Raw genomic sequence first — 129,122 nt, 5'->3', positions numbered from 1 at the left:
AGATATGCTGAGCTGCCTTTACCGTAGCTCTCTAGGAGGAAGAGGGAAGACCAGCATGGAGCTCTGCTGGAAGCCTTGGCTCATAGGAAGTCTTAGTAATTTCCTTTACCTTGGCTCAACTCCCCCGGTGATGCTCCCTGATATCTCACTATGACTCGTGAGGATAAAAGAGTTGTCCATCCTTTCAGCACCTAACCCAGAAGGGTTTCGGGTTCTCCTTCTCCATCTTTCTCTGGATGCTGTTGTTGCCTGTGTCACAGAGAAAAAAGGGCAGTATCCACTGGAGGGAGTAACCCAAAGAGGAAAACAATCTAATTGGAGCACAAGTGCTGGCCCTGACAGTGATCCTGTACTACCTCCGCCAGGGTCCAGCAGCAGAAGCGCCCTTCTCCAGCAGTGGCTGGTAATTAGCCTCTGCAAATGAACTGGAAGAGGAGTTTCTCCTCCATTGAATATTTCTGTCAGTTGATGTTGCACAGGAAGCTATTCCATGCCCTTGCCTTCTTTTCCCTTCCTCAGGAGAGAGAGTATGGGCATGAGTATGATCCCTGAATGCTGAGCACCAATGCCTATCCCACATTCACCTTCAGGGTATGTATGTTATATGATAACAGAGACAGATCAATAAGCAGCTACAGTGTGCACTGTGCTTGCATTTGTTGTTGGGATGATGGTACTGGGCAAAATATGGTACCTCCACCCCAGCATCCCACAGGATCTTGGCTTCTACCTCTATCATGCAGCAGCCTGAGGCTTCTCTTTCTCTACTGCATTTCAGGCAGAGTGTCCAGGGAGTTGCTGGTGCCTGGACAGCAGCTAGATTTCTGCCCTTCCAACCTTCTCACCATCTTTCTTTGTCTTTCCTTTCCACATGTTTCATTCAGTGCTGTTAGCTTTCCAGCACAAAGTGTTAACTAGAATTTCACTTAAGTGGTCACTCAAAAGCTTGCACCCACCATTGTCTGGCTTGTGGGGAAAGGAGTGGATAGACTAGAATGAGACGCTTATGCTTGGGGTCTGTTGTAGTTAGAAATCTATTCAGCCCTTCCCAGGGAAGTAAAGGGAAGGGGAATCTGGGAATCTTGGTGAATTCTTCGGTGAAGCAAAATTCAAGATCTTTGCTTTCTACAGTCTACGAGTAAGTCAAAGGCATGCAGGAGTCAAAGTGGGAGAAATGCATCGCTGCTACCTGCAATGTAAGCTTTCACTGGATTATGGAATTGCTGGATTTCTTCCAGAAGGGATTCTCAGACTGGCATCCCTGAGCTAACTTTAGAACACTGTATTGGATAAAATGTCACATCATCCTCTTCAGTTCCCCTCTGCTGTCCTCAGGCTGATCTGGTCAGACTTGAGCACAGTATAGATATTTTAAGTTAACTGTGTGTGCTTTTCAAATATAGCTTAGTTGAATTGACTGGGAATTTGTGGGAAGTATTCTACATCTATAAAATGTTTTTAAGGCAGCATCTTAGTCATTCTTGGGCTGAGTGTGTTACTTCTGTACAGAAAAAAATAAGCCATTTTGGTGCCAAAAAGCAGTCAGCTGAACATTGAGACTACTCAGGGGGATTTCTTTGCCTTGTGAATTCTTTCCCTCACTGGCACCGAGGTGCTGCGAGGCTGCCAGCTTGATAGTTGCCACTGTTGTGCTCTGACAGATCACATTAGTAGTGGCTGTTCTCCCTTTTTTAGTGCAGGCTGCATTCTGCAAGGTTCTGACCTTCTTTGGGTGGAGAATATGGTACCATTTTATTTATACTGCAGGTGGCTTCCATGGTCAGTAGAGTTACAGCTCCTGTGTTTGCCATGCCACTGCTTCAGTGCTTTCTCCAGGAATTGAGGGGAGGTGGTGGTGCTCAACTCCAGTTTGTTGGGAGGCATAGCTTGGCGTTTTTTCCATATTGTAGCCTCACCTGGTTGAAGATGTTTTCAGTCCTCTAGCTATGGGCCAGCTCTGACAATGACATCTCCCTCAGGAATCTTCTCCCTTCTGCTCTTGAACTGGCCTTTTTTTATTCTGAGGATCAAGTAGCTGACCACTGAATGGACTTGTACTGGTAAGAGCTCCTAAATGCTTCTCATTTCATTGCAGCCAGCACCCAACACTTCCCAGCAGCTGTGAAGATGCCAAGGACTTCCTTCTTAACACAAGTGCAGTCAGAACTGGGGTGGGTACTCTTAGTCAACTAAACCCATTCCTTCTGTTTGCACAGGCCCCTAGACTGCCCCCATGTTCCTGAGTTCCACCACAATATTTCTAAACTTATCTCTTGCTTTACACCCTTTCTCAGTACAGTCACTTTTAATGCTGCCCTTAGTGCTGGCAATGGGGATGTGCTTTGGTCAGCTATACTGTATGTTACTTCTGACAGAGGCTCATTACTTTCCTTTTATACTCCTTATTTATTGCCACTTAATAGAGACTCTTCTGTAGAAATCCTTAGGATCCTGATACCATCTTAGACAGGTTTCCATGTTTCCTGAAGCTGCTTTGAGGTGCAGGGGACCTGGCTTCAGCCTGCACCTGCAGGCCATGTTGCATGTTTATAGAAACCAGGAGCTGTGGATGATACAGGTCAAATCCCATTTCCCTCTGGTGATTTCTGGCAGAGTACAGCCAAAATTTGGAAGCCTGTGGTTGTAGTAGCTGATTTTGTAAATAGTTTGTATAATAAATAAAATATTTTAAAAATGCTGCCTTCTCAGCTCAGCATTCTTTTCGGGCTTTACAGAGGGAATCAAACTGGTGCTGTCTGTGGGTAAAGGACTTCTCCAGGTCTTCAGATATCTTACAGAAGTCTGGTGCAGGGGGGAGGGTATGGTTCTCCACCTGCAGCCTTTACAGGATGACTGACTGAAGCCAGGACCTATGAGCTTTTGGGAAGAGGCAGCACTCTGGGCTAGGGCTTGCACACTGCTGCAAGACCTCACTGCAGGTAGGCTAGAAAATGCTGAGAAGCAGCCAGTAATGCTAGAAAGAATTTTAAGGACTCTTTAATATAAATTAATAATTTAAATCACTTTTCTGTCTCACTGTGTGTTCCCTGACTCTTTGAACTTCAGATCCTTGTAGAGCTTGTGCTTCACAGTTCTGTCAAGATTAGGTGAAGCCAGAAGAGGGAGCTTTTAAGTCCTTTACACCTTAAGGATTAATATCATAACTTTAAAACTTCAGATGATTTTGCAAGATGATTCTGTGTCTATTTACAGGCAGAAATGCTAAATGATGAAACACTGTTTGCTGGGCTGTACAGGATTTAGTGTGTCCTCAGCAGAGCATTGGCTGGCTGTGTGTGTTCCACCACATAATTAGGTGGATGTTCTCATGTGTAAAACCAGCATCTAGTGGTGATTCTGGTTTTCAGGCCATAAGCACTGGCTAAAGAAAAGAGTGAGTGGTGCATGCAATTCTTAGGGATTGCCTCTAACACTGTGTTGGGTCATGGTATTACTTAAAAGCTCCTGTGGCAACGGAATTGTCTTATGCTGGACTCGGATGAGGAGCATCTGGACTCAGATGAGTCATAAAGCAGTGGTGACATTACAAATACAGAAACTGAAGTTCCAGTGTCCCCTGAAAATTGCAGAGGTTGTGAGTCTAGAGCTGCTGGAGTTGCGACCAGGGTACTAAAAGGTGGGTGACTTTGCCAGCAAACCTGGCATGAAGAAAATGAAACACAGCAAGCCATGTGGGCAAGCCTTTACATGCCATGTCCAATATAATTCATAAGAAGGGGGCCAAGTTGAGCCTGGAGTTTTCAGAAACTATCTGTTTGGGTGTGAAGGCGAGAGTTCAGCATGCTGGATTACTTTAGCATGAAGTAAGTTCTAAAGTTTCAGCCTCTCTTTACAGGCAGGATGCATGATATCATCTGGCTGCTCACATTGTCCATCCTGATCTCCAGTTTCTTGTGATTTCGTGGAGTGGTGACAGTGCCCTGTTGCTGACTCCACAGCCTCCATTTATCCTGGCATTTGGCATGGAGTTGGGGCTCTGAGAGAAATCATACCCATGCACTTCATACTGGAATCCTGCATGCCCCAGCTTGTATATTCAGCAATACCAAAGAGTTGATATCTTTGGGTTCTTGATTCTGTACACGGCCACTTGACCTGAGGGGTATCATGATGTCCTGCTTGGGAAAATGGATTTTTGTGCATTTAATTCCTATACTCAACTTGCTTTACCTAGAGAGAATGAATTTCTTCAGATGCCTAAATGAGAAAATGGGGAAATTATGCTTGATTTGGATACGATCTTATTTTCATAGTGTTATGACTGAGTTGGTCAGTTGAACCAAGCTGTAATTCCTGGTTCCCACAGTGAATTACTACATTTTGTATGGTTTGGGCTGTTCTGCTACCATCTTGTGTCTGGCTGACCTGGCACATGAGCACAGAAAGAGTTTGAATGTGTGTTTACAGGACCTCTAAAAGGGAAATACTTCGGGGAAACAGCTAAGCCGACCAGAATCTCAGCCTGTCGGCATCAGCTGTACAATGCAGAATCTAAGATGTAGAATCTTCCTCTTAAACTCTTTGGTTTTTTTCATTGAATGCGTGAGAGATGCTAATCTCTGCTTTCCAGAGCATGAAACTTGATTGTAGGAGAGGAGGTGTTACTGCATGAATGTGTTCATTTTTAGACATAGTTTGCTGTAACTTCTTTGCAGTAAAACAAAACAGCTGTAGCTGAAGTTCACCCAAAATTCCTGATGAGTCGTTTCCAGCTACCCTTCTGCAGGAATGGCATGCTACAAAGTGTGTTGAGGCATGGGCAGTTGCACACTGGGTTGGAAATGGGGAGTGAGGCTGAGAGCCAAGCCTCTCCACCTTCGTATAAAGCTGCAATACATACAAAGGAAGTGGAGCTTTTGCAATGTATGAGGGATGGAGAAACTGGAGTCAGCCTAAGATTGCTCCAGTTTTCTCTGAGGCACATGAAGACCAGAGTGAGTTTAGGTGGTTTTGGGGGGAGTGACTCTGCATGGCCAAAACCAAATTCTTCTCACCCTCTTGAGGCAATTCTCTGCTAAGCTGTGAGTATGCTGGCCCATACCCACCCCTTATTTTAGACATTTGTGCTAACATAATACTGAAGGCCTGTAAACCCATGCAATTTTCTGAGTAAGTTTAGAAATCTCATCTCTTAGCAGAAGGAACAGCTGTTTAGGGCTTTTTTGTGCTCCAGTAGCTGAAGTGTGAGGTTGCCTTGAGATAAGATAGTGCTGCTTTTATAGCAGTGGGTGAAGAAATGCAAGGATATAAAATTCCCTGCAGTCCTCTTGGAAGATGATGAAAGTAGCTGTGGGGATTTCAGGTTTGTCTGAAGAAGTGGCTTGCTGAATACAAGCTAGCTCAGATTTGCAGAGGTCTTTAGTGCTGGTGTGGAACAGGCTGAGACCACCACATAAGGAAAATTGGCATCCTCTTCTTGTCTGTGACTAGAGCAGTCAGCAAGGGTATTCAGCCTTCTCTCTCCTAGGCTCTTTTATATTGGGAACAACATGCAATACACTAGTAGCAATTGTCTACATTGTTGAAACTAAAAATCATGTGCCAAAAATGTTGCCTTGATATCTTCTAGTAAGGCATTGAATGGTTGCCTTTGTGCTCATGCATTGAGAGCATCTCACTGACTGCTGTCTTCTGTGCTGACCAGTGCTGTCTTATTTCCTTCTGCTCACTTGTTTCCTATCCATCTTCTGTTCTTTCTCTCCATCTTATTCCCCATCCTAAAGAGCCTATGGACTCTGCGTCCAGATGTCGCATAGCTCCGTGCACAATGGGGCCCTGTTTCAAGATGAGAGCTCCTAGTGCAACACAGTATTGCTATTAAAAACCGAGGGCTTAGTTACAGATAGTCCTAGGGCTGTCAGGATGGACGGACTGGGCAGCTACTGGCTGTCCTTGTAATTAATCTTTTCGGGTTGTGAAGGCTTCCATGACATGCTCCCTGGAGCCCAGGTGTGTCCCGCTCCCTGACTCAGCTCCGTGCTCTGCAGTCTTGCTGCCCGGCAGCTTTGCCAGCCGAGTAATGCAGCCCCGGCCCCAGGATGCTCGGGTGCCTCCCCCGGTGCAGGGACGGTGGCCATGGGCAGCCCTGCAGTGCCATCACACCCTGACTGCGGCTGGTTGGCCACAAGAGGGGGACCGGTAGCTCCTTTTAAGAGTGGCCATCTTCAGCTCTCTCGAAACCGTCCGGTTTGACTTACAGTTGTTTGGGTTTTTTGTGGTTTTATGATTGTTGGTTTTTTTTTTTTTTTTTTGCTCAGCAGACCTCTTAATCTAGCAAACAAGTTGGCTGGTAGAGTCACTTGCTGTGCTTCTAATCCCCAAACTGGAATGGATGAGAAGTGAGCACCTAGAAAACATCTGCTGGTTCTGCACAAGTCCCTGTTGCACCAGTCCCCTTGCCCTTTTGTTTTCCAACAGGCGATACATTTAAAATGCATGAAAGGAAGTTGGATTTACATGTGTATGATTAACCTGCAGCATTCTCTCAGGAGATTCAGCACAAATAGCTTAGTAAGAATAATGTTCTTAATATGAACAAACAACAGCAGTAACACTAACCAGATTACATGTGCTCCCTCAGGCTTTGAGACACAGGTTAGTCAGTCATCAGTATGTGAGGAGAGAGGGAGTTTTAATGTGTGGCCCAAGAAAATAGAATTGAGCTGGTGCACAGAAAGAGCTGATATTCTCTTTTTAGGACTCATTATAGCATAATGGACTTTTTTTATTAACTGCAGGCACCACTAGCTTTTCCAAAGAACCTGGGAGAGTGGAAGCTGATGTGAGTTTGGATGAATTACAGTAAGTGACTGGAACAGTGCAGCAGCTCCAGGGACAGGAGGGGAAAAGGACGCTGTTACTGTAACCCTCTGGGGGGCAACTGCCCTGAAGTGGCCCCTGCACAGGCCAGTGCCTTCCTTGAATACTCTTTGCATCAAGTTGTTTTTGAGTAGAGGTGGCTTGGCCAGCTAACCTTACACTTTGCAGTTAGTGGTGTCAGTAGCCTGTTGGCAGTGCCTTTGGAAAGTGCTCTAAGAATGTCTTTCTAGGAGTTGGCTCTGCTGTGCCTCACCCCCTCTGGTTCTTCCTCCTGAGTAGGGCTGAGCTTCATTTCAAGTTTGAAGTTGCAGAGTGTCAGAGGAGCGGTGCAACAAATACATTAGTGAGGTGTAATGCACTTGGTGCTGTGGAGCTAATTCAGGCCTGAAGCTCTGACCTTGACAGGGCTGCTCCCCAGCAGTGTGAGGAGCAGAGGGAAAGGCACCAGCACTTAACAACAGCAGAGGGTTGGAAGGTGGTAAAGAGTAATGGGACTGATGATGTTAGATTCAAGAGGCATCATTAGATTCTAGTGCAGAAATGCACCTGGGACAGAAGGTACCTGGACCTTTTGACTGCATTTCTCAGCATGATCCCTGATCCTTAAGTGCTCAGTTTAATGCTGGAGGTCTAGGATTGCATGAACTGGTAGCCCATGGAGATGGGGAGAAGAACAGAGTTTGATGTGAGGTTGTGGTGTTGAAGTTTATAAGAGACTGAAGGAAACACATCACTTCTCATGCCTTTGTCTTGTTGAATAAGGTCAAAGTGACAGCCAGCAGGGATTGAAAGGCAAAAAGCACGTGGCTAATCAAAACTGTCTGCTCCACATATGGACTGAGGAAAGCATGAACTTTCCTGCCTATCCTCCTAAGGGCAGATAAAAGAGTATGACATGCATGTGGATAATGAAAGCATCCATGGCTAAATAAGATTTAAAGCAAATAAACGTTCCTGCTTCAGGGCCAAAGCCTGTCTCTGACAGACAGAAGTTAGAAAGGAGGTTTTTTCCTACTTTTCTCGAAGCTGTCCACTGTCCTGTGGAGGAATGTTTGGTAGCTGGTGGCCCTAGGCAGGAAGAAGAAGGTAGAACCTGCTTTAATCCTGTCATAGATACTGTGCTAATTAGGCTTGAGCCAATTTAATACACGAGTAAGAAACAGGCCTATCCTTCACAAAACTAGGGGTTAATGTCTTTCCAGAAAACCTCCTCCCATTTAGGGGAGGGCCACCCTCAGCATCCTGCTGTGGCTTTAAGAGTGACTACATGGAGAATGGGCTCTTCCTCCTGCCCTGTGTTCCCAGTGGATGCATCAATGTAAAGCTCCACCAAATATGGTGAGAAGCCTTTGACATGTTTCCAGAGTGTCTAGGAGTCTGCTGTTAGTCAAATTTCAGTATTGTTGTTCTGTTGGCTAGATAGTTAATTTCCTTTTCACTCTCTGAATTGCTGTATGGGTGTGGGGTGATAGCCTGGAGGAGAACTGTGTTGTGGCGCTGCATCAGGAGCTCCACACCTGTGCTCTTACATGTCCCTGAGCTAGCAGACTCATGGCAGGAAGTGTGCACTGCTTTGTGAGGCCAACACCTGCCCCATGCCCTTCTTGAACTGTGAAGCCTGCTTGTAGATAAAAGAGTACCTTTTGTCCTCTGTGGTCTCAGCCTAGCACAGGTTTAAGGAGAAGGAGAGTTGTCTCCTGAAGCTCATCCTTGCTGACCCCCATGGAGAGGTGGATGCAGCTGTAGTTTCTTCTCTGCCTCCTCACCTTCATGCCTCTCCCCGCATCTCATCCTCTGCCTTGTTCTCTTCCACTATTGCTCCTTCCACTCTGCCAATATGGCAGTGGAGAAGATGAAGTATCCTGATGAACTCCAGCTTGGCCTTCTCCCTTCTGTTCAAGGAGAGCATCCTCCCCAGTTTTCTCTGGCTGACTTTTGCCTTTCTAATCAGTCATGGTAATCTACCCTGGCACTGTTTGGCAGGGTCTGTACCTTGGCATCATGAGCAGCCAGGGTCAGCTGTCAGCCTCTGAGCCATGAGTCTAATGCAACAGAACAAATGTAGGTATTTTTTCCAAGTTTTTCCTGGGCAGCAGGATTAAAGTCTCTGTTCTCAGCTGGGGTTCCCGGTGTAGTCACTTCCCTCTGTTACACAACACCCTATTAAGAAGAACAGCACAAACATGTTCATTGGGATCCCTTCCCCCAACACTACAAGGCCAAGGAAGAGAGGTGAGGGAGGTTTCCAAAGGCTGAAGAGCTGTGTGTTTGGTCCAGGAGCCCTGGGATAATCCTGCCCAGCTACCCCCTTGTGAAAGGGCCCTGTCTCTCTCGGCCATTCTCCATCCTTGTGGTGCCAGGGGTAAGAGGAAGTACAGAGGGTGATGGTAGTGAAAGAGCAGAGGGGTCATGTTGTTCTTGCATGCATCTGGCAGTATGCAAATTTGAGTGAGTGCCAATGCAGGGAGAAACTATTGTGGCAGCAGCATCCCTGCCAGGCCTGGTGTCTGTGCCATCCCACTGAACTGGAGGCTTCTGAGTGTGCGTGTGTGTATGAGCAAGCAAACAACAGTGTGTGATGAGAAACTTCAAGGGGTTTCTTGGTGCTAGCAAGGGAGAAGGGGTAAGGTGTGGTCCATGGTCTAGACTTGCTTGAATTCAAAGATGTCATGTCCTGAGAAGATCCGTGTCTTCTGATTGCAAAAGTACTGAGAGAGCTTGCTGGAAATGGAAGCAGTGTGCTCTCCATAGATGATCCTGAAGTGGTTGGCCACAGAGAGGGACTGCAGGCACCCTTGGTGAACAGGAGAGGGCTTCCCCAGCAGACCAAAGGGAGCAGTCAAGTCCATGTGAGCACACGAAGATCTGCTGCCTGTGTGCACCAATTACTTGCTTTAGTGACAAAAGACCATAAATGAACAAGAGAGTTAATTAGGTCTGCAGCAGGCCAGGTCTGGAAGCCTGCAGAGCTGAGAAATTTGGAAAGGGTTCAAAGGCGCAGGGGGAGGAGAAGGCCCTGGAGCTCTGGGTAGCAAAAGTTCTGCTGGTTTTTCCCCTCAGAGAGCACCAAGAAAAAACATCTCTGACTTGCAGGATGGTCCCCAGGAGGGGGAGAGACCAGCTCCTGGCAGCATCTGTTTGTTCAGGCCTCCAATGAAGGACTTAAACAGCTTGTTAATTCACTGCTTCGTACAGCTGCAGACCCTTTGTCATTGCAAGCAAGCCTCCAGGGCAGTGTGTGCAGTTGTGAGCGAGCTCCTTCACCGTGGTACTCTGTGCACTGGATGGTCCAGTGAGCTGACAGCAGGACTGGGGGGCATACTGCAGCTGTCTGGCCGATGTCTAGTAAAATGCTTACAGCAGGTCCTTTCCATCTGCTTTGGCCCAAGAGTGACCCTTGCAAATCTCTTCTCCCTTGCTGTCGCCTCAGCAGATGGTGGGAAGGCAGATGGAAAGAGAGGTCTTTGAAGCTTTAGCAATAGAAAAGTCTGACCTTGTGATACCTCTCACGCCATCACCCACAGGTGCTGGGTTCTTACAATGCCACCTTAACCCCCTGAGCCATGGTCTCTGTCCCTTCTCCCACCCCCTTGGAGCACCTCCTGCTCCCTTCTCTGGACCTCAGTGGAGGCTCTGGATGGCATCCAGTTGGAAGAAAGCCTGCCCTAGCTGTGCAAGCAGAGTGGGAAGGGACAGCCATGTTATGAGGGAAGCTCACAGCATGACAAGAGCTGAGGAACACTAGTGCTCTACCTGATGTCTTCTTGGGGTCTCGGGGTCTGTGATTTGGGGCTGAGGGTGTTCAGCTGTAGTGAATCACCGCAAGCCACTTTGAGCAGCTGCTCTCAAGTACCCCTTGTACCCTGGATGCACAAAGTCTGCTTTGGGAGGGGGACAAGGGTCCTTTCCCTATCTGCAACTGTGAGGACTGCAGGAGTTCAAGGAAGTGGAATGGCACACTTGGCCCGTGGGAACACTGGATGAAGTTCCAGCTCAGCAAGGGTGTTGGGGACAGATGAGTCGTGTATTGCCTGCCAGACTGCACCAGCTGCTCTGGACTCAGGACTCAAACCCCAGCTTGGTCCCCTTTACAGACTTTTCCTTCACCTCATTTGTTAGTGGCTTCAAATGCAAATTCAGTGGCCGGTGTGTGGAGGCTTGGTTAGTTTTGCAGGGCTTCTGTCCAGCTGCCTTCATTCAATCTGCCTGCATGGTGGGCCTGGCTGGATGTGAGCAGTGTAAAGGTCTTGGAGGCAATGTGTGGGGCATCCAGGTTATAGTGCTGTCACCTTCCTCTCTGTGTGATGGCAGTGGTTGGCTTGGATAGAGGACAGGCCCTTCCTGTAACACAAGCGATGTTGATGCATCCAAGTACAACACAGAAGTGGAAGGTTTGCTCTGCAGAGGCTGTTCACCCCACCTCACATTAGTACAACACAGACAACTCATGAGAGATGACCCTTCCTCCTGCAAAATAGCTTGTGCAGACAATGTGGACAAGAAGCAAGAAACAGACTGAAAAGAAATAGCAGGATAGGGGAGAAAAGCTTGGAAAGGTTGCCAGGCCTGTAAATGCAAAGATGTCCAGGGGCCATGTAGAGGGGCTCCACTGTAGTGTTTGGTACCATGCCCAGCCTGAAGCTCTAGCACCATTTAGTAGGCTGGACCAGCCTTGGCCTCAGTCTTGTTTGGCTGGATGAAGCAGTTGTCATCATGTCCCAAGTACAGTATCATCATCACTTTTTAATTCCTCCAATGAGGTGTTGCAAACAGATATACATGTGTTGTAGCTGTACTTTGGAATTAGGCTTGTCTCTGGGGGCAGGCAGTGATAAGTGTTAAGAGCTGTTTGGTTCCCAAACTCTTATGTTTCTGAACTGGTTTCTAATAAGAGCAGAAGTCACAAAGCTGGGAAAGAGGCTGTGTTCTCCACCAGAAACATCCTGATGGTCTGGGAAGGGTTCCTAAGCTGGTGATGCCCTCCCAGCAGATGGGGTTAATAACCAGGCTAAGGTCATTGGTAGTGTTACTTGACAACTGCTAATTGGGTTTTCCCTTGTTCAGTGCCTGCCCCTGGTATTTCCTTGGCAGCTGCAGGGGCAGATCTGGTCTGTGAACATGCATCCTCTGTGGGAAGAGGCTGCTCTGATAAATGACCATCGATGAATAAGAGGAGAAAGCTGGCAGAGCTTTAACTCTGCAAATGCAGAGGTTCAGCCTGGTTCAGATCTGCTGGCAGGCAGGGAAGGGTCCTTGGCCAGCCAGGGTGTTAACAAGCCAGAGGTGAGCTTGGGTGAATAGGACATCAGGACGTGTTGCATAAGCCAGACTTAAAGTGCCAGAGAAAGCCTCCAGGGAGATTAAGTGTCTTAAGTGTCTCAGATAATGAGAACCAGAAAACACCAGGAGGTAAAATGGCACAGACCTGTGAAAACAGGTGTGTGGGCCTGGGATCCTCATGGATCTGTGCTGACTGCAAGGGCTGGTAGGAAGGTTGGCCATGAGGTAGTCTGTGTTTATGGAGGGGCTGGAGAGTTAATCCTCCTAAATCTCAGAGGCAATCAACTCTGAAAAAAGAAAGTCTTCCTCCCATGTGATGTCCTCTGCTCCCCACCTATGCTTCTTCGTTGTCTTGAAGAGAAAGCAAAAAACTGGGGAAACAGCAAGGGCTGGATCTGCTATCACTGTGGTCAGGTCAGGTAGAATGAGGCTCCAGGCTTAGCCTCTTGATCAAGGTCCTGTAACTTGGGAATTGAGGGAGCCCCTTGGGACTGGAGCCAGGAGTGCAGCTAAAAGCAAGAGCACATCCACCTCCTCTGATGGTGACCAAACCCATTACAGCAAAGCTGGTGGATGGCCACCTGTGTCAGAGGTCAGAAAAGAGTTAACAATGCTGGAGCAAGGGAGGCTGTGGAGCCTCCATCCTCAGAGGGGTTCAGAAACTCAATCGACTGTGACTCCAGCATCCTGGCCTGAGCAGGGGACTGGGCCCTTCTCCAGAGGTCACATCCCACCTCAACCAGTCTGTGAGTGTGTGAGAGAGCGCCAAGGGATGATCTCCACTGCCAGGACAACCTGCTCGCCTGGCTATGGCGAGCTTCATAGCTGGCTGAGCAAGGACAGTAGGAGCTGTTTTCTCCTCACCTCCACTATGAAACCAGAGTGATGGGGTCCTTCACCACTCTCTTGCCTATGCCAGTCCTTGCAGGGCTGTGGCTGAGACCAGCAGGGCAGGAGCACTCCAGGGCACAGCAGAGCACTTTTGGAAGCCATCTGAGCTGGGCCCCACAGTGGTAAAACTGACTTGGTTCTACAGGTCCCAATGGGAGGCAGGGCTGTGAAGCAGTTGGAAGTTAGGCACCACCAGCCACCTGGCTGTCTTTGGTGTTAGGCCTGAACTGGTGAGGGCGAGGGCAGGGTTATTTCACAAAATAGTGATGAAGTAAGTATCCGGTGGGGTGTTTTTTTCCTAGCTGCCTCCTTGCTGGTGCCTTGAAGGCTTATGTAAAGAACAGATGTTTGCATTTTTACCTGTGCCTCAGGTGCGTGCCTTCCTCTCCCCACAAAGGCTGTGTTCCCAGGCTTGAGAGAAACTCTGTGCTGGCTGGGAGATCTCAGGCTGGATTAATGGCAAAGGCAAATCCTCAGCTTTGGGAAGAGCACACTTGACCTTTGCCTCTACAGAGTTATGTTCTCCCTTGAGAGGAAGTGTTGGCTCAGCTGCTAAACAAAGCACTGGCTGTCATGAGCAGGACCTGCCTGCCTCGGGGAGAGAGGGCCTGGGGTGGGGGTCAGATTTATAGTCCAGGGAGGAGGAAGAGACAACACACCCATTGACCTGTAAACTTAGAGGTGACCAGCTCAATTTACTGAGAAATGCAAAGCTATGCTGCCTCCTCTCTCAGTAAAAATACACCATCTGGAATGGTCTGGGCACATGGGCCCACAGGCACATGCAGAAGCAAAAGGGAATTTTGTTTGGCAAGATCCAAATGATATTTTGAATCACCTTCCCTTATTTTCCAACCTGTTCTTCTCTGTTATGTCTTGCAGTGCCTCTTAACCTGAATTCCTTCTAGCAATTTTGTAGGTTCTCAAGTCTCATGGAGGAAGTATCCAGTAGTAGAACTGGGCCCTAGCATGGACTTCAGACAATGTGCTCCCTGGTAGGAGCAGCTAAACACAGTGGTTCTCCCTGAAAAGTGACCTGTGTACAGCTCTCACATTAATTCAGGAGTTTTCCCCTGCCCTTTGTTCTATGAACTGTGGCTCACTTTAGCCCACTCTACCAGAGGGCATAACAAGGTATATGGGCAAACACAGAGTGGGCCTGTGGGATGGTCTCTTTTCCACTTTTTCCCCAGTATTATGTATTTAAAACAAATAAAGACAAAGAAATTGGCTGAGTGCAAAGTACCATAGAAATGTATGTCTTCATCACTACAGGTACGCTGTTTGAAAGTTTGGGGTTACCCCCGACCTTCACACCTTTATCTCTCCACCAAATCCTCTTAAATTTGGAACCACTTTGAATTAGTGACTCTAAAGAGGCAGTTCAATATTTACTTAAGAGCATGTGAGTTTGGGAGGGAAGGTATTCACTGGGGTGTAGCTGATGAAAGAATCCATGTTTGCCCCGGTCTCCAAATGGTTCAATGTCTTCAACAGTGCTCAGCCACTATGTTAGCAGAGCGGTTTGTCTTTCAGGGGTGATGAGAGCAAAGTATGGTAGTCAGTACTGCAGGGCAGGAATGTGGCCTTCATCTGCTAGTGGACTGTCAAAAAGGAAGGAGATGAGAAGATTGTTAATCAGCTGCTGATTAACTTTGGCCCAGACCATCTGAAGGTCTTGTGAGAAACAACAACCACATTACTAAAGCTCTCCTGTGTGCTGGGGATAGAGCAACCTCCTGCCTATCAGCTTTACAGGTTGTGTCTGTCTCTTGCCTCTGCCAATACCCAAAGTATTGGCTGTGTTTCTGTTGGTGTGGGATGACTGGAAAGAGACCAAAATTTGTAGAGTATGTTACTGAGCACTTATGTGGGAGGTCTGTTGTTAGCACTGGTGTGAGTGCTGCTCATCTGAGAAACAAACACCATGAGAGGAGCTGTGCATGTGAAACAACTCAGAGCACTGGGCCACATTCCTCCTTGAGATCTGCTTGGTGCTGACAAACCCATTAGTGGCAGCTTGGTGTTGCTGCTGATCAGGACTTTGCTGAGAGCAAAAGCCCTGGAGTCTGTTGGCAGCTGAGCTTTGCACAGGACCAAGATCCAACATGATGGAGTCAGTTACCCCCTCCCAATTAATATGATGCAGATTAACAATTTTCTGAGCACGTGAATTTTCTGGGAGATATTTGGCTGAAGTCTAGGCTTTGTGTAGATGCGTCAGTGGGTTCTGGGGTGGGAAGGGCACTGGATTTCACTTGCCTGTTTCCTTTCTAGAGCCTTGCTGACGCAGCTTCCTGGACCACTAGTGTCGGGAAGGGGCAGTTCAGTTTCTAGGGGAAGGTGGGAGGGAGGAGAGGCTCAGCCCAACCGGCATGGGGCATGAGAAGGGCACCAAACCATCCTTGTAGCCCAGCTGCTTCCTTCACTAAAGCAACCAGACAGAGTTTCTGCCATACTCAGACTGTTTGGAAACATGTTGATAAGCTTCCAAACGTCTATTTTACAATCCAGATGTGCTAGTCTTGGCTGTAAACCCTCATCTGAAGAACAGGTGTGCTATAATGTTTCTAGCAGTGGCTCTAAAGCCAGCTGGAGGCTTGAACTGAGCAGGGGCCAAAGGGCTGATGCCATATAGGATATGGATACTAGGGCAGGGACAGGTGAGGCAGAGAGCTGTAGGTCAGCTGTAGTTCACATCAACTCAGAGTCAGACTGTGAGGGAAGAAAGGCACAAGCTAGAATATTCCTCAGCCCCCAGGCTCTGCTTAGCAGCACTAGAGCTGTCACAGAAAAGGCTGCCCTGCTGGTATGGGTAACACAGATACATCCCTGGGATGCATTGGCTTTGGATGGATCTGTCTCTGTGAGGAGGCACAGGGCTAGAGCTGGCCACCAGCCTCTGTGGTTTCTCTTGACATCCCCAGGAGCTCTGTGGTCTGGGAGGAGCTGCAGGTCAGAGCCCCTCCCTGCTGGTATTGCCATAGGAACTGAAATAAGTGGAGCAGCTGCTTCCTTGGGCCAAACTTAACATGCACTTTGGTCCTGAAAAGCAGGTGTTCCTTCTGGGCTGGAAAAGGTGTCTTGCTGGGCCTGAATCTGGTTTCTGAAACTGTGCTGGGGAGAAGCACAGTCCCAGAGGAAGGACTGGTGGCACAGTGGGCAACCAAAGAAGGGCCTCTGGTGTGGGAAGGACAGCCAGCCCTCAGTGGGCAAGCTGACAGGAAGCTTGTGGATGATGGGGGTGAGGCAAGGCACAAAGTGCTGATACCACACCACCTCAGTTACACGTAGTTAACTCAGACATGAGGTCCATGCTGATAGCCTATTGCTCTATTCCCCAGACCCTCAAACGTGCTATCAGATAGGATTTTAGCTCCTCTGTTACCTCTCGGTGAACCTGCTGAAGGAGCAGCTGCCTTTGCTGAAAGTGGGCAACCAGGGCGGGGTCACTCAGGCCAGGGGCAATATGGGTCCCATCTCCTTGTGGAACAAGAAACCAAAGTGGCATTGAGACAGATCCCCAGAGACAGACAGCACTTTTCCCACCACCTGGCGTGGTCCTGGCCATGCTCTGTGCCCAGCCAGGTGCATTCAGCATCTCCATGTCCCTTACAGTGGGTATAAGGCTAGCTAGCGCTGTTGCTTCATTTTCACCTGCTCCCAGATTGCACTCCTGGCTGGGCAAGAACTTTCCTGCTCTGTAGCCCTGTCTGACTTCCTCCTGGTCCTCTGCAGCAGGAGCTGCCCATAGACCAGCCCAACTTGCACGGCCCCAAAGCAGTTAGTTCTGACCTGATGCTGCTGATTCAGGGATGTTCCCCAGAAATATCAGGAGCTCCCCACCTCCTTCAGTCCTGCCACCCACCAGGAGCTTCCCTTGGCTCAGGGATGCACAGGGCCTGGCTCTGGGAGGAATGAGAGGGTCTCCCCCAAGTCGATGGTGCCAGCTGCCTTCTTCGGCTGCCACCTCTGCTGTCAGGGCTTGCCAGCCTTGAGAGAAGGCAGGTGGCCACCTGTGCTTTTGGCACTGCTTTGTGCTTGAGCTGTGCAAGTCTTCCTTGCCTGCTCAGATGGGCTGAAATAGGGAAAGGTGAGAGGGTGAGAAGGCAGAGGCATAGCCTAAAAATGCATGCCAGAACTGAGCACAGAGGTTATCATCATCATCAGAGAACATTGTCCCTACTTTTGTCTTTAGATCCAAACTCCTCTGGGAGAGGTAGGAGAATCATGAATGCCATATCTTTAATCATGTTGTGGACTTCTATGCCTGGCATGGCCCCTGCCTGGGTGGGACCTGATGTGGTGTGGCAAGAAAGAGGGCCTTGCTCATCTTCTCTGCAGCTGACCAGTGTTTATTTCCTTCTTAGACTCTCATTCATCATTATTGTTATTTCCTGTAAGAGTGTGGGTCCTTTCTTAAGGCTGTGTGCCACACCTAAATGTAGTCACCACCTGACAGTAGTCAGCATGGCAACTAGCGAGGGAGACTTGTGGAGCTGTGATGTCACCAGAGAGCTGGATTCCCAGCCTATGAAGTCATAGCTGGGAAATTGGGTACTCAGCCTAATCCAAATAATTACCCAATGGGACTGTAAAGTGTCAGTGCACTACTCTGTTGCATAATGACTAACTATTTAAGTTCTAACACAAGCCACCTCATTATTGCTACTTTTTTCAGTTCCCTAAGATTCACTTATTAATAAGCTATTAAACATCCCCTTGAAATCATTGCATTGTAATGACCTGAGATCACTGCTCACACAGTGATTGCAGTGCCCAAACTGGTAGGAAAGCACCTAAATTCTGCCCACAATCTCAGGATGGCAGAGTAATCAAACTAATATGCAGATATAACATCACCCCCACCAATCATTCTTATTTCAGAATCTACCATCATCAGTTTTACTCTGTTATACAAAGCTGATGGGCTGAAGAACTTAAAGTCCAAGTTCCCCATGCCCTAGGCATCCACGATGAGGTTCTTAAGGAAGGAATAGCAACCTGAAGGAAACGAATCATTGGTTTTTAGGAAGATTGCTTTGGAATCAGAAGTAGGAATGAAACTACTTTAATTGCAAACACTCTGTAGAATTTAGTTTGATTCCGGTTTGTTTTTTTCTGATCTCTTTGTTGTTAAGAAGTTCAGTATGGGAGGAATTTCTCAGGAAGAGCTTCTTCAACATAGTCTGGGCATTGCCTGGCTTCTTCTGTCCTCGCTGTTGCATCAACTGGTTTGTGTCTCTTGTATTTTCTACAGGTTGTGGTTTCCTTCAGAAGTGCTGCCTCTGAAGTTGTATCAGACATTAGGAAGGGAGACTTTTCACTTAGGAGAGCACCTCAGCCTCCCTGCATACCTTCAAGCTGCAGTTCCTGCTTCCCTGTTCCCTTCCAGTCTGTGACACACCGATGTTCAATAGCTGCCACAGGAATAGCCTCCTGGCATTGAGACAGACCCCAGTGAAAAGAGGAAGAGAAGGTTATGGAAATTCACACTACCAGGATCCTTTCCACTGCTTTCAGCAGTGCCCTGACCTCCCTCTTCTTGGGTCACAACCCATAAAAATGGCAAGATGTTCTGCTTCCTTCTTCCTATTCCCTTTCCCTCTTTAGTGAGGACAGTCAACAAATGAGTGGAGCAGCTGAAGTCCCCCATCTGGCTGATGTCCTGAGCAAGCTTGTTCCACAGGGAACATGTGATGGAATGGAATTCCTGGTCAGGGCAGCCTCTGTGCTCCTAGGGCATGATCAGGCTTTCCTAATTTTTAGGCCCTGTTCACTGCCATGTGCACTTCCAGCCACAAGTATTGAAGAAGCAGAGAGGCCAGATCAGCTTCTTGAGAAGAGGGAAGATTGCAGTCAGATCATTTCAAACAAGACTTCATTAATTATAAACGGACAGACTCCCTTGAGCTGCTGTAGATCTGCATGAATCACATTCTAACTGAGTGTTCTTTTTTTTTCCCCCTGAGGAGTTGGCAAACAGGCTCTAAATAGTGTGATGGATAAATAAGGAACCAGCTGTGCTCTGCAGCCAGCCCAACCAGGGCCTTTCTACAGCAATGTCCTCTCTGCCTCACTCTGCACTCCCATCCCTTTGGTTCTGCCATCTGATCCTGCTCTCCAGGTTTCTTTTTCATAGTGGCATCTCTTTGTCTTCTCTTGTAACCTTTCTCTGCATGTGGTCTCAGCCCTTGGTAATGCATGGACATATGCTTAGACAACAGCATGACCAAGAAATCCATTTGTAGGACACCCAGTTGCCTGGTCTGTGCCTCCATCTCAGAGATTGCCCTGGTTAAATTAAAGTAGAAGGAACAATAAAACCAGCACACCTTGGCTTTCGGCTAGGAACTGGACAATTTCTCTTCTGTTTTCTGACAACAAACCACTGCTTACACAGCTCTTAGCTGCCTGCTGGTGGCCTCCTCCCAGGGAGAAGCCAAGATGTCCTCAAGAGTGTCCCCATGCACCAAGAGTGTGTAGAGGTGACTGAAGGGCCAGGCTGTGTGTCTGGCTGTAGTGGCTTGTCTGTTGGGTGAGAATGCCTACTTCCCTGGGTGCCATAAATATGAATGTGCTGAGCTGTGTGTATGTCAAGGCAAAGGCAATGGGTGAGAATGCCGTCCATGAAGGATTTGCTGGCTGTGTTTGCAAGTTCAGAAGCTGCTTTTCCTGCCCCTCTGATGCCCATGGTTACAGAGATCCTCTCCAGAGATCTCTCTGTACTTGAAATTGTTTCTCTATCCAGCTCTCCACAGCTGCCATGTTCTCCCTCCTAGTGTGAGATGGCTCTTTTCTGAGAAGCTGCGAGTTGTACCTCTACAAGGCTGGCTCCACACCACAATTTGTAAGCCAGTGAGGCTGGCCAACCTTCCCGTGCCCTTGAGCCCTGAGCAAGGGGAGCACTTTTTCCTCCTCTGCGGGAGCTGCAGGCAGCTTCTGAATCCATGGAATGTGTCCCATCTGCAGTGTGTTACGGGTATGCTCTCAGCAGAGGAAGAAGCACATGTGGGTTGTGAGCCCTTCTGAAGAGGAAGAAAAGAGGCTAATTAATCGATGGGATACAGTGCCAGGAGCCACATGTGGGGGCCAACTGGCCCTGGAAGCATGGCTCCCAGGTGTTACCGCTCCAAGGGAATTGTGCAGAGCTGGTGTGGGCCCATTACCCCAGTGGGTGTGGTAATGAAGGTGTGAGGGGGCCTAGCACAGAGGGACCCCCATCAGCACAGTCTTGAAGAGTCCCTTCTCCCTATCCTTTGAGAGGGCTCAAGATGAGGTGACTTATGCTTGTCCCTCCAGGTCACAGCCTGCTTTGACCCCTCTGCCTCTGGCCCTGTGGCTTTGGTCCTCATCTGCCCAAGCACCCCACTCTCTCTGCCACAGACAGGGCAGGTGAGAAGTGCCATCAATGCAGGCCACACTTGCTCCTCTTCTCTGCAGGGTCTGATGAGCCCCGTGCTTTCTGAACTGGCTGCCAGGTCTGCCTCATTCAGGTCAGTGTCCTGGCCCTAGAAAGTGTGAACTCATAGAGGTGCTGCAACTTTCTGCCCTCGGACTCTCCTCTGGCACCATTTCTGTTGTCTAGAAGGTAATATGGTAAATTAAGGGAAGTGAAGGCAGCAAAAACCACTTTGAGTTGCCTGCCTGAAGGTCATGTCTCCAGAGGAGCTCTGTGTTTCCTGCTGCTGGCAGCTGAGCTGTCAAACCCTGCTTGCTGGCTTATTGTCCCATCCTTATTCTGCTGCTGCTGATTTCTCTTCCTGAGTGTGGGCTTAACCTCAGAAGCAAGCAGTCCAACCATCCACACTCTGCTTGTGTGAGTTCCTGAGCAATGAGGTATTTCATGTTTGACTGCTGAGCCCCCACTGTGCCGCATGCTGAAGCCCAACCTGCACTAGGACTCTCCACACTCCTGTCCTTCCCCTTTTTCAATGGCATTGTTTTTGGGAATGGCCAAATATGAGCCATGGAGCACCTGCACATAAACTCTGTGCCCTCAGCTCCTTGTGCCAGACAACCCTCAGGTGCAGGGAATGGGGGCCACGCCCTCAGCTGGCCCCTGTTCTGCTGCAGCACTTCTGTGAGATCAAATGGCATCAGCACATCTCTGAAAAAGCTAAGGAGTGTTTGCATGTGTGAGGCTGCAAGGAGCTCAGTGTCCAGCTCCAGGGGGTTACTGTAAACACAGAGCTAAGCAGATTTGAGAAGGTATGCCAACTCCCTGAGCCAGGCTCCACCACAGCTAGGGGTTGCTGCAAGAGGTGCCAGGGGGCCTTTCATGGCTCTATTGTACATCTCATTGCTCATTTCTCATCCCCATTAGGGAGGCACAAGCTCCTGCAGTCCCAGTACTGGTGGTGCCCCAAGTGCAGGCTCCTATAAACATGTCCTGTGGAGATGCTGAAGTAATTTTCTTCTCTGGGGTGATCCAGCACCTCTGGGAAGGAGGAATCCACTTCTGCCCCCTGTTCTGGGGTTTCCTGCTCTGGCTTTGTGCACTATCCTGGCTCTTGGCTGCTTTGTTTATGACTTTGTTTACAGCATTGATAATTTTCTCGTGTCAGGTTTAGGCACAAGCATTCTTTCCACTGCTGCATAAGAAAGTAATTAGGTGAGGATGGAAAGGACATTCTTCTTCCTCAGAACAAAGAAACAAGCCACGGCTGTTACTGAGCATTGCTTATGGCATCCATGGCCATGCAGACGCCTGCCCAAGTGTCTGTCTCTGCCTTGATAGGACAAAAAAGCAAGGTGATTGCATTCCAGGAAGTGCCAAAGTACCCTCTGGTATTTCTGCTGCCCTGTGAGCCAGCTGCCAGCACCGAGGTAAAGCCCGAACCCACTTTGCCCATCATTCTGGTCACACTCGGTCACCTGTGAAGTTACCTCCCATCTCCCTCACTTGCCATCCCCAGTCAGAAGGGATGTGCTGAGGTCCTGCTCCACTCCAGACCTAGCATGATTTCAGGGGGATTAATTCCCTGTGCATTTGCTCATTTCCCAGCTGCTCTGTATGCTGGAGGGTAGGCAGCAGTGCTCCCATCCCAAGAAGTGGGTGGCTGTGGTTTAAGAGCACCCAAAAGTTGAGGGGCAATGAGAAGAAGGGAGATGGAGCCACTGGTGTCAGATAGGAGAGGCTTTAGGAGCACAGCTGCTGGAGCATAGAAGTGGGGGAGCTGGACAGACCCCTTTGCCACAAAGCTGTTGGAAAGCAGACAGGACCAGAGAAGGCAGCACCTGTAGTAGGAGAGGCTGAAGGGAGAGGAGCATCAGTGACATGTAACAGGCTGGGGGAGCAGTGGACCCAGAAGAGGAGCCAGCAGTCCTCTGTTGCTGTCACCCCACACATCAAAAGGGACAAAAGAAATCAGATAAAATTGTGGACTGATATGACAGTTTGCCTTTTATGGCTGAAGGGCTCCCTACTCTGTGAGCTGCTGGAAGATACAAAGGTGCACCCAAAGGATCACTCTGTGGACACGCAGTGTTCCTTGTCCTCTCCTGCAGACATCCAGCTTCTGCACTCGGAGTCACCACAGGACTCACTGCAGAGACAGAATCCAAGGAGCATCTCTTTCCTGTGAGCATTTGTGGTGCTCTAATCTGTCTCTTTGCATGTAGAGATGCAGCAAGAGGCCTTTAGTCACCCACTAAGATAACAAATGCTTCCATGGGTTGGAATGAGCCCACCTCAAAGGAGAGTGTCTTCACCCCAGTGGAAGGATTTGATCCTTGCCCAAGATGGCCAAGAGCAGCAGAGATCTGTAGAGATGTGGCAGAACACAAGGTCAAGCTGATATGTGTGGCTGAAAGGGGATTTGTGCCCCTGTTCTCCCTCCTCCTACTCTCGGTCCTTCTCAGGGCATATAAAGCAAAGCAAACATTTTAAGTCTTCCCTTGACCTCTTGGTACTCAGGCAGAGGGAGATGGGGGGAAGGATGGACATCTACTCTAAGCTCCTGGAATATGTTTCCTGAAAGATCTCTCAGGGTGAAGGATATGGAGCTTACAGGTGGGTCCTTTTCTAGCCCGAACTTATGCAAGGAAGATTATAAAGGCCTGGATGGGGTTGAGAGGATCTAAGAGCTCTGGAGCCAGTGTGGGATAGCCAACAAGGCTCTTCCCATTGCCGTGCCTTTCTCCTGGTAGATGTGATCCAGAGCAGCGAGCGGGCTAGCGGCGCTGATGCAGCTCCACAAGTCCCCAGATGCTGAGGGGCAGTGGTGTATTTTTCTGGAATCCGTGTCTTCTGCTCCGTGCTCCCAAAGCCGGGGTCGCTCCACCTTTCCTGAGCGTTCCAGGCTGCGGCGGGGCCCGGCGGCTCGCTGCGGGCCGGGCGGCGGGGCGGGCTGCGGGGGCTGCATGCCGGCTGCCGGGCCGGCGGCGGCCGGGTCTCCCTGGCCAGGCAGGGGTTAAGGCTTCTCTGTTGTAGTTTGTTTCCCTTTGCCAAAGTGGGTGTTGCTGGAATGTCTCCTCTCCTAAGAAGGGGGGGCAGAGCCGTGTCCTCTGGAGAGGGGGGATGTCAGCATCAAAAAGACACAAAGGGGGAGGTTTCCAAAAATAAAACCCTCCATCCCCTCCAGGCGCTGCCAGTGCCAGAGGCAGGCGCGAAGGTACTTGGAGCTGCCTGCGGAGCGCGGGATCTCGCTGGCAGCCCGGAGAGCGGGGCCGGGCGCCCTTCTCCTTTTCGTCCTCCTGCGGGGGCCGCCCGGGAGCCCTCTCCCCTGCCTCAGCACTGCTCTCTGCGCCCCCGTCCCCGGTGGGCGGCAGGTCCCGTCGGAGTCCCGGAACGGGATGGGGCGGTGAGCGGGGGGCGGAGAGCCGGCGGTCCCCGCTGCCCTGGGGGATGCCAGCCGGGCGCTGAGCGCTCCGCACCGCCCGTCTCCCCTCGCCACCGGCTGACACCATGCGGGGCGCTGCCGCCAGCCTCCTCCCGCTCACCTTCGCCTTCCTCCTGGGCTTCGCCCGCTGTCGGCCGGACTCAGCGCCTAGGCTGGAGCCGGGGGCCGGGGGAGCGGCGCGGCTACGGAGCAGGGGAGCTGCCCTGGGGGCGGTGGGCACGGCGAACGGCCTGTCCGCAGCGTCCCGGTCCCCTCCACCGTCACGGCCCCTCCCCGCAGCCCTCCACGTGGATCGCGGCTCCGCGGCCGCCGCGGGGAGCCCGAGCGGTGCCGACGGCCGGAGGCAGCGTCAGGACCGCGGGCTGCCCACGGCCCGGGGTCAAGCGGGCGATGCAGGGCTCGGTGCCGGCGCGGGACAGAGGAGCAGGCAGGACTCCCCCCGCCAGCGGCAGGGCAGCGGGCTGAAAGCGCGAGTCGTGCCCCGGGCGAAGGAACCAAGCGGCAGAGGGAGGATGGCGGGGTAAGTGCTGCGGTGAGGGACGGGGGAATCCTGCCGGGGCTGCGTAGCGTGAGCCCCGGTGGTCCCGGAGCTTGGGAGCCCCGGAGGGAGGGTCAGGGTCCCATCCCGAGCCCCGCGTTGCGTCCCCTTTTCCATCCCACCGGGGCTGCCACGTCCCTCGCGGGATGGCGGGGCAGTGCTCCGCCGTGACCGGGTCCGGAGCGGCGTGGGAACCCGCTCGGTACTCGCTGCCGTGCGGCGCGTCTGTCCCGCACTCGCGGCCGCGCCGCTCCCGGCCACTCGTGGGTGCGTGTGTGTCGTGTGCACGCAGGCGTGGCGCGCACCCTGGGTGCGCCTGGGCTGCCAGTGGTGGGGTGTGTGGTTCAGGAGTGCTCGCATGTAGAGCCCTTCTGGCAGATCGGGGCCCCGGCTGGCAGACAGCTGCGCGGCAGCGGGCAGGGTCCCAGCTGCCCTCTGGAGCTGGCCGTCCTGGGGGGCATGCAGAGTGGGGGACCCCGAGGGGGATGTAGTATGATTTAGGTGGTGGAGAAGCTGGAGGGGCTTGCTTGGCTCTGAGGGACGGAGTCTGTCTGCTGCCGCTCTTGCTGCAGGTACCTGGCCTCTTGGCTCCTTCCTCCCAGAATGGGCCCCTTGTAAGCACTCCACGCCGCAGCTTCCCATGGCTTGAGTTGGCTCAGCCGAAGGAGGCTTCCTATGACTTGCCTGGCAGGGCTTCTTCCAGCTCCAGTCTCTGGCTACAGCCCTGTGGAGGTGGAGGGGATATCGTATGGCGAGGCCAGCTGCTCGCTTGTGAGAGGAGTCTGCGAGCGGGACGTCTGGCGCAGGGCTGAGACACTCTTCAGCCCAGGGCCCCTTCCTCTGCAGTTTCCTCGCTGCTCCCCCGTGGCTGATGCCCTTCGAGATTAGCTCCTTTGCCACCTGGGCAGGGCTACCAAAACCATCGCTCAGGATTTTGACGAACCCATGTGGCACTGTGTGTGTCCGCTCTCATGGGAGCCTTGCAAGGGGGATTATTTGGGGCAGGCTCTGGGTTTACAGCCCTCTGACATGAGCAGAAATGTCTTCTGCTAACATCTGGTGCAGAGCTTCACCAGAAAACAAAAGGTCTGTCTCTCTCACATGCACATCTCCTTGCAAAGTTTTAAGACAAAAATATTTTCTGTGCCGCTCTGTGTACTTTCCTTCAACAGATCCACAGAAGCACCAAGTTCGCTCTGCTTCCATTATGTTTGATACACAAAGTATCACTAACAGCTAGGCATACAGGTTCTGGGCTTACCCAGCTCATTGGTTTGGCTTGTCAGCTACCCAGAGAGGAAGTCTCGAGAAGATCCAGTCCTGCTCAGTCAGATTTGGACTTTTTTGGGCTCAGAAAGATTTTACTCTTTCTGCAGTTGGAATGCTGTCAGTGTTGCTTTGGGATCATGTAGCAGTTTGGTTGAATTTGAGTCATCTGATACGTAGCATGTTTGTTTTCAGATTGCAGCTGCCTCTGGTGACAACAGCTGGCCTGTGCTGCTGTCAGGAGTATGTGGGCTGCCCCAAGGTTCACACTGTGTTCAGAAGAGTGCTGAACCTTTTTGCAAGTAGCTCTCATCCCTTAATCCAGGGTGTAAACAGGGATGGTTGGTCCAGCACTTGCACACAGTTTGCCTGTTGTCATTTATATCTGAGAGTGCCATTGTCTCCAAGCTTAAAGGAAGGAAGAGCTGTGTCCTAGTGCTGTGTTTCTCACGCCGGCTCTGCCGCACTCTCTGCCTCTGCTCTGCACTGGAAGATCAAAGCTGGGGATACAAAACTTTCTTCAATCTCCAAGAACTTCAGTTCTGAAAAGTGCCTGTGATGGTTTTCTGTCTGTTCTGGAGCCCAAAGCGTCACTTTTGAAGCTTCTCTATAATCTACTGTCTTCGGAGCTTAAGAGGAAGCCTAGCTGAAATAATAGTCCATGAGTACCCACATGGTGTTGCTCCTCATGGAAAGCTATCTACTGTTGCCTGCAGTTATTCTGTGAGACTCTGTCCTTCCACCTCATCCATCTTCTTACGCCCCTTGCTGCACCACACACATTTTCATCCAGGAAACTCAGGGCCCCTAAAAAACTTCAGTTTATGATGTTTCATTTTTTTGCCAGGTGGGGTCTTTTCTGTTCTGCTATTTACACTGAACTCTTGCTAGGCTCTGATATGACAACCTTCATTTTCCCTTACTCAGGTAACTTTGCTGGCGCACTAAACCCCAGTACTATTTATTTATGTAATTATTTTGGCTAAAAATCTCAGTTTGTTGCCTTTCCAGATTCCCCAGTTGGAGCTCTCTGCTGGTACCTTCAGGGGCCTTGCAGAGTTCTGTGGTAGAAAAAAAACCATTTATTGGCACTCTATGTTTTTCAATATAATTATTTTCTCACACTGATATGATAGCTGCATACCCAAGATTGAATTTCTTTCCTGGGGACTCTTTGGATATGTCTGTCATCCTGCTCATGTCTGACCTTTTTGCAGGTGTGACTTGCACAAGCAATTTCATGAATGCATCCAACTTCAAGACTTGCAAGAGCTGGGTTTTAGTATTTTCCCCACAAGCGTATTTATATTTAAGCATTTTCCCACACCTCACTTACTGTGACGTGACTTTTGATATCCCAGCAAACATCACAGAAAATTACTGACTTCTGACACTGAGTGAAGAAAACAATCCAGCCCTGAAAACATCACTGTTCTGCTCTTCTCAGCTTAACATCCCTGTTTCTCCAGCTCCCCTGACTAGAAGAATTTTCCTCTTGAGTGTTGTCGGGTAGGGTAGCTCTGACACATGCCAACGAGTGTACTTTTGTGCTGGATGCATCACTAATTTGGGCTGGCCAGTCCTGCTGGGAGGACACTGTGGACATCTCCCTCTACATCTGTGTCCCTTGGGATGTGTCCCCACCTTGTTCTCTGCCCTGCAGCTGGGAGGGTGGGTCACGGTGATAAGGAAGGTGGGTAATGGGAGAGTAATCAGGGGAAGCCTCTATTTCTGGTACCTGCCTGGACAGTTTCAAGGGGCATATAAAGCTTCCCAGGTAGCAGGCAGAGAGTGCCACATTCATTCTTTCTCCCTCCCTTTTTTTTTTGGGGGGGGGGGGGGGCATTCTACACCCCAGTTCACATTTAATTGCTGTCGTAGACACTATCTGTAACTGTATAATCCTGTTTTACCCAGGCTTTGTGGCATACAAGTTCTTGCCGCAATGTGTTTGTAGGATTGCTTAGGAGTGGAGGCAGTTAATGCTGATGTGGACTTGGCAGAAGGTTTTCAGTGACTCATCGATGCCAACAGCATTTTGCTAATGTTCTTCACTGGGTCTGACTGCAAATATTTCATATGCATTTGGATGAAGTTCACTTCCCTGCAGTAGAAAGGCAGACCTGATGATCTAATGGTCCCTTTGGTCTCCTGTGAGGATGCTGTACATGGTCTGAATGGAGTCGGCATATCTGGCAGCACAGAGTTCTGTGTAAAGCTGAGAGATGATGCATAGATTGCTATTAAAATAAGTGGTGAAGAAAACGGTTCCACTGAATGCTTCAGAAACAGTATGTGATCATTGCTATAGAAGCCATGATCTTACTACTGTTTTCTTGTTTTCCTTCCCCTCGGTGCCTGTTATAGTTGCTTGGTTCTTGTTTAAGATAATACTGCAAGATCTTGCAGGCTGTTCTCATACCTCTGCACAGCCTGACTCCAATCCTGATGGTGGCCTCTGGCTGCAGCAGCCAAGGAGGGGATGAAGGAGCGGCTTGCAGCAGCCCCTTCACACAAGTCAGAGGTTGTGCCAGTGCATCCAGTCAGGGCTATGAATGGTTCTTCTGGGTGCAGGGATGCTTCATGGCACTGGCTTCAGCTCTGTGGGGAGTCTCAAGGAGCTGTCTATCCCAGAAAAGGAGCAGACCAGTGAATAGTGCCTGGGAGCTCCTGTACACCAAGCTCAACATGCCAGGGATTATACCTGGGTATAGATGATGCATGCCAGCCACAGAATGAAGAAAAAGCTTGGTTTGCAGTTGCTCTTTGGAGACCTCAGGGTGTACCTGGAGACAGAGGTTGAGATGTGGATACCGTGTCCCAATCTGCATTTTCCCATTTTCCTGCTGAGCTATGCCTTAGGGTTTTCTCTGGCACTGTGGCTATTTAGCTGTCTGAGCTATTCAATGCCCTTTCTCTTAAAAGGGGGAACTGGCTACTGGAAATGGTCTCTGTCTGCTTTGGCCTGAACTGAGCTGGGGACTATTTTGGAAGGTGCTAAGTGGCCCATGAGCCCTGTAGCAGCACAGTGTTACAAGCAATTAAGTCTCAGTACCTCTGAATGTTCTCAGCAATGTTTCATTTCACAGGATATGTGCTAGGTGACCTGACCCTTAGGAAATACATTAATTAACCTCTTCCACTGGTAAGGAGACAGAGATAGGAAACACTGATTGTTTGCTGAAGGCTTGTTTTGGCATCGGTGCTAGGGGTGGGATTAGGGCATCCCATAGAACATGACCTAATATGAGGTTCAGCTTGCAAGACCCATGTGAGGACATGTCTTCCTTTCTGCTTTGACTGTTGAGTTTCTTTCCAGCTGGGAGAGCTGCTGATCCACATGGCTGTTCATCCTCTGGCCCCTCTGCAGCCCAAGCTGCCCTGGATGAGGGTACGAGTCATGCTCCCATTTCCTTGCTGCTGTTCTTCCTGTTCCAAGGAGTGGGTAAGCAGGAGAAAACCTGGATGCTAAGCTCAGGCAGCTACTGAATGCTTCAAAGTTATGATCATGGCTCTGGCTTACCTCATTGTTGGGTCTGCCAGGGGCTTGGAGTACCACGTCACCCAGCAGGTCCTCTTGCCGGGCAGTTGGAAGTCCTTGTTCCTGTGCAATAAGGGGTGATCAGAGGCTGCTCATTGTCTGTAGGAGCTGCTCACAACCCTGTTGTGGTGACACCGTACCTGGGGGGACTCTGCCACCTGTTTGCACTCCAGAAGCAGCACTGGAAGGAGTGGCCCAGGGCTGGACATGCCCTACAGGGGGCTCATGCTTGAGCCACATCTTTGCCTAAAGCGTTTGTAGTGTCATGTGTAGCAGGATAAATGGATGTGGAGACCACCACTCTCTCTCAAGCATCATCCCAGAGTGTTGTAAACTCCTTAAACTTCATGGGATCCTTCTGAATTCTTTGCAAGGCAGTACAAACCACACGGCATTCAAACCAGGCAAATGACAACAAAATACTTTAAGTAGAACCAGACGTGCTCAGGAATGGGTTCTATGCAGCAAAGCTCCTATAGCTATTGCAGCTATGATACTCTTGCTTACCTGTGCCTCATGCTCTATGAGATCTTGCCCATTTGGCTTTCATCAGGAAATCATGGTTCCTCTCCACCCTCCAGCACTACCTACACGTTGCTCCTTCCAACTGCTCATTTCCAGTCTTGGAGGTCCTCCCTGCCTCCAACTCTTCCCATTCTCTCATCCAGGACCTTATGGTAAGAAGGAACATTCCCATCCAGGTACTCCTTCTGTCCCTGCCTCTGGGGCACCCCTGCCAGGTCACTCCCCTCTACACATGCTGGGCTATTCTCCCTCCAGGAGCATTGCCCTGGTTGGTGCTGGCATCAACACTAACCCCTTCACCTGGGGCTGGCAACTCATGTCTGGGTTTGGCAGTGACATAGAGTGGCTCTATTAATGAGACATCTGTGCTGAGCCCAACAGGATTTTCATGACTTCAGGAGTGGTCTTGTCTGCTCAGGCTTGGGCCCCTATTTTAGCCTCATGTCTTTCTTCCTGTGACCTCTGGTTTCGTGTTGGCATTGAAAGCAACTAGCAACAAACTCCCTCCAGCATGCCTGTGAGAGATGTAGATAAAATTTAAACTTTAATCCCATAAAGAACTAATAGTATGATTCAAGGTCAAAACAGCTTCTCTGGAGAAGGTAGCTATTTTGCCTACAAAAACCATGATTTTCTGGATAAGTTGAGGTGAGAAAGGGCAAGGGCTTTTCTCACTGAGCAGACTGAATATGACTTATGAGATGTGTTTCACCTGTGCCAAAGGAGGAATGGGATCTGTCACAGTCTAAGCAAAGATGCTTATGTTGCTGCTTGGAGTAGGGTCCCTCTCTGGACCTTAATTACCCAAAGACCTGCTCCAGCTTAATGGTTTTCTCTTTTTACTGATCAGGACCCCTTAAGAATGTTTAAGGCCTTGTAAGCTCTTATGCAGTAAATAAAGGAAAGGGCTTTTTCATTGGATGTTTTCTGAGGATGTTTTAAGGAAGAGACTCATACATCTCTTTAGGTTGACTGACAAAATGCTGGAAATTGGTGCTCTTGCCCAGCCAGAGCAGATATGAGTAAGTGCTAGAATTATTTTGGCTTATTCTGCTTGCAGGAACTTAGACCAAGGGAATTTAAGTGCTTTTTCTCTATAAAAATGTGCCCAGATTAATAAAACATTGTTCCTGAAGGACTACGTAACACTTTTAAATGATGTGGCTTCTCAGACCACTTCCCTTTCCCAGAGGGAGCAATTGTACCTCTACAGGTACAAATGTACCTCTTCATTTGTGAACACCAGAACAATCCTTAGCATACCTGCCACCCACTATCCTTGGCTCTCCTAAAACGTGGGCCCCACAGTTTGAGCCTTGGCACTTCTGGAGTTTCATCTCATGCCATGTGGATGCAGAAGTCAGGAGGATGCCAGTTTAGAGCAGGATCTTCCTCTGACCCTGCTGTGTTCATGTTAAAGTCAACCCAGAAGACAAATGTGCATGTTTCTGTGGTTCCTGTAAATTCTGTCAGCAGCTCTGACTGCCTTGTCCAGCATTAGAAATAAACCATATTCCCCACTTCATTTCCAGAGGATTTCCAGAGCTTTCAGGCTATTTCTAACTTTCTGTCTTTTGACAACTGTTCTTTCTCATTTACCTAGACATGCAAAAGTTACCTATTTCTAAAACCTTTTCTCCATGATGAGTAATACTCTTGGAGAGCATGCTGGAACTTGTTATTCTTTCTCACTACAGACACTTAAATATGATGTGACCAGAGGAAGCAGCATTAGCTGCCTGCTTGGGCATTGCAGAGCACCTCTTAGAGGCCCAGCACTGTCTATGATAGCTGTATGTTGATAGGCATCCCTAACTGAAAACACTTAAGAAAGGAGAGGTGGGGAGGATGTAATTTATATAAGGGCAGTCAAAAAGTAACTGCAGCTAAATCTTGGATTCAACACTCACAGAAGTGATTTCAGCATCTTGGAATTAGTGTGGTCTGTGCTTATCAGGTAGACACAAATTTCATAGCACCAGAGAGTCCTCAGCCTCCTGGGTCACTGCACTAGAGATGGATCACAAATGCAGGACTGGGGTGCTTACAAAGGGAGAGCAAGCTGGGGAGCATCCCAGAGTGCAGCTTCTGACGTGCCCTCCCTCCCAGGGCAGGGCAGCAGCAGTTAGGTGGAGAATGAAGTGTTGTCTTCAGCTAAAGCAGCTCAGGACATTTGCAGAGGCAAGATACTATGACCAAAGTTGAAATCAGGCCCAACTTAAACTCCAGTACCATGAAGAACCATGAGATCTTTAATGATCTTTGGCTGCTGGCCTCTAATTGCTCTCAGGAGGAAAATGGTTCCTCTGAGTTCTGTGCCAGGAATCCAGCATAATGCCAGTTCAAAAGGGAGCTCCTCTCTCAGGGATCGCTCACACTGCAGCATTACAATCCTTGGGGGTTTCTTTTCCAAGCACTTAAACAACTCAGCCCTTGTCCCATTGGTTTTGATCTCAGCTGCTGGTCCATCTGGGAGGAAATATCAGATGCTGCAGGAAATAATTTTGTGGGTGACTCAGAGGTGATGGCTGCAGCAAGACCTCAGCTTCCCCCTCTCCTAACCACACTGCTTTGTCTCTCTGCTTAGGCCAAATGTCTGTGGCAGACAGTGTTGCCCAGGATGGACCACAGCTCCAGGCACAAACCGCTGCATCAAACGTGAGTATGACACTCTCAGCCAGTGTGAGTCTCAGGATGCATCCCTAAAAAGTGCTTGAAGACTGCTGTGACCCCACACACTTCCCATGCACTGTGGAAGAGCAGGAGATAAATCATGGGGTCTGTGGAGGCAGTGCCACAGCCTTGCTGTGGGACTGCCAGGCTATAGGTCAGCTCTTCCTGTCTGCCAGCAAAGTCTGAGTACACAGAGTAATTATGGTTTTACTTCATTATTATTATTAGTGTCCATCCATGGCAGGATCTTGTTGGGGCAGGGCATTGCGGTGGCATATTTATGTGTGAGTTTTGAGCCTTGGGCTCTCACTTGTCCAGCATGGAGCAAAGACAGGCCTGTGAAAGCCCCAGCAGTTGGGAACTGACAGACTGGGGCTGTGCTCATGTGGGTGAACACTGCTGATGCTGAGCAGGGAATCAGGGCAGGGCTGCAAATTATCTGAGTGCTATTAAGGAAAGCAATTCTTGGATTTGGCACAAGGGCTGGGCTGGGTGGGTCTGGAGCGTGGGGTGCCTAAAATGGCAGCGAGGTGCAAGGTGCTCCTGCAGTGCAAAACTGCCTGGCCAGGACCCTCCTGCCTACCCACAGAGGAAGTATTAAGTGTTTTGCTCATCCAGGCAGCCCTGGTGCAGCCCTGTGGGCTCCCTGACACAGCACTGGCAGAGAAGATATTTGGGTAGGCACCAGTGCGAAGCGCACCAGAGACAAGTGAGCTGTCATCTGCATCCTCAATAGCTCTGCAGCCACAGATCAGCCCCTGCTGTGATCCCTGTCCCTGAAAACAGGGCTGCAGCACACAGCTCATCTGTGGGACGTGCCCAGGGACTGCTGGCCCCCTGCACCTGCTTGGGCCCAGGGAGGTGCCTGTGGTGCTCGGTCAGCTGGGAGGGCAGGGAGCACAGGCAGAATTGGTGAGAGCATCTGCCTTTACTTGAGTGCAGCAGCTGCCCAGATGTTGAGCAGGGAAGGAGGCTCGGTGTTGTTTGCTGGGATCTCACGGCGCTTTGGCCGTGCTGGGGTAATTGCATTAGCAATCGCTGTTTGGGAACAGGGGGCCAAGGGCTGACTCACCTCCCTTCTCCCTCTCCCCCATGACGGCAGAAGCCAAACGGTAGAGAGCGTGCTGTGCTGCCAGACAGTGTCTGTAAACACAGCGCGGGGCCAGCCATGGCAGCATCTTTCTCTCATTAGGGATTTTGGTAGGAGCAGTAGATCTGGGCTTGCAGCCATGCAGGCTGCCTAGTGATTGCTCAGGTGCTGAGCCCTTGTTCCCAAGGATTCATTAAAAGGACAGTGTCAACATGATCAGGCCTGACAGTGTCTCCCTGACCGGGGATGGTAAAGCTCAGGCAGGACTTCGGTGGAGATTGTGATGTGTAAACATAATTTAATTCCCAGCTACCTCCCTCCCTGGGCTTTTCTGCTGGAGTTTAAACTGCTGGAGACATTCAGCTGTTTTTAAGGCTGCCAAGGCAAGCTGGACAGCCCATCCCCGTTACATTTCTGCACTGTAATGCTGTTTAATGTCTGTTCCCATGGTCTTTGATATGTGGCATGTCAAGGAAGTTAGTGGGGTAGAAATGCAGCCAGAGAGAACCTCTTAAGAGTGATGAAACATGGAATAATTGGCATTCAGGTGTTGGACAGATCCTTGGTTTTCAAGGATTTGAGCCTGGGTGCAGGAGAGAGGATAGGTCAAATTGTTGCCGTAATCTACGTCCTCTCACCTACCAAGGGTGGTGGTTTCTTCCTTCACCCATACTTTTTTAGGCATTCTTTTTTATTCTTTCAACATCCCTGCATATGACTTAACTCCAGCCTTAGGGAAGTGTCTCTCCGTATGTTTCAGATTTGAGGACCAAAGTTGCAGTGAGGACTTGTGGAATTTTCAGACAGTCTGTGATTGAGAAGATAAAAAGAGAAATATCTTTCCCTGGAGCAACAACATCTCCTGGGAAAGTGGAAATGAGCTAAGGAGATTTAGGAGGAAGACCTTGCCTATTTGCAGAGGCCTTGATTTCTACCCAAACAGTGCTGGGTCATCACCCTGAGCTGCATACAGGAGCTGTATGTGGTGAGGCTCCAGAGGTCTTCTTGCAGAAGGGGCCCATAGGGATAGTGAGCTGCATCTGAATGGAGGCCTGAAGGATTCAGCCTCCTGCCTGTTTAACTTTATGTTCTCAGTTTAGTGGAGAAGAAACTTGAACACGAGCTGGCCAGAAGCCCCCTTGCATTAGGGGCTGCAGTGTACACTTGTCAGTAATTTAGATGCTGCCTATTAGCTCATAAATGCTCAGCCTCTCCATGTTAGTTTATCAACCTCCACTTTCGTCAGCATTATTCATGGTGGTTCTTTGCTGTTTCCAGAGACAGTACCCTGGGCTGGGCTGGGAATGCAGCATGAGCTTTTTTCCTGACATATTTTAAAGTTTAAAAGAAACATTTTTAATCAGTGTGTCAGGAAGGACTAAATAAACGAATGCACTTTCCAATCTTACACAGATGGTCTTGCAGTTAAGATGGTTAATAAAGGTGCAGGGATTCCAGGCTGAGTCTCTGGCTCTGCTGTGGCCTCACAGCGTGACTTCAGACAGTCCCATTAGCATCCCTAGGGCTTTTCCACATCTGCAAAATGACATTGACATGCCTCTTCTTTTGTCTTTCTTCTGAACAGTGGCTATAGGGTTTTTTGAACCCTGGCTGTTCTTCACGGAAGTTCTGTTCTCTGTCTGTTATTCCTGCATTGCTGTTGATCTACCTCCCTGTCATCCTGCACAGATCTCATTTGTGTTAAATTGTCCACCCCTTCTGGCACACTCCCACAGTCAGAGGTATAAGTTAGAACTGAGTTTACATACATAACTTTTCCATGAGAAAGTGGACTAAATAACCCCAGTGCATCTAAATAACCCCTTCAGCATCTTCTCAGTTTTCCTCTGGAGGCCCTAGCTGATAAACAGGTTCCCCTGCATTTTAAATGGAACTGCACAGGAGCTGCTTAAAGTGAAGATCTACATCACTCTCCTAGATGAATAGCATGACCAGAGCTTCAGGGACTCAGTAATTGAATGTCACCTTGCATGTCATTGTTCAACCCTGGGCCAGGTGTGCCTGCAAAACAATGCAAGGCTGAACTTGGTGGCATTCCCCTCTGAAGGGCCTGACTGGTTGGTCAGAGGCATGCCACAGTCATCCCTGCTGTGTGACCTTGCTGGGAGGACTTACCTCATGCACTGAAGACTAGACTTGGTCTGTGAGGGCACTGCTATATGTTCTTGAACAAACTAGGTTTTCTATTAGTGACATTTCAGCAGTGCTCCAAGTCTTATTCTTTTATTAAGAGTTTTGAGATGACTATTTTTATTTCCCCTAGTCCCTAGCTCCTGGAACAGGTGATTACATGAGACTCCAGTGAGAAGAAATGACTTAACCGAAACTGTTTATAGTACCCCAAGATGGGGAGCAACACCTCAAAGTAACCCCTGAGGTCAGAAAACAGAAAGCAAAGAGAAAGATTTCATATATATATATATATATGTATTTTAACCATCTTGTTTCTTCAGCCAATGCTATGATTTGGGGGACCTGAATAGTGATTTCACACACTTGTCACTGGAAGTGCTGCCACTAACTGATCTGCTCTCCTTATATTGCATAGCTGAACTGAGTGAAAAACAGCAAATTTTAAAGCTCTTTCAAGTTCTTCTCGATTCTGTAAAGGCAACTAGGAAGGGGATTAATCCTAGAGTTAACCTGTTTCAGCTAGGGCAGCTCCCCATTCATCCTGCTTGAAGAGACCAGAAGACTAATCCCATTCCCTTCTTCCTCTTCTCTATGTAAACTGCCTTAGGGGCTTTTTAGAGTGCCTGGTCACTTATCACCACTTTCCTGCTGAAGGGTACAGTCTAAGGTGACTCTGCTGGTGAGAGAGGTTGTGAGAACTGCTGTGGTTCCAGGTCCCAGCATCGTGGCTCTGCAGTATTTCAGCATGTGAAGTGGTTGTTTTCAATGGCAGGCTTCCTGGGCTGGTGGCCTTTGTTAAAACAGGCATTTATTGGGAGATAACAGTAGGGACTGGCAGCCTATTTAAATCACAGCTGAGTTTTGTATTATAAATTACATCAACTTCTGGAGTGCCAGACTTCCCAGAGACGCTTAATTCCTGCCTGACTAGGACCTTGTCCCTGTTCCAGAGACTGCAGTGTTGGCTGATTTATTTTACTGGGAGATTTCATCAAAACCTCTGGCTTTAACCTATACAGCCCTACGTGACTTGGGGTCTCCTTTTCCTTGAGATCTCCTTGTTTTCATGAGTGTTAACATGGTAATAAATGTCATATGAAACATTCCAGTGAGCATATCCCTGATCTAGTTAGGAAAAGCTGATGGCAGGCTAGTTTTGGGATGAGGGAAGGGTTGTAGGGGCTATACTGCTGTGAAAGGAATTCAAGTGTCTGCATAAGGACTTCTCTCACTTGATGACAGCAGGATGATGTACGGAGGGCACACGAGGAAAGCTGTCTGTGTTTGTTGTCCAGGAGCAGCGTTTCTCGCAGGCATGCTTCTGTCTCACAGGAGTGGAGAGCACAGCCAGAAAGGGAGAGACATGCTCATGAAAGCCCTAGAGTTGTGTGTAAGGTGGTGAGACGCCCCTGCAGCTTCCGTGGGGCTGTCCTAGGACAAGAGATTTCAGCAGAAGCAGTGGTTTCATGGGTTGAAATCCATTCACAGGGTTTCCATGTGGCTGGAGGTTAATGTCTACCTTGTGTTGTCCAACAAGCTTTCATTACCCTTTGACCAGCTGGCACCTTCTTTCTTTGAAGGACAACACTGTTGTTTTCCAGTTTCAATTACTCTTGCTCAGAACAATGAGCCTGGTCCTACTGGAGCAATCTGTGGATTCCTGGCTGCCACTGCCTGGGTTATAAACCCAATTTGGCATCTGTTGACTTGGGAAGTGTTAGGGTCCTGTGTATAATTAATAGCACTTTCCTCCTGGGGTGCAAACTGAAGCTGATGTGCTGTAATTAGGAACACACACAGGCTCAGAGGTTGATTTAGGCATAAGGTTATTGAACTGTAAGTCCCCGTAGCAGTGGAGGAATTTGAGCACAGTGACTCCAAAATCAGCTGCGAAAGGAAAGCTGGAAAGCACTGAAGAGGGCAGGCCAGGGGCACTGTGAAAATCAGACCTCAAAACAGACTAAAGGTAACATGCAATCTCTGGCTTTGCAAATTAGGACTTATTCCTGTCCAGAGAACTCTGGGCAATGCTGGAAGCCATGTGTTCTCTGCAGGCCATGCTGCTCATTTCTGAACTTTCTGAAACGAGTATTGTTGGAGAAAAGCTTTGCAGAGACCAGTGCAGAGAATAGAGGTGACCTTGTGTTAGGGGCCCACAGCAGTTATAACACCAAGATTGTGAAGGTCACCTGCCTGCAGAGATGAGATGGAACTGTCCCAGCTGTGCTGCCCCAGCTGGGTGTCACCACCATGGGGCTAAAGTCCTGTGTGCACTGACTGCCTTTCTGTGTCTCCTCAGCTGTCTGCGACCCGCCGTGCCAGAACAAGGGCTCCTGCAGCCGCCCCCAGGTCTGTACCTGTCGCTCAGGCTTCCAGGGCTTCCGGTGTGAAGAAGTCGTTCCTGAGCAGGAATACCACCCGCCTGGCGCTGCTGCTGCCTTCCAGCCCCCCACAAGCTCCCTCCGGAGGAGGACCAGCACAGTAGGGCGGGATGCCTCCCCGCAAGGAGCTCAGGCACCCATCCCACGGCACGTCCCAGCTGTGTAAGTCAAACCTGCTTCCTGCCAGGATGCTCTGCCAATCCCTCAGGCACCTAACACCTTCATCAGCTGGGCCACGGTGTTTGCTTCATGGACCAGGCAACGTGGCTCCTGACCAAAACTCTGCCATAGGGTGTGGTAGCTGACATAAAGGGGGTCAGGTCCTGCTGTCCCTCCAAGGAACTCAGTTTGTTTCCAGCACTTTGTCACGGTCCCCTAGCACTCACAGGAACGGGGCAGGCTAATGATGATCTCATGAGGAAGAAGAACTGTGAAGGTCACCAGTTTGTCCTTGTCCTGTTGGTGAATAGTCTTCATGGTAGCAGCAGGGTGGACAGAGGAGTGGTGGGTAAATCTCTTTCCCAAGAGGATAATTTTAGGGCAATATAACCAGGTAATACCCACGGAAGAGTACATACACACATCTGAGGTGTGCTTGTAAGTGCTGGTATTAGCAAAGCAGTGACACTCAGAGATGTCTCCTGGCAGACTCTGGCAATTATTGAGCCATTTGTTCTATATTTATGAGTAATTTGTGAGTAATTTATGAGTAATGCTGTGGTTTAGGTAATTTTGGTGCCCGGGTGGATGCCTGCATATTGAATACAGATGCAAAGGTGGAGTTGTTGGAGGTCCATGCAGGAGGGTCTCTGAGGAGTGTGTTAAGCTCAGGATAACAACTGTGGCACCATCTGGTCTTTTGGGTGAGGAAGAACTTAGTGCTGCAGTGCACCTGCCTTAGATCAATGCTGAGATGCTCGTGTACCTGAGCTACCACTCCTTCACAAAACTTCATGTTTTGTAAAGTCCTGCTGGAGCTGAAGTTGTCTTTGCTCAATGAGGCAGTAACGATTGGGGAGGCTTATTTATTATTTCTCTAATAATCACTGCTACTGTGTCAGCAGCTTTGTGGGGATGGAGCACTGAGAGTAGTGCCTGCTCCTGTACAACAACCCACATTTTGTTTGGTTTTTTTAGAGCATCTCCACTTTTCTGTAAGAGTCCATGAACATGGGAGCAAAGTGTAAGACTGCATCACCACAAAAGGTCCCTGTGTTTTTTGGAGCTGTTCACTCAATTGCTGGGCCAGAAAGATTGGTTTTGTTGGTAGCCACCAAAGCAGAGAATTTTCTCATGGCTTCCAACAGGAGCCCCTCAGTCACAGTCAGGAAGATATTACAGCAAATTACAGGTGCTCAACCAGGAGGTAACTTCAGTTTCTCTTTCTCTGAGCTTTTGGCTTTCTCTGTCAATATTACTTGGAGCTACCCGAGAAGAGGGCAATTTGGCCTTTGTTATTTTATTTTCCTGCAGATTGTTCCCAATGTGCCCATTACTCCTATAGTAGCTACTGCCTTTCTGTCCCTTTTGAAGCAGAGGCAATGCATGGGCTGGAGACAATTCCAGACTCTTGGCTGTCAAGTTTTGGAGAAGCTCAAATGACTGGCAAAGATTTTACTGGCATCAGGTAGTTCACTAAAGCTGACATATCTTGGAGCCCAAATGGAAGACTATCTGATAGAAACCAAATTCAGGAAAGGCAGAGGTGATGCTGGCAGGGAGAGGTGGCCAAGCCTCTGTCATTGCTGCTCTAAGAGAGGCTTGCTGCCCAAATGAGCATTCAGCCCTCTCACATGTCTGTAATCCTGGGCATTGCTGACGAGTTTCCCTGCAGTGATGACCTCCTCCTACCCCTCGGTGCTAGCACTCTGTGTGGAGGGACTGGAGGGGAGGGAGAGCAGTGTCCTTGGAGATACAGCACCTGTTGAAGGCTTTCCCAGTAAGGAACATGACCTCAGACTCCACACAGAGGACAGAGGGCTGTGCAAGCACTGGCAGAGCATTCTTATCCAGTCAGTCAGACATAGCATCTAGTGATCACTGAACTGGGATTGCTGAATGCCCAGCTGCCTGACGTACCTTAAATCCTCTGGCACTATCCCAAGGAAATAGGAATCCATTAAGGACTATGCTGTGCTGTTCCTCCTTCCCTCCCCATGAAGACCATAGGATGTCATCTTTATCCCATGCTTCAGCAAGAGAATTTGGCTAGCATCCTTTGCAATGGCCATAGGTAGGACACTGGGACACATCCATCATTGACTGCCTTCTGGGGATGTCCTGAAGGATTCACTGAGGCTGTTGTGTGTCTCTTCTAGAGGGAGTTGTCACCACCTCTCTGGGTGCTATGCTGCCTAGGCAATGTTTAACAGCCCTGCTTTGCAGGCAGGTGGAGGGCTGCCTGCATGCTGGCACTGGTCTGCATCAAAATGCCTCTCTTCAGCCTCTGGTGTCTTTCTGTACAATTCAATCACTTGGGTTTTTTCTGTGGTCTGTGGAACTTATAACATGGTGTTGCATGACTTATAACATGGTGTGGCAAGTCTTGTTGCTGTTGGAAGAGTTGTTTCCCAAATGTTTTTGAGTGTCCCTTTCAGCATGCCAACTTCTGGGCTAGCTGCAGAGCCTGTAAGAGTGAGCATCTGCAGCCAAAAGCATGATCTTGGCTATGCCCTCCCATTGCTTCACTTGTTGGTCCCCATCTGGTCTGTGGGTGAGCTGGCTCAGTTCAGTAAACCAGCAAAAAAACAAACACAGCAAAATCAAGGATAATTTTCTGCCACTTCAGTGGGCTAAATTGGCTTATTGGAAGATCATGAGACCAGAAGAACTGGACAGAACTGCAAGTCTAGCAGCGAAGGGGAGGAAAGGAGGGGACTCCCCTTTTCGTGGTGGGGAAGCCACTTCTTAGGTTCATTATTTGTCTCATGAAACCACACTCTTAGACTTGTCTGAACTTGCAGTGACAACATCATCTCTTTCCACTGAAGTACTTTCTGTGCTTTTGCATGAAACTTTCTTCATACAGTTGGGCTGTAGCAGCAAAAGCAAGAAGTTTCTCTTAAAAAAGATAGGTAGAGCTTGCTCATATTAGCAAGTATGAGGATGGGTTCTTAGGCACTGCAAACTCGGAGGTGCATTCACTGGAGTTCAGTTCACTGTCACGTATGAGAGGAACATTTTGGCTTGTCAGGTCCATGGTCTGCTCCGGGATGAGGATGATGGTGGACACTGACATTTTCCAGTCAGTTTGCCATGATTTCACAAGAGTTGGCTTACTTGTCTGATTTGTCAATAAGGAAGAGGTAGAAGAAGCTCTTGAATGGTTCAGTGGATGGAGGACACTGGTGATTCTAGGTCAGTGGTTATGAGAAGACTCTGAGTTCCAGGACGAACACCCAGTCCTCACCCTCCTTGTACATTTGCATTGCTAACAAGCAGGTGTTGCATGAGAGTGGGAGCTTATAGACATCTAAGCCTTGTCTTGCTGTGCCAAGACAGGAAATCAATCTTCACATGAGTGAATTTGCATTCTCCTTTTGTTAATTTGCATCTGTATTGGCTTTATTTGTGTTTGTTTGTACAAAGCTAACAAACAGAAGCTCTGAAGCCATGCGCTAGACCAGTACTATATTAGATTCCCTATAAACATGCAACAAAGCCCATGAATCCTCCAGAGAGACCTGGTCTCCAAGAAGAGATTGGGTTCCTTTTGTTTTCAATGTGTTCTGAAGTGAGTCCTCAGAGAGAGTTAAGAGAGCAACCAGCTGAATTAGTTAGGAGCTGCCTGGACTGAAATATTCCCCACTTCCCTGAGTGATGGGACTGCTTTTATCCTCATCTAGTTGGACTTGCTGCTTATCATGGCACTGCACCTTCACTGTGGGGAGTAATCTGGTCTGGAGGTAAGAAATCTTTGGGAGTCTGTAGGAGCCCATAAAGTGCTGGTGAAGAGCACGACCAGACAGCTGCCTGTTTTCATAGTTCTGCTTCTGGTATGTATGAGCTTCTGGTTCTGCTTCAGGCCCTCCAAAGCTCTGGAAGGACAAGTAGCCTTCTGTGGCTTCCCTTCCAGGAGAGCCCAGGAAACACAAGTGGGACAACAGGAGATGTTACTGTGAGTCCTCTACTCTCAGGGTACCTTCTCATCCTTGGTGAGAAGTGGCAGCTCCTCGAGCAACAGGGCTGTACCAGTCACATGCAACTGGTTGTAGTACTGGTAGATGTATTCAGTCTTACTTGAGCTCAGCTGCTGCCCAGGGAAGGACTAGACTAGGAGAAGGGCAGCTCTGTGTCTGCTTTGCTGACACCAGAGCTGGTGGTGCTCAAATTGTCATCCCTGGTAATACAGGCTAAGCAATGAGTGCCGCTTCCCAAGTCCCTTCAGCAGTCTGTGGCTCAGTGGAGATTTGGAGTCAGATGGAGAGCCTGAGGGAGCCTGTGGAGGCTTGTTAGCTGCTGCAGAAGCTGAGAGGCCCCCGTTCTGTGCTGGTTGGAACAGCAAGTGCTCTGGAGAGCAAAATCCTGGGGGTGTTAGAGGCCCTCCAGGTGCGGACTAGCTGCAAATCCTCCCTCTTCTTGATCTCAGCCTGAATTTCTGCCTGGAGAAGCAAAGCTCTGATGGATGATTGTGCGGGTGGAGTTGCACCTCAGCCCAGAAGTCGAGCTAAATGGAAACAGCTTTGTTTTCCTAAGGCTGGAGTATCAGCAGAATTCATGTTTATTTAGCAGGGAGTGGAAAGAGTTTGTTCCCTTGCCCCTTACCCTCAGGATGGCTGACCAGATGCTTTTGACTCTGGGCAGTGTGTGTGGAGGATCCTGTTGCTGCCACGTGAGAAGGTCCCTTCTGCCAGGAGTGTTGTGCATAAATCTGTAGCCAGCATCTGTGCAAGGGAGCTGTGCTGCCTGGATGGAATGTATGTGCTGGATGATGGCTGCTTGCAAAGCAAGGCATCCTTCCTCTGGGATGAGAAGCAGAGGTGCCTGGGACCTGCAAAGCATTTCCCCAGTAATGCAGGCAAGGGAAAGGGACATAGCTGTGGTGTAAGGTGCTGAGACACTGTGCAGACAGCTTAATGCAGCTAAGCTCTTGAGGGCAGGGAGCTTCCTCTGAGAGGGTTCTGTTTAGGCAAGGCAGTTGCTGGGAGTTGCCTGCTGTTTTCAGGATGGAAAAGGAAGAGGGTTGAGTTGCAACATGCCTGGCCACTGATTTCTGATCTCAGACTCTCCTCTGCAGCACCCTGGAGGAGACATCTCCTCCCTTCCTGATGAGAGGCAGAGCTATAAGCAGCCCTTGAGGAGCTGTGGCAAGCGCTCCTGGCCTGGGAGCACTGGGAACCTCATGCCAGCAGGCAGGCTCTGCCAAAATCTCTGTTCTGTCTCCTGGAAGCAAAGGATTAGAACAGCAGGGAGCAAGCAGTCAGGAGGATCTTGGGTGTGGGGCAGAGGTTGTTGAATGGAGAAAGTGTATTTCCCCCATCTGAAAATTGTTCTGTTTCATTTGAAAATCCTGTTCTGGTGGTAGTCAAATGTCAAGCATGATCCTTTGCAAAGGGGAGTGGAACCCATGGGTGAATACAAAGCTGTCTGCCCTGGGGTGGCCACTTAAAACATGACATTGAGAATGGTGGCTTGGCAAAATCAGCTTGATGAGCTTGTTGTCATTGAGGACTAGCAGATAGAACAGAAAGTTCACTGCAAGGTCACTTGCTTTTTAAAGATGCTGCTCCAAACAGAGGCAGATTTGTCTTAATTGTTAAAGCAGGATCTGGAGCCTCCTGTCTTGCCAGCTTTGAACTTTCCGCATTTATGAGTAAAAGGGGAACTTGCTTACTGCCTTACTTGGGTCGCTGACGAGTGTTCAGGACTGTTTTTCCACCATATGTCGACTACTAAGAGAAGGTCTATACTAGCTACATTCTTATTGAATACATCTTCTGCTATTCTGCTCACTTATGACTGTCACTCAGTCCACATTTATGAGAGTTTATTAATATCCAAATATCAGAAAATAAAAGCCAGCTCTTGATGAGAAGCATGCCCCTGTGTAAGTGCATTCCTGTGGCATGGGCTGTGGCAGCTTTCCCACTTCATTTGGTATGGGACCAGCCCAGGAGATCCATAGTGCATGATGTTGAATTCCCAGGGTAAAACACTGGTGCCAGCCTTGTGCCACTACATTGTCTTTATGCTTGTTACTTGAATGGTGTATTTTCTCAGTGTAGATAAGCCCTAACTGCAGCTTTCTAAGGTGCTTCCCTTTGGCAATATGGTTTTTAAAAGGTGGCCAAACATTTACGTTCCTTGATCCAAAGCCAACTTTGAGTAGATATCTGAGACATTGTTAAAAAATTGGAACTAAAAAGCCAGTGCCACTCTGGGTGAGAATATGTGAAAAGGAAAATATGTCACTCAGGACAATGAGATCTCCATAAACTCCAGATCTCGGCCCCTTTCCTGCTTTGACATAGTCAAAAGTCCTTGGCAAGCTGGATGAGAAGCCTAAAGGAAAAACTTGAGCTACTCAAGAGGAGTGTAAATGCCATTTTTCTTATATTAAAATACTCCTATTTTAAAATTACATTATATACCTTCACTAGTCTGGCACCAGATTCAGTTGCTTTATTTTCTAGTGTTTTAAAACTGTCAGCACCACTCTGGTTTACATGTTTTATGTATTTACTTTCTAGGGGGTTGCATACCCTTCAGAACAGCAGGAGAATAACTGGCTTTCAGTCTCCTTTTTTAAACTCTAAATATGGTCTTTACATTAGACCTTTTTTTTCTGCACCTCCTTGGGAGCCATTCCTATAGCTTAATGCAGTCTTTCGGCCGTTCAAATGCACTTTTCCTTCGAACTGAAAGAAGAGTGCTGCTACTGTCAGATTAATCTGAGACTATGCAAGAGAGCAGGGTGCAGGGCAAATACATTGTACATGTGGTAGGTAAGGTAATACAGAAAATCCAGTTTATGGCCTATTTTATATACTATACATTTATCATTTGGGACATTTATGACAATACAATTTATATAGCAGTTCTATAAAAAAGAAAGTTGTTAGAAGAGCACTAAGGCCACATGATCAAATACTGGGGAGAGTGAATTAGGATTGTCATCTATCTTGCTTTCAGCTCCCTTGTGCCTGTGGATTACTGCAGTTTCTCATACCTGACTGTGTGTTGCCTTTTTTGGTTTAAACTGGTACTTCAGTAAAATCAAAGCTGTTCTCTTCAGTTGTTAATGTTTCCCATAAATCACCAGTGCTAGCAGGAAACAAGGGATTAATTGAAGTTGATTTGATACAAAAAGTGGTTGAAATGAAGATCTAACTAAAAGTCTCTATATAAAATCTACTTGTTCTCTTTTCCATTCTTCAGAAGCATGCTGAGAAATGCTGCTCTGAGTGCTTGGTCCTTGTCGGGATTGGTACCTTGCTCTCCACACCACCTTTTTTTTTTTTTTTTTCACCTGAGTGAAGGCTTTCATTTAGGCAGAAACTAAACGTCTAGGCAGGAATTAAGAAGACGTTCAGACTGGAAAAATCTTATCTGTTACTGCTGAAGGAAAAATATCCTCTATAGGAGGAAGAAATCTGGAAGGAGAGGCTAAGATTTTTCAGGGTAGAAGTGAACAGCAAATTAGTCAACAGAGGGTAATGCACGTGTTGCATACCAAGGACTGACAGTGCTTAAGACTTTGGAGGCAAAATACCCAAATCAGATGAGTATTTTTTCCTGTACACCCGGGGCTCCTGCTCTGAGTCAAAGTATTCTTTATTGCCAGAAAAGATCTTGACAAATTGGAAAGAATTCTGAGGGAGTGAGGGAGGGAGGGAACTGAGGGGAATGGCTAACAGACCCACATCTGCAAAAGTGAGCCAAATGTTGGCCTTTTAGGATGAGGAACATACCTGGAGGCTGAGGCTATCAGGATGGGGCAGAGTGTATTATGTTGCCTGTAGCCTTGGCTGAGTGGCCATGGTAATTTTTCAATGTACAGCTTTCTGAAAAGCGATGTGCCAAACTATTCCAGGGATGTAATGACAGGTTGATAATGACACTGGAGCTTTGCCTTCTCCTTGACTTTGGAGTTCTGCTGTTGCAGAGTTGGAGTCCAGGTGCTGCCAAAGCAGGCACAGTGCTCCACATCCCTTCTCAATGAGGAATCTATGAAACCTGATCCTCCCTTATAGTCCTTGGTGTGGGTACTGAAGGCCACATGAGAGAGGTGTAGAGCAGATTCATGGTCTTGGTACGCCTGAAGTCACTGGCTTTGCCCTCAGGCATCATGCTTACATGGCCAGGAGTGCTCCTGGTTCCCAGACAGCCACTAGTCTTCAGGCTAGTGAGCCAGTGGAGGGACGGAGCCAGTGCAGACTGAAAATCACCCTGATCATTCCCTGATCATCGGTAGGGAATGGACTTCAAGAGTGGATAGCAAAGGTTATATCCCAACTCAGCTCTCATGGATTGAGTGCTGCAGGTGCAGGAATCCTGTGTGTGGCTGGGGATGGAGCAATGTGAGAAGACCTAGCAACACTGAGGTAATAGATCCAAAGGCCAGGACATCCTGCTGGGTGTTTAATCATTTTTTTTTAGCTTAAAATATGTCTTAGATCTACAGTGTTCCCAGGATGAGTGGGAGACCACCTGCTGTAGATGAAAAGCCTTCACTTCTTCGGATGAGAGCACTACACACATCTCTTCATGTTGTTGCTCTCATGCTGTGTGTGTGTTCAGCCACAAACTCTTCACCCCACTCACATGCCTGGGATGAGAGAGGCTTTTCCAGCCCTCTCCATGTCCTGTGTAGAGCAGTGGGCAGGCAGCTGCCCCCCCCACTCCCAGGGGTGCATGTGGGTGCGAGGATGAATAAGCTAAAGTGTTTTTTCAGGGCTTTGAAGCTGGCAGCCTAGTGAAGGGGGTGGGTGTTGCTAGTCAACAAGATGGAAATGAAACTCAAATGTGCTTGTTTTCTCACTGTGTTATGGAGGAGATGAGTGACCTCCCCGCAGCCAATGTTGAGCTTTTCTCTGGCTGATGCATGTTCAGCAGGTTTCATTAGATGGCAGCCAGGCCCTCAGCTCACAGCTGTTGTGCCTTGTGGAAACAGAGGGCCCTTTGAGATGGAGATCTGTGTGCTTGTGTGTACAAGCACAGGCTGATATGTTGTCCTCTCCTCTTGTATGCCACTGCCCTAAATACAGATCCCTCCCTGCCAAGTAGGATCCTGTTCTGGGGAGCATGGGGAGCAGGAGAGGGGCAGAGGAGGCATTGCTGTTGTTGGTGGGGGGGGTTAAAACCTCAGTGGGGTGGTCACATTGCATGACTGACAGCCCAGCTCTGGCTGTGCTAGCAGCTTATGCTGGGGTTTGTGATGGTGCAAAGGCTGCAGCCATGGGTGATGTCTGCAGTAAGATGACATTGATTGAGACCTGCATGTGATGGCAGCTGTCAGGATGCTTCTGGATGTGTCTCTAATCACTAAGGTGTGAGACTGCCTGTGTGAGTGCATTTGGCAGCAGTGCTGTGCCCGTTGATTGTGCTGCTCAGCACCAGCCCCTCCATGCAGCAGGGGAGCCAACTGAGGCAGCTTTCTCATTGTTTCAGCCCAAAGGAGTGTGCAGCTGAGCACCACAGGCCAGCCTGGGCAGTTTTGCCAGAGAGATGGTAGCTTGCCTGGTCTCCCTCACCATCTAAATCCCTCTTTTAGTCTATGGAGCGTTCAAGGTATGGCCCAAATGTGGCACTTGTAATCAAGTAGCCTGGCATGGCTCCTCTGTTGGCTCCACTTGAAGCTCAGAGCAGGCTGCGTTTTTATTTTTGACATTGGCCTACACTTCAGCTCTGGAGACAAGCAGATTGCAGACAGCTCTTTATCACATTTGGCATTTGAAAATCATGATTCTGGCCATTTTATGGATCAGCACTGAGGTCTGATGGATCCAACCACGAGGACAATCTGCAGCTCCTGGTGACCACCTGATGCCATGCCCTTGTTCAGGGCATGTTTCTGCAGCCTCGCTGGGCCAGGCAGGTGCTGTTCCCATGCTTGGAGAGTTGGACTTTTTCCAGGGAGTCAGTTGCTCGCTGCCTAATACATGAGAGCAAAGAAGAGCATTCAACAGAGTGGCAGGTGGCATGTGTGGCACATGTGGCAAGGGAAGGGCATTTAATGTCAGCAGAGAGCTGTGTGGAGGCATGTGAGCAGCCACTTTGGCTAAGGAGCAAATTGGATCCCAAGAGACTGGTTTAAAAGAACTTGTTAGTTGTCTGTGAGCTTAGAGGGGTTCAGTTACTTATGTGGTGTCTGGCAACTCCTGAACGGATAAAATTAGAGTTCACAGCCCTCTCCCTCTCTGTTCTCACACAGTACATGGCAGGCTGGGAGCCAGCTAGGATGGCCCTGCAGTACTGGCACAGCTTTGGGAGCCAGAAGAAGGAAGATGCCAGGGTGATGGTGGCTGGTGGTGGTGTCTGAGCTTGGTGGCATGAGGCAGACAGCTGGTGACTCTGCTGTCCCATGGACTTGCACATCTGTTGCTACAGTTCGTAGTGAGAGATTCAGAGAAATCTTGGCCAGCCACTGGCACATATGTCAAGTGGAGCAGGCAGCTGGAGTTACCACTGCAACATGGCACAGGTGAGAGCCCGAAATAAGAGCCATGTGGGCTCTATGAGAGCTTCTTAGTTGCTGTGGTAAGGGATAGGGCTGGCACCTGGGTGCTGGACTGAAATGGCTCTTGACATGTGCCACTGACAGAGTGCCACTGCAGCAGGGAGCCTGACACGTGTTCCTAGCCCTGCAGCCCCACTTTATGAATCCTGTTTGTGCTCTCCCTCACAAAGGCAAAAGGTGTCATCAGTGACACTCTGCCAAGAGCACCTCTAGAGGTCTTGAAGAGAGAGAAAGATTTGGATGACTTGCACCTTGATGCCCCTGTGGTGGTCCAGGTGCCTGTGTCTTGTGTCCCATCTTGGATGACACCTGGCTGTAGGTGTCTGTGAATCTGGAACAAAGCCACTGAGTTGTCATTCTTGTGCCCTTCATGGCACATAGATTCTGCTTGGCTCTCCCAAGAAGGTCTTATGCCTGTGGGATGCTGGTAGCTGCTTCTGTGCAGGAGAATTTCCCTTGCCTTCCACCAAACACTGGGGAGCATGGGCTTCAGACTTCAGGGTCTCCCTCGCTTGAATGGGAGGTACCAGGGCTGAAGACACCAGCAGGAGGGACAGCAAGCAGGTTCCAGTGGTATTTCTAGTGCTCCTGGAGATAATAAACTGAGTCAGGATTTATGGACATAATGTGGGTGGACTTGAAGTCAGGTGCCTTGTATGGTGTGGTGTTTCCCCTCCTCCCAGAGTCTTACCAGAGCTGTCTTCCTCGTCAGCATGTCTGTGAGCTAATTGATAATAAACTTGAGTGCTCTCTAAGCAATGCCTCTCCTGTGCTCCAGGGCCTGCCAACTGAGCCATGAATCCTTTTTGCCCACTGAGTAACCTATTTGGAGTCCAAGAAAGGAGAAGTTTCTAGTTTGCAGTCAATTTACTGCTTTCCAAGGCTGGCTGCTTCTCTTTCCCCTGTGGACACAGATGCTGGTGTTAAGGCTGCCCATTCTTCTGTGATGCTTTAGTGGAAAATTAGCAACTGCCGAGCATTGCAAAGGGGGAAGTGAATCACTGATGTTGGTCCCTGTGGCCCCAAGCAGGGAGAGCATCTTTCCAGAGAGACAGGCAGATGGACAAGACAGACACCGAGTATACTGTTTAGCATTTAAAATCCAGGGGAGAACCTGCCTGTTGCCCTGTCAGGTTATCAGGGGCTGAGCACGATTCAATCTCTGTCCTGGCTGAGCCCACTCATCTTGGAGATGCACATGCATGTCTGGAATAACTGGGGTGGAGTTACCAGTGCTGCAGTGGCTCCCCTCCATGGGACTCTGCTCCCAGCCCCGTGGACACCACGTGTTCTTTCTGGGTTCCCGGAGGCAGCACCTGCATCCTAAGCAGCAAGCTGGTTATATTTGGAGAGATGGAGCTTGTTGGACCCTGGGATGGGGTTTTCTGGACCCTGGGAAGATAGTTTCTTCTCTGAGAGCTGCTTATCTTTAGATTTGTTTTGGCCACTGCTATTGTTGCCCTTCTGAGAATTGCTTCTTAGGTCTCAATAGTCTCTGTCATCTCTCCCTGATGTTCAGCATGGTGAAGATTTGTTTCCAGCTGGAAGAGTGAATTTCCAATCCTCATCTCTCCAGCCCTTGCCTTGTCTGGGGTTAGTGCCCCTCCCTGCTGACCACACTGCCCAGGACTCACTCTCTCCACAGTGCCTCAAGCCATCCACCCTGCTGTGGTCTCTCAGGCTTTGGCTGGGGAGAGGGTGAGGCAGGCTGGATGAAAAACCAGTAATACTCTTGTGGTACTTGGCTCTGCATTTCCTTTACACAAATAGAAAAAAAACCCCACCGTTTCCCAGCTCACTAGAAATCTGGCCAAAGTCAACAGCTGGATGAAGAGCAGCCGATAGAAGCTAAATCCAGGAAAGACTGAGGTGTTGCTGCTGGGGAGAGGGAAGTGCTTTGAAGAGTTTGCCATCTTTGCCTCCAGCTCCAAGGAGGATGCCTGGTGTTAAGTCACTAAGAGAACAGTTTGCCCACCTGTACTCCCTCTGGCTTTTGCTTACCCAGAGAAATATGATTATCAGAAGTGAATAGAGATTTGAAAATGCTTTCTATATACAGTGGGTTAGGAAAACAGTATTGTTTTCTGGATACGTCAGTCTCAGTGATTTAGACCTGGTTATTGTGACTCTGCGTATCTAATCTTGAAATTGTAGGCTTTAAAAAAACCCTGTGGCTGATTCAGAAAACAGATCCTCCTGTGCAGTTTCTGGGAGTCTGCCAGCTCAGTAAGGAAATCACTCACCTGTTCTGTTCAGAGAACAGGCAGCTTGTAGGTTCATCTGGGACTGTCAGGAGAGCCCTGATATCCAGGGCATACAATATTTTTGTACATTCTCTACCCTGCTAAGACTAAAGTAAATACAGAGCAGAATGCAACTGGTACCAAAATTCATTGAAAATAAAATGTTTACACACAAAAATGCTGTGGCGATATGTGAGATCCCTTGCTGAATGAAATACAAGTGTTATTTGGGTCCTGTAGGGATATGTAGCACTAGAATGTAGGAGACCAGACCTCCCTTAGTTCTCTTGACTTCCAGCATGTGTCCTCGGGCTTATAGGGAATCCATGTCATTGACCTGCACCTCAGAATTGGGCAGCTAAAAGTGCTTATTGGATAATTTTGAACTGTTGCAGATGTGGGTCAGTCTGTCTGCACAGCTCCCTCCTATCCCAAATCTCTTAATTTTGATAAGCACCTAATACCTCTAGGAGCTTCACCTCATGTGAAGGTGACTGAGGTCTCTCAGCTGGTAGAAATTAGCAGAAACACACACATCCATGCTTCTGGAAGGAAAATGCTGCTCTCTCTGCATTCCCTCCTTGCCCCACGTTCTGTCCTAGACCACTGGTGATACTGGAGCTGCTATGAGCTCCAGAGGCAGGTGCTACAGGACAGCCCAGAAGGTGTCCTAGGAGTCTGCATGCTGATTTTGCCCTGCAGGCTGTGCCTGACACAGAGAAAGTTGTCAGCAGCTCTGATGGATGAAGAGCAGGGAAACCAGCTGCTTGGCAGGCAGTTGTCTGTAAAGGAAGAGACCACTGCCTCTTTGCAGAGATCTGTGCTGGCCATGTGCCTGGCTGAAGGAGTGGAAGTGAGTAATACCATGTTGAGGGAGGCTGTAAGACTGAATGAATATGAGGGCCTGTGACTTTAAGTGACTGGAACATAGTGCCTGAAGTGTCAAACTCCTCTGCCTCTTCATTGCCTCTTCTCAAGCAGGTGGAGGCATGGAGCATGGTAACACAAGCTCCACACTCTGCTGATTTGGAGCTACCCCATCTCTTTCCCATCCTCACTCCTACCCCTAGGACAGCCACACCAACGAGAGAACCTGTGGCAGTGCAGATCCCTGGGAACTGGCCAAGCTGAGGCTCTATGTTTATTAAGATCCATCAAATGGATAGGGATTGCTAACAGCTTCTGATCAGACCTGCACTGTGGTAGTGAGCTCAGGTGTATTTCCTGAGACACTTCAAGCAAGCCAGTCCCTGTCTGCCCACATGGACTGACTCTGAAGGTTTGGAGGGAAAACCTCTGTTTTGTATTCCCTGTCCACGAGCCAGCTGCTCAGCATGACCAGTTGAGATGGAAAGATGCCTTTTGTCATTGATTTCTGTAGCCCAGGCTAGAATGGTGTTACTCAACTCAGTCCACAAATCCCAGTGCTCATCAGCCTAGAATAGAACCAAATAAACAAACTAATTCAAAGCAAATCTGACCCCCCCCACACCTCCTCCCTGCTTCAGCTCACACTGGAGTGCTTTGCCAATGAGATCTCAGTAAGATGACTTTTCCTCAAGTGTTGCAAACCACAGACTAATGTTCCTACTCTGTTTTTCCTTTGTGAAGTTGGCACTGCCCCTGGTAGTAAGGTCATATAATCCCTTTTTATTTTGAACTGAAATGCTAATGATTATTTTATTTAAAGCCCTTCACATGCTGTTGTTATGGGGTTTTACGGGTTTTGTTACAAAATTTGGTAATCCTAGGAATGACAAAAGATGTTCCTAAAGCCAAAGGGTGAAGTTCCTTCAGGCAGGCAGTGAGTAGAGCCCAGCCAACCTCTGCTACTTGCACATAGCACATTCTCAAGGTTAGACATGATGTGAGGATTTTCAAGCAGAAGAGCTGATATTTCCCTGTGTTATGCTACCTGTCACCTTCACCCAGTGACTCTTCAAAACTCAGGGCCAGCACTAAGAGAGTCACTGTTGTTTGGGGGAATGCACTTCTTTTCCTCAGGGTGCTTCTATCTCTGCAGTAGAAGACCTTGGAATTCCAGCCATGTTCACCCATAGGACTATCTCGGGATCTCTAACTAGAGATCAGAGGACAAATGTTCCTGAGCTTCCAAGGCTTGGTAGTTCTTCCCTAGCCTCCCTAGAGTTCCATATGGCTTTTCCTTTATCACTAACAAAACTAGCAGTAGCACTCCAGGTGACAAAGCAGTACATAATAGGCATCAGAAGTTCCTTTTCTGGCTGCAGGTCTGAATTAGTAGCTCAGAAATGTGTGGGCAGGTCATGCCTGGCTGCCCTGGCTATCTGGTGTAGGTGGTACTCTGCAGAATCTCAGGGGAACTTCTGAAAGGGACGCAGGTAGAACTGAAATGAGGTTCCCTTCTCTTTAATTATTCTGTCTAGCCTTGCTGATTATTGAAAAACAAGCATTATTTGCTGTCCTCATCTCAGTTTATATCTTGATTTTAACAGGACAAGAAATATTTTGGTCAGCACACTCTCCTCTCCTGAAGAGGTGGTATCAGGAGTTTGGGAATCCACCACTGAGGTTTTTGCAGAAGGAAGACAGTTACACTGCTGCATGTAGGCATGCTTTCTAGTAAGGAATCATTTGGCTTCAGTTTGCAGATGTTGTTAGCTCTTTACACCTGGCATTTTGTTCCTGTGGAGAAACCTGTGCCCTCTAATCAGAGCACTTTTTCATCTTCTTTATCCTAAATTGAAGAGATTGAATACTTTAGGTTTCTTACAGAAAGGCATTTTCATTAGTCCCCCAATTATTTCTGTCATGTTTTCTCCTGTATTCTCTCCATTTTTTTGACATCCCTTAGAAGATGTGACATATTTTACATCACAGCTAGGATGATATTATAGCAGGTATATGCCCTCCTGTGATGAGGACGTGTAGGGAGGCAAAAATACCTCTCCATTCCTGCAGTGTTTCAATGTCCTAATGTCAGGGCATTGAACTGACAGTTCATATTTAATTGCTTGTCATTAGCCCTGAAATCTTTTCAGAATTGCTGTTTTCCAGGATGATCTCCAACTATCTGCAGCTGCTGCCTGCATTCCTTCTTCCTAGAAGTGTAATCCTGCATTTGGCTCTATTAAAATCCCATGTTGCTTGGATGTATTTACCCTCCACAGAGATCCAAACTGCTCTGTGTGATTGCTCTGTTCTCATCACGATACACTACATTGCAAATTTTTGTGTCAGCAGCACACATTATCAATGTTGATTGTATGTTTATTTCGAAATAAAAACATTTATTTCCAGATGAAATTCTCAAATCGTGCCAGGCATCATACTGCCCCATCTGATCCCCTCCCCAGTGAAAACTACTTTTTATATTGTTTCACGGCCAGTTTGTTATTAGTTTTGCATGTGCCTGATTGACATTGTACTGCCCTGTTTATTTTTTTATTGAAATAGCATAGGCTCTCAGCTTGTTGGTGTGCATGTGTCTAATTCTATCAAATTATGAAAATGGACTCCTTTGACAAGGTTCTTCACAGACCTCCTTGACTTGATGTCACTTTGTATTCCTTTTGTTTAGTTCCCAATTAATTGACCTGTGTGTCATCTTTTCCATTGTTCAGGGCTGATTTTGGGCTCATTGGCTGACAGTTACCTTGTGTGTTGTTCTTGACCTGCTTGAATATCAGCACAGCATGAGCTCCCTTTCCATCTCCCCAGATCTTATTGTTATTCCAAACTATCCAAGGAATGTCTGCAAGGCCGAGCTGCTGTCAGCCAATTCTCATTGAATCATCCAGTCCTGTTTGGTTTAGAAATTTGCTTCCCTGTAGACACTAACACATCTCCTGTGCTGACTGTGACAGGGAAGATGGTAAAAAACACAGAATGGGATAGACCTCTCTGGGCACTTCAGTGGGAAGTGCCACTCTTTGCCTCAGCCACGTAGATGGAGGTGTTGGACAGAGTGTGCAGAAGAGTTGTCAGTACTTAAGTTCAGTTACAGAGGCATCCAAGTCTGGGACTTTTAAAGAAACCCAAGGAACATGTGGGCAGCCAACCTATTTTGGCCCTTGGCTGTACTAAATCTTTTTTCTTGCAGGTGATGCAGGTGAGTGTGAGATACTTTTGTTGGAAAGCAGAGCACCCTCTTGGAGGCTTAGTGCTGCAGTCAGTAAAAGGAAATAGGAACAAATGCAGTAGATCAAGATATTTAACACAAAGAGCTTTGGCTTGTGGTCTACGTGGCTTTATAAAAGAGTGTGTATGAAGTGTGACCTTGAGAGCTGGATGGCTTCTCTGTGCTTAGTCCCCCGAGAGTATCAAAAACTATAAATGTAGTTAGTGCAGAAAGCTGTAACTGCTCTTGCAGACTTGAGTTGTTGGTTATTCTCTCTTGTTTGTGACCCTCATGGGCCAAGTTTTGTGAATTTGCTTGGTCTTACCTCTTCTCTGACTGTCTTATTGGGCTTTTATTGCTGGTTTGGGGCTGGGAAGGCAGGTCCTAAGAAAACTTCCACCATAAGAACAAGTGTATTTGGAGCTGCTATGTTTGCTGTGGTCAAGGAACAGACCTTGAGGATGATGGGCAGGCAGAGGTTCTTCAAAGCAGCTGAAGCATCACTGTGGAAAGACAGCCTGGTGTGATGGTACAGAGAGAGTGTCTTGGTGAATACTGTGTCCTGCCAGGCTCAGAACATGGGTTCCTAGAGGAAAACAGTGTGCCATGGTGATGACTGAAAGTAGGGGAGGGGTAGGATCCTGCTCAGGTAGGCAAATCTCTATGTCCAAGTGGTGGCTCAGGCAGCTTGGCAGTGAAGGTTGCTGCAAAGTACATTGGTGGACAGGCACTGTGGGTCAGTGCAGTCATTTATGAGGCATATTCATTTTTTCTCTTCTGCAGGATTCAGAGCAGAATTGGCTCTCCTGTTTCCCCTCAGCACACAGGGTCATCAAGGACTGTCCGGCGTTACCCAGCCAGCAATGGCCAGCTCACCTCTAATGCACTCCCCAATGGGAATGGACACGAGCAGAGCAGCTCTGGCCCACATGCTGTTTCCCAGGAGCACACCTTGTCTGCAAAGGGTAAGGCCTGCAGGGCCATCATTATTTTGGGGCTTCTTGTTGGGGTCATGGGAAAGTGCATGGGAAAGGACATTTTGACTGAGTGTCCCCAAGAAACCGTGGACTCCCAAGGACAGTGCTGCTCAGTGGAATGAAAAGGGAAGCATGAGCATTGCTGGACTTGGCAAAGAAAGGGGGCTACTGAAGGAGGACACATAAGGGAAGCAAAATGCTGATGGCTTGAGACAGGAGCCAGGGAATATGACAATTGCATCTCAGAGATGTTGAACATCACTCCAGCACACTGCCCTGAAGGGTAACTGTCTCAGTCTGTAGGGATGGTGTCTCCCAGTTTACTCCCAGCAGCTCTCAAGGTCAGATTGTGCAACCAGCATCTATTTCTTCCATTTGGCTGCTGCCTTGATGCCTTCTGACATGAGCAGGACTTAGGCCAGGCTGCTGGGGCATGTAGATGCTGGGCCTCAATGCTTTCCCAGCTAGGACAGATGCTGGTTATCTTCTGTAGCTTGGTTCCCTCCTGAAGCACCTCAGCCCCTATGAGTAGGGCCATGAACCTGGTTGAAGCTGTAATCTGAAAGTGGGTATTAGAATGGGGAGGAGGGTGAGCGCAGCAAGGGCAGCACTGTCCCATTGGGGTAGGATGGAAGGCTCAGGTGTCAAGCCAGCTGGTTATACAAGAGTTCTGTTTGTTGACCATTTTCCACAAGTCCCAAAGAGCTAGGTTGGAAAAGATCTTTAAGGTTATCGAGTCAAATCAATGACGTAATGCCACCTTGCCAGCTAGGCCGTGACACTGAGTGCCACAGCCAGTCTTTTCTTAAACACCTCCAGGGATGGTGACTCCACCACCTTGGGGAGGCACATAGACCCCTCTTTGCACTGGGAATGTTTTGGAGGTGAGCTGTGAATAACAGCTCTCGTGGCCTGGAGATGCTGTTTCCACTTAGCACTCTTTTTCTTTCATAGGGGCCAACCTGACAGAGAAGATTAGGAAGATAAAAATTGTCTTCACACCCACCATCTGCAAACAGACGTGCCAGAGTGGGCGCTGCTACAACAGCTGCGAGAAAGGAGACACCACCACTCTCTATAGCCAAGGGGGGCATGACCATGATCCCAAATCTGGCTTCCGCATCTGTGAGCACCCCTGTGTCCTACGCCCACTTTCTTGTGTGTTTCCCCACTCTGCTCTTCCTGCTTTTCCTGACTCTACAGACTGATGGCTTGGGCTGCTGTAGGGAGGGGAAGCTGTGGCTTCCCTCAGTGCCTTGGAAGATGTCTTCTGGGGTCTTTGGGGCTTTCTCTGTGGGGGAGGAAGACAGACTTTGCCTCATTGCTCTCTTTCCTGGGCAAGCAGATTCTGTTTCCATCTCACCCCGGGTAGAGGGGATGTATGTGTTTGAGTCAGGCCTGCAGCCAAGCCTCACCACCCCCTTATTCTCAGAGCCAGCTCACTGCTTTAGTTGGCATCCAGTCTCGGGGCTGACTTTCATCACCTAATTTCCTCCTATTCTCTCCTTTCACTCACATGGCAGCCAGGAGAGCTGGCTGCAGGTTGCAAACTGTTCTTATAAACAGGGCTTGCTGAAAACACTGCTCACCTTTCAGAGCCATTGGGATTTCTCATCAAGTCACTGGGATATCCAGCTGTGGGTTGGTCACATTGTCTTGGAGCCAACTGGTGGGAGCAACATGCTGGACTTGTTGGGACTTGTCCTCTGAGTGCCTCTGTATCTCTCAAATTCTTCTAACACTGAGAGAATGAAAAGTATTGCTGTTGTGGACACTGATGGAAAATTGTATTCACAGCCTAGGTCTCAATTAAAAAATATGTCTCCTCTCCCTAAACAGGGTGCTGGGCATGAGCAAATGAACTTGAAACAGGATGGGTGTTCATCCCCTGGGATGAACCTGACAAGCCATCCAGGAATGTGGAGCAGCAGTGTCTCATCTCACACTGAAATGAGTCAGGATAATCTGTCAAGGAATCCCATGCGTTACATGAATGTAGTTCACATTGAGATGTGCTGGGTTGTTCCAAGCACCTGATGAGGTCAGAAAAGACATGACTTTGGTTTCATCTGTGGATGCTTTTTCTCAGCCTGTGCAGATGAATTGCTCCTGATTCTTTTATCCCACTCCACACTTCTCCCACATGAACTGTTGGCAGGGCCAGGGCTGGATGTGAGACAGGCTCTGAGGATGTGGCTCTCTGCCTGTTCTCTCTGTCTGCCTCTCCCATCCTGCTGAGTTCCCTTCTGGGCTAGGAGTAAAAACCCTGCCAAGTGGGGAGGGGGAGATGCAGAAGTGAAAAAATTGGGCAGACTTGGCTACACATGGCTGCCATAGCTCCTGACCCACTCCAAGAGATCCTGCTGTGTCAGCAACTCCACCTTGGCAGCCCCCCAGGACATGGGTGCCCCAGCCTGGCTGTGGCCCCAGAGTCCAAGGGAGGGTTTATTTTCTTCAAGCCATGACTCCATTTGAGAGCAGAGCTTGGGGAAGATGGTGTTGCCCAGCAGGGACCCCAGCCTGCCTCCAGGCTGCAAGTGCTGACTCCAGCCCAGTGCTGCACCTGGTCCTTGGGATGTCATGGAGCTAGTGCTGTCCAGGTGCAGCTGCCTGGTGTCCTCCAGCTGCCCTTGGCTAGAGCAAGTGTCTCAGCTCCTCCTCTAAGCAGACCTCTCTTTGCCTTGCAGACTTCTGTCAGATCCCCTGCCTGAATGGAGGGCGCTGTGTGGGCCGGGATGAATGCTGGTGCCCCTCCAACTCTACAGGGAAGTTTTGCCACCTGCCAGCTCCCTCTTTGGAAAAGAAGCAAGGAGGAAGAGCCCCAAAGACCCCAGCTGGAAGCTCCATGAGGCACTCCACATATACCCTGCCCTTGTCCAACCAGCTGGGTGAGCATGGCCAATGGCTCCAGACCCCACATTTTACTCCTACTTGTGTGCTCCTCAGATCTTTTTTAACAGGACTGAGGAGGCCACAACCTCTTTATGCTTGCTGTTTCAGGCCAGGTTGTTAGACAGGAGGTTTCCCTAGTTTCTTGTGGAGGTTTTGTCCTCATTTTAGGCCAGAGAAATATTTTCTCTTAGATACAGTCTTCCTCTAGATTTCTTGGTGGGCTCACTCTACCTCTCCTCCCATGTGACTTTGTTCATGATGATACTCTTGGGGTGCCAAATTGCTGCCAGATTGTGACAAATGTGGTGTAAACTCATCTTCCAGCTTCCCTAAACCCTTCTCTCGTGAACGTCCACATCAACCACCCTCCAGAAGCCATAGTGCAAATTCACCAGGTGGCCAGGGTACGAGGTGATGCAGAGGCGTCGGAGGAGAACAGTGTGGAGGCAGTGCTGGTGCCTCAGCTGGCTGCTGTGCCCTGGTATACCTATGCCCATGGGAATGGCAACAGCATTGCCACTGAGAGCAGACAGCAGCAGCAGAGAGCTCCAGGGCTGCTGGGAAGGTGCTTTCGGGAGGCTCTCCATGGGCAGGTAAGAGGTCATCTCCAAGCACTGGTGTATTTCTTATTCTGGGGTAGGGGAGCATTGGCTTTGAGGGTGTAGCAGGTGGCTTTATTCTGTGAAGCTGTTCAGCGTCAGCATGGGCATCATGCATGTGCCATGGGCACAGGCAGCAACGTGTTAGTGCTTGGGAAGAAAAAATTCCTTGCTTTGATCCAACACAGAGACCTCACTGCCTTGCCCTGACCAGGCTGTGCCCTGGGGCAGCACAGCCCAGACTTGATGGCTTTCACATACAGTCTGGTTTTAAAAGGGTGCCCTATTTATAGCAACATTTACAGCCACGCTCTGCGATTATTGTAGGAAACGTATAAAACATAGGAAAATTCCTTTCCCTCTCAGACGATAAATGGAAGTCTGATTTCCATGGAACGATGCCTTCCTGGAGAGCTCGACTGGGGCTTGGGAAGCAAATGCACGTGAGGGACTTTCTCACCCTTGTCCCACAGTCATCGTAATTTCTTATTTTGTCTTTCCCCATATGTTTTTCTTGCGTCACTGGAAAAGCATTGGAAGCTTTTGGCACCCACAGGAACACCTGTGAGCTCCCCCAGAGCAGTTCATGCTCAGAGAGACACCCAGCCTGGCAGTCTGGGACTCAGCCCCATCCCCACTGCTCCCCAGCCGTTTCGGGGGGTGCTGCTCCCAATTCCCTTCCCATCCCTTCAGTCACTCCCAAGTAGTTTCTAGCAGGAAATATTCTTAGCCATTCTCTAGTGCAAAAATAGAGGAGATCAGAAGCTGGGGCTGCAAAAGCCCTGCTTCTCTGTGGGGAGATGGCAGTGCTGCGACCATAGGAGCAGAGGATGATGATGCACGGAGATGTTCATGGATGCCTGGAGAGGCTGTAAGAGGCGCTCTAGGGGCGGCAGGGGGTACCCTTGCTATCCTCACACCTCACCCAGCTGGGCTGCTGCCGTGCCTGGGAGAGGGTGAGCAGTTTTGTGGGGAGTGTCTGCCTCTCCCCGCTCAGCCACAGCCGAGCCGATCGGTATGTGAGTGCTGGGCAGGCGGCCACGCGTGCCTGGACCAGCGCCAGCTCCAGCCTGTGGGCCCAGCAGCTCTGCTCTAATGGGGAAGCCTGTAATCCAGAGGGCCTTGCTGAGAGTGGGGGGGAAAGAGAGACTTCATTCAGCAGAGGAAGGTGCCTGACAACAAGCTCCCTGCCGGGCTGGAGTGGTGCACCCATTTCACAGGCTAATCAGCCAGGCAAGGGGCTGATTCTGGGCCTTTGTCAGGTGACATCATCTCTGGTTCATCTCTGCTCTGTTTGATGGCCCCTTCCCCTTTGAAGGGTGCAGTCAAGGGAGGTTCTGTCCGCACAACTTTCTACTATCTTAATCCTCATCCCTGGTCCTGCTGTGTCCCAGTGGGAAGCTGTGCCAAGAGGGCCATGCCAGCCTCTGACCCCAGACAGTTGTTCCCTGTGCTGGCTCAGTTGTTCCCTGGTAGCTGCCCTACCAGCTGGGCATATGATTCCTCTGCATCCCACAGAAGCCTGATCTGCTTCTCTCTCTGCAGTGCACCAACCCCCTGCCAGGGCTAACCAAGCTGGAGGATTGCTGTGGCAGTGTGGGGCTCTTTTGGGGCGTGGACCAGTGTCTGGCCTGTCCCCCCCGGCCAGGTGAGTACTGCTGCTGGCCAGGAGCTAGGACAACATGAGGGACAGCCTGCACCCTCAGTGAGCAAAAATTATTTGGCTGCCTGTGTAGCCAAGGCAGGCAGTAGAGCTGTGGGTTGTGATACACGGCTTTCCTTGGCCCAGGGTCCTCAGGGATGGGCAGCATGTCCCAGGTGAGTACAGGGTCATGCCAACTGCTGCCCCAGCCCACCAGGGAACAGTGCACTGGATTGGGTGCTGGTCCCAAGCTCATGTGGCCAACCATTCCCATCATGCTAGCCCCATTCAGAGGGAGAAACAGGAAAAAAGCAGCTGTGGTTTTAGGAGGTGCAGTTCTAGGTTGGAGGAGGAGGCTGCAGACTTGGCCCTATAGAGTTACGAGCTTGCTCTGGGCCCAACACGGGTTTGGCAGGGGCTCTGGAAATAACACTACATCAAACAATTGGCAGGAGCACACCCGGGGTCCGTTCCAGGGGCATGGGCGTCCAGCTCTTTTTCTGCTGCATTTGGGAGCTGGACAGACTGATCTAGCAGGAGATGGGGATTCCTCATCTGCTCTGCTCAGGGTGCTTCATGATGAGCATGGCCCCTTGCACCACAGTCCCATCCTGTGTTGTGGTGGAGAGGTCTCTCCACTCCTGGCTGGAGAGGAGGCAGACCCGTGGGCACAATGGTTCCAGCATCCAGGGCTGACTGGGTGTGGTGCAGGGCAAGGTGTACTCACCTAGTGGAATGTGGGCAGGGAGCTGCTCACCTCTTCTCTGCCTGTCTGCTTGCCTGCCTGCCCTCTTTTACTGCTGCCTGCCTGCTCAGTCACATCACTTCACTGGATCAAAGAACTACGGAAAACAGACCCCATGGTTTGGGAGACTTTGGACTCCTGAATAGAATGTAGATATCCAAAGTGGCAGGTTTTGCAAGTGTGGTGTTGGTGAGTTCTAGCTCTGCTCAGAGGTTTTCCTGCTTGCTTACACACACTTTCCCGAGAGCTGAATTTGCCTCTCATTATCCTCCCTCAATTCGATTCCCCCTCAGCCAGGGGTAGGGCTGACTGGAGCCAAATTCCTTGCAATCACAGACGAGGTTGTCAGCATCCTGGAACCCAGTCCAGATCTTGGGAGCTCTGATTGCTGTCATCTTCCCAAGCTGCATGGCTGTGCTGTGGCCTTGGCCTTGCTGCTGCTTACCTACCCTCAGCCATGTGCCAGCCCCAAAAAAGTCTTGGGCATATGTGGTGTGGGGGTGCAGGGTTCTGCAGGTTCACTACAGACAAGGAAATGCCCCACACAGGCCTCAGCCCCTCTTCTTTGTCCCTGACCTTCACAACCCCAGTCATGGCTTTCTCTTCCCCATTCCACAGCAGTCTCCCTGTTTCTCACCTGTCTGTCTGTGATCCCTCCACTAGAAAGCAGGGGGGCTGCTTAATACTTCAGTTAGCCTGCAGATTGCTGCAAAAACTCTGCACCTCCTTTCTCCTTCTCCATGCCAGGATGCAAGGTGACTGCAGAGAATGCAGCCAGAGCTGCAGCAGTGATTTTCTCGGCTGACTTAGAGCTTCAAAATGTGTCTAATCACAGGCTTCTAAGATGTGAAAACAGACACAAAACACCCCATGGACTCCTTTTAGTCAGCCAGCCAGTAGACCAAATGCACTTAAGAAATGACTCCTAGCTGCCAGCAGGCTCTACAGTTCACAGCTCAACACATGCTCTGTGTCCCAGGACCAGTTGCAACTTAAGGCAAATTGTCACTGTTGGTCTTCACTGAATGGACAGTTGCTTGTCTGGCTTTGTTTTCAGATTCATTCCAGGGATATGAAAAATATATCCATGTGGGTCTTTTGCATTCCTGTGACACAAGAAATTTTCTCTGGCTGTGGGTGATAAAGTTCCTCCTTGAAGACTTAATGGCTCTTGTGATTTTGGCAGGAGTTCAGGCTCGTTGAAGGAGCCATTTTCATCCTGTTCAATGGTATAGAAGTATCTTCCTGCTTTGGCCACCTCCGGTGCAAGGAGCTGTAAAGCAGACACATGATGGAGGCACCCTAAGAGAGCCCAGGTGTTGTGGAGTGAGAAGCCAGGTGAATGGCATGCCTTTCTCTGGCATGTTGTCTTCATACACAAGATAGCTGACCCTAGAGTGGAGTCAGCGAAACAGTTCTTTCTCAGTGACCTTGCTTCTTTAACAGAGCTGCCAAGCACTGTGACCTCTCATTGCCTTGTGCCTTTTCTGCCAGGATTTCCAGTTCCATGCCAGTGTGAAGGCATTGTTCCATGTACTTCCTGCCTGTAGACCACATCCCACACTCACATTCCTTCTGCCTTCTGATCTTGCTGGCCTGTGTTGTGCTCACCCGAAGTCACTGGGTTGTAGTTCAGTGATCTGGTGTCTCGTGCACAGAGATAACATGTCCAGTGTATGTTTCCAACTTTCTTCTTAACACTGTGATCTTCAGAGAGAACTCCTTGCTCTCATGTTACCCGGGGAAGCATGCACCAGAGCAGACTTGACAGCATTGGGAATTTAATTCCAGCAACTAGAGACAGAAATGGCAGAAGCTAGTTAAGTGTAAACACTTACAAACGTACAGAAGTGCAGCCAGGCAAGAGCTAGACAAATGGGGAACTTGTTTGGATTGACTGTCTGCCCGAGACACTGATTGTTAGTAGAGTCTGGATATGTCCGGATGTCTCCATCGTCTGCAGCTTTCATGTTTGGTACGTGTTTGTGTGCAGAAAGACATCAGAGAAGAAGAATAGGAGGCAGGCATCTGTCCGAGCAAACTTACCATGACCAATCTTCGCTATTTTTTATGTTTTGCTCAGCATAAGAAAAGCCAAGGCACTCAAATGCTTTGTCTGCATCCTAATGAGACCATGTTAAAAACTGAGTTCAAAATTAAGAGTTGACCTGGCCAGGAGTCTCTGTAGTGAGTGTTACTTTAGTCTTGTATATTTCCTTAGGTCATGCTCGGGCTGTGTGGTTTGCTGCTGGGGGGCTGTACATTGTTAAGTGTCTTCAGAGAAGTGGGCGCAGAGATGGGTGCTCCAGCAGGCTATAGAAGAAGTTCCTGGGAGCTGCTGTTGAGCGAGAACTTGCTGTTGCAAGTGAGAACTAAAGATAGCACCCCCATGATATGTCAGAGACAGCCCTGGGAGAAGGGGGAGAGCCAAGAGCTTGCTCCATGAGCTGTTGGAGCAAAGGATGGCTGTTGCCTGATCCATGAAAGAAAGAGATGAGCCAGAGGCAGGACCCTGGAGGGTGGCAGGACACCACCATGCTGCGATGCAGCTGCAGTCCTTCAGCTCTGGCCAGAATTTGGTGGATGAAATGTGTTGTGTTGCAAGGTAGGATAAGTCAGGTGGTGATACCTTCCTACCCTCCTGTGTCTTTAGTACTTGGAGAAAGTAATGCAGCACACACTGAAAAGCTAGAACAGAAGGGTAGAGGCAAACAGAAGCTGGAAAGTAAAACCTGGAGAAGACTGATAGTAGGAAAAGGGAATTAGAGGCTGATGAAGCAGCTGAAGTAGAGACACTAGGATGTGGCTGAAAGGGAGCTTAGGAACCAGCATGGTAGTTGAGCGGTGCTGGTGAGGAACCTGCACTGAAGCAATGTCCTGTCCAGTGGCAAGCTCAGGGTGCAGGGCTAGTAGCAGGTACACTGCTGGGCAGAGCTCCTCTTGCTTACCTGCCAGATCATGTGTTATTCTGAAGGATACAGTGGTCTGTGAAAAGAACATGTTGGAACAATATTAAGAGATGATCTGTGGAAATTAAACCCAACAAGACTGGAGCTACAGGTCGACACATACCCCACGGCAGGTGTGGATTTGGACACTGGTTTTCCCAAAGCCTTGGCCCTTCTCCGGCACATGGGGATAAAGGAAACTGGTAGCAGACAGTTCTGCCCAGAGGGGATTACAGCCTTGCTCTTCTACCTCCTCCCTGTCTGTGTGAGACCACACACCTCTGGAACCAGCAGCATTCCAGGAGAACACCCATGTCAGTGGACACTGTCTCCAGTACTGCCAGAAGCTACAAGTCTCACTCTTCTGTGCAAACGGCAGACTTTCTGGGTGCAGAAGTAAACCTGCATTTTCCAGGTCCTGATTTTTCAGTGCCCCTTGTCCCTTACTTCCAGCTACACTCAGCCTGAGCATGGGCTGAGCTGTGCACGCACTCATTGTGCTCGCTGCAGATCTTCCTGGGCTGTTTTCTCTTCTCCTATGGGTTTTAACTGCATTAAGAAACAAGTCTTTGAAGGCTATTGTTTTGTTTTTATTCCCACTCCACGTGTTTTTTCAAGTTTTTTGTCCTAGAGAGAAGTCTGAATTTCAATGGAAAGTTGGATCCTGTGATGTCTGGCTTGGCATCTGCAGCACTCCCCTAACAGACCTCCCACTGTGAGAGGGGTGGCAGCTCACCCATGGAGCTGTCATCGTCAGAAACGCCAAGTGGCTCTGCAAGCCTCACGCTCCTCTGCACTGCGCCTGCAGGCATTTAAACAGCCACAGGAAGCCCCTTGAAAATCAACCCCCTGGCCTGCTCCTGTGAACAGATGGGGTAGGATACAGGAGAAAGAATTCCTGGATATACGGGAAGAGGGCTATGGAGGCCACTGTTACCATGTGCCACGGGGAATCTGTGCAGAATAGTAAGGAAAGGCTGGAGGTGGGGAAAGAAGCTGAAACCTCTGCAAGGCTGTGCCAGTATCACAGAAAGCAATGCTTAACCTGGGAAAGCAGAGCATTTTCAGGACTGCTTTGTTCTGCATAGTGCTTGTTTTACTCATCATTCACATACAACATTGTGGTAGCAGCACACAGCAGCAGTTTTACAAAACTGGGGATTTTTAGGTACAAGGTATCTTATTGGAGTTGGAAGCCACATTGGGAGCAGAATGAGGATCTCTCTGTTAAAACACCAAATGGCAAAAAGGAATTATCAGAGTCTTTTTCCTTCAAGCACCTTTTGCTCCTTCAAGATCTTTACTGATCATGAGTAGACCAGAGGACACAGTTTTGTATCTCACATGTAGCACTGGTGCATACCCTCCCCACCACTACCCATAAGCCTTGTAGGGGCATTGCAGAAAGACTTGCTGGAGCCTCCTTACAACACACCATCCAGAGGAGAGCAGTCATGACAGACCTGGACAGAAGGATTTGCCTCTTTCCCTCGTGTCCATTTGGCCTTAGAACTCAGCCAATCCCCACAGCCACAGCCTACTTCTTGGTGTGGCATCTCAAATACATCTCTGGAGGCTGCTTTGGGGTCCGAGCTGCTCTGCTCTTCTGCCAGTGAGCTCAGGTCCTCTCTGCAGTGGAGGCTGATCTTCTCTGCTTCACACTAAACCAGGCTAAAGCTTGACTGAGTCTACCACCCCTGTTTCTCCAGGTGTTATGAAACCATTCACTCTGGCTCCTTTTGCCTCCTATGTGCTGGAAAACCTAGGACTAGCAGAGGCACCACAGCTACCCTCAAGGTTTCCCAGTGAGTTGATGTCTTTAGTATGGTAGATGGAAAGAGTCAAAATAAATGGGCTAGCTTTCAGGAAATGGGCATTTCCTCACTTCTCATCTGACCACAGGCTTGCTTCTTCCCCTTTTAACAGAGTGATATTGTATGGACTAATGCAATGCAATATCTCATCCAACAAACATTGTTTCACTTCACACTCTTGTGGCTACCAGCACTAGAAAAAGTTTTCCACTTCCCCGGTGTCTGAGCTTCTCTGGATAGTCTTTGGGGAGCAAGAGCCGTTGGGTAAAGTCTCTTCTCCTGGGAAGTGATGAAAAATTAGCCTAATTGCTTAAAGATCATCCTGCTAGGTGACAAAATCCCTCTGCCCAGTTTCCATGTATTAATTTCCTTTCATATTATGATCTACTTGAGTATTTTTCTAGCTGGGGACAAAGATGCTGGTGGGAGACCCGGGCTGTGACTGCTTCGCACTCGCCTTCTTTCTGAGCCTGTGAGCTTATTGCATGCATGCTCCTTTGCATGAGCCCAGCCCTGACAGGGATGCTCAGTGCCTGCAGAGCTTGCAGAGAGCTGGAGGAAGCAATGAGGAGAGCCAGGAGGGACTCCTAATGTGCGGCTACCTGGTGACCACATTGGTTTGGCACAGTGTCCTCAGGCTGAAGTGCCCAAGAGGCAAGGTTCTGAAATCACACTCTTGAATCAAGAACCAGGGCTCCCTGCCCTCAGCAAGCCTGAAATCTGTCTGCCTGACAGATGCAACTCAGCTGCTCCATCCCTAGCCTCAGGCTCTGGGATGGAGAAAGTGTAGACAGACAGGAGACTGGGGCCTCTTCAGCTCTGGAGGCGACAGATTTCTGCCCTCTCTGATCATCAGTTTAGCTTTTTACTTTCAGTGGGTTCCAGAGGAACAGCCTCCTACCTGGTGCATGAGAGAAGGTTGGATGCTTATCCCCTTTGCAGGAAACCTAGGTGTTCCTAGGCTGGTTTTTTTCAGGAGGTTTTGGCCGTCTCTGTTGTCATTCAGCAACATCTGAGCTTGTAGAAGGAAATAGTCCTCTACTCAAGAAACCACGCACAAAGCTGAGAGTTAATAGCTTATATCCTCCTGCAGCTACACACTATCTTCCCTTGTGGACAGGTCCTGGCAGAAAGAGAGCAGCCTCCATCCAATACTTCAAAACTCTCTTGGTTCCCCCCTTGGTACAGAGATATCTGCTCACGTTACCATACAATTATTCTTTCCAGGGAACATGGGCTTCTTTTCAGAGTTAAAACATCCGTCTGTAGCTTCACAAGTGATTTGCTGAAGTTGTGAGGTTTCTGAAAATTGGAGTTTTATAAGTGCTAAGGTGGCACAGACGTGCAACTCATTTGCCCACCACTGGCATTTTCTACCTTGCCTTCTCCCCTGCAACATCTGTTGGAGGGATGCTGCAGAATCTGTTTCTCTGCAAAGGCTTTTCAGAGGGGGAGCATGACTCTGACACGTCATCACTCTTTGATCTCCAGCACGCTTGGCTTCCGCTCAGAGAGCTTGCACACAACAATGGTGCTTCATTTGAGTGTCTGTTATCACATTGTGCTGAGGATGAGAGATGCTTCCAAGCACAGTTAATGCCTGTCGGCAGCCCCAAGCCCACAAGCTATGGGGTGGAGGACCTGAAATCCCACTAGGGTATTGAGCCTGGAGCCCATATACCAGAGGGTTTTTTACCTTCCCAGAAGATTGAAAAGGTACCTAGGGATTTCCAGTATCACCAGGACCTCCCTCATCCCTAACATCCAGATATTTGTTAGCACCTGCTGCCTACAATTCGTGACTAAACTGTTGAAGGGGGTAAATAGATTTTTTTGTCTTTGTCAATCACTCAGCTGCTGAGGATCATTGTACACATGGAAAACCTTGTAGCTTCATTTAATATACCTGAGAAAAACAGGTTTTCTATTCTTCTTCCTGGTACAGGCTGCTAATGACATGTTCTCCTGTGTTTTATTTCCTAAGCACCTTTATCTTAGGAGGCTGGTCTCTAACTTTTGCCTTTCAAGAACTGTCCTAGAATGGCCTTAAATTGCTTTATAGAGTTCAAGTGTTCAGGACAAAGAGTTATGGACATGCCTGCTCTCTGGCCACAGAATGTGTTCTTAAACTTTGCAGGCTTTATTTGTGGCCTTAAACTTTGCAGGTTCTAGCCAAGCTTCTCCTGCTGTAAGGATGGTCTCAATTTGTCCCTGGTTCTTGAAAGCTGCAATGTGTAAGGAATCTGCCAGACTCTCGATACGACTATTGCCATGGAGGGCTTTCTGTGTATGACACCAAGGACTGAGCTACTAATGCCAGTCAGGAGAAATTAAGAGTGGTTGGAATATGGCTGGGCAGTCACTTAGCTGTTGTGTGCACTCCTTGTTCTCAGGCAAAAGATCCAGAATATTAAGAAGAAACCTCATCCTGGGAAAATCTCAACCCTAGACAAAGTACCCTTCTTCCTACCCCATCCCATGCTTACTCACTTCCCAGCCCATCCACTCAGATTTGCTTTTCCTTGCTCCAAAATTCAGTGCCTAAATTTGACTTCCTAGGAATTTATCAGCCATATTTTACTTGCCTTTAAAAAATTTGGAGAGGTTTAATTGTGCGTGTTATAGAACATTTTGAAACCCACAAGATTATTTTAAGCAGAAATCTGAATTTTTCTTTGATGAGAGGGATTGGGGCAGGAAATCACATGCACTATAAAAAAGAAATGTAATAAACAGGGCCTGAGCTGTTATTTCAGCAACTCGTCAAAGACCTCAGCTATTCCTTTCATTCTGATTCCCCTTGTCATGTGCCACCTGGCTATCCAAACTGACCTAGAAGGAGACAAAGTGACATAGTGATAGATATGAGGCACAGGCAGCACCTCTGGGTCACCAGTTTGGCACTTGCCCCGAAGTAGAAGACACACGTGGCTGCTCTTACCTTTCCCTCTGCCCTGGGAGTCATCAGAAGCCCACCCAAGTCTAGGGACCTTTTCCTCTCTGGAAAGAAGGCAGAGAAGGGAGGACACTGGTGGCTGGTTCTACTGCCAGTGTCCCACACTGTTTGCTTTTTTTTCCAGCACACCCCGTGATTGAGAATGGACAGGTGGAATGTCCCCAGGGATATAAAAGGCTGAACCAGAGCCACTGCCAAGGTAAGGATGCTGCTTCATCTGTCTCCTCCTTCTCACATCCACTGTCAGAGTTGAAATTATCTACACCAAATACATTTATCTAAATCCCTGGTATAGCTCTGGGAAGAACATGACTTATAAAAATCTACATGTTTTCATCAAGAATGAAAGAAAACCAGGTAACACAGGACTACATGACTCAGCTGATAAGCACAGTGAGCACACAGTTGGGCCAGTACAAGAAAACTCCCCTAGTTAAGTCCTACAGAACCAGTAAGGACCTGTATTTATGCTCTTAAATGTGAGTGCAAAAATACTCCTCAGTTCCATATGAGGAAGGCACCATCTCTCCCTTTTCTCTCTGGTTCATGTTTATTTGACATTTCTTGGACCTACACTGCTTGTGTTTTTCTGTGCTCTGACTAAAGAGGAATTTTATTGTTCCCTTCTTGTGATCCTTGATAAGCTGAGAGGTGTCATCTCACAGATGCAGCAGGCAGCAAACCCAGGGCTGGCAATCCAATGACTCATCTCTTTTAGCTGGGACTTTCCACCATGCTTACTTAATTAATGATTCAACCTCCCCACATTGTCCTGAGGGGGAACTTTTAACAACACAACAACTATTCAGTTCAGATCTCATCCCTTATGTGGCCACAGACAGTGCTGTGATTATGAGGAGCTACCCAGAGACATCAAGTACGAGTTGGAGGAACAAAGCAGCTGGAGGGACTCATGTCAGAAAGCAGAGATGTGCAGTGCCTGCTCTGGATTTCTGTTCCCTGTGGATCGGGAGGAGCAGAGGGAGATGACAGTGTGGATTTGGCTAGGAAGATGTTTTTGCACAGGAAAAAGCATGAACCAAGATTTGTGCCTCTGATGCTCCATTGTAAGCTGGACTGGAGAAGTTGTCCGTCAGACAACTCTCTACTGTTGCAGCAGAATGTCATGAAGCCCTAGCATCTCACTTCAGGGCCCAGAGTGAGAAATTTGGTGGACAGATATAGGAGAGGCAACATGGGGCCTTCTTTTGCCAGCCCAGGTAGGAGGGGAGACTACCTGGCTTTGCAGGCTATTGTTAAAGAACTGTGACTGGTGGAGGACCCTGACAGAAGCTTTTTGCCAATCCCTGTCTTCTCTGGCTTAGCTCATGCATTTTTACATGGTGCTGTAGGAAAGCCTTTACTGCAGGCCAAACGGATGAGCCCAATGGTGTTTCCTTAGGATAAAGCCAGCTTCCTTCCCAAAGACTGTGTCTGATGAGTGTGGAGTAAGGGGCAGAGGCAGAACTTGAGGCAGGGCTTGAACTTGGTGACTTCCCACTTGCTCACCTTGTTCTTAGAAGAAGGTGCAGTGAGCCACAGCCTGCCCCACCACCCCTCTGCCTCTGGATGGGACCCGTCAATGCCCTCCCTGCATACTGGCACTGAGTTTTTCAACAAGGATACTCTGTGGATGATAGCTCTAAGCAAGCTGTACCAGGAATAGTGAGAAAGGACACGACTCACCATTCCTGGCTTGCAAACAACCATAATAGTGACCCTGGCAGAGTGGCTCACTGTAGAGGCCACATCTGTTTTCCAAAGGACCAAAAAGCAGAGCAGTCATCCACAAGCCATCCTGCAGCTGCAGCAAGCAAGCTCTGCAGATATGGGACTCCTGTCACCACAGAGGTCCCCACTGTGCTGCTTGGTGTAGAGGCTGCCTTGGACACCAGCCCAGCTGAGGCCCCTTTGGTTCACAGCACCTGAATGGGAGGCACTGGATAGGGAATTTAGGTCACCCCCAGCTTCTTCACATCTCACAAGGTTCTCTTCTTTCCACAGATATCAATGAATGCTTGATGCAGGGCCTCTGCAAAGATGCTGAATGTGTGAACACTCGTGGCAGCTTCCGTTGTACCTGCAAGCCTGGAAGCATGCTAGACCCATCCCGTAGCCATTGCATCTGTAAGTGCTCCAGGGAACCCCTCAGTCTGGGGAGGGACCTGAGCAGGATCCCATGCCTGAGTGGAAGCTACAGTGTGTTTTGTATCTCCTTTGAGCATACCTGAGTCGGGCTGTTCTGCACTTGTGTGCAGAATGGGTCCCAGTCGTGCATTATCATTCTCCATGGACATTGCATCGTCCCTGCAGAGGATGAAGGGAATGTGCATGTGGTGTGGCAGCAGAGGACCCAGCTACCCGGGATGAGAGAACTCCCACATGGATTTTCTTGGGGATGACACTGTTGAGAGAAAGGCTCAATGGTTGATGGCCAGGGGGTGTTCTGGAAAAAAGACAGGGCAGCCCTTGGGCAAGCTGGGAGGCACAAGCAGAGAAAGAGCCAAGGAGGAGAGCTGAGTGTCTCACATTCCCTCTTTGGAGAGCTGGGGCAGCTCCGGTGCTGACAGGGCTGTTGTGTTTCAGCGGACAAAGCGGTGTCGATGGAGCAGGGGCTGTGTTACCGCTCGGCAGCCGGAGGCGTGTGCACCTTCCCCCTGTCACACCGCATCACCCAGCAGATCTGCTGCTGCAGCCGCGTCGGCAAGGGGTGGGGTGACAACTGCGAGGAGTGCCCCATGCCCGGCTCAGGTGAGATGGGCCTGCTTCAGCTTTCCTCTGATTTTACTGGGGCTTGGGTTTGCCTGAACGCAGACAGCTGCAGGACCCAGAGCTGAGCAGTGCAAATGCTGTCCTGTGAGATGGGTACAGAGCCCAGGAAGCAGACCTGGATAATACTGGGAAGATGGAGAAGTCCCTGATGGGAAACCACTCTATACTAGAGGGAGAACACAGCCATGTCTGTGCCTGGCTTTATTCAACAGCCCTTTTCTCTCCTACATCTTTTGCTGGGAAGAAAGACAGGTGAGGATGAGTTTGAGTATCTCAGCATGGGATTGGGTGGAAGGGAAAGCACAAAAATCCTCAGCGACGGGAAAAATGTTCAGATGGTTTGTGCAGAGTATCTTGAGTGATGTGCAGAGTTCTCAGTGCCAAGGTGCTCTGGGTTTGCTTTTATCTGCTCCCTTGGCAGTTTGGACCTTCCTGTGGCATGATTTTTTGTAGCAGTACTGACCATGGAAAGCGATTTCATTTCGGAGGTCTGGGAATGCCTGTGAGAAACCCACCCTGCTCTGTGAGCACTTTCTTTCTGCTTGAAGCATCCACCCACTGCAGCTCAGATGTGTTTCTATAAGAAGTTAACCCTTAGAAATTACAGAAAATTATAGGATTGGAGAAAATGGCACCCACATTCACATACATGCCTGTCCATCTTCACTCCTTTATTGCACTGTCCCACTATCATGTCTGGGTATGGTAAGCCAGGTGATCCCTCCACCAGCCTCCAAACTCTGCTTTCTAAAGTTTTGATTTGACTTTCCTTCACAGAGGCCTTCAAGGAAATTTGCCCAGCAGGACATGGCTACACCTACTCCAGCTCTGATATCCGACTGTCAATGAGGAAGGCAGAGACAGAAGAGCTGCCCCTCAGCTTAGAAGAGCAAGGGGAGAACAGCAACTGGACTTTGGACTGGACAGCGAGGAGACAGCAACTACAGGACAGCCTGCGTGGCAGCATCCTGGAGGCATTCCCCTACCCTGGCACCTCAGCAAGACAGGGTAGTGTGGGGTCTACTGCTTAAAGCTGCTTCACCTGGGCTCCTAGCAAGGGTGGAAAACTTCTCAGGTCCTGCCACATACCATAGATAGACCTCTGGCTGAAAAGGGCTCCCTACATCTGTATGACTGTAGTGTTCCTGAGGCATGAGGCACTAGGTCTTCAAGCCTTTGGAGAGAAGGTTGAGTGTTTCAGACTCCTGCAACTGCATCTTTGCAGTTGGTGTTGACTGGTCAGGCTGCCTCCACCAGGACCTTAGGCCTGCATGGCAAGCCTAGCACTCCAGTCCTTGGGCTTCTATCCAGCCCAGCTGGAGGGCAGTGTGACCAACTGCTTGTGCCAGTACTTGCTGGAGCAGAAGTTCCTGGGGTCTGCACAGTGCCAGGAATCCAGGTGTGTTGGCTTTGGGAACAAACTCTTGCAGACAAATGGCAGATCTTAGAGGTGGGGTAAAGTTAGGGCAGTCAGGGTTTGAGGAGGATACCTATCTGTCTTCTCTCTACTCACTATGCACTGTTTCCTTTTCTAGGTGAAATTTCTCCTGCTGTGCAGGTGAGTAAGGTTTGTCTTGCTACAGTTCGGTGCACCTGTGGTAGCTGGATGGGCTGGAAGGGAGTTGTCATACAAATTAACTAAAAGAGGGGAGATTTAGATTAGATATTAAGAAGAGAGTCTTTACTGTGAGGGTGGTAAGACACTGGAACAGACTGCCCAGAGAAGCTGTGGATGCCCCAGCCCTGGATGTTTTCAAGACCAAACTGGATGGGGCTTTGAGCAACCTGGTCTAGTAGAAGGTCTCCCTGCCCATGGCAGTGGGGTGGAACTAGATGATCTTTAAGGTCATTTCCAACCCAAAACATTCTATTCTACTCCTGCTTACACTCTTTCACTGCTCAAACAGACAGGTATGTGAGTTATGGCTCCGGCCATGTCTACACTGCATCTCGCAGGGATTGAAGCTCTAGACAGGAGGGATTATCCAGGATGGACTCAGTCCTAAAGAGCAAAATGGTGAATTACAGCAAAGATCTATCCCACTATAAAAAGATATTAAGGATAATTTTGGCTTGAAATTCTGGTTTATGCTGCATATTCAAGTTTGCTCTGCTTTTACTAACTTCAGTTAACATCAGCTGTACTTACATAGCTGAGGTGTGGGCACTCACTGCCAGCCTGGTCTGGTTGTAGGGCTAGTGGGCAGCAGGATAAGAGGAACTGCTGTAAGTCAACTTTGGGCATGCTTCTCTCATGGAGCCCAGTGTCCTGCTCAAGCCCAGCACATAGCCAGCTCTCCCTGTGTTGAGATGGGTGCAGCAGAAACTGGAGCACTGGAGCAGTCAGGGCAGGGGTCTCCAACACTGGCTGTGTGAATTCATCCTGTCTGATGGAAGCAGCCTGGGGACTGATTTTCTGCTAGGCTCTCCTAGGGCTGTGTTTCTTTATTTGAGTCTCACTTGAAAAATGTGTGCCTCTTGATTCCTGCTGTCAGTAGAGGTTCAGCCATATCTCTCCTGAGCATCTCTGTGCCCTCTTGCTATATCAGCTCATCCCTCAGACATATGCAGCACCTCTGAGGGAAGGGACAGCACTGCCATTGTCACTGCTTCATAAACATGAACATAAACATGGCTTGGCTCAAGTACATGTGAGAAATCTCAAGACAGGGCAGAAATTTGAACCAAAGCTTCCAAATGTGAAGTCTGGAGCTTATATTGTTCCTGCCTGTTTTCTTCATCCGTTGTGGAAGGCTGCACAGAGCAAAGACTCAGGACTCAGGTTATGCTCCAGCATTTCCTTTGGCAGCCATAGGTTTGCCTGGAGGGGATGCTGAGAAAGGGCTTCTAGCACAAAGCACCCTTCTGATAAGGAAGCACTGCTGAAGCAGGTCAAAGCAGCAGCTGTCCTCAGCCCTCCAGAGCTGCTGGTGACAGTGGCAATATTTACCATGCCTGGATGACCTTCCTGGCCACCTTGAGGAGGTGCCTGCCTGGTAGCAGTGCCCTGGTCTCACTGCACAGTGTACAGGCTCAGCCCCTCTGTGGGTGGCCCTCGAGGCATGGTCTGAAGCTGTGTTTTGCCCAGGATGACGTGCTCAGGACAGAGTGGCCCTGCCAAATGCACCTAGCTGGAGCAGCTTCTCCTCCTAGGATGGCAGTCTTGGGGAGAAAGAGGAACCAGGAGGTGGGTGGGAAAATGTCACAGAGGTGCTGCATCCTAGTTCCATGCAAAAGAATCCTATGTTTCTGTCCCTCAGGGAACTGCTGATGCCACTGCAGAGCCTGCCGTGCGCAGAGGTGAGTGCCAGGCTGGTGGAAGGGCAGGGTACTTGAGGAGAAGAGAACGGGGCAGTGAGGAAAGTGGGGAGACTGGGAGCTGCATTCTCTGCTAGGCAGGCCCCAGTGCTGGGCAGGACAGGCTCCTGGCTGGGCTGGCTGTGGGCAGCATGGAGGACCCCTATCACACTGGGTGGCTGATGTGGGGCTATAAGAATGTGGGGAGGTGATGAATATCCAGCTAGGTGAAGGAGGCTGTGTTAGAAAGACGGTAGTTGCTGCAACTAGCCTGCAGCCTTTTCCTATGATCTCTTTTAGTGCTGTGGTTGCCAGGACAGCCAGCACAGGTAAATCTTGGGTAGGCATCTCTACTTGGGATCAGGTAGCTTGACTTATTTCTCTTCTCCTTCCACAGAAGAGGAAGAGGAGTTCTGGCATGGTCCTCGACAGCCTGGCCCCACTACCACCTGGGATGCTGCTGCTCCAACACAGGTGCCAGCAGGTGTGTGTGTATGTCCATAGTCTAGGGGACTTCCTGCCTCTCTTTGCCTGGTCCTACAGCGAAATCATGTCTTAAGCTCTGCCCAAGGCTCTCTCCCTTAACCAGTCTGTTTGTCTGCCCAAATGCCTCCGTTGACTTACCAAAGGAAAGTCCCTGACCTGCCACTCTTGTCCTCGTTTGGGTCCAGCTGCTGCCAGTCCTGGGGAGTCACAGGAGCAAACCTGTATGAGGAACCAAGTGCTTGTATCCCTGAGCCCTTCCCTGCCAGCAGCTCCCTTGCGGGGCGCAGCAGTGGCTGCCGAGGAGGAGAATCACGCACCCGCTCCGGTGCTTTGGCCCCGCGCCCCTCCCGTGGCTGCGCTGACTCATCGGGAAGGGGGAGCGCTGGGGGAGCCATGTGGCTCCCGGGGCGGCTTGTTTACTGCGCCGGAAACAAGGGTACTGTTGTTCCAGGGTTGCTTAAGTGTCTGGGAGTGTGGCCCCTGCCCTGCGCCGGGGGCTGGAGCACCTTGGGGAGCAGGCCTGGCCAAGGCACCTTGCTGAGGAATGCATCTTCCTCAATAGCCTTTTGTTTGGGGTTGGGCTGCCCCCTCACTCTCCCGGCTGGCTTTATGCCCAGGGGTGTGTGGTGCCTCACTGCCCCTTCCCTGCTGCCTATGCTCGGCTTAGCAGGGTGGGGGAGCCCTGCCCCTCAGCTTAGCGAGGTGAGGGGGCCTTGCTGTCACCCCAAAAGGAATGCCATCAGGCTCTGCTGCTAGTTCTAGTTCAAGGCATGGGGCTGCAGTGCAGGTGAGCAATATATGGCACTGGGGCATGCCAGCTCAGGCCACAGGAGCCCGAGGTGCAGGCTGCCTGAAGAAGGAGAGGAGCAGGCTCAGTATCACTCTCCAAGAAGGGAAAAAACAGCCTCCTGATACAGTGCTGGGGACACTAGATTCCATGTACACTTTGGTGCTGCTCCCAGCCCTGTGCTCTCTCCTCGCAGGGGTCAGTGGCTGTGCCTCCTCACCCCTTTCCTGTGGAGCTGGAACTTGTGTTCTGACCCCAGAGGGATACAGCTGCTTGTGCCACCCTGGTTACACCTTGGACCCCAGCCGCCTCAACTGCATTGGTAGGTTGACAATTGATGGTTTGACTGCTCAGCCTTCTGGGCCTCAGCAGCCCATTCAGTCCTTCTGGCCATCAGGGGAAGATCTTCTGGCAGTTCTGCTGAGGCCCTGCCCACCTGCTGCACTGCGGGGCTGGCTGCCAGCAGCTGCAGGTGGTGACTGCCAGTCTTCCTTCCCTGCCTGGTCATAGATGAAGATGAGTGTCTGAAAGACCCTTGTGCTGGAAAAGGTCGCTGCATCAATAGTGTGGGCTCCTATTTCTGCCTCTGCTACTCTGGATACACCCTGGCTGTCTCAATGGGCAAGCAAACCTGTGAGGGTAAGTAGTGTTCCCCTGGCACGGGGCTGCCATCTCTCCAGGGCCTCTTTGTTCTCTCACCCTCACGATCTCTCATGAATGTGCACATACTCATGCACACACATGCACACCTGCATATCCTCCCTTCCCACAGGCCAGCCCATAGACAGCTTGATCCATGGGAATCACTCTCTCCTGCTTGCTCAGGGATTGGACTTTGCCCATGATGATCCAGGCAGGAGTCTGTGATGCCAGCCCTGATCACTGCTTCATGGCTAGGGGGATACTAGGGCAGGTGGGGGATAGAGGAGGGCCCCAGCACAGATCCCTCGGGTAGAGCCAGCTGCAGGGGGAGCAGGTCCTCTCCTGCATCCAGTCTTCCTGACACTGGTGTGGGAAGACTCAGGACTGTCTCCCTGTGTGTTGCCAGACCGAGATGAATGTGAGCAGCCTTCTATCTGCCGAGGACAGCGATGCATCAACACACCTGGCTCCTACCACTGCCAGTGCAAGGAGGGCTTTGCCATGGGCCCCAGAGGACAGTGTGAAGGTAAAGCTTGCTGCTCCCAGTTTCCCTGCCCCTCCAACCTACCCTGTGCATGGCTGAACACTTCCTTTTCTCATCACTCTGTCTCTTCCTGTAAGGGGGGTAAGACACCTCCACATTTGTCTGCCCTGTGGCCTCCCCAAGGACTTCATGTCCTCTCCTTTGACTGCAGGAGGAACAGGCTGTCCTGGGCAGAGGGAGTGGAGTTCTCCCAAGATTCTCTCCCATCTCTGCATGGAGCTCCCCAATGGCCATCCCATTCCATTATGGAAGGACATGCCTATATATTTTCATGACACCTTGGCTTTGTCACAAAATTGTCATGCTGGCAGGTGTACTGCAGGGAGAGCAGGCTGCAGAGACTCAGGCCACTCATCCCCACTGTATCCCATTCACATGGCAAGACCTGGGCCCTTCAAAGCTTTCACCCTTGTCAACATATGATGTGCTTGATCAAAGATTCCCCTTTCTCAGTAGCTCTTCTCCATTGCAGAGTGGAAGGCTATTTTAGGAGGCAGTACAGGAAACAGGGCATGGACGGAATGCTCCTTCCCTCACACAGCCTCCAGAAAGCGCTTGCCTTAAGGACAACTGAAGTGGAGGTTGCATCCTAATCATAGTTATGAAACACCCAGATGAGACAGCCCTGCACAGATGTTCTTTGATCCCTTTCTCTACCCATGCACATTCCTGGCCTTGGCAACACCCTGCAGCAGTGAGTTTAGCTGCTGACTTATGTCAGCCCTCAGATGTAGGTGTAGGATCCTGAGGGATGGGTGGAGCTGTAAGAAGTTTTGTCCAAGTCCCAGCAAACTCATCGCGACTCCTATTGGGTATCACTGTGTCCTGGAGGGAAACTCTGAGGATCCAGCTGGAGAGGATACATCGGAGACTGCTGCACTGTTTACCTTTGAGCCTGAAAGAACTGTGTTTCTTGGCAGATGTCAACGAGTGCATGGATCCCAGCTCTTGCCCCAGTGGGAGGTGTGTCAATACACTAGGATCCTACAAGTGTGTCAGCTGTGGGGTTGGCTACCAGCCCAGGAACGGAAGATGTATTGGTGAGAAATTTGGGCTGCCTCTGGGCAGCACCCTTGCCCCCCACGGCAGTGCTCTCTGTAAGCCTTGAAAGGAGCAGGGGCACAGGCCACATCCTTCTCCTCCATCAGCCAGCCTGTTTGGCCAGGGCATATTGCACTCGTAGCTTGTGTGGAGGGACTGCCCTGAGCACCCTCCCATGCCATGTTACCTTCTGCTGTATCACACAGATGTGGATGAGTGTCTTGTGGAGGGGACTTGTGCTCATGGACGGTGTGTCAACCTGGATGGCTCCTTCCGCTGCTCCTGCTACCGGGGCTACGAGGTGGCACCTGATGGGAAGAGCTGCCAAGGTACTAGGGAGCTACGTGTCCAGACACTTTGAAGTGTCACACACTCAGTCCAGAGGCTCTCCCTAAGCACTTGGCTCTGCCTGAGTCCTGGCCACCATGCTGGCTGGCTCCCCCAGCATATGTGTCCCTGGTCATGGTTGCTCTGCATTTTTTCCTCTTACCCCACTCTCTCATGTGTTTATGCAGACATTGATGAATGCACAGCCCGGACTCCCTGTCCCTCTGGACTCTGCCTCAATACTGAGGGCTCCTATTCCTGCATGTCTTGTGACACCGGCTATGCAGTCTCCAGAGATGGCAGCATGTGTGAAGGTATCCCTTCCCCAGGAACAGAGGAGTGGGTGCTGGAGGAAATGAGGGAAGAGACATTGCTTTAGCTGGGTTACTGGTAGGGCAGGAGGACTTCTTTAGCCTCAGGATCCTTTTCCAGCTCTCTAACTTCCTGTTCAGCAGAGAGCATGGAAGGCTGTGAGCAGATGTCACTTGGAGAAGCAGAAAGGTGTTTTGCTCACACAGGAAAGAGATGGGGAGAAGAACTCATGAACTAATGATGATCTAGAAGATGCTGACAAAGGCCAGAGGAGTGCAGGAGGCCTGGAAACATTGGCAGAGTTGTGTGTCTTTTAGTTTGGAACTGTGTGCCTAGGAGCACATACTTCAGATATAAGTCTTCAACAGGAGGAGAAACCTTGGGTCCCTAGCCCATGGAGAGACTGTGGGCACCCAGGTTTCATCATTTTTTGCCAGCTCCTAATATGACTTGGACATCTTTAAAAGGGAAAGTTTAGATCAAGGTCTCTGCTGTGCCAGGTATGCTGGTGGAGACTTAATAGCAGCACTGATTTGTGTTGGTTGCAGTGCTGAGACATGAGAGTGCTCAGTCCCAGCTTTACAGCTCAACTGCCCCAGCACAAGCAGGAAAACTCTGTCTCTGATGGCTGACTGTGGGGGATATCCTGGGCTTGAGATGTCTTGATGAAAATTCCCTGTTTGGAGCAAAGGAAGGGAAAGGGCAGAGTTGGCAAAGGTATTTGTTTAAAGAATGGCCACGTGCTGAGAATTTATCTCTGGAGCACTGCAGAGCCCTGCAGCCTGCATGTAGCTGGCAAATGGAAGATCTTGCCTTTGATGTGACTCTCAGAAGGATCCCCCTGTATGGGGGCCTCCAGTAGGGGAGGCAGGGAAGTTTTCCTCCCTTAATTCTCCTCTGTTTCGATGTCTGAGAAAGCCAGTGAAATTAACTTCTTTTGCATTTGATTTTTGGGTGTGGTGGAAGAGCTGTGGTTTGATGCCTTACATCTGCCCTCCCCTTTTCCCAAGACTCCACATGAGCTGCCCCATCTCAGCCACCTTGCCCCAGCCATTTCATGAGGACATCTTATCAGGGTTTGATATTGTTTGGGTCACACTGACCTGATGGCAGGATGGCATGTTCCTCCCTGCCTTGGCTGGTGGCCTTATCTGTGGATTTAGGTTTCATATTTGAAAAATGATAAGGGCTTTGTGATAGGATTTTTGTAAATAAACTAGGTTTTGGTTCGTCTCCAGGAGGAGTCAATAATACTGCTTCTTGCAACCCTTTGAGACTGAAAATCTGGGAATCCTGCCCTGACGTGGTATGGTGCGATGTTCTTTGTGCCTGTGGCATGCTCAGTGCTCTGCAAAGGGGAAAGTGTTCCTTCCTATCCTCAGGAGCTGCCAGTCTCAGGGCTTTACCTCCTATCAGTGCTCCCGTGCTTGCCCCTACCTTAAGGGCTCAGGCAGTCTGCTGGCATCTTGCAGCCCTCTGTGCGAGGGAAGGTATCCCTCTCTCCTCTGCTGTGAGCAAAATCCTCAGAGTGCCAACAGGTTCTGGTCAAGGCCTGGGAGAGCTGAGTGAGAGAGGGTTTGTGGAGAGCTCTGCAGTTGGGTTAGAGTTGTTGTAGGCCTCTGGACAGCTCTTCCACGAGAAGGACATTGTAGGCATGTCTGGCAAGTGACAAAGCAGAGCCTTGGAAGGTAGAGCTAGTGCTGTGTTGCTCTACTGATGTTTGCTCTTGTGCAGTTGGTTGAAGAGAGAATTTGTCAACACCTGTGACTCTGCACTGGCCTCTTGGTGGTTGTTGTATGCAGAGCAGAGTTGTGCTGGAGACAGACACTGGGGTTAGCAGTATCCCTGTGCTCACAGAGTCACTGAATGTCTAAGGCTGGAGGGGACCTCTGGAGGTCAACTCATCCAACACTGCTCAAGCAGAGCCACCAAGAGTTGTCTGCCCGGGATTACATCCAGATAGTTTTTCAGTATCTCCAACAAGGGAGACTCCACAATGTCTTTGGGCAACTAGGCCAGTGCTCTGCCGCTGTCACAGAAAGAGAGTGTTTAGGCAGGACCTCCTATATTTCAGTTTGTGCCCCTTGCCTTTGGTCCTGTCAGTGGAACCACTGACTTGGTGCTGGGACAGTGTTTTGCTGGTCCCTATGATGGAAGGGAGTGAAGAGTCCAGGCTGAATCTGCACACCCTGCTAACAGGGAGTCACTACCCTCTTCTACTGTGATGGGATGGTCTGGGAAGACAGCTCAAACCCACTTTGCAGGCCAGCAGCTGGGTGATGCTTCTGTGGATGGGGATCTTCCCCAGTGGTGGCAGGAGCTGGGGCCTCACTTTGTGTTGTGCCCTTCCTCTTGGCAGATGTGGATGAGTGTGAGGACCCTGCTGTTCAGTGCCTGCGGGGAGAGTGCAGAAACACACCGGGCTCCTATGAGTGCCACTGCCAGACTGGCTTTGAGCTCATCAATGGCACCGTATGCGAAGGTATGAACCCCATCCATGCAGCCCTCTGGGTCCAGTACATACAGGATCCCCATTCTTTCTCAGTAGGGAGCATGCTGGTGCCAAGGCAAGTGATGCCACCACGCATGGCACATCCATAAGGCTGTAGTCAAATTCAGGCCCACCATGGACAGGGAAGATCTCAGTTTCCCTGATGAGAAAACAAGGGGCCAGAAGCCCTTTGAGGGCTGTCTGTAAGAGACTGGGAATCCATGTGGCTTTGGTGAAGGATGTACCCCAGTGCTGGGTGCATGGTCCTGATTTTGCTCCCTCTGCAGATGTGAATGAGTGCCTGAACAATGAGATCTGTAGTCCCAATGGCGAATGTCTCAACAGTCATGGATCCTACTTCTGCATTTGTGCTCCTGGTTTCTCAAATGTGGGTGGTGGAGTCAGCTGCCAAGGTGAGTTGGAGGGTGGCAGGTACATGCCTTAGGTCTTGCCCTCTGCTTCCTGCCCTGCTGTGAGATCCAGGTTGATGTTTTTGTCTTCACAGATGTGGATGAATGTGCAGACAAGTCTCTATGCTCACAAGGCCAGTGTCTGAACACAGAAGGCTCCTACAGATGTCTGTGTGAAAATGGATTCAAACACTCCCAGGAGACTGATGATTGCGTGGGTGAGAGCTCATTGCTGGGGAGATCAGCCTCCCAGAATTTGAGGGGACAAATGAAGCTAGTGCAGGGGGGAAGGCAGTTCTGCTCCCAGCACTCATAGTTGCTGGTGACTTGTAAGGAGGACTAGCACTTGTTCAAGGCCTCTGGCCAGCTGAAGCAGACCCAGATGCTGCATTGAACAAGCAGGGTCCCCATGTGAACCATCCTCATCCCCTTGCTCTCCTCCCTGCAGACGTGGATGAATGTAAAGAATATGGGGATGCCATCTGCGGCACATGGCGGTGCCAGAACAGCTTGGGCTCCTACCGTTGTATCATGGGCTGCCAGCCTGGCTTCCACTGGACCCCCTTGGGTGACTGCATTGGTGAGTACAGCCCTGGGTCTCCCTGCCTCTCACCCTGGCAGGAGCAGGGGGGTTATGGGACATCTCTGCCAGAGGCGCAGGGGAGAAGGAGGAGGAGGAGCAGGAGGAGGAGGAAATGTGTGGCTGGTGGAGAGGCAGATAATGCTGAGAGTTTGTTTTCTTGGCTGTGCTGCCTGCTTGCGTCTAGACTTCTCTCTTCCTGGCATCTGGAACAGACACTGCATTGTGCTGCTTTCTGCTTGGGGAGAGTCCTGGGTTGGTTACTGCCATTCCAGGCTTGGGGCTGGACCCCAGCTCCCTGTAAGATGTGCTTGCTGGGGCCAGTGCCAGTCGCCTGCCTGGCAGGCCTGGGTGAAGGGAAAGGCTGCTGGTACCAGTGCATGCTAGGCTGGCAAGTCTGGGTTTGAAGCCCAGCCTTCAGCAAAGAGGAAAGAGCAAAGGGGTTTTTGCAGTTTTTGAGGCTCCCCCCAGCTCAGAGAAGGTTGCAGCAGGGAGAAGCTGCTGCCAGCCACTGGGCTCTGGGCTGCACTAAGACTCAGCCTTAGCAAGTGGAGCTGCTCCTGGCCTTGGGAATCATGGGCTGTGAACACATAGATGCTCTGACTGCTCCAAGAAAACTTCCATGCAGCAGCTGGAGCTTGTAGGCTCTGTGTCCCTTTACACCTCTGCAGGAAACTGCTACCCTAAGTCACCCTTGCCAGTCACCTCCCATGCTTCCCATCAATTTCCCATTCTCGCCCTGCCCCTCTTGCTCTATTTACACGGCTTCTTTGTGGCTCTCAGTGTTGCAAGAAGCTTCTCTTAACATGCACGCTCTTAGCAAGGACCCAGTCCCTCACATCAAGGGAATGCCTGCCCCAGTCCCAGATCTTGGGGTCAGAGCCGAAGGGCCTGAGTATGGGTGTCTGCTGGAAGAAGTGGGGTCCGGGACAATTCCTGTTTTTGGTTTTGCTGCAGACATTGATGAATGTGCCAATGAGACGCTGTGCGGGAGCCACGGCTTCTGCGAGAATTCAGATGGCTCTTTCCGCTGCCTCTGTGACCGTGGCTATGAGAACTCACCTTCCGGGCACTACTGCATTGGTGAGTCTGCCAGGATCACTCTGCCAGTCATAAAGGAGAGCCACTGGCAGATGCCAGGCTGGTGTCCCTGCTGTGTGGTGGCTCCTAGAGCACAGACAGAGACTGCACTCACACTTTGAGAGTCACACACATGGACAGGGCAGCTCATGGAGTTAAAACCCCTTCCCTTATCACAGCGCATCTTTGGGACTGGAAAAGACCAGGCTCTGAAAAAGTGAGTGTTTAACAGTGAACATGAAGCCCTCTTCTGTCTAGGTGGAAACAAAGTCACTGGGGAATGGAGGCATTGAATGTGCTAGAAAGGTACTTTAATGGGTGCCTGTAGAGAACAGGCAAGGTGTATTATAAGAAAGAAAATCTTCATTGTGAAGACAGGCAGGCAGTGGAACAGTTGCCTGTGATGGTTGTGCAGTTGCCATCCTTGGAGATTTTAAAGACCCAACAAGAAAAAATTCTGAGCAGCTTGGTGGGATCCTGTAACTGTAGGGGGTTGGACTAGAGTCCTTCAAACCTAGATGATTCTGTGATCCAGCAACTCACTGGATTTCAGCAAGCTGGAGCTCAGGCTCTGAATCCACTAAGAGCAGGGCATGATACTCCTGCCAGACTTGTGTTGAGCCACAGTGTGAACACAGTTCTCAGCTCGTCTCTAGCAGCTTTTGTCTCTCTGCTGCAGGGTAGCTTTGTGCTGCAGACTGTGCACAGGCTGCCCATGCAGAGGCAGGGCTCGAGCTCCTGCTGCCCACTGCTGCCTCTTGCTTTGCAGATGTGAATGAGTGCGAGCTGATGGTCGCCGTGTGCGGAACTGCGCTTTGTGAGAATGTGGAGGGATCCTTCCTGTGCCTCTGCCCCAGTGACCACGAGGAGTACGACACAGAGGCAGGGCAGTGCAAGCCCCGAGCTGCCGCGGGTGAGTAGGCAACTGCGATAGAGCATAGGTGGCAGCTAGAGCAGGAGTGTGGTAGCCCTGGCTGGGGGAGATAAAGATGAGGGGCTGACAGGGCTGTACAAGCCTCCACAGATAATGGGCAAGTTTTTGTCTGGGGAGAGCTCAGAAGCCTGAAAGTGAGGACATGGGAAGGCCACACTGCTGGTGATGGGTGTGCTCTGGGACCTCCTAGGTATGGGATGCTGCGTTGGGGTGCCAAGGACCCCATCCCGTCCCTGCTCTGCTGTCTTCTAGAGGGCTCTGACACACGTGCAGCCCACCTCTCTGACAGCGCAGAGCGCAAGCAGTGTTACTACCACATCAGTGACGTTCGCCTGTGTGACAGCGTCCTGGCCAAGAACATCACCAAAGAGGAATGCTGCTGTACTGTGGGAGCAGCCTGGGGTGACAACTGTGAGACTTACCCCTGCCCCATCCCAGGAACAGGTAGGACTCTGGCCCCACCACACCAGGCAGGGCCAGTGCTCAGCCTGCCAGCTCCACCTTGATTGCACTAATGAGCTGCTTCTTTCCTTTCCATCTCCTCTTGGCATCTGTATCCTGGTCAGTGGAGTACCAAGAGATCTGCCCTCTTGGGAAGGGCTATATTCCCCAGGAAGATCTGCTCTCAGGAAAAGTCTCTTTCACAGGTACTAGCACTATTTTCTTTCATTTCTTCCAGGGGGAAGAGGGAGAGCACTATTTAAAACCCTGCATGAGAATGCATTGACAAAACTATCTCTCCTGGCCTGTTGTGGGGGATGCTAACGTCCTCCTGCTGTTTTCCCCATTCCAGAGAAATCCCAGACTGCCAGTATTGTTGAGCTGGAAGTGCCTCACCCTCCAGTCCTACCTCATTGCTGGCAGTGATTCTTTCTTGGTGCCAAGTCTCTCATTTTGAACCAGGGATGGGGACCATTAAGACACAGCTCTTCCAGTAACTGATCAGATCTCCTAGTGGCCAGCTCACTCAGTCTTCAGCACTTCATGTCCATGGGGGTTGTGTGCTTAAGATACACATGAATTTCCTATTTGTGGAAGTGTCCTTCTCACACTGTCCCTCCTCCTGCTCTGCCTGGGGGTGCTTCTCCCTCTGCTCCCAAGCATGGGGCCTGTGGGAGAGGTGGGTAGCTCACTCAGGGATGTGCCAGTGATCCAGGCAAAGTGCTGTGACAGCTTTCTGCAGGTGTAGCACCCAGCTCACCTTGCTTCCATGGCTCTGCTTCCTGAAACACTTGCCTTCCCTCCATTCCTCTTTTAGACATGGACGAGTGTGAGATATTTGGCTCTGAGTTCTGCCGCAACGGACAGTGTGTGAACACGGTGCCAGGCTACAAGTGCTTCTGCCGTACAGGATACTTCTATGACTCCAGCAGGCTTGAGTGTGTTGGTAAGATGGCCTCAAAGAGCAGTGGGACCCCACTGCACCTGGGGGGACAGCCATGCTGCTGCACCCAGACTTGTTCCTGCTGGGCCAGGTCTAGGTAATAAGCTTCCTGGGACTCTTCTGGGGAACAAGAGAGGAGGGCCTGAGGCCCATGGAGTCTACATTTGGGCAGGGAAAGGGTCACATTTCTCATGTCTGCCAGCCTAAAACATTGCCCTGTCCTTGTATGTGGGCAGATCAGGATGAATGTCAGAATGAAGTGTACTGCATCAACGGCGAGTGTCTGAACACAGAAGGTTCCTACCACTGCTTCTGCAGCCTCCCTCTTGTGCTGGATGCCACTGGAAACCGGTGTGTGAATTTCTCTAGCAGGGCAGGTGAGCCTGATCCCCCACTGCAGCACATCTTTGCCCCACACATCCTACCCCATGGCTCTGTCCTCCAAGAGGGAGCAGTGGGTGGGGATTTGGTGTCTGGCTGAGGTGTGTCACCACCAGCAGGGTGCAGCCAGGGCAGGGAGAGGGGCAGGAGCTGGGGCACATGATCATCCCTATTGGGACAAGAGGGACAGGCACTCTTCTGGATGATTTCCATGGCATCCTTTGCTTGTCTCACTCACAGATGCCTTGGAGGAGTATGAAATCCACCTGGACGTCTGCTGGCAGACCGTTGCCGACTACATCTGCCAAGACCTGCTGCATGGCCAGCAGACCACGTACACCGAGTGCTGCTGCCGGCTCGGTGAAGCCTGGGGCCAGAACTGTGCACTTTGTCCCCACAGGTCCTCTGGTAAGTTGGGCAGCATGGGCAAGCACCTCCCAGTGGAGGTGGGAATGGGCTGGGCTGCCACTTGTCATGTCATGTAGGTCTGCTGCATAAGGTCTCTGCATTGCTGGAGTCAGCCCAAGGACTGGGTAACCCCATACACACTTCTCCAGAGAAGGGGTGAGCTGCACCCCTGGGTAGAATGTACCTGAAATTGTTTTGCAGTGAGTCCAAGGTATTTGAGGTATTTGCCCTGTGCATCCCACTGCTTCAGCACACGGAGAAGCAGGTAGTGGCAGCCGGGGATGGGAGCACCCTGGAACTGGGGTTCTTGCTGCTCAAGAACCTGCTGGCCCCAGACAGGACATTGTCTTCTTAACAATCAACACACTACAGAGTGCAGCTTCGGAAGGCACTGAATGCAGGCCTGGCTCAGCTGACCCAGTGTGGATGCACACCCTCTGGCCATATAGTGAACCTTGAGCCAGGCTGCACTGACCCTTCCTTTTTTTCACCTGCAGCTGATTTTGCTTTCCTGTGTAATGGGGCCAGTGAAGACAGTGAGAGAGGGGCTGAGCTCCGAGAAAGACCTAGATATGAGTATGGACCGGGCTTGGAAGACCCCCACTATGGCCTTCCCAGCCCCTACTACAACTACCTGGAGTCTGAGTATGGAAACCCAGAGGCTGGTTTCCCTCGGAGGGAGCCCAGCAGTGAGTTTCGTGGCAGCCCTCTCCACCACGGCCCAGCACGGTCTCTACCCCGCTACCTGCCCAGCCAAACTGGTGAGTACTGGAGACACAGAGAAATGCCTCCCCATCCAGACTGTGTCCATGGGGACTGCCTCATAGTTCCCACCCTGGCCGGGCCACTCCAGGCTTGGAGCAAGCTCTGTTCCTGGCTGTTCTGAGTCAGTCCTGGTACTACCAGCACTGTCTTGCTGCATGCCCGATATTCCCTTTGTGCCTGGGCCGAGACTCACCCTGCTCTGATCCCACCTTGCCACCCTCCAGGTCTCTACGAGGGCTTCGAGGGGCTGCAGGCGGAGGAGTGCGGGATCCTCAATGGCTGCGAGAACGGGCGCTGCGTGCGCGTCCCAGAGGGATACACCTGTGACTGCTTCGACGGCTTCCAGCTGGACATGACCCGCATGGCCTGCGTGGGTGAGTGAGACCCCGCGTCCCCTGGCCGCGGCTGCTCCCTGCCGGTGCCAGCCGGGACGGCAGCAGGAGCAGTCCCGCTCTTCTTCCGATGCCTTCCCATCCGGCTGGGAGGGCTCTCGTGGAGGTTCAGCCGGCCACATTCTGCTGGCAGCTAGGTAAGAACAGCTCTGGGTATCACCGAGAGCGGCTGATGTCTCCTGTCTTCTCATACCACTCTTGTACATCACAAGCCATTGCTTAATGTCCTCTGCATTTGCCACTACCCTGGTGAAATTCCTCACTTTCCACCCTGCCCTATGAGACATGTTTTCTAAATCTTCTCTCTGCATTTCCTCTACATCCCTATGCCATGTCTCCAAGCCAGCTGAGACCTCAGGCACTCAACAGAGCAGATGAAAACCCTCTCATTTTCCTTAGGCACAGCACTTAATTCAACTCAGAGCAGCCTTAATGTACAATACAGTGGTGCTGCTTCTTCAGAACCCATGGTCTATACCACCCCAAATGCAGCTGTGCAAAATGGCTGCCTGAGATGTTACTCTCTCTTCTGCAGTTGTGCACTGTTTTCCTTTCCTTGGCCATAATGCTTTGCATTTGCCTTCAGTGAATTTTGTCTGGTTGAATTTGGACCACTTCTCTATCAGAGTAAGTCTGAGCTCTGCAAAGTGCTTCCAGTCTGGCGTCACACACATATATTTTATAAGCACGGGGATTCTTCCTTTGTGCACCTTAATGACAGCATTTGCATGGAGCAGGGGTAAGGACAGGTCACTGCAGCCTGTGCTTTGAAGGGTTTTTATTGTAACAGCCAGGTATTGCTAATTGTCTTTGGAGTGCAGCTGTGCAGTCCATTGTGCAATTGCCACAGTTTAATCTAGAGGGTATTTTCTCAATCTGTTTGAGTGTGTCATGTGAGGGTGTGTCGAAATCCTCACCATGGCCAAGTCACATCATATCCACCACTTCTCCCTTATCTGACAGGCTAGTTATCAGGTCAGGGAAGAGAACCAGATTAGCTTAACATAATCAGGCCTTAACTCATCTGCACCAGCTATTTAATGATCCTGTTATCCTTTAGAAGGTTATGACCTAATCACTCACAAAGCTGAACTGCTTAGGGGTGAGCAGTAATTCTGGATTTTCCCTCCTCTCTTTCTGAAGGTGGTTATGAGATTTATCCTTTGTTACTTTTCTGAGGCCTCCTTTATGCTCCCATCTCAGAGAGAACTGTCAACTTTTCAGGGACTGCAGGCAGCATTAAGCATGTGAACTTGCGTTGCTGCAAACATATATGGATGTAACTGATTGTTGAACCTCTCCATCACAGTGTGGCCTTTCCCTCCCTGTGCTCCTGCACCCTTGTTTAAACACTTCAAACATGGTCTGTGCCCTGTCTGATCACCTCGAGTGTTTTTATGATGGCTGGAACAAAGCCCGTGTTAGCTGCTCCAGCCAGCTCGACTGGCTTTTGTTTCTTCTGTTGATAAGAAATAGACTGACATTCCCCACTGTTTCCTCCTAACATATTTATGGAACCTTTGCTTGTTGCCTTTTCTATCCTGAAACTAACTAACCCTCGTTTTACGCTGGAGCCTGTTTTTTTTTCCTTTCAGTTCTCCTGCTTGGTTCTTAGTTATCACCATGTTTTTACCTTGCTGACTTCAGGCCTTTAGAATACTCCTGCAGCTGCTGCAGGACTTCCCCTCTCACTTCCCTACAGCTTATCCGAGGTAAGCTGTGTGTCCCTATCCCTGCCCAAGTGGGCAAACTCCAGGACTTGGTGCAGACTGCTAGCAACACTACGCTGTTGCTTCTGGCTTTTGTATCTCTCTGGGCTAAAGTGTCCTTGTTTCATTTCTCCTCTTGATTTGGTGACCAGACCAGCCCTGCCTGCTCTTTCAGCTTTTACTCTCCCTTGCTTCTGAGGCTGCAAAGCACATCTTCCTTGATGTGCCTAATTCTTCTTGGGCTTCTGAGCAAGCCATGCTGTTCATGGCAATGTGTGATCCTGAGGTTTAGTGAGAGTCCACAGTGTCAGTTCAACAGTTGGTTTGGCTGTGTTGGAAACTACCTTGTTCCTCAGGTTCTCTCTTCTCATGTTTCCCCTCTCCATCTTCCTCCTGTGACTTCTGTGCTTTCTCTTGCCTCCCTGAAAATTTGCTTCCAGCATCCCTTCTTGGGGCTGCACTTCTTTTTCTTTGTCAGATGGCCTCCTCCACCTATGCTAGAGATAATCCAAGCTACCTGGGGTGGCAGAGCACTTTGGTCCTCCTAGGGTTCATTGGCTACTGGTGGGGCCTTCTCTCTCCCTTGGGTGGCCAGCTGAACCCATCAGCTGCTCCCCACTCCCTGCTCATCAGTGGAGGTTGAGTCTGGAGTTTGTGGTGAGAGGGGTTGGGCGTGCCTCGGTAGGTGAGGATCTGGGCTCTGGAGGTTATGTGGGTGCAAACAATGGTTCTGGGGTTGTACATGGGTGCTCTGTCCAGCTCATGGCCCCACCGAAATTTGGTGTATATCAGACAGAGTGTCTGGGTGAGTACATGTAGCAGAGAAGACTTGCCACAGTAGGGCAGCTGCTGTAGGGCTCACGTGCACACTCCAGCCTGACGAGCTGGCTAACTGAGCCCTTTGGCACAGTTTGCAGGTTAATAAAACAAGCCATTGTTTGTGCAGCACGAAGTCCCTCTGTGTTTTGGTTCTGGAGATGATAATCGGCCTCTCAGGGCCACCATCATTTGCTTGGTTGACCTTGTTGGATCAGAAAAAGGCATTTTCCAAGGCTAGAAGTGGCCTTTTCCCCTGATCTTAGGCTATTACAACTTACTAGCCAAAAGCTGCTAAGCAGCTAAGCAGGGGTTGTCACCAGCTGCAGAGCATGGAGGGACTCTTATCTGGTGTACATGAGACATGGTTCAGTACTGTGCTGGAGGATACTGGGGATGCCACCCTTGCATACTACAGATGCTCTGCAGATATGCTGAGGCCATGGGAGGCTGGTGGTGTCACTGTGGACATCCCGAAGGTACTGGTTCAGGGACAGGGCAGGCAGGCCCTGTGTGGGAGGGTCAGAGAGGATGGCAGGGGCACAAGGAGTTGGCTGTGGGCTGGGACTACTCACTGTGCCACCAGCTCAGCCCAATACTTCTCCTTGCAGATATCAACGAGTGTGAGGAGGTGGGCAGCCCTGAGCCCCTGTGCCAAGGTGGCACCTGCGAGAACACGGAGGGCTCCTACCGCTGCCAGTGCTTGCCGGGCTACGTGGCCCTGGCCCGGTCACACCACTGTGTGCCCCAGACAGCCCAGAACCCAGCAGCTGCGTAGCTCTAGGGGAGCAGGGGTGAGGATGCTCCCCTGCACATGGCTCTGGGACCTGGGAGCACAGAGAAAGGCCTCCCGGGGCTGCGGGTGCTTCGAGGCTCTTTGTTCCTTCCCCTTCGAAGTGCACGGCTTTCCCACCACCTCTCTCTATAGGTCAGGGCTGAGCTCCCAGCCTCTGCACCCCTCTTGGCCCTGCCAGCCCCTGCTCTTCCCACAGCAGAGCCCACCCCAGCCCTCACCACCTAACACATTGCCCTGTGTCATGGAGGCTCACAGGACACCTTCCCTTGCCACACAGCCCCAGCCTGTCCCCCTCACCCTGCCAAGAAAGGGGGTTCATCTCCCTGCCACTGCTGCACTGACCTAGTGACAAGCCTTACCCGCACCACGGGTGCTGGCCCCACTCCTTGTGAAGCGTCCAGCTCCCAGGCCAGAGCTTTAAGATGGGGGTTCCACTCCAGCTTTCTACAGCTGCTGCCTAACATTGGGGCATGGGAAAGAGGCCTGAGGGGCCCCAGGGCCAGCTCTCCTGTGGCCTTTAGCCCCACGCTTTGTGCCCCATGGTGGCTGGGCCAGGGGAGGGGGAGCAGGTCCAGCTTCCTTTCTGTAAAGTTGTTGATGTTTTGGTTTTTTTTAACTGATTCTGCTGGAAACTTCTCTCACGTTGTTAAATAAAACATTTATTTTGGGCCCCTGTGGCTCAAAACACTGGGGCTTGTCAGAACTGTGCGTGTCTTGCCTCTGCCAAGGGCAAAGCCATCCCACTTGTAAGCCAATTCTTAGCCCTCTCAGCTGGCACATGGCCTTCTCCTGCTCCCGAGTCAGAGCAGAGAGCTTTGCCAGGCCATATCCCCAGCCCAGTACCAGTGGCAGGAGCCAACTCTAGTCCCTGCAGACAGCACAGAAGTTGTAGCTGTTCACACCCTGCCTTGTTCTCACACAAGGGGACTGCAGTTCCCATATGAGAAACTGTAGTTACTGTACTGGGTAAGAGCTCTCTGCAGGTCTGGGAGTTGTTTTTCCAGCCCTGGAGCCCTCAGTATAAAGACCTTTACCTATGCTGCAGCAAGCAAGGCTATATTCTATGCCACCACCTCTTCAGGGAGCCTTTGCACAATTTCAAGCCTGCATAGGATTAGCAAGGCAGGAGCACAGCCAGACATTGCCAGCTGGATACCAGCAAGAGAGGTTTGGCTGCTTTCAGGTTACCCACGCTTAGGCCAGCATACCACCTCTATTCATGCCTTCAGCTAAGAAGTAAGACCAGCTGAACCCCAACTAGAAGATGCGCAGCCTCTCTGCTCTACACTCACAGAATACAACACAAGCAGATTTTGTCTAGCCTTTATTAAAAGGAAGGTTATAAAAAGAGATTCAGGAGCTCGCAGCAGCTCCAAGTTAGCAGTAGTGCAAACCATTGGTTAGAGAAAGAATCATCCCTGCAGAGACATTGAACGCCATTTGGCTTTGCATCCACAAAAAGGAAGTTTTCCCAGCTGGAGTCCTGCTGGCTTGAGCAGAGGCCCAGGACATAGCAGGCTGTCAGCTCCTTCCCTCTGCTTCAGCTGCATGGATAGCAGATGCAGGTCCCAGGGGCATCCTGATCACAGCAGAGCAGGAGAAACACAGGAGGGTGGATGCAGCCAGCATTCTAGAAGAGGCACTGAAGGGTTACCAGGTAGCAGCTCAGACAATAGCCAGGTTCATCACTGTGAAATTCCTTTCTGAGGATAGACAGCTCCATGTCTAACAGATAAAAGTGCCTCCGCAGAGCGGCTGGAGGATGATGCTCAGTCACTCCTGCAGCAGACACTGCTGCCCTTTGAGCTGCTAGGAGAACACCCCAGGGGTGTCACCTAATCACAGTAAGAGCACTCTGCCAGGGCCTGATCTTGCAAGGAACACAGTGCTGGCTGCTCAGAGGCTGCAGAGCTCTGAAGGAAGCAGTAAGAAATGTTTATTATATAAAAGAATTTGGCCTGTGTTGTTTCTGGTTTTTCCCTCCCCAAGCCCTACTAATGGCAGGGCTCCTCAGCTGGTAATCTGCACTGGTATCTTCCAGCAGAACAACATCTGGTCCTGGTCATCTACCAGCTCCCACTTCACAATCAGTTTAATCTGAAAGAGAGACAAGCAGAGAAAAACAAGGATGTTCAGGAAGTCTTAAAGCAAAGGCATGTGGAGAAAAGTTATCACTTGTGTGGAACAAGGAGGTCCTGGGACCTCTGCACAAAGAGGACAGAGCTGGGACCTTGTCCTTGCATGCAGTAGGTGGGCCACTCTCATGCACTGATTCCTGGAGCACCATCTGTGGATGGAGAGGGTTCATGACACAGGAGACCTCCACACACTGCACTCGAAAGAAAGAGTGGAAGCATCCTGCAGCATCCCCAGCTGAACTGCACTCCAGAGCTGAGCACGCCCAGTCTGGGAGCATTCGGCTGCATGCAGCAGGCTCTGGTGGGAGGCACGGCACAGGAAGATACTGGAGCAGCTGAAGCCACTTCTCAGCAGCTGGAGCTAGGCTGCTTCCTTCACTGGGTCTGTCCCAAAGTGGGAACTTGAAACTAGAGTCATACAGCAGAAGGAATACCAGATGGTCTATGGAGTCTACTCTCTCTCACCAGAATAGAACAAGGTATCTTCCCTTAAAGGTGGTGAGACCACCCCAATATAGGCAATAGCTGAGAAGCTGACCAGCTGCCTGCATACTCACACTGGGGTATTCGCTCTTCACAGGGAGTTTATTCAGGTAGCTGTAGGAATGGCCCTTCTGAATGGGGCACTGGATCCCGGACTTGCATCCATCAGGTTCAGGAATAGGAAAGGGTATGTCCACGTGAAGCATCTCCCCGTACACCCTTGCTTTACTGCCCTGGCTCTCGATCTCTGCAAAACACGGAGAATACACATATACCACACGTGTCCTTCACACACTCACAGGCTGCAAGAACACAACTAAGGGACACTCTTCCTCCCACCCAGATCCTTCTCCAGCCGCCCTTCTCCCCTCCCAGCAGTGGGACACAGAGGGGATCACCTGCCCCTGCCCACTCCCGCTGGGGATGTGCTCCTTACTGCTGGCGAAGGTGACGTTGATGCTGTAGGATGTCCCCTTGTGGAGCAGGCAGGGCTGAGTGGGACAAGGGCTCACGTTCACCTCCTGGATACTGCCGTCTATGGAACCTGCAAGGAAGAGTCGGGATTACCGGGCCGTCTGCGCCTGCTGCTGCACTCCTCCCGCTGCCCCGCGGGCCGGAGCCACTCACCGCAGTCAACGAAGCGGAGGGGCTCGGCCAGGGCGGTGGCAGCGGCGCCCAGCACCAGGAGCAGGGCGAACGGGGACGGCACCATGGCGGCAGGAGCTGCGGGCACGGCGGCGGTGGCGGCTCCGCGGTGTCACATGAGCGCGGCGGCCCCGCCCGCAGGTCAGCCGGGGCGGGCCCCGCCCGCGGGGCCGTGCCGGAGCCGCCCCGCGCTCCCACGAGTGGCCGGGGGGAGGCACCGCCCGCCCTCGCCGCCGTGGCCGAGGGCAAGGCTGCAGCCGGGAAAAGGGCAGTGGGAGCATCGCCGTGACAGGGGACGACAGGACAGCCCGGGAATGGTAGTGTGCTGGAAGTACAGCCCTTGGACAGACGGACAGACAGACAGACAGACAGACACCATCTCCAAAGCGCTGCCGCTGGACATCCTCACTTCCTGGGCTGTCCTGGGACAGTCAGTGTCAAAGGCAGCAGCCGGAGGACAGGCTCAGATACAGGCAGTGCCATGGGCCGGAAAGCTCCTTTGCTGCCCCTACTATAAGGGGATAAAACGTAAAGCCCACAAAGCTGTTGTAATAGACTCCTCCCTGGCCTTGTTCATACGTATCCCATACCTCCTGTTCTGCATGTTGGAAACTGTTTGCGTAACATGAGTGCCAAGAGTTACATCCACTGAGTACCTGGCGTGGCTGCCACCTTTCAGAGAGCACACACGTCAGTCCTGTTTCTCAAACTCATGAATCGCCAGAGACTCCCTGCTTTGTGCTGTGGATGCCAAGGCAAACCAGACAACACTTCAGAAAGCATTTGATCCAAGCTAAAGTTTACAACTTTTAACCAATTTCACGTGGTAGCAAATTCTAGCCTTTCTGGGATCATGTCAGAACACAGCAGAGAGGCACGTGAGTGCTGATTTGGTAGGAACGTGGCAGAGCTGACACAGCATTCCCGCTCCAGACCTCTGTTCCAGTGAGGTGTCTGCCTGCTCAGCTGCAGCTGCACAACTAAGAGACTCAGAGGTGGCATCCCACCACGCTTTGCTCAGGCCCTCTGCAAAGGGTGCCACATCTGAAGGGGTGCAGGGCTTTTTAATGTTTGGGGGGGGGGTTTTTAGATTTCGAATAAGTATTCAGTTTCCAGATGAATGCATCACAAAGTGCTTACCGAAGCCCTATGAAAAAAAAAAAACAAAAAAAACCAAAAACCACCACCCTCAAAAAACCCCTGCTGAGACTAAGCCATGTATTTAACACTACCTAGCACACTTTATAACTGACCCAGATAAAGGCTTTTCCTTGTGCATGGAAAGCATGCCCTTCAAAAGGCTTCCCTTATCCCCATCCTTCAAGTCTTACAGATAGTAAACAAAGCTGCCTATCTGACTGCTGGTTACAGAACTGCAGTCAGGTCAGAGCAACACCATAAAGTGCCGTCACACATTCCCAAGATAAGCACTGCTTGGAATTTGCTTGGAAGCAAATTCCAGAGTCCATTAAATCAGGATGCCTTCCTGTGGAACAACTCACCACGTTTCTTTGCTTCACGGATTCTTTGACAAAATGGCAGTGACTATGTACATACAAGTCAATACATATTTCAAAGGCTTTGAATTAAAAATCATTGCATCTAAAATCTAAATTATCATGTCTATTTCCCCTCCCTGCAACACAAACTGAAGTAGTAAAAAGCCTAATAAGTCTGTAAATCTACAGCCAAGGCCTTTACAGAAGAAAGAAGCATAAACCTTCTGCCCAAGGTTTTTAGCTGATATCATACATTATCATGGTGTCAGTTTTGCAATAACATTACTAAAGCTTAAATTCCCTAGGGCAGCACGAGCATCTTGGGCCAAACAGACCTTGCTTTTAGGCACATGCCCCCTGTGACATCTGATAAGAGGCACAAGCCTCCAGGTTCCCTTGGAGCCAAACATTGCTTAAGAAAGATTCAAATCAACTTCAGGCTGGTCTCATTATTTTTCAGATGGAGGTCCTTTCAGAATACCAACAACACAGGGAGCTTATGCTGCAGTGCAGAAACGCCAGCAGAAAAGGCTAAGAACGTTAGCAGACAAATTCTTTCCAGCAAGACTGATACTGCAGTTGTTAATTTTTGTAGTTCAACCAACTCTATTACACAAAGAAAAAGTCTGAAGTTCCACTTCATCAGCTATCTACACCTGATTAATTCAAATTCCTCTAACAGCATAGCACTTGCAGCTCAGTAAACAGATGTGCTTGCAGGCACTACAGCGTCAGTGAATACAGCAGGCAGGTTCTCAAGAAAATCCACATACAAAGACGAATCAATTTAACTGTTCTTTCAGCCAGAACATGCTCCTTTTGCTACAGATAATCAGAATTCACATTTAAATCCATCACATCCACTTTTGCATTCAACACCACACCAGAGGTTTTATTATCACCAGTTTCTGCAGCACTAAAACAAGTTTAGTTTCCCTTCAAAATAGATACAAGATGATTTTAACATCATTTGCAGAGGAGAAAAGAGCAAAATATCTAGAAAATTCAACTATCAGATAAATCTCTTCAATAGAGTGTGCTTAAAGAGAGCTAAAGGAACTCCCCAAACCAAGACACCACAAACCAGAATAAGAACAGAAAATCAAAACACAAACTTAAAAACAGATTATGTCCAGCTATCAGGAACAAGATGACCAACAAAATCAGAACCAGGAAGGAAGAAAAACTAGACTGTAACTCCATGGGAAAAAAAGCAACCAAACATCCCTGTACCACATAGCTGACTGAAGGAAAAACCAGCCAGTGATAAGACATGCAAGGGAATAGCTGTTCTCCTTAGTTACCCCCCTCCCCTTGTCACACCAAAAAGTTGTACCCAGAACATGAGTCTCTCCTCGGCACAGCTGGCCTTTCCCTCATTCTTTCAGTCTGCAGTAATCGTTTCAGCAATGTCCCAAAGACCCTTGAAGCTGCTTGCCACATTTCTGTCACTTAACACCTTTCTGTCAATTTAACACAGTAAAAATGAAGGCAACTCCAAAGTAAGTGTTCTTTGGGGCTACATCCATTCTCCAAAAGGTGTCAGAGTGAATACAGTCTCAACATGGAGAAATGCAGCAAGATCCATCTAATACACCCTACAGGAGTGAGAAAGAATGTCAATGCAATATGGAAAGAAATCAGGCATGATCCCTCTTTATTTTTTCTCCCAGGAGGTTTCCATTCCCTCATCCAAAGATGTCAGCTTTTAGGATGCCACACTGATAATAATCGAGAAATACCCCAATATATTTTTATTTAAACATTCAGTGTTCCAATACACCTGATGAGGATTCATCAACTATTGCACATGCCTGCATTGGTACCACTCCTGCTGGGACCCTGCCTGTGGTACTTTCCTGGCTTTATCCTAGCATGATTAGAGGTAACCCAAGAGTAAGCAAAATTAAACAGCTCAAACCAGTCTTTATTCACATGCTTGGGGTGGAACAAAAAGCAAAACCCCGTGGTTACAGAAGAACCACCTTGTTTGGAGCAGGATGGTGAGAAAGCAAACTGTGACAAGGTCCTCAAGTCCTCTTGACGGAAAATCACCCCCTCGTGCTGGGATGACAGGTTTTCTTCCACCAGTCTTCCACACAGTCACTATATGACTCTCCACAGGTCTGGCTAGGGCTGACGAACAGGATTCCTCTCCCAGAATCATATGAGGAACAAAGAGATAAAGACTTTTAACCACGAGCGCATCTGTGATGGACCGGCCAGGCCGCTATCACACGGCAGACGATGAGGAGGAGCTGAAACCACCGTGGAAGGGAACGTGCCCCGGGTGGCCGCAGGGCCTGCCTGGAGTCGGGTGGGCCCGGCGGGGGCCGGGGCTCCTCCCACCCTTGCTGCGGTGGGAGGAGAGGACACTGTGGGTGTGAGGCTGAACACCGCCGGCAGCGCCGGGCCAAGCGCCCGAACGAAGGAAGAGTGGCCTCCACCTGATAAAGGAGAGCAAACCCGAAAAGCCAGGGTCAGGGAGAAATCCTAAAACCTCTCATCCTTGCTCCCGCGTTTGCTCTTCAGCCTAGCCTAGCCCTGCGGCAGCACCTTAACCCTTCTCTGGGTTCTGATCATGATAACCTTACGGCTAATCCCGGGACAAGCATGCGCTGACGGACAGCGCTCACTGTTTATTTTATTACTCTTCACAGCTTCGTGCCTTTGTGCGCCTGTAACACGTTCACCGAAGCCGAGGCCAAGCACTGCCCGCGAAGGGTCACGAGCACGGCCACCGGCACGGCCGCCCCGGTGACGCCCCGGTGTGGGCGCGGCCGCTCCCGCCCGCCGCGGCCGCACTTCCGCCATGGCGGCGGGGCGGGGCTGGGCTGCTATGGCGGCGCCGGCGGTGCTACGGCGGTCGTGGATATGGGCGCTGGGCGGCCGGACGAGGTACCGTTCCACTGGGGTCTCGGCCCCTTGGACCCTCCCTGGGGGGCACAGAATGTCCCCGCTGCGCGGCAGGGGGTGGTGGCTGCAGGGGCCGGGCCCGCCGCCCGCTCCGGCAGCGCGGACCCCTCTGAGGCACCCCCTCTCCCTTCTTCCCGAGGCAGCCGGTGCTCCGCTTCACCGTGCCCAGGCCGAGCGCTGCCCAGGCCCCCGGCCGGCCCTGCCCGCCCAGCTGCCTCCCCGCTGCGCTGGGCGTCGTCCTTCTCCGAGCCGGGCCCGACGGAGAGCGGCCCCAGCGAAGGACAGATCTTCCTCAGCGAGAGCTGCGTGAAGGTGGCGACTCTGGGAGGGGTCTGGTGTCTCTGGGAGGGCTTCCACACTGCCTTCCTTGCCATCATGCAGACGAGACAAGTTTGAGTGTTCTCCACTTTGTTCAGCAGGCCTTTTAATCCTCTTCCTTTTATTTATTTGCAGAGGCTGCTGGAGATCACAGAAGGATCAGAGTTTCTCAGGCTGCAGGTGGAAGGAGGTGGCTGCTCTGGCTTCCAGTACAAGTTTTCCTTGGACACAGTTATCAATCCTGATGACAGGCAAGGATAAAGGGGCATTTTGGTGGCCAGATATTACTGTTATTTGCAAAAATGGCAGGAGGGGTATACGTGGGATACTAATATCTTACGTTGAAGGGAAGAAGCCTGTGAGATAAAGGAGCCTGCTGAGGTTGTGGTTCTCTGTAAGGTCTTTGGCACAGTTAATGGTTAAATATGCTGCTTTTTTTGCAGAGTGTTTGAACAAGGTGGTGCCCGTGTGGTTGTGGATGTGGACAGCCTGGCCTTTGTGAAAGGATCCATGGTAGATTTCAGCCAAGAGCTGATCCGAAGCTCCTTCCAGGTGGTGAGCAACCCCCAGGCAGAGAAAGGTTGCTCATGTGGGACTTCATTTTCTGTCAAATTCTGACTGGACTTCTCACAGATGGACACCGTTTGCAGACACTTTTGGCAATCTCCAGAGGGTTTATGTTTGGTCTTTTTCCTGCTGCTCCCTCTCATCTCCCTTACACTGTGACACAGCTGTTACACATTACTGCAGCTGTGTGTGTGTTTGCACTGAGCCTGTCTCCTAGATTTGTTGGCCTTCCCTTCAGAAACTATGAAGTTACCATGAGCACACACACACAGGAGCATCTTCAGCGCCATGTGAACCGCTGGCCAGGTGGTGCTGACTGGCCTGCCCTGTTCTGAATGTGGAACTACTTAACTGTCTCTGCAAGAGAAGGCTGTATATATATATATGCGTGTGTGTGTATGTTTATTGAAGGTTCTTACTAAAAAAAGTCCATGAGATTGATGGGTATTGCTTGTGCATTTACATGTGGGTAGAATCTGGCTTCTTTCAGGCTAGTGTTGCTTATTCCTTGTGTTCCAAATGAATGGGACTTGGAGTCTTTCTCACATGTGATATGTGGAAAAGATTTTATAACTCATGAGAAATGAGAGTTATAAAGTAGGTATGCATTTATTTAGCGCTGAGGTGCATGGAGGATAGCTTTTTTAAAGCATGCACACCGAAACTTTAAACTATTGTTCTATTTATTTCTTAAAAGTTTATTTCTTTAGTGAACTATTCTCTACTCTTCAATTCTTTGTCTCTCGTGGACTGCTGGCTCTCCACTGCCCAGCTTGCAGTGGGCTTTCCCAGATACTCTTTTTTTGCTGTACAGGATTCTCTTGGTCCCAGTAACCTATGGTGGATTTGCTGTAAGTTCCCGGGATGATGTTTTTCATTTGTTCAGAGTAAGTGAAACCAAAAAAAATTGAGGTAGGAAGAATTAATAGCTAATATCTTTTACGTATAAAAAGAAAAACCTTGTATATATATATGAAAAAAATAAAATACACAGCTCTCTATGCTCCAGTGCTATTTTAGGCTGTTCCTAAGCCTGACTTAGAATTTTAGGTCATACAGACTCTCAGGTTTCATAGTATGGTTGCTGCCTGCTCTTGCCACCAGGAAGGGAGGTTGAGGTGATAGAGGAGAGCTGAAGTACTGTCTAAGGGTTTGCAAGTCCTTTTGACTTACAGTTGTCTGGTAAACTTCTCTATAACTTGGTTTACCAAGCTCCACTCCTTTCTAAGACTCCCATGGAATGGGAAGTCTAGAAGTTTCCAGAATATCATCCTTTTGATTAGTCATTTTCTATAGTTTTTTTATCTGCCACTAGATGTCTTTTAAGTCAGTGATTCACCTGCTTCTAGATGAAAGGAGTGATGAGGAAGCTATTTTTGTTCCCTTTTTTGTGTCTTACCTGATCATAACCAAATTGTTTAAGACTTGAGTCTTTCACGTGAGCGTGGGAGCACTGCATGACTTTGGTCTCAGGGGAACCGCCTATGGCAAACTGTGAGCTTCTGAAGACCATGCCACAGGTATTTTTTGTTAAGCTTCCCAAATGCCTTTTAAAACTATTTAGTAGTGCCTATGTTCAACTCTGTTTTGCCTATTTATTTCTAGTGCTCAGAGCTGATAGCCAGCTAGTTTCAGTTTCATCAGCAGATGTTACAGGAGCTCATATATGACCTGCTCTGACTTTGTCACATAGGGAGGACAGGATGTGGAGCAGTGGCTCTTTCAGTTTAGCACTTCCATATCCTGTAGTCAACAACGTCTACATAGTTATGTTGCTATCAGAGAGAGCTGTCACATTTTGTAAAAGAGACTAAAAGAATGTGGTTAAAAGATTTGTCTAAATCTCTTCAGGGTGTTTTAACCCTACCTTTATGCTCCCAGGTCTTGAAGGTGATGTCAGCCTTTGAAAAGTGTAAGACCTTAAAGCTTATGTAGGTAGAATACATTAGATAAACTCAAATTCTTTCCTCTGGGATAGCTGTAAGTAGGCCAGAGGAGTTGATTTCTGAACCAGGAAGATCCATTCTTTATCCATTTCACACAGACTGACCTAGGTCAAGTCTCTTTTGAGATCTTTTATGGGAAATAAAAGTGCCAGTATTGCTGGAGAGGTAGCAAGCCAGCAGCTACCAAGATTTTTTTTCCCCTGGACTAAAGATAGACTTTAGCCCCAGTAGACATGCAGGCTTCATCTTGGGTTAGTGTTCTTGCTGGATGTAAATGTGCCATGTTCAACCTAGCCAGGTTCCACTTGCCTGCACTTGCTCTGTACCCATGTAGTAAATGGAGCAAGTGCTGTCCACGTGGAGTGCTGCCCCTTTCGGAGGGTCTGCCTGGGACTACACAGAGGATAAGGCTTTGGTGCCCACGAGTATCGTAGCATCACTGTGAAGCTCGCATGTGTAATGTGCTCTGCCCGCGGTTCTGGCAGTACTGCTCTGACTGCACTAGGTGGACCCCTTACTCCTTGAGACTCACTGCACTGGACATACACGGGCGTTCTGGGGTGAGGTTGGATTTGCTCCCTGCAGGACCTAAGCAAGAGTAAAAGTTTCTTTGCAGCTGTCTGTTTTGGATGCAGGCTGGTATTGCTGCAGTGTGGTGTTTAGATCAGAGTAGCTGCTGGGAGTTGGAGAGATTCCAGCCCACACACCATATTGCTTATTGGTTTCCTGGTCCTGCTTCTTGGGAGAAGGTGTAACCTATTAGCAAAAGCTACTGGTTTTCCAGTTCCCATTAGGGAATGGGTGCAAAGGCCTGTATGTCACCTCCAGAGTTGTCCTGCTTCTTTAGAAGTCTGTCAGTACATCAGAACTTCTGTCAATGTTAGGAAGTCATCAAAGGGGCTCTTGTTGACAAAGGCAATCTTGGTGTATTTTGGCTCTGTAGACGGAAAAGGCTAGATCTTGGTTCCTACTGGAGAAGCCTAACCTGTCAAGTTTTGTGCACTGAATAGGTGACAAAGATGGCACCACACTATAGCCTGTGGGGCAAGACTCATGATGCCAAGAGAAGGACACAAAAGATTAGACAGGGGATTTGATGCTGCTTGGACCATGAGGGGCTGCCAAGACATGTCTGCAGTGTGGGAATAGTTGAGAGCTCATGTACTGAGCCACTGAGAAGCTGAAGGAGCTGGAGGTGCTGCCTTCACTTCATGCCAAATGAGAAACTGCAGTGGAAAATCTTTCTCTGCTCCCACATAAAGAAGGAGGATTCTCTCAGTTCACCCACCTGACAAGGAATGAATGCTCAAGAAAGATATTTATGGAAACCTTAAGATGAAACTTCAAGGGAAAAGGGCACAATCATCAGTGTCACTGACAAGAAGGTAGAAGAAGATGGAATTGAAATTCTCCCTTTGGTGAGAGCTTTTGGGAGCTCTGTAGAGACTTGTTGGTGGATGACCAGAATATCCTCAGCTTGTGACTGGCTTTGTTCTTCAGATTTGGTATCTACATGGCCTCTTAACTGAGGGTCCTGCTTCAAGGCCTCAAGCCAGGCTGTGGTAGGGAAACAGGAGATCTTAGTTATCCCCTTTTTTTGTGGTTTAGGGATATGCATGAGTGCTATGCTTGTGTTACATGGGCCCCTGTGTGGTACTATTTACTACAAAGAGCATTTTGAGGTGAATGGCTACAATAGGACCAATGGCTAACTTAAGGTAAATGTTAGGGCAATAGCTGTCTGTTTCACCCACAAATTTTCATATGTAAGATTTCACTAATCTCAGATCTTTCTCTTGTGTCATTATACATCTGTACAGAGCTGTTGGGTGAGTCAGGAAGACAACTAAGGTTGAGGAGCCAGTACCTCTGGATGACACCCATTGGGACTTCTGCTTCTCCCACACAATAGTGTAATTTCTTGCCACTTTAAGGGCTTGTCTGAATCCAGCACCTGGGGGAGGAATCACTGAACAGTGGAGGAGGCAATAATGGGAAGGCAGAAATGCATGAAAGAAGGCTTCTCTTGTCTGTGTCCCACGCTTTGAAGGCACATGCTTTGTACCAAGACTATTTTCAACCTTACAAACATCTGGTGGCAGCTGCAAGTAAAAAACCTGAGTTTTTAAAATTGAGTTTGTACACTGTGAACAGTTCTACTGTTCATGCACTGTAAGCTGCGACTGGTCAGTGGAGTTTATTGTATTATAGAATATCCTGAGTTGGAAGAGACCCACAAGGATCATTAGAGTTCTACTCCTGGCCTCACACAGGATAGCCCCAAGAGTCACATGTACCTGAGAGCATTGTCCAATGCTCTTGAACTCTGGTAGGCTTGATCTTGTAATCATTTCCCCGTGGAGCCTAATCTAGTCTCAGTCACCCTCTGGACAAAGAATCTCTTCGTAATAACCCACCTAAACCTCCCCTGACACAACTTCATGCCATTTCCTTGGGCCCTGTCACTGATCACCACAGAGGAGATCAGTGTCTACCACTCCTCACAAGGAAGTTGTAACTGCAAGTGAGGTCTCCCCTCAGTCTCCTCCAGGCTCAACAGTGACCAAGTGACCTCAGCCACTCCTCATACAGCTTCCCCTCAAGGCCCTCACTGTCTTCATTGCCCTCCTTTGGACACTCTCTAATACCTTTATATCTTATAATGTGGCACCCAGAGCTGCCCCCAGCACTCGAGGTGAGGCTGCCCCAGTGCCGAGCAGAGCAGGACAATCCCCTCCCTTGCCTGGCTGGCCATGCTGTGCCTGATGCACCCCAGTACAGGGTTGGCCCTCCTGGCTGCCAGGGCATTGCTGGCTCATGTTCAACTTGTCATTGATCAGGACTCCCAGGCCCCTTTCCATGGGGCTGCTCTTGGGAGTTCAGAGAAAAATTCAGAGCAAGTATGCTGCATTTCCTGATGAGCTGCTACAACACATGCTTAAGGACTGAACCAAATATTGTCTCCACTAGCAAACACCACCATCAAATTCATTAGCAGAGAGCGTGACAGCATGTGCAGTGTTTTGATGCTCCCTTTTCTTTTTCTTCCCTGTTTTCACACATACCAGCCAAAGCTCTCACCATGCTTCTCTGGAATGGGCCATAGCTGCCAGAGAGACTGGCAGTAGAGGAAGGGATAGCCTTGTGTAATGGTGTGTTTGATACAACTGTCAGCCAGCCTGGATAAAGAACCACAGTTCAAGGACATGGAGCATTGGCAAGAATAAACTGCAGCCACCTGTATTCTATTAAACTTCTATTTGGGAAGCTTTTTATTGCCTTTTTTCTTTTTTTTTTTTTTCCTTCTCTTTTCCTTCTTTTTTTTTTTCCTTTTTTTAATTTTTAAATTTTTTCTTCTTTATTCTTTTTTTTTTTTTTAAGAGGATGAATCCTTAAACCAAATGCCATTAGGGGCTAGGTAGAGGATTAATGGTGCAGTTCAGATCCTGCTGGGTTGTAGGGAATATGTTTGCTCTGCATGGTTTCCAGGATTAGGCTGCAACTGGCTTTGATCTGTGCAGATACCTGCCCAGGAAACAGCTCAGTAGATCATGAACTTTGGGTTGGTTTAGTATCCAGCTGTGGACAGAAATATTATTGTGAGTCAGCTGAAGCTGTTCATGACAGTGAGATGGGCCATTACACCAAGACTGTGATTCTGCAACCCGTGGGAGCAGTTTGTGTGCAGTGCTTCCTGCTGCTGGCCTTCCCAGAACTTGTATGGCTCTTAATATCTCCTGCTTGAGCAATAAGAGTTTATGGTCCTGGTCTTTGCTGTTGATTAGAACCCAAGTTTGTGCCCCTGTTTTAATCAGTGCTCATTTACCTTTGGCATCCTTCAGAGGAACAGAATGGTATGTCTTTCAGTTGCCATGGAAACAGCGAGACTAAATGCACATTTCCATGGCAACCTGCCATTATCTTCAGCTCTATCTGTGGGTCTCATTTTCTGACCATGGGGGTGGGGTGGTGAAAATGGAACTTCATCTCTTAAAAAAATAAAATAAAGAAAGATGCTACCAACACCATCATCACTACTCCCTTTCCTCTGGCTCCGAGAGGGGCTGAGAGAGGCCCATAACTACTGGCATGGTGGCAGCATTGGAGTGCCGAGGCTCCAAGGTATTCTCTTCAGCTGCTTCTCTTCTTCACCGTCTAAAAATAGCTACATTCAGAACAATTTGATGACAGTGTTCCAGCGCTTCTCTGAATTCTTTGTTTCCTCAGCTAATGTTCCTAGAAAAGGCCCTTGAAGTTAATTGAACTTTCCAACAGGTTCCAAATGTCAAAGTGTCAAGCTTCTTTTGGTCCAAAAGGCCAAGGGTTAATTACAGGGTCTAAGACTCCAAGGAGAAGAAGCCTTTGTCTGCTGTGACTGGAGGCAACAGGGCACATCACATTAACCTCGGGAGTGAGGGATGCTCTTGCAAGGGAGGCAGCTTTGACTGTTGCAGGAGGCAGCACCCATCAGAGAGTTAGGGATGAAAGGCAATGCTTATCTATTTTGTGTATGACTCAGGAGATACAGGGCAGAGAAAACAGGCATATGCTTATGATGCATCTAGCAGTCCAGCAGCCACAAGTGCTTTTGGCCACTGCTAAAATTTCTGCCTCCCCCAGTTACTGAGTCAGAAAAAGGACAAAATCTGCTGTACTTTGAGCAACTGCACACAGCTGTTCCTTAAGCCTGTTTTCATTATTTTTGTTCTAGCTGGCTTGACCTTTAGCTAATTCCTTTTATTCATGGTCTAATCTTGGTTACTGAGAGAAAAAGCTTGTGTCTTGCACAGTTCTAGCCTGATGCAATAGTTATCCAGGGAGAGGATGTGGTAGAGCACTCCTACATTTTCCCCACATGCTGGAACCAGAGGATGATAAAGCTCTGTCCATTCAGAAGTCAGCGTGGAGGCAGAGGTGATCTTCACAGCAGGTCAGCCAGGTAAGCCATGTGCTGCTCAAGGTCAAAGGTTTTCCTTGCTGTAGTGGATCATACATAACAAAGAGCTGTCACAGTCAGCCTGGGTTTGTGTTGTTTCATCTAGGGAAGGACAAAGACCTGTGAGTCCTCTACATTGCTGAACTTGCAGGATTTCACCCTGGAAAGAATACTGTCTGGACATGTTGCCAGGGTTTGACTGGGAACTATTGCTTGAAATATTGCAGAACACAGAGTGTTCTCTGAGATGTGGGGCCCTCCTTACATGCTGAGCACTGGGACAAACTGTGTGGTTTGCATGGACAGGTGCTTGCTGGAGGATATGCTGCTGGTGCTGGACCAGACTGGCTGGTCCATGAGGTGCCAAGGTAGAGGGTACAGAGAAAGGTTTGCTGTACATACTCTGTCTACAAAGCAGTGGCTGCCCTCTGTCTGCTGTGGGGAGCTAACCTGCTGTATAATAGCCTGAGAGCAGAAACAGCCTCTTCCTACTGAGGGCTGCTGTGGGCTGTCGAGTTTGTTCTGTGGGCTAGGACTTACAGGAGCTTTCTGTGCTGTGGCTTAGTCCTAGCTCTGCTGCTGTGGCTCAGAGCTGCACAGCCAGGGCTGCTTTAGGTGCCTCCCCTCCTCTCAATAGCAGCTGAGCAGGCACTGGCTGAGGGAGTGGCAGGGCCCCCTGTTCAACTTCTCCTTGGCATCCTGTGCTGTGTCCAGGTGAGCACGTTGGACAGGCTGTGTGGCAGGCTTCTCTTCACCTCCCTGCCTGTCCATGCATGATTGCCACAAACTTCAGACATGGAAGATTTGTATTAAATGTAGAAACTTTAGAGGGAAGAGCTAATAGCATTTGGAAAAGAAAATTCAGTAGCTGCCTTTGGTAACAAAGGCAGAAATAATGGGGCAATGCTATTGTTAGCAGAACTTTATCTACCAATGTCTGCAAAAGCTTAGTGGGGAACAGGAAAGCAGTAGGAATGCGTGGCAGATACCTTGGTCTCTTAATAAAATGCTTTCCCCTGCTGCCACTGTCCTATGTTCCCTGATAACAGGCACAGGCCAGAAATAGGACTGCCATGATGAAAGAATTTACTTAATCCTCTTCAAGCTAAGCAAAAATGTATCAGTGATGAGCCAATTCACAGGGCAGAGAAGAAAATTGTGTCTGCAAATCAAATAGAGCTCAAAGCATTGTGAGAGAGCAAAGGCAAAACAGGATGGTTTGGGAGAAGGAGGAATAGCCCTGAGAGATGCTTAGAGGTGGAAGGCAACAGGAGGTGTATGCTGAGCCTCCCCCAGCTCTGCTATGGACGCACAGTTTGGCGGGTGGATGAAGCTCTCAGAAAGTGGGAGGGCACTTAGAGCTGTCCAGGTATTGTAAGAGGCAAAAGAACCTGGTAAGACACAGGAGACTCTGAGAAGACAAGAACTGGTGAAGGGTTGGTGTATAGTTCATGCAGACAAAAATTGAGGGCATGGAGGAACAAAGAGTAGGCAGATAGACCACGGGAATTAAAGGCTTGAGGAGAGCATATAGTCGTGCCTGCTGGGCACCTGTCACCCCAAGATACAACTGTTGGGGGTGCCAGATTCATGAAGTCACTTACCTGCTCTTCTCTGCATTGGCTGAATTTTGAATAGCAACAGTCTGTGCAGAAGGGCCATCAGCAAACTGAAACTGCCAGTGTCTCAGAGGTGAAAACCTGTCAAAGGACTGGAACATTACCTGCTTTTCAAGAACTGGGCCCCACTGGCCTGGAGAAAAGGCAGCAGATCTGAAAAGTAAGAGTGCACAGAGCCTTGGTGATTGTTTTATATGCTTAGGAGCAAGAGCTAGTTCTCCAAAGCAGTAAAGGCTCCTGTTGTGAGGATCTGAGGAACAGACTTCTGCTGCTTGAGAATGCCTACTTCTACAATATCCTGGGCTTTGCAGGTTGATGTCCTTTTGATCTGTGCTGGATGAGAGAATTTTACAGGGCAGATAAGACTACTCAGTTTGGGAGAGTTCCTGAAGACTTAGGGATGGACAGGAATTTCCTAGCTCCCCTGGAGCTGCTCCAAACACCAAGTAATTCAGCAAAACAGCTTACTGAGAGAGTTGTTTATCCCAAGACAAAATGAGGGCACACTTTGCACAGCATGTTTGATGCTGGGCACAGAGAGGTCTCACTTACTGCCTGAGCTCTTCACTTAATGATCAGATGTGAAGGGTTTGTTAGACACGATCCTGCAAGCTACCTCTTGCTCAGAGGGACCTGATTGCATCCTCCCAGGGAAGTTGATTTATAGAACTTCTTTTGGAGTCTGTGCTCCTTTTACCCCTCTCCTCTTGTTCATGTTTTTCAGATTTGATTTATATATGCTCATTCCCTTCCTCACAGGAATGAGTTTTGGTGTGTGCCAGTTGCATGAGAGAAAAATTTATAGAGCAAGCTGCAGAGGAAAGCAGCTGGGATCTTTCTTAGGAGAGCTGCAGTCGTTAATTATAGGAGTCTAACTAAACCTCAGCTCAGGCAAGAAGCATTTTCTAGATCTCTCTGCTTTCTTTTGTACCTTCCTGCACAAATTGTCACATCAAAGTCAGGATTCAGGAACGACTGAAAACAACACCTACCTTTTTACATAAAAAGGGATGCTGAGTGCCAAGGAGCAGCTCTTTCTGGTTCCCTCTTCTCACAAACTGATGTGAAGGGCATTGCACCACTTCTTTGCAGGGGCTGCAGACATCACTTGTCTGTCCCTTGGGCTTGCTCATGCTTCTTCCATGCCTCAGGCAGCATGGTGATTCAGCTGCTACCTTGCTAATGTCTCTCAGGTCTGATCTAAACACCTGCTTTCTCTCCCCAGCTCAGTTCTGTGCAGGCAGGCCTGTTCCTTGGGTCAGCAGGTTTCCCAAGAGTACATTTTATTACTAGAGTCACTGTGGAGCTGGGTATCTGGGTCCCAAACATCTTCACGTGTGCATCGCTGGCAGAGCCAGCAGCACTGGAAAGGATTTTCTATGTATGAATTTACCCCAGGGGAAGAGTGGGAGGAGAGATAACCTGGACATCTTTAAAAGCCTAATACTTCCTATGCATGTGTCTCTCTGGTATGTTTTGGGCTGATGATCCCAGTACAGGCCATGCTATTCAGAGACTGCCTACACAGATAGCTTGTCTTAACTTGGCCAACATGACCTTTACTCATGTCACTTCATAAGCTGTAATGCTGAGATAAGAGTATCAGCAGGAGTCTGTCTGCATTAACAGCTAAGAGATACTAAAAGGGAGGAAGAACTGGGAACATACCTAGGGTAGATAAAGCTGGTTTGGTATCTTTGACAAAGAAAGTTGTTACATGTTTTCCTCGGAGTTTCACGGGGCTGCCAGGACACGAGTGTGCCTAACCAAGGGCACTGGCATCAAAAGCTGATTTTGGTGCCCCAGATGGATGTTCACGGCCTTTTGCTGGGGCTTGGACAGGGAGAGAAAGGAAGGGAGGCACTGGCTCACTAATTAAGAGGCATTCTGTCTCTGCTGTCTTTCTGCTGCTCAAAGGGGAAGGTAGACCCATGCCTGGTGAGAGCCTCTCACCTGTGCTGAGACCCCTCTTAAAAGCTGCTAAACATTAGAAATAAGAAAGAAAGAAAAAAAAATCTGTGAGCACTTTGATAGTCCTCACAAGAAAGTGAAACAGAAGAGCCTTTGAGCTGCACATAAGAAACCCCCTGTATATTGGTAGGGGAAAAAAGGCTGGTGAAGCTGAAATCTGGCAACAGTTCCCAGCTGGTGAGGGAGGTGCTTTTCTGCTGCAAGCTCCTCTCATGACTGATGCAGAGACAGAGAGAAAAAGCACAGAGTCCTCTGTAGGCAACGACTAGCACCTCACACCCCCCCCCCCCCCCCCGGGGAGAGCAGTGGGATGGGGAGGCTGAGCCAGCACTCATCCTCTACCTTCCTGCAAGGGCTTGGCCCTGGGCTCACCCCAGAAGAAGCACCCAGCCTTGTCACATCATGCCTCCTCCTGTGGGACCCCTTCCCACTGCGGGAGCCTCCCAGCCAGGCAGCTTTCCCCTGCTTTGCATGCTCCCGGGTTTCCATAGCAATCGGTGGCAGCTGTGCGGGGAAGTCAATGGAGGAAAATGAGGGTTTCTTCCTGTCCTGGGCCAGCTGAAGGCTGGGAGAACAGGACCATCCTGATGCTTCTGATGAAGGTAGCAACACTCAGGCTGCCCCAACTCACCCCCAGCCAGGACAGAGACAAGACAGGTCTCAGGGCTCTGCAGGGCAGGTTTTGGGGGGCTGCATGCACCCCAGAGCCATCTCCACGCATCCTGCCCTGCTAGAAAGCTACTGATACTGAACTGATGCCACCCCTGATTTTTTGTCTTCTTCCATAGCCTCCATGTCTTTCACTCCTTAGCCTGCACCATTTTTCCCCCTTGGCACATTGCCAGTCAGTGGGGTTAGAAATTAATCTTTAGCTTTAATGGAAAACACTCTGGAGTGGAGAGGTACAGGCAGCCTTGACAGCAGCATTTTTATTTCCAGGATGGGGCAACAGGGCAGTGGAGTAAAACCTCAGGGAGGGAGAAGAGGGAGGGGAATACAGGTATTCAAGACAGTGCTCCAGCACTAAGAGAAGGAGCCTCCTCGGCAAGCTTCTTGTACTCTTGGTTCTGTGGGGAGACTAAATAACCCATCCCTATTCCTCCATACACAGATAGGAGGAAAGGGGAGACCTGCCCATTCAGACCAAATGGAAAGTTTGAGGGAGTACTTGCAAAAAATAAAATGAAAATATCAATTTGAACCACAAATATTTCATATTATTTAGTTTAAAAAATAAAAATGAAAGGTAGGTTAGTTTTGAAATGGAGCTGTCATGTTGAAAGGAAGCCAAGATACTTCATTTGTAAAATGTCCAAACATAATGTTTTGACATTTTCAATAAAAAATTTGCTCCATACATTTTCAGAGAAATCTTTCTACAAATGTGTCTGAAAAGTTGGGCATCCTGAAAACTGCATTTTGAGGACAGCTTCACATGTACCAAGCATGTTTCACATGGGCACAACCCAGGCATCTGAAGCACAGCAGTGCTGGGCAAACCCTGGAGAGCTATGTAGGGACCAAAGCTGCTTGACACAATTTGGGCAGGTCCCATTTGTGCCCAGGGCATCTCCCCGTGGAGCTCCTTACTGTTTCTCCCTGACCCAACTCCCACCAGCACTTCTCTGCCTGCAGTAGGAAGCATGGCATAGGTGCCCACAGGATGATGTGCCTGTTGCTGTCTTTGGCTCAAGCCTCAGCTCTGCTATTGGGGTGAAATCTGGGGCCCTGATTATTCAATTATTCATGCAGCATGGGGAAGGAAGCATAGAGGTTTCTGGCAAAATTATGTTCCTAATCAAGGGGACTCTCGAAGAGCTTGAATGCAAGATTTGTAGATTGGAGAGAGGGGAGCAGGCACCAACACCAAATGCTGTGTCCCGTGTAGCCTATTGAGACATTTATGTGCTTTTCAGCAGCCAGATTAGATGTCAAGAGGAGATTACCATTTACAACACAGTGTACCACTGCACGCTGAGACCTCTGGTCTCACGCAGCACCTCTGGGCCGGGCACTGGCTGTGGTACAGCTTTGACCGCCTACACACCTCTCACCAATTCCCACCCCAGGCCTCAGCAGATTAGAGGCTAAGGGCACAAGTCTGGCAGGGGATTTCAAAACTGCCCATGCCAGACAGGGCTGGGCTGTCTGGGGCTTGTTTTGAGTTCAATAACACGGACCTTTACAAGATATGTCCTTGAGTTAGGAGAGTGACCAAAGCTGGTGTCAGGCAGAACCCTCTGCCTCATTTCATGGCTTACATAGCTTAAAGCTTGCTTATCACAATAACCTGTTCTGGCACACTGTGAGACCTGAAAGTCTGACCTATTTCCATGAATTCAGCATTTTCCTCTCTTCACCACTTCTTCTCCTGCAGCCTGGAGGAGGGAAAGAGAGGCTTGCCAGAGGAAGCATGAGGAAAATATATCTACAAAGGTAAGAGAGAAAAAAGCAAGCAGCAGTTGTGACTCGAGCTGCCTGCAAATCCCTAGAGGGACCGGAGGACTGCTGAAAGCATCTCTGCTGAAGCAGCTCACTCCTGAGAATGCCTTGTGTCACTGCAACAGGCTTGACACCAGCACTCTCAGACCAGAGCCCTGAGGACCTCTCAGCCCTGACAGCTACCAGAGACATTTTCCTTAAGCCAGGGCAGGTTTCAGGGTTTACATCCTTCCCCTCTGGGGGGCTGAAAACATTCCCCGGAGACTAGTTCCTCCAAATTAGGCTGTATGTAGCAGCAGCAGATAGTGATAAAGTTTTGTCTCGGGGCACAGGTCTTCTCTGTATATATTCCTGCTTTAATACAAAATAACTCAAGAAATAAAGCTCTTTCCTGCCTGCAGCCAGGGCCAAGGCTCCTTGCAGCAGCCAGGGATCACGGATAGGTACAACACAGCCCCTGTGGCAGCTGTGTGGTCCAGAGTAGACAGATGGAGCTGCACTCCCTGCTCGCCTGGCTCCCAGCAGTACTGCCTGCAAGCTTTTCAGAAGAGAACTCTGGTTGTTCTGACATTTAGAATAGGTTAAAAAATCGGTACAGATTCTTCGGGAACATTTTAGAAGGTGAAGGTATTGATTTAAAACCTCAACATCAGTTTTGTAAGAGAGTTGAAACCTTCCTGGTTTCCACCTGTGAACACCAGTGCCTGGCCCTGGCTGACAGCAGGAGTACATTTATCACACTTCTCTCTGTCCCTGTTTCATCTCTGCCTTATGCATTGTGCAGGGTTGTGTGATGGAGTACTCAACTCCCCAAAAGTCTCTCAGTATATGAAGGGTGCTTGATCTCTTCCATTTTGTGGATCAGCTAGGGACTGGTGCATTTTGAGGTCTAAAAACAGCACCATGTGAACCTGCTGCTCTTTGCTGCCTGATGTTGGGAGCATTTTGGATGCTCCTGGATCCCAAGGACATGCCACCTTAGCCAAACCATTCATTTCTTTCACCAGGATTGCCCATAATGCAGGATGCAACACTGCCAATGTTTCCTAGTTGCATAGTCTGCCTCACACTGTCGCTGGCTAGAAATTATTTTCATTTTGAAAATATGAAAAAATATTAAAATCTATGAAAATATTTATTTTCAGCTCACAGAAATATGCCTGTAGACACTGGCCCCAAAGGAGGGGTGTCAAACTCCATTATCTTAGGAATGATGTCATGAAGACTGACGGCACTGTCTGCATGACAAGTGTTTGTGCTATCAAGGAACAAGTGGCCTGGTCCTCAGTGCTCCCCATGTCTCCTCCTCCTCTGTCTCCTGACATTTTGCGCTCGGAGGACCCTGTGTTCAAGGAGCAACTTCACACCTGCTGTCATTTTTATCTCCTCCTGGCATTGCTTACTCAACTTCAGATGCCATTTCCCCCAGCTCAGTGTAGCATCCTGCTCTGGCTCATCATGCTGATGGCAATTAATAACTTCCCTGGTTTCACTCCAAGTACAGGCAAAGGCCCTCTCTTCATACTTCCTGTTCATACCTGCACACTCACCTACTCCAGCTTTGGTTGCAAAGTTGGAGAGCTGCCCAAATTTTCCCCACTTGAGCTTTTCCCTGTTGGATGCCAGGACTAATGAGACCAATTTGTTCCTGTCCAGTTGGCCTCTCTGGGTCATGAAGGACATCCAGCTGCCTTGATGAGTACATGGACTTGCTGCATACCTCAGACCACTGCTGAGGACAGAGATGCTCAAGCACATGGGCCCCTGCCATGACGTGCATTTTTGTTCTGGCCCATCTGCAGAGCTCACTGTGCTGTGACACAGCCCATTTCACATGGACTATGGCAGTAAGACACCCAGAAAGCAGTAGGGACTTCAGTTCCAAGAGCTTTAGGCAATACCTCTAGTAAAGACATTTTGTCAAGACTTTTGTCATGCTGAGGTGTGAAAGACATCACAAAAGTGCTACACATCTGACACAGGGTGACACTAAGCTTAAACACGCCCATGTGCTATGATGGCTTCAGCCTGATTTTGATTTTCTTTACCAGTCTGGGTGTTTTGCACTTATGATGAAAGAGCAGAGGTGGTGAGGTGCCAGGTACCACCAGCACAGGCAACAAGGGCTTAGGAACTCCCTCAGTCCTCCAGATGCTGAGCAGGAGGATGAGCATCTCACACTGCCCCATCCCTCATGTTGCGTTCACTGCTAGATGACATCCAGCTGACATGATGCCTTTCTGGCCAAGCTCCTCAGCATCCCTGAGCTCCTCAGTATCCCCATGTCCACTGGGAGCAGGCAGGTCCCTCCTGTGGTGACATTAATGCAGCAAATTGCAGCAGTGCTCAGCCCCTCAAACTTCTTTCTTTGTCAGCAGAAGTGAAATGAAATTGCCTCTGCTGCTGGCTCTGGAGCGAGCTCATATCTCCTGGCCCTTAATCAGGGCAGATATGAATTTTCTTATCTGTTAAGTAAAACGGTGCTGCACTTCAATCCATCCAATTATTTTTTCCAGTAAGTATGAGTGAGGGGGCTGGCTGTGGGAACATGTACTGTCAGCAGTGTGCTGGCAGTGAAGGGGCCCTGCCCTGGCAGGCACTTCAACCCAGAGCAGCCCGTACAGGATCAGCTAAAAGCATCCCAAAACACGTGTTCTTCTGGGTTGTGTGACCCAGGAAGGGGCCTGGAGTGGGGTGCTATGGGGGCAGGCTGCCAGGCAGGTCCTTGGAAGCTTGTTGCCCACCCAGGTGATTTCCAGGAATCCCCTCCTGCCGTGTGGCCACAGCACGGTGTCTCTTCCTTTGGCCTGGAGTGTGGGTACTGCAGGGTGTGGGCACTCTGCATGGCACTTGTAAAGCAGAGATAACAGGTTCTCTGTGAAACATCAGTCTTCAAGGCCAGCAAAACTGTTGTTGAAGACCTGCCCAAAGGAGACCCATTCACCTCCAAGGAGATGCCTATGTTCAGCCCCAGAGCCTGAGGATCACCTCTAGCGAGCACTCAGCTGAGACCATGGAGGCCAACCCAACAGAGACAGCAAAAGTCAATGGCACTGAAACAGTTTTCCCATCCTGGATCAGAACTGAACCCTTTCCAACAGCATCCAATGCCTGGGTCACCCAGCTCAAGCATTTCTCCATTCCCAGGAGGGCAACTATCCACCTTTTCTTTCTTGGCTCTTAGAAGTCCACAATAGTGTGGTTAGGTGTGAAGGAGGATCAGAAAAGCTGACCTTGTCACAGGTAGCATTGATGTGTGGGCATCTGGAAACTCCAGAGATAAGGGCACAGAGAAAATGGAAGTGTCAAAAAAGGAGGGAAAAAAAATGGGACCAACCAGAAGGTGGGAGAAGGGACGCAGGAGTCCTGAAGTAAAAAGAAAAGGGAGATGAGCCAGAGAAAGAGGTCTTGTAGGAGAAGACAGGGTAAGGTAACAAAAGAGAGATAAAAATGAGACAAATGGAATTATTGCAGAAGAGTCCTCCCTGCATTGTACTGCTTGCAGTCACTCTGAGGGGCAGGTCTAACATCACTTTACTCAGTGTGGAAATGACTGCAGCCTCCTGCCATTTCCCCTGTAGCTGACCCTGCATCTCAAGGCATAGTCAGGTGGCACTTTCTTTGGCACTCCTCTGCAGGCTGAACAAGTTCCACAGGAGGGGTACCCAGAACTTGGGCTCTGCAGCAGTGAGGCTAAAGACAAGGTCAGGGACAGCACTGGCAGCGACTGCCTGGACTTGGGTGCTCCTTGATGGTCCTTAGGTGCTCAGAGCAGCTCCAGTCAGGTTTTGCTTCTCTTCGTCTTGCACCTCACTGTTGCATTTGCCTGGCACCTCCCTGTTCCCCCAAGTCCTCTGCATTGCTGCGCCCACTTCCCCAACCAGTGCTCCTCTATCCCAGGGGCTGTGCCAAAGCCAGTCCTGGGCTCTGGTCCCCGGCTCCTCTAGCCCTCATGGGATCAGGGTACCAGTCCTCTTTCAATCTTATGGTTGCCTCACAGAACCTTGCTGGACCCAAATAATTCAAACAGTAACCAAAGCTCTCTTTGAGGAGGGGGGAGCAGGCACCAGTCTCAGTTTTTTCTGGTGAGCTCTGTATTTCCCAACAGAGTGATGACAGAGGCTTGAGGGGGCTGGAAACCCTGGAAATCCCCTGCAACAGTAGTTCCCATAGCAAGCACCTTTACAGACAGACCTCCACACCAGCAGCAGAAAGAAGATGTTCAAATGGAATAAGGGAAACTGTTCCTGATAGCTATGGTGCCCTTCCCAAGCCATCAGATTGTGCTGTTTCACCAGGTCCTGCAGTTGCCTGAGAAGATGAACAGCCAAAACACGGGGGTAGAAGTCAAGCCTCAGCTTCATGAGATGACAGCTAAATTTTAACCCCACTTTCCAATAATGGCAATATAAAGTGCACAATAATTTAATGCAGTTCAACAGTTAACATGCATACAGTTAATTGGGAAACTTTTGCAAGCTTCTGCATTAGCAAGACAAGAAAGAGAAGCTCATTTAAGGCAAAGAAAGTTGATTTCCATCTAACTGATAAAAATAGCAATTGACCATTTTTTTCTCTAATATTCTGAATTTCTGACTTTGAGTGAAACAAAGAATCTTTCCAACTGAGATGGTGGGAAAGGTTTTGGGAGAAAAACCTGCCATCTTTGCTCTCTGAAATAAGGCAAGTGGGTAGGAACTCTGCCCCAGACAAGTAGCTCCAGTGTAGTGATCAACACTGAGTTTGAGTCAGTCCCATCAGCAAAATCCCTGTTTAATATCTGTTGCTTTCAAGGACCATGAGAACAAGCACCAGCAGACCACTCTGGAAAGGCAGCCTTGCTTCTGAGAAAAGCAAAGCTGGGTGATGCAGGCTTTCACCACGGTGATACTGGTTCCCACCATTTTCTAAAACATTTTCTCTACATGTTAGTTGCAAAATGGATTTGCTCTTGAATCTTCTGAGCAGCAAGGAAATTAATGCAACAAAAGTGCAGCTATGTAGAGCAGTTCTCACTGACCTGTCAGTCTTCCTGCGATGGTAAGCTTTGAGTCTGAACAGGATTAATTTGGTTTCATTTCCCATTAAAGAGGACAGCTCCTGCTCACCCCCTGCCCGCCAACAGCAGAGCTGAGCTTTTACTCTGTGTCCTGCCTAATGCTGCAGACACTGACTGGATGAAAAAAACAGGCTGCAGAAAATCTAATTTTAGGGAATAGGTGACTCCTGATTTTCTGTGATGAAACTTCAGCCAAGGGTGATCATTCAGAGCCAGGGTCGTGCATCATCCCAAATCTTTTAATAGCTCTGGGCACTTCACTAAAACACCCCACAGGGATGAAGGACTTTTTGGAGGGAGGATATAAGTGCTAAAATCTGCCTTTAATATCTGGACATGGCTGTTTGAGTCACAAATGGACTTCATCACTTTTTTTCCTCTCTTTCTTTTTTTTCCCCATTACTTTGTGACACATTTTTAAAACAAAAAACACCCATGTACACGAGGGAGCAATTCAATACCTTGAAACATTAGGCTAGTTTCCCTTGTGGAAGAGCACTTTACATCCTGTGCACTGGCTTTATTTCAGACAGAAACCCCATATTCGTTATGAAAAGTAATCAAACAGCCATGAACTACCTTGACCCAGAGAAAACAGACACAAAGTGATGGAAACAGCCCATTCCCCTGAGACACCAACCCCTAAAAAGATCTAAAACACATGCATCCTTCCAAAACGTTTATTTTTCAGCAGTTGCTGGTAAAGGTCCTTCTGACATGACATTTCAAACAATTGCATTTTAGACCAGCCCAGCTCAAGAGCACTCAAGGGAGGAGTTGGTCTGGGCTTTGCTTTAAATAATGCATGTGCAGGTGACCTCCTCTTTGCCAGCCTGGCAGTGCTCTGTGTGTGATGGCCCCTTGATGCTTCTGGCAGGGCATCCTCCTCTGAAAGAATTGAGGACATAGAATAAGAGTGTGTTCATCATCAGGGAAAATGGCATGCCGAGAACTGTGTTCCTAAATTTTGAAAAGGAGGCTAAACAAGAAAGCATTTGATTTAATAACAAAAAACAAAACCAAACCAAACCAACCAACCAACCAAACCAAAACAAAATGAAACAAAAAAAAAAGAGAGGAAAAATGATGTGGCCTCTGCTAGTAGCCTAGTAGCCATTCCTAGGTAATTCTCAGATTAGGAAGCCCGTTGGCCTAATGCTCCATGCTGAGACCTCTCCTGCTGTGCTTAGAGGCTGTTCAAGCCTAACACACATTTTTCAAAAAATAGGATGCTGACATGGTGGACAGCCCCAGCACACTGAATGTCATTATCTCTCACCAACCAAAAAAGTCTTTGGCAAGGCAGCCAGGGCTTCCTCCTGCCAGCAGCAGGGCACAGCAGCCAGCTCAGAAATGGTTCATCCTCCAGCAGTGATGCTGGAGACCTGGGACCACATCCCATCCTGCTCAGGATTATGATCCCCTCAGGTCTGCAGGAACCTGTGTTCATGGGCAGGAGATATACTCCTCCTGCTGCTTGCCAACAAGTGGGGATTTCGTGAAATGCTAACCACTGGCTTGTCATTTTGACAGCAATGTTTTCTTGATGGCCTGCCTACTGCTGATAATAGCAACATCCTCACGCTTAGGAACACAAGTCCCAGCATAATAAGTCCCATGCTCTTGTCTAAGGTTGAGAGGTGGAGAAAGATTAAGTTGGGTCATTGCTGCTGCAGATTTGTCAGTGGAGTTGGGGGCGCATTCACCCGAAATCTGGTGTCTTGTGAAGGCCCTAATGTCCAGCTTCGATGCTCCTCCCAAGCATGCCGTGGCATTGATGAGCTGTTGGGCTGGGCCAGTGAGGTGTGTGAACCTCTGGCAGTAGAAAACAGAGAGGAAACAACAAATATCAGTGTCCTCTGTTGGGAGCACTGAGGAGGGGCTACTTCTTCAGTTGCCATGATGGATGAACAGGAAGCACTGAGTGTGGTACAAACTGCTTTGTAAAGCAGATTCAGGTAATGGTTCTGCACACCCCAAGGAAGTGGTGTCAGGAAAGGTCTGGCATTGAGGGTAGAGGTAAAAACGGGAAAGCAGATGAAGAAATCCCTGCTCTGCCACTTGCACCACAGAGCCACAGGGAGAACAGTGCCATAAAATGCAACCTGGTCATGTACATTTTCACAAAACTGGGAACTTCCCAAGGATTCAGGGTAATTCTCCTTTGGAGAGGCAATGGCTTTGATTAGAAACATCTCTTAGAGTAAATTGCGTCCTATCTGATGAACCCCTTTGCCTGTTAAGATTGCCACTAGAGTAAAAGGTGAATCAGTGAGTAAGAAGATGCCCATGGACACAGAAAATAATTTTCTGAGAGATGAGAGTGCATTTTCAGGACAAGAGAGACAAATAGTCCAACCAGCCCTGGAGATTCAGCACCAATCCTAATCAAATCATCTGTTGCTGCTGCAGAACCCAGATGTAAAAATATCTGGGCTAATGTGTCCCACCTTAATTTGGCCCCAGCTTCAGACACCCATCTTTCTACTACTCTGGTTCACCCCCAGGCTGGTAAGGGTTAAATAATTTTTTTTACATGACAGACACGTCTTTTTCTACTTGCCATAGCATGCTTCAGAGGAAATCCAGAGACCACACAGTCACTTATGGTCTATGCAGACTTTGAATTTTATGGGCTCTGATCTATAATAAGGGTTCTGAATTAGAGAGCTGTTCCCACTGTGTGTGGAGGCTATTTCTGCTCCTTATAATTGTTTCCTGTGCCCCATGATGTCCATGACTGAGTTCACATGAGACAACAAAGAATAGATGTAGCATCCCAGGGAGAGAAGTGGGGCTGAAAAACTAGAGCTTTGGGTGTGCAATCTTGAAGGAAAAGAATGGGCTGGGTTATAGCTTCATACACTCCACATGCTTGTGCCAAATAAAAGAACTGCAATAAAAGATAGCCTCAGAGCTGTAAGAACAATGGAGAGACCCATACATTCAGGAGAATTACCTCTTTTTTATGTATTGGTGCAAGTGGCCAGGATTTCAGCAGCACAAAGCTGTGCTAAGCCTAGAAACAAGACTCCAGGGAGTGAGCAGCATGGGTCTGTGCTTGACGTTTAAAGCTTTTAGAGGCTGGACAAGAGTAAATGACTAGAGCCTGACAGATACTAAATAAGGATCCTGAGAGCTCGGGTTTATTCAGACCCCATGTGAGAGCTGTAGCTTTTGGATTCACAAGCAGAAGTATCAATTTATCAACTTTTTATAGGGAATTTGATCTATGTGAATGAAGCCACTGAGCCTCCAAACTACAGTGTTTGCTTTTATTCCAGAAATGCAACTTGTTTGAGTACACTTTTTTTTTTTCCCCACAGGGATTCCTGATACAAAAAAGAAAATCTATTTTCTACTTTTCCATTTCTCCCTACAAATATCGGCTAGTGCTAGCATGACTTTATACCATGTGGTTGAACCAGCACTGACCTGATTTTTTGAGTTGGTCCTCTTGAGAAGACATTAAATTTCTCACTCATTATTGCAAATGGACAGAAATGTTAAATCTAGGTGTCTGTCCCTGACTGGGTATCCACACCCTTGGACCACTGCCATGAAGATGACCCACCGTGAAGATAACCCTCCATCCTCATGTCACACTGTGCCCTTGTGGAGAGCTGTGCATGCTTTTCACAGAGGAAAGAAAACAGAGGACTGGTCTATGTGCTCCTCAGAACCAGCACAAGAACAACCACTGGCTTTGTGGATATCACTCATAGTGGCCAGGTGCCCAGTGGCGCTGCAAGAGCAGTGGTGGGGAGACATTGAAATGAGGAGGTCACCAGTTTCAATGTGGTGCCTCCTGGACCAGGTCAAGAAGTTTTCTTTCCATCTACTGAAGGTACTTGCTGCAAAGTGTGTCTGACTCAGCCAAAATAGCCCATGGGTGCCGGCAGGCTTCAGTTTGTAGCACTCAACTTGGAAACTGTTATGAAGACAAATGGTACACATCACATCAAATCAGCGCCTTAGCAGCTAGCAGTGGCTTAGCAGAAAGATTTGTTCAAACAATGAAGTGAGCCCTGTGTTCTTCAGAAGGAAAAGCATCTGTTCATGAATGCTTGACTAATTTCTAATTATCTTTCCAAAACAGCTTATACCACTGGAAAAGCATCTCCTGCATGGCTAATGTTCAGCCAACTGTTGGTTACCTGCTTGATTTACTGAGATCATCAAGAATGACACAAGCAATGTAAGAACAGGTGCAGGTATTTCAAGAGGAGGGACAGCCAAAAAGCACTTGAAGAAGGGAGGTAACTCAAATCCCCTCCTTTAAAGCAAGGAAAACAGGATGAACAGGAGTAGAGCTGGTGGCTCCGTGGGCCTGGCATGTAGCTATGCCCAAGGTGAGATGATAGGCTGGATTTGTCCAGGGACTGCCTGAATCAACTTCTAATAAATCTATCTGTTCCCTGGGATGTGGGCAATGAGAAGGGGAGAACTTCTGTGAGGCTATGTGAGCTATGTCTGCCTGTCATGGCATTTGCTATGCCAGGGTCATATCTGTTGCTGTGTTCATTTGCTCTGTCAGATTCCCTGCTAAAAGGCTGCTCCCCTCAGCTTTCTCCAGCAGGCAGTGTGCTGCGTCCAAGGTCCAGCCTTGGCATGGGATCCCAGTGGGTCAGCCCTCTGCCACCTCAGCAGCAAGCTGGAGGCAGAAGAGTGTCAAAGTCTAGGCTGGATTTCACATTGCAGGTTCCAAATTTGCAGTGAAAAGTTTGCTACTGCTCCCCCTGGGAGAGTCGAGCTCAACTATGGTTGCTCCCTGGGACCAAGCCCCTTGAGTAATATTTTCTATCACAGCATAAAGGGAAAGCATTCTGCCTGTGTCCCTCACTCATTACAGAACCCAATGATTTGTTTCAACTCCTCCATCTGTGTCATAGAGATAAAGCAATTTGCCTATCACTGTAGAGCACTTGGCGATGGCTGGGTGGAAAGCACTCTGAAGCCAGCCCTCACCTTGCTCCAGCTGTAATATCACAGCTTCCCAAAGGAGCTTAGCCAGGGGAGCTGGCCCTTTCTCACACCCTTCATCACTTTTTCATCAGCTGGCACAACGTAGATACTCCCCAGCCAGGCTGGATCTCTGCTGCTCTGGCTGTAGGAGACCTGGAAAAATGAAATATGCCTGGGGTGTGAGGGGAGGAGGGAAGGGACAGGTAGGAAACCAATGCCTGCTATTTTCACATCTCAGATCTTTCATCATCATTATAGTTTTAAATGACAGCATATAATTTATTCAGAGATAGAAGTAAGGAGTAAGCAGAGTGGAGAGGCTAGAAGAAGCAAGAAGAGGTAGAGTGTAAGAAATAAGAGAATTATGAACACTGTTTAAGGAAAGGAGCACAAGGAGGAACCATGCCAGACTTGGGAAGCAAGAGAGGGACAAGGGAGCGACAGAGAGAAACAGACTGTGGCAGGACAACAGGGGAGACTGGAGAACAGTTCTCAGGGAATTAGCTGGAAGAAGCCAGAAGATGGCTGCTTCCCTGGTGCTCCCTGGATTTTTGACCAAGGGAACCTAATGTGTTTCATCCAGCATATTTCATAGCTGGGAAAAGCAGGTGATATTTCGGAGAAGAGGGAGTGGGGACTGTTGGCAGCCTTCCTTCTGGCTTCAGACAACAGTAGCACTCCTAGGGTTAAATCTGGATTTCAGAATGCACAGAGAGAGAGAAGAGGGATTTAGGAGTCATTCAGCATGATGGGACAGATTTAGAAATAAAAATAAAGGAATTAACAGATGCAGAAAAACACAAGAGACAATGAAAAATTGTTTGTCTAACATGTAGCAAAACAGGGCTTCTCACAGAGGTCAAGAAACCACCTACAGCTGCAGCCTGTGAATAATGCACTGTTACTTATTTTATGAAGAAATATTTTTTATTTATGTGAGCCTCATGAAAATGCATATGAAATTACAGCATCTGCAAACACAAGCAGAGAATCTATGATGCCTACACTGAAAGAAAGTGACCAGAGGACAGACTCAAGTTACTTTAGTTCACATCTGAGGGCCAGAAAATACTATGATATCTGGGATTTAGCTCCTGACTGAGGCAACTCATTAGCTTTTTGGCTAAATGACTCTAATCCTGTGACTTGATTCCTGCCTTTGGTCTGGAGAAATACACTTGCAGAGTTCACCTCGACAGCTTCTTCCATTTCATTTCTTCCTCTTCCAGCCTCCAAGATATTTTTTTCTTTCAGTAGGTTTTTTATCCCAGAGCTAATGTCAGGGCTGGGTGCACTGGCTCTCACTGCCAGCTGCCTGCTCACTGCCAGAAGGGGCTGCCTCTCCAGGCATGCAACAGCAAATCCTTGGGCAGCTTCTTGGGGTGCTCAGTGGCTTGGAAAGTGTTGGATTTGAAGGCCAGAGCACCCTCAGATGCCAGCAGTAAGCCACAAGCAGCCCGTGGGGCTTTGCACAGGTGTGCAATGAAGTGCAGGCTGAGGTGGGGATGAAGGGTCTCATTGAGTGAAATGCAGAACCAGGGCTGGTTTTCTTCAGGAATATGGTGGCCTCTGGATTTCTTGGCACTTCTTGGGTGACCTTCTGATCTGCAAGCAGAGGCCAAAGTGCCATGAAGAGGAAGAGGCTGCACATAGCTGCTTAGCCAATGGCAGGCAGCATGCTGGTGGAGGACTGACAGCAGCCAGCCAACATAGTTCCCATATTTTCTTGTCACCTTTATCCTTCCTTCACACAGGCATTGAAGTCTGTTGGCAGTCTGAGAGCTGGAGACAGTGCCTGGCATGCTTCCAGCCTGGAGAAGTCTTGGGAAGCTGAGAACCAGCACAGCTCCCTAGGTAGATGCTGTGATATCCCAGAGTCAGGAATGCAGCTGAGGTCCTTGGAAAGGTCAGCTGTGACAGCCCTCCCATCTGGTAAGGAGCTGGGCTCTGGGCTATCTCCCTCATGAGCATAGAGTGTCTTTTGCATCCCTAGCCTCAAAGAGTGGTGAAGAGTGGAGGATCACCACCAGACCCCTGGATGAGCAGAACTGTTGGCTTCTCCCCCTGTGCAGAACAGGCAGCAGATGCTCCCCACTGATGGCTGCATTCTTTCAAGGTTTTTCTGGGAGAGGCTTTAGAGGATAGCAGATAGACACAACACAGGATAGCAACGGTGAGGCCTGCAAGATCATAGAGACCAGACTGCCTTGTGACCACAGTATGGCTGTGGGCTGAGCTGCTGGGGATGGCAGCTGGGGGGAGCACCCATGAGCAAGACTATGTTTGTGTGGATGGAAACCTGAAGGAGGCTGAAGGGAGAAGGTGAAGCAAAGGCATTAGCTGGGCACTTCCTACCATCTGTATCTCCATGCTGCCTCCTTCACCTGCCCTTTTCTGCTTCAGCACTGGGACCCTTGGAAAAGGCAAGGAGCTACAAGAGCAAAACCATGGGGAGTTGGAGGAATTCCCACCAGCTCCATAGCCACTCACACCCAGGGAGGTCGTGTTCTCAGTGGGCTCCAGCACCAAGTAGTCCCACTTCTCAGACCTGGCCAATTTAAGGCCAATTTAAGGTGGCATTCCTTAGCCTCTCAAATAAGGCACTTTTCCTATCTGGTCCTTTCTTCTTTTTACACAGCTCTTAATGAATTTCAGGGTTTGCCCCTTGTAAAGTTAGGATTAGACAGAATTTTAATGACTATTAAGAGTAATAATTTTACTTTTAAATTGAAAGATAAGGTCCATCTGAGGTGAAATCTTGGCTCTGCAAGAGTCAGTGAGAAGCTTGCCAATAATTTATTTGAGCCAGGATTGTACCCATTAGAGTTCAGGGCAATTTCAGGGCTCTGGCTATTTCACAGGTTTAAAGAGAAAATGCCACAATTTGTTGTAATAACCCAACTCCCTTTAATGAGCAAATTAAAGGAAATTGGTGCAGAACAGGAGAGAAAAACAGGATGGCAAAGAGAATGCTAAAAAGCGACCAGCAGGGTGACATTCTCCTGTGATGCTTCTCACACTGTGACTGAAGCTTGAAGATGGAGTGAGCACCTTCATCTATCCTCCATCCCTCTCCTTGCACACCCAGCTCATGTCCAAGTTGTGCCAATCAGTTGTGCCTGGCCTTTCTAGAGTCTGGCTTGCTCCAGTGCATGGACAACTCTAGCTCTAATCATGTGCTGATCAAAATCATGCTTTGATAGCCTTTGCTTTGCAGCTCCCAACCATGCTCTTTTATCTCCACCTTCTTCAGCCCATGCCCAATGGCACCTGCTTCTGTCTCCAGGATGTGGTATCAATTGCTTTCTCTCTGATGGCTTCTTCTTGAATCAGGTTTAAACTTCTCATCCTCAAGTCCATAACTCTATCCTCCCCCTCTTTTCTGGTTAGCTTCTTATCATTCTTCCTGGTCTCCTGACCACTCTAGCTCCGAACTCTCTCAAAGGCACTCCTACTGAGTGCTATTCTGAGTGCACTTCTGTCTTTGTGCTGTTATGTGCAGCATCCCAGATATGCCCTCTACATTTCCCTTTTTCATGTCCGTGCAATACCTGCTGCCAGCATACTGCCTGTCACTGACATATCTGGGTGTTAGAAAATGGTAATTACTTCACTAATTACCATTACAAATTACACTGCAGCTGGGTGAGAAACAAGAATAATACATATCGTGCAGCGTCTTCAGGGCCCCGCCCTTCCTGCTCTATAGCAGTACTGCTGAAAGAGCAGAGAGGGCTAAGGTGAGGACAGAGGTTTGACAAGATTTGACAGGCAGTTCCTGTGTGGATGGAGAATGGGATTTTAAGATATCCACAATAAACATTGACGAGAGCTTTAGGGACTAGTGAGACCAAGTCAATCAATCCACTGCTTTACAGGTGGCAGGAGTGAGGACAACATGATAATGAAGCTCTAGCCAGTAAGCCAGTGTGCTGCTGCTTCCAGAGCAACCTGCAAGGCACAATGAAGAAGCCCTGTGGAGAGGGAATTACAATAATTGAGCCAAATGGCCAGTAGGTGTTTACTGCTCTTGCATGGTCATCAGGGGGTGCAGTAAATTAGGGTACAGCCTGTACAAATTGCACTACTGGATGAAAACAAAGAATGCATTTTGGTCCCCTACCTTCCCTGTTTCCCAAGCCAGCAGAGATATTGCAGGACCCTGATGCTTTGAAAGCACACCGGTATGGGGTGCAGTGCAGGGCAATGATACTCGGTTGTAAAGAGATGAATCAGAGCAACTTTGCAAAGTTGGCACATCAGTGTAGAGAAGAAGCTTATTTTTAAAAACATGGGACTTTTGGACCACTGAGAGATGGTGCAATGGGGAATGATGTCCAGCCACAGGTCCTGGACATGCTTGTATGAGATGACCCTGGTTGGGACACCTGAATCCAGAAGCTACGTAGTCATTTTGGTGCTCAGGCTGTACCTGCTCAGGCCCGGAGCTGTGGCCTCAAGCCCATAGGGCTGCACATATGGGTCTCACCAGCTGGTGCAGGGAGGTGAAGGAAAAGGGTGGGCAGGCCTTTGGGGCAGCAGTGATGCCATTTGTGCTCATGAGTTTGACATGCCATATTGGAAATGCTGTATTAGAAATGCATCAATGAGAGACAGGCTTGTAAAATATTTTTATTTTGTACTCTCACCTTTTAGAAATGTTTTTATGAGATTATACCTGTGTCTCACAGATTGAGCCAATTGATTATAGCACAGTCCCACCAAACGATACCCATTTATGTCATAGCCTGGCACATTCAAGACTTGAAATACTTTCGTGTTTATAAATGATCTCTAGTCTGAGGTTGAGGAAGTTAATGACATAGCTAAATCTATAGCCCTGAGAAAGGACCCAAATAAAAAACAAGTAGCTGTATGGACTTCATGCACAATTTGCTTTTACAACCAAGCAGCCACAAGAAAAATATATTGGCCACTTCTCCTTAGATTCAAGCTCTTCATAGCCTGTCTGCTTGTGAATGTACTTTGGAGCTGGTCTGACTCAGTGTGGTACCAAAATGGCTGCAGATGCTGCAGCCTTGTCACAGGTCCAGCTTGGGGGATGGATGTCCTGGGGTTAGGGAGGCAAAGCTAAATGGGCAATTATAAACTGCTGTTTCCCTCTGGATCCCACTGCTGTTGTATTTTTGTCACTATCTCCAGGCAATCTCACCTCCCAAGGTCTGTAAGACTCTTCCTCCTGCCAATCTAGCCTCTACAAGGTATTTCAGCAGCTGATGTGAATGATTATTGGCCTGCTATGGATTTCAGATGGTTCATTAGTGCCACCCATGACAGCTCTTGCTCTTCAGCAGAGTACTGTCCTTGCCCTGCTGCAATGATTGAAATGAGCTTCAAATATAAGCAACTTGTTTTTGTAGTTCATCACTTTTTCTATAAATATTTTCCTTTGAGTTGCACTTCCTCTTGCTTCCTTCAGCCCATAGGTGGTATATTTTGTAAAGTTTGATAATTTTTTTTTGGCTGATCTATTTCTTCAGAGAGCAGGGTAGCATGTGTTTAGCACCACAGGTGTCTTCCAGATTGTGTTTTTTCTCTTCCTGCGGTTTGATACAGTAACCCCAGCATAGCCCTCAGCTACTCTACTCACACTTAGATTCGATGTTGTCATTATGCTGGAGGACAAT

The 129,122-nt window shown here is 49.3% G+C and overlaps 3 protein-coding genes across 3 annotated transcripts; 2 read left to right on the top strand and 1 right to left on the bottom strand.

Moving 5' to 3' along the window:
* Positions 1-23,905: 23,905 nt before the first annotated feature.
* On the top strand, positions 23,906-92,673 carry LTBP2 (latent transforming growth factor beta binding protein 2). The gene is made up of 35 exons (XM_088167336.1): positions 23,906-24,375; positions 32,313-32,383; positions 37,942-38,185; positions 55,827-56,008; positions 56,975-57,145; positions 58,708-58,908; positions 59,237-59,505; positions 61,057-61,159; positions 69,741-69,815; positions 71,621-71,743; positions 72,203-72,367; positions 73,166-73,396; positions 73,924-73,946; positions 75,649-75,688; positions 76,083-76,169; positions 77,155-77,280; positions 77,469-77,597; positions 78,007-78,126; positions 79,065-79,184; positions 79,392-79,514; positions 79,701-79,826; positions 82,184-82,306; positions 82,603-82,728; positions 82,821-82,943; positions 83,174-83,305; positions 84,263-84,388; positions 85,155-85,298; positions 85,572-85,763; positions 85,886-85,966; positions 86,578-86,706; positions 86,940-87,080; positions 87,325-87,492; positions 87,990-88,253; positions 88,482-88,631; positions 91,786-92,673. Exons 1-35 carry the CDS (start codon positions 23,921-23,923, stop codon positions 91,950-91,952), a joined length of 5,250 nt encoding a protein of 1,749 aa, XP_088023462.1. The 5' UTR covers positions 23,906-23,920; the 3' UTR covers positions 91,953-92,673.
* Positions 92,674-93,281: 608 nt separating this feature from the next.
* NPC2 (NPC intracellular cholesterol transporter 2) lies at positions 93,282-95,344 on the bottom strand. The gene is made up of 4 exons (XM_014890382.2): positions 95,219-95,344; positions 95,028-95,135; positions 94,666-94,838; positions 93,282-94,067 (listed from the first exon to the last, which is right to left on the bottom strand). Exons 1-4 carry the CDS (start codon positions 95,301-95,303, stop codon positions 93,981-93,983), a joined length of 453 nt encoding a protein of 150 aa, XP_014745868.1. The 5' UTR covers positions 95,304-95,344; the 3' UTR covers positions 93,282-93,980.
* Positions 95,345-99,114: 3,770 nt separating this feature from the next.
* Positions 99,115-101,537, top strand: ISCA2 (iron-sulfur cluster assembly 2). The gene is made up of 4 exons (XM_088167335.1): positions 99,115-99,633; positions 99,795-99,963; positions 100,105-100,220; positions 100,413-101,537. The coding sequence occupies exons 1-4, from the start codon at positions 99,548-99,550 to the stop codon at positions 100,585-100,587; spliced, it is 546 nt and encodes a 181-aa protein (XP_088023461.1). The 5' UTR covers positions 99,115-99,547; the 3' UTR covers positions 100,588-101,537.
* The last annotated feature ends 27,585 nt before the right edge of the window (positions 101,538-129,122 follow it).

Source organism: Sturnus vulgaris, chromosome 6 (genome assembly GCF_052056855.1).
Source record: "Sturnus vulgaris isolate bStuVul1 chromosome 6, bStuVul1.hap1, whole genome shotgun sequence".
Classification (NCBI taxonomy): domain Eukaryota; kingdom Metazoa; phylum Chordata; class Aves; order Passeriformes; family Sturnidae; genus Sturnus; species Sturnus vulgaris.
This window is presented reverse-complemented; position numbering and strand designations above follow the sequence as displayed.

Coding starts and splice junctions, on each gene's coding strand:
- LTBP2 (XM_088167336.1), top strand. CDS start 23,921: ATGCGGGGCGCTGCCGCCAGCCTCCTCCCGCTCACCTTCGCCTTCCTC. Junction 24,376..32,312: donor GGCAGAGGGAGGATGGCGGG/GTAAGTGCTGCG, acceptor CTCTCTGCTTAG/GCCAAATGTCTGTGGCAGAC. Junction 86,707..86,939: donor CAGCAGGCTTGAGTGTGTTG/GTAAGATGGCCT, acceptor GTATGTGGGCAG/ATCAGGATGAATGTCAGAAT.
- NPC2 (XM_014890382.2), bottom strand. CDS start 95,303: ATGGTGCCGTCCCCGTTCGCCCTGCTCCTGGTGCTGGGCGCCGCTGCC. Junction 95,136..95,218: donor CCTCCGCTTCGTTGACTGCG/GTGAGTGGCTCC, acceptor TCTTCCTTGCAG/GTTCCATAGACGGCAGTATC. Junction 94,839..95,027: donor CAACGTCACCTTCGCCAGCA/GTAAGGAGCACA, acceptor CGTGTTTTGCAG/AGATCGAGAGCCAGGGCAGT.
- ISCA2 (XM_088167335.1), top strand. CDS start 99,548: ATGGCGGCGGGGCGGGGCTGGGCTGCTATGGCGGCGCCGGCGGTGCTA. Junction 99,964..100,104: donor TCAGCGAGAGCTGCGTGAAG/GTGGCGACTCTG, acceptor ATTTATTTGCAG/AGGCTGCTGGAGATCACAGA. Junction 100,221..100,412: donor GTTATCAATCCTGATGACAG/GCAAGGATAAAG, acceptor CTTTTTTTGCAG/AGTGTTTGAACAAGGTGGTG.